Raw genomic sequence first — 144179 nt, 5'->3', positions numbered from 1 at the left:
CCTGTTACATGTGGCTTTAATCTAATTTGAAAAGATTGCCAGTGAATTCAGTTAAAAGAAAAGGAGTACTTGTGGCACCTTAGAGACTCACAAATTTATTAGAGCATAAGCTTTCGTGAGCTACAGCTCACTTCATGAAAGCTTATGCTCTAATAAATTTGTGAGTCTCTAAGGTGCCACAAGTACTCCTTTTCTTTTTGCGAATACAGACTAACATGGCTGCTACTCTGAAAACCAGTGAATTCAGTGTTTATGAAGTAAGTAACTGGTAGCACTAGATTTTAGCGAATCCTGGAGAGAAATTTCTGTCTCCTGTCCACATGGCTGTAATACAGCACCTGATAATCAGCTCTTCCCATGTTTGTGGGTCTCCCACTGATTTCAGTTGGATTTTGGCTCATAAAGAGAAATCAGAGTTTTAATATTAAGTACTGCGGTGCAGATCTGAGAGAAGCATTTAGCCCATAGCCTGGGAGGACACTGTAAATTGCTCAAGCAGCTGTATCAGTGCATCACAATCCTGACGGGCAACATTCTGTTACTTCAGTCCCAGACCACTCTGGAAGAAAGACTGTTAGTCCTGCCAAATTGTGAGATTACCTTGTGATGTGGAGCACTTGTGATTGAAGGTGACATTTAAACTCAGGTCTCAAAAAGAAAAAGATTAGTGAACTAATCTGTTGCACAACCATGTTCTAACTTTGTTTGATGTCTGGTAATCCGTACATGAGCAGTCTTTAAACCTAAGTTAGTTCCGTTGTGTGTTGCAACTTGAATTTCCAGCTTGCTCAGTGAGGTAGCTTTCTTTCCTCCCCCATTTCTTTTTAGTCATGCTCTCCACAAGAGTGTAATGGGCATTTTCACTTTCACATAGCACTGAAAATCTAGGAGCAAATATCTAGATGACAAGCTTTAAGGGGCTTGAAGAAGAGCATGTCTCTTACTGAAGTTATAATCTTGGACTTTAAAATTCAGATCTGGAGTTTTATTTAAGAACATAAGGGCCATACTGGGTCAGACCAATGGTCCATCTAGCCTGTATCCTGCCTTCCATCAGTGCCCAATGCCTGACACTTCAGAGGGAATGAACAAAACAAGGCAATTATCGAGTGATCCATGCCCTGTCATCCACTCCCAGTTTCTGGGAGTCAGAGGCTAGAGAAACCCAGAGCATGGGATTGCATCTCTGGCTATCTTGGCTAATAGCCATTGATGGACCTATCCTCCATGAAATAGGACAACCAACTCAGTTAGGACTGAATGCTTCTGAAGCTAAATGCTTCTCTCAGACCTACTCAGCTCTACTTAATTGGGACTTTTCAAGAGTAAGATTGCAGGATCTAGCCCAAAACATGTATCCTTAAACACATACAATCATTATTTATATACTGATCTGGCCAATCTGCTCCAGGTACTGCAGCAATCAAAATTAATTTACAATTAATTATTTCAGTTTAATAAAGCCTTTTCATACAATACTCGATACAATTATTTGACACATTTTACTGAGGTTTATTAACAAGTCTGTATGATAGATATAATGGATTTAATTCTCAATAGGTTGTTTAAAATAAGATTTTTAGTGTTTAAATAATACAGTATAACTGTCCAATTAAAACTATATTAAAAATCATGACTTGGTGAGACTGTGAAATCTTATTTCATATGCTGTCTTGGCACCAGCTAGTAAAGGGACCATCAAGCTCAGGATGTTACACAGGTTTTGATTTCAAGGAGACAGAGGTGCTGGAATTATGGTGCTGTGCACCCTCTGGCTTGGAGGTAGTTCCATTATATACAGAGTTACAGTTTTGTTCAATGGTTCTCAGCACCTCCACTATACAAATTGTTTCCGCACCCCTGCAAGGAGAAGAATAAAAACCTACACTACTCTAATGAAGTTCATTTTATTTTACTGAGAACTTCCTGCTGGATATTCCAGTAATCACATTGCAAGGTACAGCACCAAATCACCACATTCAGCTCTTGGTATGAATGTTGCTTTCAATCAATCCAACATAGTTGTTTGAGAAGTATTTCAGATTTAAGGCTTGGTTTGACACGTTAGAGAAACTCTGTGACACAAGTGGGCCACTCTGTAATATTTATAATACTGTGTATTCTATGTGTCTGATCATGTAAGAGATTTATTATATGAATGCATAGAGTAACTCAAAAAGAAACTGACCACAGGTATGAAGCAAAGAGAACAAGGGCTTCAGATAGCCACCATCTACCAACACTTTAGAAATAGAGCAAGAGCCATTTGCTCGGTACCTCTGCTTCACCTGATTGGTTGGCAAGGGGGAGAGGAGTGGAATCAAGCCTGGGAATCTCAGATAAAGGACTTCTGTCTGGTTAAAAAAAGACTCTCTATGGCCAAGATCAAAGCAGTTTTAGAAGAGCCATTTTTTTGGAGTGGGGCAAACGATTGACACCAGAAGCATGCCAGGTGCTTGAAGAAGCTAGGCCTTCTTAGCTCCCTCACTTTTGATGGCATGTTTTTATTTTGATTTCAATGGGCTTTGGATCAAGCACTTTAGAAAAGAGTAAGATTATTTAGAGGGGCTCCATCGTAAAAGAAATGGCCAACCATGTCAAAAGGGATATATTGTTATGGAATATTAATTTTCAACAGTAGAGTGCAGGAAAACACCATTTATTACAATAAGAGAACTATATCATCTCCAAGCCCCACAAGATTAGTTTTAGCTCTCCTACTCCCTGATAAGTGGAAAAGAAGGCAAGAACTTCATACTGCAGGGGTTACCTAACCTACCAATTAATCTTTTTAATTGAAAGTAAATGATAGAGAGATGGCAAATGAGCAAGAAAAACTGAAGAACAGCTTCCTCATGTTCTTCTGCAATAATAATCAATCTACACATCTCTGATTTATCAGAATTAATTATGCTCCATCTAATCCATCTATTAAAACTGACTGCTGCATCTTGAAAGCTGGATCCATGCCAGAACCCTTATTCCCTGAAGCATAATGGATTTTTAATAGGTTTTATTCTATTCCTCATGGGCATTAACATGGAAAGTCAGAGTCAGCTGGTGTAAGTCACTGTAGCTTCACTGAAGTCAATTGGAGCTATTCCAATTTGTACCAGCTAAGGATCTGATCCAAAATCTTGTAAGGAATTTCTGATTAAGAGATTTTAATCAGGTAGCCATTCTTAGTAACAAATCCGTATTGTCCTTCATGGGGCAAAGCCAACTGGGATCCACCACATCCTAGTATGGGGTAGGGGTGGGCATGGAGAGGGAGGCCACTTCCACTTCACTGTTTCCCCAGTTCCCTGCAAAAAATCTCAGAAGCAACTGTGGACCTCGGAGGTATGTCTACACTACAGTCACAGGGTCTGATTACAGTGTTGACTAGATATATTGGTTCTTGCTTTAATCCAGCTATCTCAAGTTCAGGTGTCAATGAAGCAGTGCTGCACAAATTTCATCATGGGCTGTACAAGCCTGCCCAGAACCCTGGGTAATTACTTTTATGGCTAACCCATGCTACTGCAGGTTCACAGCTATTGTACCCTTGCTAGCTCAATTAAAGCTAGCTCACGTACATCTACACAAGCTGGAATCACACCCCAAGATACACTCTTGACACACCCTACGTGTGGGGCCAGGAGTTGGGAGATAGCACTGTATCCCTTGGAAACCTGTGGCACTTTGTGTTCATATTTATTTACTAACAAAACAGCACTAAATTTATCAAATTTCCCTGTTTTGGTGGGTTTCAGATACACTAGCAGTTGGAGTATCTCTGGCAGATATCAAGCATCTCGCTCCTGTGAGTGGGATAAAGTGACCTAACAACTGCTTTGGTATAGTCCTAATGTCTGCCTTATGGTTATATAGCCATTCCTCACCGAAATGAAAGGATTGCTAACAAAAACCCATTATTTTTCACACAGGTTATTTCTCAGGAGGTAGATCTGGTTTTAAAGGTGAATCTGTTCTCGAAATAAATAATTTTAAAAGGTAATCCACATTACCATAATTAGTTAATTTATCAATAGAGAGTACTCTGAAGCCGAATAGAACCTAAAACACAAACTTTCTTATTCAAGTTTCATGAACTAATTAAAAATGTGTAATTAATGCCGTATTAGAAAGCTGCTGAAAAATCATTTTTGGAGCTCATATTATTAAACAGGTTTATGTATTAAGGTACAGTATCCCAAAACCTAAGCTGCTTTTTCTGGTCTGGCCTAAAAATTTCCATTTTGAGGCTAGCTGGTCCCTATCTCCCTGATCTTTTTTTAATTACCAATATGTGTGTTCTTGTTTCCCATTTACATTCAAGAAAATCCTTTGAATTTAATTAAAAGATTTATTTCTTCAAACAGTAAGTGACCCATACTATTTGCTGGTTGCTATACATGTTTTGTGTTACCTAAGCTCCAATTAAACTCATTAAACTACTCAGGAAAGAAAAACTTGGAAAATGTAAAAGTTAATAGTATAAACGAGCACTAAAGATAACTATCCACATCTATGGAATCAACTGATTTTAAATTTTGTACAAGAGAAATGCAATCACTACTAAGTGACGGAATCCAAGACTTCATATCTGGAAGCCTAAAGTTAGATTGAATACCTGAAAATGACCCAATCTGCAAAAGTACTGAAGATCCAGTAGGTCCCATTGAAGTCAAGACTGATTAACACTTTCAAAAATTAGGCCAGTTATTTCAGTACACAAATGCAGATTAGCAGCCTAAAATTAGCTCTCACTTAAAAATCTTGGCCAGAATATATAGCTAATTATAATTATTATGCAAGTTTGAGAGATAACTATTGCATTTCTCTTCCAGAAAATAGGCAATTGACAAAAACTAGCATTAGGAATACTGATCAATTTTTTCACTGGTTTTACACCTCCGTAATCCCAATGGGCATCAATTGCGCTGTTTCTTAGATTCATAGATACTAAGTCAGAAGGGACCATTCTGATCATCTAGTCCGACCTCCTGCACAGTGCAGGCCACAGAATCTCACCCACCCACTCCTATGAAAAACCTCACCCATGTCTGAGCTATTGAACTCCTCAAATCATGGTTTAAAGACTTCAAGGAGCAGAGAAGCCTCCCTCAAGTCAACCATGCCCCATGCTACAGAGGAAGGCGAAAAACCTCCAGGGCCTCTCCAATCTGCCCTGGAGGAAAATTCCTTCCCGACCCCAAATATGGCATCAGCTGAACCCTGGAGCATATGGGCAAGATTCACCAGCCAGATCTTACAGAAAATTCTTTCCTGGGTAACTCAGATCCCATCCATCTAATATCCCATCTCAGGGGATTAGTCCTATCTACCCTGAATATTTAAAGATCAATTACTTACCAAAATCACATTATCCCATCATACCATCTCCTCCATAAACTTATCGAGTAGAATCTTAAAACCAGATAGATCTTTTGCCCCCACTGCTTCCCTTGGAAGGCTATTCCAAAACTTCACTCCTCTGATGGTAGAAACCTTCATCTAATTTCAAGTCTAAACTTCCTGGTGGCCAGTTTATGCCCATTTGTTCTTGTGTCCACATTGGTGCTGAGCTGAAATAATTCCTCTCCCTCTCCTGTATTTATCCCTCTGATATATTTATAGAGAGCAATCATATTCCCCTCAACCTTCTTTTAGTTAGGCTAAACAAGCCAAGCTCCTTAAGTCTCCTTTCATAAGACAAGTTTTCCATTCCTTGGATCATCCTAGTAGCCCTTCTCTGTACCTGCTCCAATTCATCCCTTTTTATACATGGGAGACCAGAACTGCACACAGTATTCTAGGTGAGGTCTCACCAGTGCCTTTTATAATGGTACTAAAACCTCCTTATCCCTACTGGAATGCCTCTCCTGATGCATCCCAAAACCGCATTAGCTTTTTTCACTGCCATATCACATTGGCAGCTCATAGTCATCCTATGATCAACCAACACTCCAAGGTCCTTCTCCTCTTCTGTTACTTCTAATTGATGCGTCCCCAACTTATAACTAAATTCTTGTTATTAATCCCTAAATGCATAACCTTACACTTCTATTAAATTTCATCCTATTACTATTACTCCAGTTTACAAGGTCATCCAGATCCTCCTGTATAATATCCCGATCCTTCTCCGAATTGGCAATACCTCCCACCTTTGTATCATCTGCAAACTTATTAGCATACTCCCACTTTTGTGCCAAGGTCAGTAGTAAAAGATTAATAAATTGGTCCAAAACCGATCCCTGAGGAACTCCACTGGTAACCTCCCTCCAACCTGACAGTTCGTCTTTCAGTAGGACCCGTTGCAGTCTCCCCTTTAACCAATTCCTTATCCACCTTTTGATGTTCATATTGATCCCCATCTTCTCCAATTTAACTAATAATTCCCCATGTGGCACGGTATCAAATGCCTTACTGAAATCTAGGTAAATTAGATCCACTGCATTTCCCTTATCTAAAAAATCTGTTACTTTTTCCAAAAAAGGAGATTAGGTTGGTTGGCATGATCTACCTTTTGTAAAACCATGTTGTATTTTGTCCCATTACCATTGACTTCAATGTCCTTAACTAATTTCTCCTTCAAAATTTTTTCCAGGACCTTGCATATTACAGATGTCAAACTAACTGGCCTGTAGTTACCCGGATCACTTTTTTTTCCTTTCTTAAAAATAGGAACTATATTAGCAATTCTCCAATCATTCAATACTACTCCTGAGTTTACAGATTCATTAAAAATTCTTGCTAATGGGCTTGCAATTTCAGGTACCAATTCCTTTAATATTCTTGGATGAAGATTATCTGGGTCCCCCGATTTAGTCCCATCAAGCTGTTTCAGTTCGCTTCTACCTCAGATATGGTAATATCTACCTCCATATCCTCATTCCCATTTGTCATGCTACCATTATCCCTAAGATCCTCTTTAGCCTTATTAAAGATTGAGGCAAAGTATTTGTTTAGATATTGGGCCATGCCTAGATTATCTTTAACCTCCACTCCATCCTCAGTGTTTAGCGGCCCCCACTTCTTCTTTCTTAGTTTTTCTTCTTATTACATGGCTATAGAACCTTTTACTATTGGTTTAATTCCCTTTGCAAGATCCAACTCTACTCGACTTTTAGCCTGTCTCACTTTATCCCTACATGTTCTGACCTCAATTAGGTAGCTTTCCTTGCTGATCCCTCCCATCTTCCACTCCCTGTATGCTTTCTGCTTCTTCTTAATCACCTCTCTAAGATGCTTGCTCATCCACCTTGGTCTACAACTCCTTCCTATGATTTTTTTCCCCTTTCTTGGGATACAGGCTTCCGATAGCTTCTGCAGCTTTGATTTAAAGTAATCCCAGGCCTCCTCTAGATCCATAATTTCTTCAGTCCAATCAACTTCCCTAACTAATTTCCTTAATTTTTGAAAGTCAGCCCTTTTGAAATCAAAAACTCTAGTTGCAGATTTATTTTTGTTAATCCTTCCATTTAGTTTGAACTGAATTAGCTCATGATCACTTGAGCCAAGATTGTCCCCTACAACCATTTCTTCTATGAGGTCCTCGCTACTCACCAAAATTAAATCTAAAATGGCATCCCCTCTAGTCGGTTCAGCAACTACTTGATGAAGGAATCCATCAGGTATCGCATCTAGGAAAATCTGAGCCCTATTATTATTACTAGCACTACTTTTCTTCTCGGAAATTCCAGGTGAAGTTTTTTCCATTGGTTCCTACTGGTTCAGTTTTGGAATAGGGTAATGCATTTTTGGGCTACAGATCTTTCAATGAAAACAAAGACACCTCTGCCAGGATTCTAACGGACTTTCATCTGTGGCTGCATTCTTTCTACGAATAAAAAATTCCTTGAGGGCTGGCCCAAGACTGTGTAATGAACTCCAACAGGAACTAAGGACCTTCACTAACCTCACCATCTTTTACTCCAAGTGCAAGGTGCTCACACTTCTTCAGCTTGTCCTCTCTTATATATCCACAGAACGCCATACACATTCTAAACAAAACTAAACATGAATCTACACAAAATTCTACCCCTGGGGAGAGGATATGAGAGAGAATGAACCACACATGATAGATTTTCATCACATTGCTTAATGCACTGCTGAAAGACACGCATATAGTACAGTGATGAGGGCAGTATAAATAACCCATATAAGATAGAAGCTTCAAGAAGAAGCAATGCAAATGTATGTTTCTCTTCTTGCCTATAACATGGTTACATAGCAGTGGGAAAGCTGTAAGCCACACAATGGTTTTTATATAAAATATGTTTTAGGACTAAGTTCAGTTCAGAAAATGTCCTACAGTCCTTGCATTTTATTCCTGTGCACGTACTGTACTGTCATTGCTCAGGCTGAGCTTAATCTTTGAACCAGAGAACTTCACTGAATGAGGCTTTGCATGAAAAGCAGTTTAATTTAATCAGTGAAAAAAGTGTTGTTGATTCTGCATCATCAGAATATCATCATACTAATGAGACCCCAAAGTATATATTAAATGCTGATGCTTTAGAAAACAGCCAGATGAATCTGTGTTTTTGAGGCATTGAGAGTAAAAATAAACAGAACTTCTCCCCCAGCCCAACTCCCTGTAACCTCCATACAATAATAATAAATAATAACAATAATTAATAATTAATAATAAAGCATGAATTAATAGGACTTTCTATTTCAGATTTGTTTTCACAACATGACAGAATCAAAATGGCCTAAAATACGTTTGTTTCTGTATGCTATGTGTAACTGTAATGTTGGCATATTGTATATGAGCCAACAGAAATAAATCCTTTAAGGCTTTGGCACTTCTTAAAGGCAGAGGCATCACTGAATGTTCTGCAGGGCAATCATTGCATATGATGGAGACTCGTGCCTTAGGCCTCTAATGTTTTACTAGTTTTGTATGTTCTAGAGATCCCTCGATTCTTTCCAAAAATATGGGAGCATTCAAGTTGTTATTCATGAGGTCATCCCTTTGTAAGAACCACAGTGTGGAAAGTTTTCTTTTTATTTGAGAGGAAGCTGACAAATCATAATAGAGAATTTACGGTTTCTAAAACATGTTTTCCCCCATGGAGTAAACAATAAAAGATCCCTATTCAACAACATCTGAACACTTCCTATTTTTAATGTGTTTATTCTCCCTACGTCAGAGGGTTGTGAAGTGTCATTATCCACATTTCACAGATGGGAAACTGAGGCTCAGAAAGACTAAGGGACTTGCCCAAGATCACACTGGAACTTCTTGATGGTGCAAGTAATTGTACCCTAACTACTGGGCCATGCTGCCTCTTTAATGTGAAAGAGTTAATTGGTCAGATTTCAGAAGCATTCAGTACTCAGGTGCTCCTAATAGGACAACACAGCAAATTGTTAGTTTTGTTACGCACAGATCAATTTTATTTAGTTCCATTGCCTACTGCCAGTTCCAAGTTCTGGAAAGACAAGGCAACAGATGGTTCAAGGACTGGTATCATGAGGAAGGTTTTGGGATAATTGACCATTGGGAGGCATTTTCAGAAAAACAACTCTTCTCAGCTGAGAGACTCCACTTGAGTAACTGGGAGTATTATCCTTCTGGGATCAAGGCTGTCACAATTAATACAAAGGATTTAAACTAGGAGGTCAGGGGAGAAGTTTGGGAGAGACTCATGAACTCTCACACCTCAGTTGAATACACAGGAGGAGGAAAATCAGCTAAATGAAGATATGGTAAGGGATAATGGAATGCTACAAGCTAGAAAACTTGGGGGAGATCCAAGGCAAACCGATGAGCTGCAACCACTGAGTCCGGGCAATAAAATGGAGGAATTGGTATAGGAAGTCAAACCATATATAATAGGGATTACAGAAACATGTGGAAGAGCAGTTGTGACTGGAATACAAGTGAAGGATATGTGCTGTTTAGGAGAGAGGAATAAAAAAGGTAAGGTGAGGGGGGTGGCATTGTACATCAATGAAGCAGAAAGCTGTAAGGAAATACAAGTGATAGTATGGACAAAACAGAAATCTGTCTGGGTCAAAAAATCACAGTAAGGGAGAGAACCCTGTTTGGGGGGTTCGATAACAAGTGACTATGAGCCACCAATGAGATGTGGCTGTGAAAAAAGCAAATATGAGCCCAGGATATATTAGGCGAGATATTTCTAGTAAACATATAGAAGTATTAACGCCATTGTTTAAGGCAGTGGCTCTCAACCTTTCCAGACATCTGTATCCCTTTCAGGGTCTCATTTGTCTTGCATACCCTAAGTTTCACCTCACTTAAAAACTAGTTGCTTACAAAATCAGATATAAAAATACATAAGTGTCACAGCACACTGCTACTGAAAAATTGCTTACTTTCTAATGTTTACCATATAATTATAAAATAAATTGATTGACATACAAATATTGTACTTACATATCAGTGTATACTATATAGAGCAGTTTAAGCAAGTCATTGTCTGACTGAAATTTTAGTTCGTACTGACTTCACTAGTGTTTTTTATGTAGCCTGTTGTAAAACTAGGCAAATATCTAGATGAATATCCCCAGGGATAGGCCATACTCCTGGTTAGGAACCACTGGTATAAGGTCATTACACAAAGTAAAACTATTTCCCCATGGTATTTCTCCCTCCCACCCCACCCCCCACTGTTCCTCTGATATTCTTGTTAACTGCTGGAATTAGCCTACCTTGCTTGTCACCATGAAAGGTTTTCCTCCTTTCCCGCCCCTGCTGCTGGTGATGGCTTATCTTAAGTGATCACTCTCCTTACACTGTGTATGGTAAACCCATTGTTTCATGTTCTCTGTGTGTGTGTATATAAATCTCTCCTCTGTTTTTTCCACCAATGCATCCGATGAAGTGAGCTGTAGCTCACGAAAGCTTATGCTCTAATAAATTTGTTAGTCTCTAAGGTGCCACAAGTACTCCTTTTCTTTTTGCGAATACAGACTAATATGGCTGCTACTCTGATAACTGGTATAAGGTATTGGTAAGACTGCATTTGGAATACTCTGTATGGTTCTGATCACCATTGTTTAGGAAAGATGAATTTAAACTGGAACAGATGCAGAGAAGAGCTACTAGGATGATCAGAGGAATGGAGGGCCTAATTTAGGAGAGTGGAAGAGCTTGGCTTGTATAATCTAGCAAAAAGAAGGCTGAAAGGGGATATGATTGTTCTCTATATGTACATTGGGGAACGGGTAAATTCCCAGGAGGGCAAAGAACTATATAAGCTAAAGAACAATGCTGGCACAAGAACATTTCTCTCAAGTCAGATTGGCAGTGACTTTGGGGTTTTTTTACCTTTCTCTGCAGCGTGTGGGTCACTTTCCAGGATTATCTGGGTATATCTCACTTAATCATTTCCCTGCCATTGCAGGGACCTCAAGCACTGGTGCACTTTGGTCTTTCCTATTCTCTGCCTGTGGCCCATAGCAGTCTAGTCACCTGTGGGTTATAATACTTTGGTCTCATTTTGGTTTTTGGGTTAGTATGGGGGGTGCTGTGTGGTGTTGGTGGCCTGTGCTAGACAAAAGGTCAGATGAGATGATCCAGTGGTCCCTTCTGGCGTTAAGCTATATGACTATAACACCAGGCAGCTATCTGTGCTAAGAAAGTTTTTTGCCAGTGAATTTGTTCCTCCTTTAAGCCAGAGCAGTGGAGAGAGATGTTAGGTTATGTCTACACTGCAATCAAATGTGTGACTGCAGCACGTGTAGACATAGCTAAGCTTCTTTTCATCTAGTTAGCATAAATAAGAATAGCTGTGCATGGAACTCTGGGTACATACTTGAGCAGCTAGTCCATGATGCTGAAGCTTGACACTGATTGGTGTTCAAGCTAGGTAGATCAAAGTTAGCTCTGGTATGCCTACATGTACTACAATCATATCTCTGATACCAGTGTACAGTGATACCTTAGTGAATGTGAGAATCCAAGTCTTTAACTTGCACGTTTGATTGTCAACTGTAAAACTGTTGGTGTGTAATACTGTGGTGTCCACATAATGTGTTGTTCTTCCATACTGATTGCCATGACTTTACTGCTAGAGTGGAAGTTATTCGTTAAGAAACAGTGTTCTGATGGCTTCTGTATCTATATGTCAGAGATATCATTGATGAGTAATCATAGGCCTTTATTTTTTCAGTTTTGTTTTTAAACAATGTGCATTCTTTCTTCAGAACCTATGAAGTAGTATATCAGAAGGATGAATGTTGTCAATCTTAAATTATAGACATCTAAAATAAGGGAAGACATAATCCCTGCCTTGAAAGTTCACACATCTTGCCTTTATAGAAGAATTTAGTAGTGTTCTATAGAAATGACTACTAAAGCCCAAAGAATCCTTTCTAGAATCCTAGCTCAGGGATATAATTTCCATTAAATTCTAGATGATGATGAAACCTATAGAAAAATATCATTCTCCATGCAACACTGCAGGAATTTTCCATCAGGGTATAATTTTAAAAAATGGTGCTTTCTGAACCTGCCAGTGTAGTCCATAATCTTCCTGAAACTGTGGCATTTACATACATGCAGAAGGAGGAAAAGGCAGCTCCTTCCTGCACATGGCATAGGGCTCAACCTACTCACCATGGCAAATGGGACACCCACCTGTGTTCATGTGACTCCTTAGAGTCACATTTACTTTGTTTTTATATGTATAATATAGCACCTAGGGCAACATTATGCTATACACTTTACAAAATACATTGTGAGCTCTTCAAGGCAGGGACTGTCTTTTACTATCTGAATGGACAAGACAGACAAATGGTGGGAAGGAAAACAGTACAGAGAAGTGATTTGCCCAAGGTCACACAGCAGGTCACTGGCAGGACTGGGAATGCAACCCAGGCCTCCTGTCCAGTTCAGTCCTCTACCCAGTAGGCCACAAATGACTCTCCAAAGAAGTCAACTGTGGGAAGGCAATAGATCATCTGGTTCCTGACTCCTCTCCTGCTCTGTAGTCACACCTCCCCATGTCACCGCTTGTTGCTGAGACCATATGTGGATATGAAGAACCTGAGGGCTGATGTGTGGTGCCAGAGGAATATACTGCCTAACTCCTTTCTTCACAGCCTCCTGTACCATTATCAGCAGATTTGTTCTCCTTGGCGCTGTGATATGGAAGGTGGCATGCAGCATGACTGGATTTTGGTGCTCAGTACCTCCCCATCCCAACACCCACTCACAGACCAATATGGAAAACATGAAAAACCCTTCAAACTGAATGTCTCATTAACAAAAAGTTAAAGCCAAACAAGACAGCTAGATAAATCTTCACAATTTCTCCCACAAATTATAGCAGCCAACGTTTTTAATTGTTGATCCTCCCAATCCCCCTGTCCCCTAAGACACAGGCGTGCACTGTCTTTTACAAAACTTAAATAAAAAAAGAGGTAAGAGCTATAAGTATGTACCTCAGTGGTTTAAAGGTAAAGGTTCTATATAGACCTTTTTGAATAGTTTGCACAGCATTAACTATCATTTTTGCATACTTAGTCCTCATTTTCTTCACTGCAGTAAGATTTCAGTTCCGCTTCTCACATTCTGAGCTAAAATATTATAACCAGAAATAAAAAGTAGGGTTTTAATAACATTATTATTGCTACTTATTTTTTAAACAACCTTATTTTAAATTATTTGAGGAAATATTAGGCCTAAAGGATCCTAACTCAAAATGTTTATTAGTTTTCCAGTCTGTAAGCTTTATACACACATGCTTGCCAAACTGCCAGTACTTTGCCACTACACAAATCTAATTTGAAATGTATTCTGTTCAGCCCTAATAAAATCCTTTTTCTAAATGTGCACTGATCCCAATTTTCTGTAATACTTAATATTGAAAGAGACTAGATTTTATAGACAGACCTAAAACATTTGAAACCAGATTACATATAAACGACATCCCAAATCCTATTTTCCTAGGGCAGCAGAAGAGAACAGACAGTTCTGCCTATTAGCAGTAACTACATTTTATTGGCTGAATAAAAAAGCACTTATACAAATATTTTTTCAGAACTTATTTATGTAATTTACAGACCCATCACTGTTCAGGAAGGATGCTTAAACTTGTACCTAAATCCCACTCAAGTCAATGAAATTAAGCATGTATCTGCTTTCTTAAATTGGGGCCTAAGAAGAATTATATTACCAAGCACTAGATTTTAAATGTAGCCTTCTATGGTACAAACATTATTCTTAACTTCAGTATCATCTATACGATTGTCAAGGATATATAAAGTAATCTTGGTTTCAGAGTAGCAACTGTGTTAGTCTGTATCTGCAAAAAGAAAAGGAATACTTGTGGCACCTTAGAATTCTGGATACTTATGGTCAAGCTTATGCTCAAATAAATTTGTTAGTCTCTAAGATGCCACAAGTACTCTTTTTCTTTTTATAAAGTAATCTTAATTCTTAACTTAGGCTACCTAGAAGTTATATTTCTGGCCTACAGGCCTGGATCCTAGACCACTAAAGTCAATGGAAATGTCACCATTGTTTTGCAATGGGTACAACATGATTGTTCCCTATATATAGATGCAATAGCTGTAAAATGGTTCCACTATCTTGTTAGGACAGAAGGGCCTCTAGTGGCAAAACTCTAAGTTCAGGCTAATGAAAATGTTACATTTAAAAACATAGGGGAAAAATGTATAACTCAGAAGTGCTTGGGTATTAGTCTTACTAGGTTGAACAATATTAACAGAAGAGAAAAAATCATAAAACTAGACCAGTGGTTCCCAAACTGGGGTTCGTGAACCCCTGGGGGTTCACGAAATGATACAGAGGGTTCTCAGGAAAAATTTCCCTAATGGCGGACAGAGCTGTCCCTAGGGTCCCCGGGCAGCACGGGGCCTGCAACCCAGAGCCCCTGGACTTCCAAGAGCTAAGCAGATCAAAGCAAGCATATCTATCACACTGAGGAGATTTAAACTTCAAGGCTCCTTATAAGAAAGGGAGGTGGATATTTTTTGCTATTGTTAAAATTAAATAGGCAGCTAGTATTGTTTTTAAAATTATTATGAAGAACAAGTTTAAGCTTTGTTGTAACGTGCATTGTTTGCCTGGACTGCTCAAGACCTGAATGCTTGTGTAGGGGGAACTCTTTGAGTTGGTTTCTTAAATACCTTCATGCTGTTTCACATCTGGTACTCCTTGACGAAACACAGGAGCCTTATTCAAAGTGATACAAGCTATGAAAGTGAGATCTTGGAAGAGTGTTGCCGTTTTCATAATGTAATTAAAATACTGTAATGATAAATAATAATTAATAATAAATAGTGTGTAATAACCATGTCATAAAAACAAATTTTATATTTCCAAGATCACTGCTTTTATAATTTATATTCAGGTAAAGGAGAAAATCCCTGGAAATATTCATTTTTAGGAGAGGGTTCGCTAGACTTGACATTTTAGTGAAAGGGGTTCGCAGGTTCTTAAAGTTTGGGAACCACTGAACTAGACTGAGATCAAATAAATCCCCACTCTAAGAGCAGCTCCACACTATCAAGATTCATGAACTCAAGTGAGATTTCAAATATAAAATATTCAAATCCTGCCATATCCATTTTATAAACAGTGAAAATATCCAGACATGTAATTGAAAGAAATTGTTTTGTGGAACAAGTGAGAAAACATTTGTCTTGTGTTTTCTGTTTTTACTCTGACTAGGACCTTGTGTATTTCTTAATTCTGTGGCAATGCTGATCATTTTAGCCAAAAATTATATAATCCCAAATTGCTTTTGACACCTACCCAGTGTCAACAGTCCCAATCATCTCCTGCCCAGATTCCAGAATCACTTAGCTTCCTTCCAACAACCTCTACAATTCTGTTATACATTTACAACTATCCAAGGGATATTAAACCAGAAATGGTGGCCCACCATAAAATTGAATTATGTAGAAAAAACACTGGGCTATAATATTGATATAATCCTTTTGCATATTTAATTCAATTACTCACTCCCTTTTTAACTTAAAAGAAGCTGCCACAGAATTTCCAGCTTGTGTGTTTTATCTTTTTATACCAGGTATTCCAGTCTGTCATGCCACACAATCCAGGGACCATGCATTAGAGTTTAGTCCAGTTTACTGAGGAATATGAAGGCTTGAACGTGCATCTTCTGAGCACTCTTACCTCTCCTTTCATTTCAGTGAGTGTGGAGGGTACTTGCCACCTTTCAGGAAGCATTCAGAACCTTGGAAGGACTGGGCTAGCAATAGAGCAATAGCAATAGGAAGCAGTAGAGCACTGCTTTACATTGGATGTTTAAAGTACGTGCAAGCGTGTGTGCAAAGCAATAAAGTATCACAGCTGTGTATTACACTGGGTGTTGTGTAGATGAGAGAAAGAGGAAATAGCTATAATTTTAATACATCTTAACAAACTGTTCATAAAAATATTTTACATAGAAGAATTCAAGTACAACTAGTCCTGCAAAAATAACTTCTCGCTTGGCTTTTATTATTATTATGCATACATACTTGCTGGGTAATGTCACCTTTCTTAAACTCCTCTGGGCCACCTTAAATAAAGAACACCCACAGATTTTGAGAGACATTCATATACATTTATCTCAGATATTTACTTCAGTCTTTCAGTGACACCTAGTGGTCTCATAAGGATATTGTGGGCGATTTAAGGAACTTACAATAGTGCCAGCAAGGGAGTGAGTGTACAGCCTACAAGATATCCTTACAGATAACAGTATCTTGTAGTTTCAAACTGTTAGTTTAAAAGGATATGAACACAAATGAAACTCCACTTTTGTTTGCAAAATGTACAGGTCATGTTCTGACCTTGATTCCACTTGCATAACAGTCAGAGAAGTCAATGAGACACACATGTGTAACCAAGGGAAGAATTAGGTTCTCAGAGAGGAACTGGCTTTTTTAAGGCTAATTCTATGTTTATTGGCCCCCAACATCAAAGATTAACAAAAAGACAAAGGAACAACTTATGTTGTGATTATTGTTGAGGGCCTTTGGCTGAATCATATTTCAATTTTAAGGTGCCCTTGCTGACCTTTTGCTGCATGGTAAAGTAAGATAGAGGATCAATTTAGGGCTCTCCCTTGTGTAAATCCTGCAGCTCTACATTTAACATTTTACATTTAAACAGAGCTGAACATTAAAATGCACATGGACATATCTCAGTAATTTTGAACACTGGGTGATTTCAGCCTTGACCAAACTATCTGCTTAAAACCTTTCTCTGCCCTCCATACTCGATATCCAGCACAGCACTTCCACAAAATACACTGAGCCAGATTGACCCCTGCTGCACACACAAAAAGAAGTCAAGGAAAGTTGATGAGCTACTTGGAAAAGAGGGAGAGCAATGCACAGCTACTGCCATATTGAAAAGCATGAAGATAAACATCTCCAGGAAACAGTTGCAGGAAGCACACCAAGATCAAATAAGCTGCATACACCAGTGGTATAACACCACACACATTCATAGCTCCTGCAAGCAGAAGGTGCATTAGATGTAATGTCAGATACCATAGCAACCAACTCTGGAATATGTGCATACCAGAGCAACCAGGCAAAAAGCTCGCTAAGCAAGCGTCTTGGAAATGTGGCAGGTACTACAAGGGAGTTTGGGAAGAGACACAAAACACTATATGTGTTCATCAGAGAAAAACACCGCAAATTAAAACAACCCAAGGGAAAGGGCTATGCATTCCTATTCTGAAAGCAGCAAATTGAACCAGTGTCCCCACCCCACTTTGTTTAGCTTCAATAAGGAGGCTGTGACAATAGCACCTAGGAGGCTTTCTCAGGAAGTGATTAAACAACTACTGTTGTTGCAATCTACCCATTGTGCTGATGCTCAATTGAGTTCATGCCGCTCTTCTTACTACAGTGCTCTTTGCTAACGTACAGCGCCTCTCTACCATAACTTTACTGACTCTGGATCATGATAAATTGGGATGGAGAGAAGTAAAATAGATTGCATTCCACCAGAGGGCTACAAATGTCTCTCTCTTATGTGGTCTTCTTTAAATTGCTTACAAAATCATGCTGAGAGACCTGGCTGAATGTCGACAACTAGCACATTGTTGAAGCAATAGTTGAACAGATTGATAAGCACATCTAGCTGAGTTTGTATATAAGTAAAACCACTTTAAATCCACATTACTGTACATCCAGATTATCTTTTTAAATTGTATTCTTATACTTACAGATAGTGTTTGGGATGAAGAGGGATATGATGTAAAAGTAACTGAAACCACTTTGATATATCACGAAAGTGCTATGTTACCCACACCTACTCTTTGTGAACTCTCCCCACCCCATAAATCAGCTCTGGCTTGAATTTCATGAATTGTGTGGATCCAAAGAGCATATTGTTACATCAAGAAAAGAAACAATACTGTTAGTGACGATGTAAAACAGAGTCAACGTGAGAGATCTTACTGAGCCTTTCTTCAGCAGCACTCTTGCCAAACTATAGTGCACCTATATGGGAAAGATAAGATGATTAATCCAGGAGTATTGCAGTCACTCCTTATGATAGTTTAGTCAAAACTACTCCCTCGATTATTCTTTTACTTAACTAAATATTTGCAGTATGTTAGGACTCATGACTCACTGTAGTTTTATATAATAATGAAATGTACCATAAAGGCCTACCTTTCATTAATATGCCTAATTTATTGAACCAAGAGTTAAACATGAAGCTCAGTGTTCCAGGAAATTGAGGCTGCTTTAATTTATTGCTCACCTATCTCCATTTGAAATGGACACATCCCTGCAGCGTCACTGTTTTAAAAAAAAATATAGTACGATATTCATTCTCCCACATTTTAAGAATCTGTGCTCATTCAGGAAATATATCAGACCGACAGCCAAGAACAAAACCCTTTATCTACAGAACATGAGGCAGTGGGATAAAGAATGCAACAATCTCTGCTCCTCCCCCTTCAAATTCCTTCATGCTTAAAGGGACCACCAGGGTAAAAGTGCTAGTTTAGTCTTTGGCAGCTTTGCTAAAAAGGCTGCCCATTAGAGGACTCTGCAAAAAAAATTACTGCCACAGTTGGCACCACTAGAAACCAACATAAGACTAACCAACTAGTGATTTTACCAAGACCACTGAGAGGGTGGGTTTTCTTCTTTTAAGAGAATATGGTGTATGCATTTGGTTTTGCTCCTTTAGTTCTCTGGAGTTGTAAGAGGAAGGTCTCAGAGGGAAGTTCCATGATGAGAAAAAAAGTGATATCTTGCCATCCTCTTGTTGGCATGTGTGTTTTTAACAGGGATTCCTGAGAGTAGAACTCCTGAAGGAGTACAGGGTGGGATTTTTCAAGAGTGCCTAAGGACCAGATTTTTAAAAGGTATTTAGGGGGCCTAATGGGATTTAAAAAACAAAACAAAACCCTCACCTACCTGCCTAAATAAAAAAAAAATCTGGCTGTAAGTGATTTATGAGTAAAAAATTCACAAGTTGTGGGCTTGATGCAGGCATTTTTGGGTAAGGTTCTATGGCCTGCAGTATGCAGGAGATCAGACTAGATGACCATCATGATCACTTCTGATCTTAAAATCTGTGAAATCCCATTGAAAAAAGCTGACATTCATTGAGGTTTGTGTTCCTAAATCACTTGGGCATTTTAGAAAATCCTACCATGCCACCAACACAACCCTGGGGATGTGCCTGCCCAACTAGTTTCATTACCTCTCCTGCTCTTGGAACCTTTGCTAGTATTTATATTCAGGGATAGTTAACTTTTCTTTCTTTCTCTTCTCTAAATTGAAGAAAAGTCCAGTCCTGTCCAGTCCTCCCCCACAGCTTAGAGAAAAAAAGCTATTTTTTTCAAAATAAAAATATTTATTTCAGGATTACTTGCTGGTTTGTTTTGCCTGATATAAGAGAGTCATTGAATAACTGAGTAATATAATTTGGCTGCAGATCAGCTGAATTGGGGGCAAGGGAGAAGGGACAGGGATTCCTAACTGAAAGGGGGAAAAGTGCTTAGATCAGCCCCTGAATTTAAGGGTATGTCTATGCTGCAACGTAAGCCCAGGGTTAGTGGGACTTGAGTCAGCTGACCTACTTTAGGGAACCCTGGGCTTGAGTGTCTACGCTGTATTTTAACCCTATGTCAAGACTTTTCTAACCTGTGCTTGCACCTGGGGCTCTGTCATCCACACTGCAGTGTGCAGACCTGAGTCAACATACCCATATCTCAGAATCCCTACCATCCCCCAGCCCCAAATGTGGCTGCTGTCATAAATGATGTCTGATCCCACCGTTGTTCTGGGGGACTCTCTCTACCCCCTTTTGCCTTCACTTATGAAACCAAACCCTGATTTCAGAGGCCCTGGCAAAAGATGGTTTCACTTACGTTCTCTGCAGGTGCAGAATGGTTGTTCAATGTGCTTTTGGCAGATTAAAATCATGTTGGAGGTGTCTACAAACCCATTTGAATGTTGAGGTCATGAATGCTATTCACAGTACTGTGGCTTGCTGCACCTTTCACAACCTTTGGGAAGCCAGAGATGAGCCATTTTGCCCTGCATGGACCTATGACAGAAAGAGGCTGCTGAATTGGTCCCCTCAGCCAGAAAGTGCAGTTACCACTGCTGGAGCTGGTTGCACCCAGAGTGCAGAAGTCAGGGATTCTTTGTGTTCTCACATTATGGATTTGCATGGCCCAGTGAGAAAGGGGGAAATAGTAGCTATAGGAATGTTACTGTGGGGGAAAAGTGGCTCATTTTTGGGGTGGGCTTGATTGCCACTCAGTGTAAGTCTGAATGACATAGTGAATAATGAATGTTGGGGGATGGGTGCAGAACGGGTGCATAGATTGAATTTATTGACATGTACCCAGCTAAATATAAGAATACTGTTGGCTTACTAATGATTCATTGCTCCTGAACATCTCACAGTCATGATTGTATGATGTGATGCAGTAAGAGCAATAAACTTTCTTGAAAGCATAAACACACTTTGTTTGTAAGCAGGTCTTAAAAACAGTAATCCACTCACACAGTGTTGGGCAGGCCAGCTGCCATCACACACAAAGAAAAGCACAGGAAATAGTTAATACACAACAATCCCCATAGCACTATGCGTCCCCTAAACCCATGTTCTCCTTTCCCTTCTTTACATTTCACTTGGTGTTGGGGGGTGGACAGGGAATGTTGCCACCAGAGAGGAGTTGAAGAATGAAGACTGCATGGAGTTTAGTTGCCTGGCCTAGCTGCTCATGAGTTCTAAATGCACAGGCCACCACAACATGGAGTTGTCCAGGCTACTGCTGGACTGAGGGTATGTGGCAGGGTGATCATGCCATGGTGCTGGGGAGGCAGCAGGAGATGGGATTCTTGAAGCCATTATGGACAGGAGTTGCTAAAACAGTTCTCTCTGTTGCAAGTGCCTGCTCCCACTCTGAAAACCTGTCCTGGGTGGCGAGCCTCAGCCTTTCCAGTCTTTTGTCCCTCTTCTTCGGGTAATGGACCATAATGTCATCACGGAAACACTTCTTTTTGGAACAGTCTGTGAAGGTACGTTGGGCCAGGGATCGAGCTCCTGAAGGACAGCAGGCAGTATAGGTTGAGAGTCCTGAAACAGGACAAGAAACAGAGGGTAACTGTCTAAACTAGCTCAATGGATGAGGACAGAATTAATTATTGTGGAATCTCAAGGGCATAAAATGGAACATTTCTAAACGGAACCGTCACATTGTCTCTGTACACTGCCAAGTTAATCGCAGTTACAGACTGCGGAGGCAGAGGCAGTTTAAAATTATAACTTTGTTTCAAAAAAATGTCATACCTACTGCCATATTGGGGGGAGGGCATATAGTGCCCTTACTGCAAAAGGCTTTTTCTGTCATTTCAGGCTTTGCATATACTGGAAGACATAACTGTTCTTGTGGTGCCCTATTGGCAGAGGGAGAAGTTATTCCTAGCTGCTGGAGGGAAATCTACAACGTCTGCAGCTGAAGTATTCAAACGTCTAGTGATCAAAGAGCACATATGCGGGTGGAGTGGACTAGCCAGCTATACAGAGAAAGGCATATTTCCCAGGCCTCCTTGCAATGAGACTACCTGGAGTTCCTGCTTCAGAAAAGTTTGCAGCTATCAGCAGCCAGGATTGGGTCAGAATCCATGAGGGAATTAACTTTATGGTGTGTTAGCTCACACATAGCTTTCCCTTTGATTGCTACACACAAAAAGTGCTGAAATCTGCAGCTTTCCCCACCCTGCACCCAACACAGTTTGGGAAAAGACTGATACCCCAATTGTACTTTGGAGAAATGATTTTGTGACCCACAGACTGCATGGACTACCTCTAATTGAAATGCACTAGATTTGGAAATAAAACACTGTCCATCCCATCCCCCCATGCACACACACACTTAGTTAATTGTTTACAGGAGGCTCCCTAGACCCAGGAGGAGTTATTAGAGAGTGGCAAATTTATTATTGAAAGGGAAACATGAACAACCCTAGCAAACCTCTGTGACTTAACAGGTAAAATAACTGTTACAGCTGTTTATGAATGTTTAAAATTCCAAGTCACCATTTTGAACAACACCCGGGGAAGGGGGAGGGAGAAGAGGAGAGGAAGCCTACACCCTGTGATACAATTCACCAGTTAGTGGCCAAATGCTGGTAGCCAGGGCTTACCACTTTTGCATTGCTGCTTAAAGCAGAAATCCCTCCCATTACTGTAACAAATTGTAATTTTGAGTCTTATACTTACTGGGCTCTGAGGTAGCTTCTGTCTCCACTGAGTTTCCTGCAGTCTCAGCAGTGAGTTGTTTCTTGTGCGGTAGGGAGGAGAGCGGAGCAGGTGTAGGGTGAGAAAAATCAAACAGCTTTTCTAAATAGGAACCGAGAATATGCTGTTGATCCTGATCCACAGCCTACTCTGGCACTGGTTTAATTAAAAAAAAAAAAGTCACTCACTGGGAACCCACTGCTGGCTGCCATCAGTTCCCATGCTGGATTCAGGGGCCAGCAGGGCACCATCCCGGCTGATCAGGTTGTCATGAAGCACAGCTGGCCTGGTCAAAGTCATCATGTTGTTGTTGAATTACCCAAAGTGCGGTTCTTGTTCCTGGAGCTCCAGTACTCTCTCCTCGGCCTTTTAATACGTTCCCTGCACTGATCACTTGTCTGGAAAATCTGCAGAGCTGCCAGCTTTTTAGCTATCTGCTAGTGCAGGGGTGGGCAAATCTTTTTGACCTGAGGACCACATTTCGGTATGGAAATTGTATGGAGCGACGGATGGGGCAGGGGATGAGGGCTCCAGCTGGGAATGCAGACTCTGGAATGGGACTAGGGATGATGGGTTTGGGGTGCAGGAGTGTGCTCCAGGCTGGGATCAAAGGTTTTGGAGGGCAATCAGGGCTGGGGCAGGGGGGGCTCAGGGATGCAGGATCTGGGCGGCGCTTACCTGAAGCGGCTCCTGGAAACAGCGGCCCATCCCCACCTCTGGAGGCAGGGCCAAGCCACTCTACATGCTGCCCCATCCACAGGCACAGCCCCCGCAGCTCCCATTGGCTGCGGTTCTCGGCCAATGGGAGCTGCAGAGCTGGCGCTTGGGAGGGGGCAGTGTGCAGAGCCTCCTGGCTGTTCCTGCTTCCAGGAGACATATGGAACTGGTGCATGCGCAGAGCAGAGCAAGACAAGCCCCCGACCCCACTCCCTGGCTGGAGTACCAGTGGGAGTTTGAGGGCCGGATTAAAAGGTCTGACAGGCCAGGTGGGGCCCGGGGGCTGTAGTTTCCCCACCCTTGTGCTAGTGTGTGTGATCATTCCCTAGTGAAGTCCACAGTTTTACTGGCCACACACCCCAGATTCACCAATATTTGATTGTCCTCCCATGATAATAAAGCAGTTCAATGTACAAAAGGCTCAATCGATTTGCTCTCCATTGTGAACTCAGGCTCTCTGAAAGCGTCTTTGCAGACCGGTGATCAGAAGAGAATGGGTTAATGCTGACCTGAGCTGCTGCTGTTTACCAAGGAGTGGAGTGTATTCGTTTTTCAATACAGCGGATTGCAAATTGTTGAGATAGAAAGGACTAAGGAAGTTGTCCCGTAGAATTATAGGATATTTCTGGCAGACTCCTGGGACATGAGTCAAGTGGGGCTGCATCTACACTGCAAAGCAATAGGGTTTGACTTGTGTCCCGGCTTGACTTTTGCTTGGACTTTTGCTTTTTTTCTGGGACTAAGTCCTGGGTTAGTGCCGTGTAGTGTAGTGTAGGCATAGCCTTGAGCCCAAGCTCAAGCATAGGCTTGCATTGCAGTGTAGACATACCCCAGAACTATTTTACCTGATGAAGTTTCCTCTCTCCAGTTTGATCCAGAAAGCATGTGGCTCTGAAGGAGTCACCCACTCCTTTACACTTTCGCCCAGAAGGCCCAGCTCAGCTGGGGCTAAATCAGAGAGGGTGATTGATGATTTAAGTATATGAGCAAATGTAAATTGGTAGCAATTTGCAATCATAGCATAAGCCTGATAGTACCAGCAATTTTTGTCTTGAGTCTCAGAAAGGTAGTTGAAACTAGAAAAAAAAGCTTCATTAGAACCTCCAGAATGCAGTAAAAAAATAGAGAAACAGTAAAACCCTTCATCACAGTACTGATCTTTTAAACCAACATTTAGTTTCTTTTGCCCCTTGATTCAAATTGATCTGAGTCACTTTTGCAAGTGTATCATAGGCCTTCAACTTGGTGACAACCACCCAATAGGTTAAAGAAACTAATTTGCCTGGCATAGTTCTGCAATATTATACTGTAGTTCAATATATTAGTAGAAGCAAGAAGAGGAAAATTCTCTAATAAGAAAAAAAGGGAGCAGCAATCAGAGCCTTGTGTTGTAAAGCAAAAATCAAAGGAAAAGGAGGTGTTCTGGGCTGCTACCTAAGTAGGACACCTTAAAAATACTCTTTTCGGTATTTAAATAGGGGAAGTAGAGAGAAAAATCAAATATCAGAATAACAGATGTAGGCCACATGACTTTGGACCAGAGCCCCAGAGGTCATGCGGCTCTCACTAGTCTGTGGCCATGTGACCTGTCTGAATGCTGAGGCATGGCAACCCTGGGAAGTCAGAGGAGATATGCCAGTTTACAACAGCTGAGGATCAAGCTCTGTTAATCTGTTTCATCTGTCTCAAGCTCTGCAAGGATTCAAATTTAACCACAGAACCCTGGATTTATTTTGATATGAGCAGGAGAAAAATCTAGCTCAAATTAATCAGAATATTAAAAAGTAGTAACTGGTCTCAACCACTTCTTTGGAGTGAAACGCAGAGACACCTAGAATTTAGTAATGGAAGAGATATAGTGTGGCCAAATCTTGGATCTGTGTGGAGCCACAGGATGAAGATGTGCTCCATGGCCTGATTCCATGACTATGGGACCAAGTGATCTTTAGCAAGGTAAAGCTAGCGCCAGTATAGCCCTCGCTTAGTAAGAGGCAGAGTCTTTATCCACCTCACACCAGGATCGGTGACAACATCAGACAAACATTGGGCATATTCAGTATCTCCCTGACTGCAGATAACAGACTCAGGAAGAGACTGCATAGGTACTTGTGTTGCCCAAGCTAGTCCTAACATTTCAGGAACAGGGTCTGAAGTCCCTCCCCCCAAAACACTTGTGATGATTAGGGAGAAGAGAAGGGCACTGTCACCCTGTAATCCTCTCCCAGTAGCCTTCTGTCTGCCTACTCATTCCTCGAACTAACTCCCTCCCTGCCCCACCCCCATTCTCTACAAGCTACTCCTCCTTAAGTCTTGTTGGAAGGGTTGGCATCACACATTTAATTGATATAGTACAAGCTACAGGAAAACCAGGCTGCAGATGACTATCAGCTCAGTCAATACATGAATGGTAAACCACCAATGAAAAGGCAGAGTGCTGCAGGAAGTAGTGTTTGTGATTCAGAAGGTAGGTTCCTCCCTTGTCACTACTGATCTCTCAGACTTGGCCTAGGATAACAAGATGTCAAAATAACATCTTAGGTTACACAGTCCCAGGGCTAGTCTACACTGGCAATGCTAAAGCGCTGCCGCGGCACCACTGCTATGGCAGCGCTACAATGTGCCTTGTGTGGTCACTGCTCAGTGCTCTAAAAAAACTACCTCAACAAGGGGTGTAGCTCCCAGTGCTGGCACTTTACAGCACTGCAACTTGCTGCAAGCAGGGGGGTGCTTTTTCACACCCCTAAGCGAGAAAGTTGCAGTGCTATTAATCGTCCCAGATGTGGGACAGCAGGGAGTGGGGGAAGGCTGAAGATCATTTTTAATACAAGTTGGAGGTATCTATGAATATCCCTTTCTCTGCGCTATGCTATAACTCTGGGCACTGAAGGAGCTTTTTGTTGTTTCTATTGTACAGTAGATCAGTCTGCTACAAAGCTGGCATCTGAAACTTTCCACAGCAGAGGTAGCTCAGAAGGCAGCAAATAGCTTGGGCTGAATATGGCATAGCAGATTGTTTTAGTAACTGATTTCAGTAACACAGGGTTGACTTAACATTTCATTGTGACTATTCATTTGATTATTTCGTTAGAATTTAAGTTAGCTATAGAACATCCGTTTGTTCTCAGGAAACAAAAGCCACCAGATCTGTATGAAGAGTGGCTTATGAGTTTTTGCTTATTTACAGAGCTTAGACCATGTGAAAAAGAGCCCAGTTACTGTTCCAGTGCATTGTGCCTTCCTTATTGAAAATACCATCCTGTTAGATGGGATAGAGTCGTTTATGGAAGTATCTGCTAGAAGTGCATGCTCTCCAATGATGCAAAGTTCGTTTATACAATAGACTCAAGCCACATAAGAACATCCATGCTGGTCAGACCAAAGCTCCATCCAGCCCAGTATCCTGTCTACTGACAGTGGCCAATGCCAGGTGCCCCAGAGGGTGTGAACCTAACAGGTAATGATCAAGTGATCTCTCTCCAGCCATCCATCTCCACCCTCTGACAAACAGAGGCTAGGGACATCATTCCTCACCCATCCTGGCTAACAGCCATTAATGGACTTAACCTCCACGAATTTATCCAGTTCTCTTTTAAACCCTGTTATAGTCCTAGCCTTCACAACCTCCTCAGGCAAGGAGTTCCACCGGTTGACTGTGCGCTGAGTGAAGAAGAACTTCCTTTTATTTGTTTTAAACCTGCTGTCCATTAATTTAATTTGTTGGCCCCTAATTCTTATATTATGGGAACAAGTAAATAATTTTTCCTTATTCACTTTCTCCACACCACTCATCATTTTATATACCTCTATCATATCCCTCCTTAGTCTCCTCTTTTCCAAGACGAAAAGTCCTAGTCTCTTTAATCTCTCCTCATATGGGACCCGTTCTAAACCCCTAATCATTTTAGTTGCCCTTTTCTGAACCTTTTCTAATGCCAGTATAACTTTATTGAGATGAGGGGACCACATCTGTATGCAGTATTCAAGATGTGGGCGTATCATGGATTTATATAAGGGCAATAAGATATTCTCCATCTTATTCTCTATCCCTTTTTTAATGATTCCGAACATCCCATTTGCTTTTTTGACTGTCGCTGCACATTGCGTGGACATCTTCAGAGAACTATCCACGATGACTCCAAGATCTTTCTCCTGATTAGTTGTAGCTAAATTAGCCCCCATCATATTGTATGTATAATTGGGGTTATTTTTTCGATTGTGCATTACTTTACATTTATCCACCTTAAATTTAATTTGCCATTTTGTTTCCCACTTAGTTTTGTGAGATCTTTTTGAAGTTCTTCACAGTATGCATTGGTCTTAACTATCTTGAGCAGTTTAGTATCATCTTCAAACTTTGCCACCTCACTGTTTACCCCTTTCTCCAGATCATTTATGAATAAGTTGAATAGGATTGGTCCTAGGACTGACCCTTGAGGAACACCACTAGTTACCCCTCTCCATTCTGAAAATTTACCATTTATTCCTTCCCTTTGTTCCCTGTCTTTTAACCAGTTCTCAGTCCATGAAAGGATCTTCCCTCTTATCCCATGACAACTTAATTTATGTAAGAGCCTTTGGTGAGGGACCTTGTCAAAGGCTTTCTGGAAATCTAAGCACACTATGTCCACTGGATCCCCCTTGTCCACATGTTTGTTCACCCCCTCAAAGAACTCTAATAGATTAGTAAGACATGATCTCCTTTTACAGAAACTATGTTGACTTTTGCGCAACAATTTATGTTTGTCTATGTGTCTGACAATTTTATTCTTTACTACTGCTTCAACTAATTTGCCCGGTACTGACGTTAGACTTACCGGTCTGTAATTGCCATGATCACCTCGAGAGCCCTTCTTAAATATTGGCATTACATTAGCTATCTTCCAGTCATTGCATAACTGATTTAAAGGACAGGTTACAAATCATAGTTAATAGTTCCGCAATTTCACATTTGAGTTGTTTGAGAACTCAAGTTAGATTTAAGAATTAATTAATTTAACCTTATTGCAAAGAAGCACAAATGATGGGAGGAAATGAAGCCCCTGATCTAAAAGCAGGAGTATTTGGTTAAAATACATGATTTTTAAAAAGACCATCAGAAAAATGGTCGAGCCCTTTTTACTTTCCCATAGCTCTTTTTTGTAGCCTGAAGCCTTATGCTATGCAGCTGGAGGTGGTCTATAAACTATGTAGGTGCACTAGACTATTGATGTCAGTAGCAAAACATTTTCTTCCACCTTCAGCTCACTAGGATCTGTCCCCAGTGATCTATTCATTTGTCAGCTACACACTGGACTACAGCTTGCCATAGCAGGACCTGAAGGTGAAAGCAATGCAGAGGCTCCAGCTTGTGCAGAAAGCAGCAGCTGACCTCTTGAATGAGGTGCTCACACAGCCCATATCCCCCCTTCCTCTGGCTCTCAATCTGTCTCCATTGCCTGTTTAAGAATTAATCCTGATCTTCAAGGCTACATCAACACTGCATGCCACTGACAATGCTGGGTGAGCAGTGGTGTAAGTAGAAATCATTTCTTGCCGGTACTGCACTCATGGGAGGGACACAAAAGGGGGCACATGACCACCCCACGTGACCCTCCATGTGACTCTTCCCCACCCTACCACCCATGTGCTGGCTAAATATCTTGTGGACATTACAACAGGAGCAAACGTAGTAAACATAGCCAACATTCATAACTTCAGATACCAAGATGAATATATATGCATAGATATAACACAATCGTAAGTATCAGCTATTTCACATACATAACTATTCCCAAAAGAGATTCTGAAAAAAAATCGCACCAGGTACCTGAGACCCTATGTGCCAGTACCATGCTGCAGTGGAGTTTTGTTATCTGTTATGTAACAAAAGAGATGGAGCCAGTGACATGATTCTTTTCAGAGTAGCAGCCGTGTTAGTCTGTATCCCCAAAAAGAACAGGAGTACTTGTGGCACCTTAGAGACTAACAAATTTATTTGAGCATAAGCTTTCATGAGTTACAGTTTACTTCATCAGATGCATTCAGTAGAAAATACAGTGGGGAGATTTTATATACACAGAGAACATGAAACAATGGGTGTTACCAAACACACTGTAATGAGAGTGATCAGGTAAGATGAGCTATTACCGGCAGGAGAGGGGCGGGAAGGGTGGGGGAACCTTTTGAAGTGATAATCAAGGTGGGCCATTTCCAGCAGAATGTGTGAGGAACAGTGGGTTGGAGGGGGGAATAAACATGGGGAAATAGTTTTACTTTGTGTAAGACACATCCATGCCCAGTCTTTATTCAAGCCTAAGTTAATTGTGTCCAGTTTGCAAATTAATTCCAATTCAGCAATCTCTCGTTGGAGTCTGTTTTTGAAGTTTTTTTGTTGAAGAATTGTCACTTTTAGGTCTGTAATCGAGTGACCAAAGAGACTGAAGTGTTCTCCAACTGGTTTTTGAATGTTATAGTTCTTGACGTCTGATTTGTGTCTATTTATTCTTTTACATAGAGACTGTCCAGTTTGGCCAATGTACATGGCAGAGGGGCATTGCTGGCACATGATGACATATATCACATTGGTAGATGTGCAGGTGAATGAGCCTCTGATAGTGTGGCTGATGTGATTAGGCCCTATGATGGTGTCCCCTGAATAGATATGTGGATAGTTGGCAATGGGCTTTGTTGCAAGGAAAGGTTCCTGGGTTAGAGGTTCTGTTGTGTGGTGTGTGGTTGCTGGTGAGTATTTGCTTCAGGTTTGGGGGCTGTCTGTAAGCAAGGACTGGCCTATCTCCTAAGATCTGTGAGAGTGATGGGTCGTCCTTCAGGATAGGTTGATGATGCGTTGGAGAGGTTTTAGTTGGGGGCTGAAAGTGATGGCTAGTGGTGTTCTGTTATTTTGTTTGTTGGGCCTGTCCTGTAACTTCTGGGTACTCTTCTGGCTTTGTCAATCTGTTTAGCCTAAAAGAGCCGTTAATTTTCAGCTGTTCAAGCATGACTGCGCCTTTAGTCAGTGAGGGCATACTAGCACATATTCAGGTTAATAGGCTTCAGTGTTCCTTTGCAGTTCACTTTTTAATATTCATAAACTGGTATGTGCTGAGGTGGTTTAAAGATAACACAAGTTTTTAAGTTTGCAAATCTGTGAAACTCTGCCTCTTTGAGATTGTATTATTATTATTATTATTTTGCTGGTCATAATGTGGGAGGGTATCCTCTCTGCCCTCTGCTCATGAGGTTATGTATGCGTCTGGTAGCACTCTTCTGAACACCAGTTGGAAGGAATTTTTTTTTCAGTAAGTGTGGACTGATTCTTTTCTCTTAGAAGGCATGTAATTTTGTCAGGTACACACCGATTAACAGAAAACAATTGGGACTGTTAAACTTAATTCAAATTCCATAGAAAATTAAGTTCAACTATATTTTCCAATACAGTGATGAAATGGGTGTTTGTATATATATGTACATATATATATGTACACATATATATATATATATATATATATATATTTACAAACATCAACATGCTTAAATACTCACTTTCCCCCCATATATGTAGTATTTCAGTCTGTTTATATGGAATATGGGAGTTGGGTGAGGAGCCATTTCAACATATGTATTTAAAAGACAAATTGTAAGTAGAACTGTATCCTAAACTGCATTATGGTATCGTACCCTAACATTGCATTTCATTCAACTTCCTTTATAGGAACAGACTCCTGAAACTCTTACCACAAAAGTGGTCTATAGTCAATCAAATAGTCCCATTGTCTTCACTGGGCTTGATCAAATGATTCAGGGTTTACAGGATTAGGTTCCAAGTTTGTAAATTGTTCTGGATGAAACTAACAATGCCTGACCTGTTAGATCAGAAGGACTTCATTTGAATAAAAGTGGGAAGATGTGTGATAAGTCTTCACTCCGTTGCTAAAATGAGGAACATATTTTCAGCAAAGTTCTTGTCAGATTCCAAACCTGAGGAAGCTGGTTTAAGGCCTTCACTATCTGGCATTATAATCTTCATTTATAGTTCTCTCACCAACAAAGCTGGAAAATGAGGCATTTGTTTACTTTGTTTTGCTGCTCCAGTTCCAGTTAACAAAATGCATGTTAGACTACTTTGGCTGCAAATAAGAATTCTATGTTTACACTGGGGACAACACCACTGATTCTTGTCAGGCTGCAGAACTGGGCTGACATCAGAATCCAAACATCCTCTGGTCAGGCATTCCTCTAATGATTTGGACTTGATGTGATGCAGTATGAATGTCATGGATAATTCAGACCAATGGAGAGAAACAGAATCAAAAACACTGTTTTAAAACACCTTTGGTCACCCCGCCCCATCCCTCCGCTCTTGCGGACTCCAGTCCTGACCAACATAAAAACAGCACAATACACATGCTAATGTGAAGGGACTATTGCCCCGTTACTAACATTCAGTGGGGTGTTTTAGTTGCTAGCTCCCAATACTAAAAAGGGGTAAGGGTCGATGGGGAATCAGGACCCTGAGACTGCCAGTCCCTAGGAGCAATGGGGAAAGGCCAATGCTCCAGGTCAGCCTGAATGACAGGGCAGGCAGGCTAATCAGGGAGTCAGGAGACCAGGGAGGTCCTCCGTGTGAGCTGAAATTGCCTGGGTCAGACAGAGTGGGCCGAGCTAAAGAGAAAGCAGGGGTGCAAGCTAAGCTGGGGAGCAGAGCTGTGCCAGATCCAGAGAGAGCAGACCCTGTCCTGGGAGCAGAGCTGCGCCAGATCCAGAGAGAGCAGACCCTGTCCTGGGAGCAGAGCTGCAGCCCCAAAGCCAGGGACACAGCCCAGAGAGAGCAGACTTGCCCTGGGAGCAGAGCTGCAGCAACCAGAGCCAGAGGGGCCAGAAAAGCAGCCCACGAAGCAGGTCAGTGCTGGGGGCAGAGTCACAGAAGCAGCCTGCAGAGCAGACATGTCCTGGGAGCAGAGCTGCAGCAACCAGAGGCAGAGGGGCCAAAGAAGCAGCCCAGGGAGGCAGAGCAGCAGCAACAGGAGCAGCAGCAGCACTGAGACAGGGTGGTGGAGCTGGGGCTGGAGCAATCCAGAGCTGGGTGTGGTCAGTAACTGGGGAGAGCAAGGGGGACCCTGGGCAGAGGGCCCAGCACAGCCAGACACCTCAGCCAAGAGGCTCTGCAGGCCAGACTTGGATTGTAACCCCAACAGGGCGGGGGCGACACTGGGAAGAAGGCCACCACCAGAGCAAGTGTCCAACCCACACCATCCCTCCAGCACAGCCAGGGCCTGAGAAGAAGGCCTGGGACTTACAAGGAACAGACTGTGAACTGCCCTGACATTCCAGACACACTGTATGTGATGTTCCCTGCCACAGAGCGGGGTGACGCGTTTCCTTTAACCTTTCTCATTTTTCCTTATTCTTTTTAAAATTAATTGTTGATTAAATACTTGCATTTGCTTTAAATTGTACGTTATGGTCAGTGGGTCAGAGAAGTGCCCAGTGCAGAGAGAGTACCCTGGAGTGGGGATACCTAGCCCCTGTCCTAGGTGACCACAGCAGGGTTGGGGTTGAGCCCCCCAGGAATCCTGGGCCCAGTGTTGTTGGGGTTACGAGGACTTTGCCAGACAGGAGAGTGGAAGGGGAGCCCTCAAGGGCAGGGAGGCCACTGGGTAAAGGAAGTGGGAGTGAGGACTCAGATCCTTTCGTTAGCCCACTTCACCAGGATAGTGCAGAAGCCAGGAAAGTTCCCCACAAGAGCAGGACTATTCTCCCGCTTACACTGACAAACTTAAACAAAGCCTTTGTTTACATTTTTTATCATATGTATTGTGCTGTTAAAGCCATATAAAGAATGAATACCCTCCCTAGCCCTGTTCTGCTCCTTTAAGGAGCAGAGCGCAGCTCCACCCATCCAGGCAGGGGCTAACCCCACGTCTTTCCGGTACCTCTTAAAAGCTAGGAACCTCTTGCAGGTACTGCATACTGGATGGTACTGCTCTATTTTCACTCGTGTGTGTGAGGTATGCATAGCTCCATGCCCTGGTGAAAAGCAGGCTCTGGCAGGGAAACAATCCAGCAGTTCCCTGCAGTGGGAAAAGGCTCTGGTAGCAGGGAGCTGCTGTATCCTTTTACTCTGCAGGGAGGCAGTGGGACACTACACTGTTAAAAATATCAGTGTAGATAGGGAGATTTAGGTGTGTCTTTACTCTCCATGCCTCACCACATATTCTACTATTTATACTTGTGCTAGGGGGGGCATGTAGCTTATATACTCAACACACCACTGAAGGCAGTGTGTAGCGTAAATGTACCTGAAGTGAGTCAGGGCAAAACTACATCAGGTGACAGCTTCTCTAGCCAGGAGTTCTCAATACAAGTCCCAGACTCTTAAATCTTGATTTAGGCACCTAGATAATGAAAATGTTCTTGATTTTAAATTTCATATAAAGTACATTGGGTAAGAGGTCTAATTAGTTTTACAGCTGGTTAGTAAAACTTAATATTGTGTAAAGGAATGCACTTTGCCCACCACTGCAGCCTCCTCTGAGTTAAATATGGCAGCTGATTAACATCACACTGCAATACCGCATCACCATTTAGTACAATAAGTGAAGAATATTTTGTCTACTTCAATCTTGAGGAGCAGTATAGTAGATAATTTAATTACTCTTTGAATTATGACCAGAAAATTGAGGTTTTTGTATACAAGTTTTAATTCAGCAATTGAAAACTCAATAGTATTAAAAGAAATTGATAAATGGAACATTACATTCAATATGGAGCACTAGAGAGGTAGGGTTATAATTAAAGTATACAATATCTATTACCTGGTGTTCAGGAATCATATTTGCCTTCTAGAAGGGGAGATTCTGATATTTTTCTGTTTAATTTAGTGAAACTAGAATTCAAAACAGTAATACGGGCTCAGAGAAGCAAGGTAACAAGACATGAAAATGAATAATTCAATGGGCCAGATTCTGCTACAAGTTACAGCAATGGTTTTCAAACTTTTGTACTGGTGATTCCTTTCACATAGCAAGCCTCTGAGTGCAATCCCCCCCTTATAAATTAAAAACACTTGTTTATGTATTTAACACCATTATAAATGCTGGAGGCAAAATGAGGTTTGGGGTGGAGGTTGACAGCTTGTAACCCCCCATGCAATAACCTCATGACCCCTGAGGGGTCCCAGTTTGAGAATCCCTGAGTTACAGTATAAATACAGAGCAAACCCACCAACTTCAGTTACACTGGAGTACTTCCACTAAGAGCAGAATCTGGAACTCAGTAGGGAGAGCTGGGTTTCTCTACCATCCTGAATGTAGAGATTTAGCATTGGTGAAACTTTCTACAATGCATGGAGCCAGCACATGGTTTATGCATTGCTTAATCAAAATACTGGGTGTTAAATGGTACAGTCCTTGCACTGGCTCTCTGAGTAGGGGTGAATTCCACTCAGGGTGCATACAGTTCCAACCAAAGTTTTGCAAAGGAAAGAGGCTTTAGAACTTGCCTCATTACGAATGGCTATTTAGAAAACCCATGAGCAAAATCCTGGCCTGGGTGAAGTCATTGGCAATATTCCCATTGACTTCACTGGGGCCAGGAAATCACTCCGTGTTCTCATGCTGTCAGTGAGTGATTTAGAGTTGATCTGAGACCTGGTATATGATGGGTTCCCTAAAAGGAAGTGTTTATAATATGAATTGTGACATTGAAATGCATCACAGTATTAATCCACAGCACTTAAAACCTTGTATCTGAAGTTTTGGGGAGTTCTCTAAACCAAACCTTCAAGCCTTTTCAACTTTGCTTATCATTAACGTACGCAGGGCAGTTAAAGTATGTTCTACCTGCACTCTGCACATGGAAACTCTACGGGTTTACAAATGTAGACTATCCTATTGTTCAGTGTTAATGAACTTGTGATCAAATGCCTGTTGTGATGTATAAGAACATGGGATTACAATTAATGTTGCAGTGCAAATCTTAGCTATGGATTTTTTGGCAGCTGTAAAGTCTCTTACATTATATCTTTCTAAATTCATAACCACATTTATTCACATTGTATGAAATATATTACTCAAAAAAGTTTTCCTACATTGCGTATGTGACCCAGGAAAAATTAGGAAATATCCCTCAAACATGGAACATTATAAGATCCCAACTGAGCATACACTTTCACATGAGTCGTCCCAGTGAAGCCAATGGCTTTAATTGTGTAAAGCTCATCATGTCGTTAAGCATTTGCCAGATCAGGACCTAGTTTAGGTTCTCAATATAGTCCTTTAAATTTAAAGGAAAAATACAAGAGGTTCAAAGGGAGCAATTAATCATTTCAGTGGGAGGATTGCATGGGAGGTCTGAGCAGTGGTTTCCTGCAGCTGATTAAAAAAATAAAAATGATTCTTTGCATATGAAATAAACATGGCAGCCCTCCACAGAAAACATACCTTACACAGAAGAGATAGTTTAGTGCTCTGGCTAATAGCCCTGCTTCTCTTGAAAAAGAAGAAATATTGTCTTATCCAATATAATTTTTCATTTTAGTACACATTTCATAGAGAATTGATTACCCGGCTACACAGATAGGTATCCGTATGCGGGAATGCAGCGCAAATGGGAATCACAGATATTTCATGGAAGTCAGACATGAGTTTAGAAAAACACACTCTTTCCATCAGAGAGGCCTATTGCAAGACTAGAACATTGAATTTATGGTAGGCCTTTGAGAAGAGGACTCCAGCAACCACTTCAGAGTAATAACAAAAGTGTCACAGATGACAGTTAATGACCTTCAAATAAGCATAAATTACACAGGACTTTGGAAACTATTTAACAGAAAACTGCTTTCCTCCACAATCACACATCAATGAAATAAATGACTGAGTCTGGCCAAAAAAAAAAAAAAATCCTTTTTCTGAGGTAGGCCTTGAATCTGGGTGCAGATTAGTCTGAGTTTTTTTGTAATTTCCAGGACAAGTAATATCGTGCTTTTACAGAAGATATTTGAGCTGCAAAGATGGCAGTCTCCATTTTTTTCAAAGCAGTAGTTTGAAATTTGATGGGAAAAAGCAATTCGTGCAATATTTAAATTAAACTGAATTCTATGTGAGAAAATGTAATTACAATTGTCTTACTAAGCCTGCTGTTATTGGCAGTTATTTCAGCAACATTAAACAGTAAGGGACCACTCTTGTCAATGGAAGACTCCCAATTAGAGCTGGGAACATTTTCTAGCCTTTTTTATTAAAGATGAAGATTTGGTGACACTGAAATATATGAATTCATGTCAGTTTTGCCAAACTGTTTTTGAAAAAATAATAAACCAGAAATGTTTTAACATTTTTCAAACCAAATACTATATTTCAGTTCTCTGTTTTGTGATACAGCAGGGCCAGGGAGAGTGGAGACATATAAACCCTAGGCTAATTAAGGTGTGGTTCCCTGTAGACTAGGGAAGGTTACTACAGGTTAATTGAAGCACCTGTAGCCAATTAAGGCCCTGTCAGGAACCTAATAAAAAAACAAAAAAGAAAAACCAAACCCTGCTTCAGGCAGATAGGGTGGAGTGCAGAAGGAGAGAAAATTGGAGTCTGGAGGTGTGTTGCTGAGAATTGAAAGACCAGTGAACTGTGGGAAGGAAGACTCTGCCTCAGTCTCAAGGACTGAGGGTAACCCTACCCAAGGGGGAAGAGGTAAGAAACCTGCAGGGGCTGGGGTTCAGAGTGAGGAGCAAACCCCAATCCTTTCCCTGCTTCACTCCTCTACCACCTTCTTGCCCCACTAGTGGGGCCCTTGATGCCCCAAGAGCCGGGGCAAGGGGTAGCATCCTAGCCTCTCCCACCCACCAAGAAAAGTGTGGGACCCACCATGCTACCATTGGCTTTTCTTTTCTTTTTCTTCAGTTTGAAATAACTTTTTGTTTAATACAAATTTTGAAGGTAATTTCTAACCAAAGAAAATAAAATGCTCAAAATTGAAACAAAAATGTTTATTCAGCTCCAAACACAACTTTGATTCTCTAGGAACCTTAATAAAAATCAATTTGGGTCAATCAGTTAGATTCCACCCACTCCCCCTTTTTTCCATGATTACCAGCAACCCCCCAAAAATCCACTATTTACCCAGATCTCCTTAATGTCAAGGGGCTTTGGATAGACTCCTAAGAGCCCTACACCCATGACTGTAAGTAGCTCCTATACTCCATTGCATACCATAGAAGAGAGCTTTATGACAGATCAGCCTGCTGGGACATGAGGTAGAGTTTGATCTGGAATGTGGGAACTGGCTAGTAGGTCTGTATATTCTATGAAACCACTTGACAAACCTTGTATGAAAAGGAACATCTGCTACTGAGACCATGTTCTTATACATTATAATCAGGACTTCTAGCTAGACACCATTACTGTACAAGTGGGTATCAAATGCTGCAGAATTTAGCACTGGAGGGGCTGCTGAGATCAATCAAATTTTGGTATCTAGATTTAGCAACTTATTTTGAATGCTTAAGTGGGACTTAACTGGTTCAGAGGCTTGTACCAGCCCTCTGTACAGGGATGAATTCCATCCAATGGTGAGTAAGATTACATAACTCTAACCCTGCATGAATAATAGTTACCAAAAGAGAATTCTTTCTTGGGTTCTTCATTTTATAAGGTTACCTCTTAAACTCCAATGTAATCATGTATGTTCTAATTACTGTGTATGTTCACTTACAGATCATAATAAAAAAATCACAAAGCTATTTAAAGTGTCTTGTTACCCTGTCAAATTAAGAAATACTGTCATTTCACCATGTACTCCAGATTAAGGAGGAAAGGCGGGGATGGTGGCGGGGGAATATCTGACACTATTGGAAAGCATGAAGTTTTCCAAAGCATTGCAAAGAAAGGTGTGTTAGCACACCTTTTAACCGACCTTTTTAAGAAGGAATGGAATGTCCTGTAACCTACAGCATTGAGAGTCTCTGCCTTTCACATGAACTCCAGTGGTGATCCATATTTGCTGCTACTTAGCAGAAGATCCTGTCTTACTGATACTGGTGTTTTGTCAGACAAAGCACTCACAGGAGAAGGAGATCATTAACATTTATAGTTATAGTCTACTTCCTTTTCCTCACCCTTTATTTTTGGGGCAGTGTGAAGGGGTCTGCTCCCTATAGATACTACATAGGGAGTAGGGCAAGGAAGTGACAGGCATTTGTCTTGGTGCCTCCTGCTGACAGCCATCCCTGCCCTTCAGTGTCTCTCCCCTTCTATGGCTTGTCCCTCAGCTAGGATTTGGGAACTGTCATATGAGGTCTCCAGTATCATAGATAGGCTTTTTGCCTCCAGTTCCATCGGGGGCTGGGTAAGGGAGCCCAGGCCCATCCTCTCTACTGGGTTCCAAGCCTGGGCCCAAAGATAGGTGGCAAAGTCATGCACTTCAGAATGCTATGTCCCTGGATCATTTCCTAACAGCCTCCCCACACAAGAGGGAACAGCGAAGGTGTGTAAACAAAATAAATCAAAGAATATATCTGACCTTGCAAATACCCAAAGTCCTTTTCCCTCAGCTGGTCCGGCAGAGGATCAATAGTCAAGGGCAACTGAGCCTCCCATAGTGTTCCTCTTAAAGTACTTTAGAGGATAGGCCTACTCACCTCCACCGCCTGCCTGCAAGTGAGCTACTCTGCTTTTCTTTACATTCCTCTTCCAGCTTGTACGGGCGTGTTAGGGTGGCACTACCTGGGTCCAGAACAGCTCCTTCTCTAATGTGGCATTGTGTTTGCCCAAAATCTAGCATAGTGGGATTCCAATGTTGTCTAGGGCCTCAAGACACCATCATACTACAAAATAATTAAGCGACATTGAACTAGAGATAGATATTTCTAAAAATTGGTTTGAAAAATCATATGCAGTACTAGATATTTAATGATGGAATTACTGCAGTTTTCCTTTAAAAGAGCTACCATTTCTAATCTAAGGTACCTTTCCTAATTTATTTGCAAGTTTGACCACCTACTCATTCAGTACTTTAAAAAACTATACATGAAAAGCATGTATATAGTGACTAACAAAGTACCATGGCATTTCCCAAGTTAGTGTACTAACATCAGAAATATGGCTCAAATGCCCAAATATATTCTGCTTGTGAATAGCTTCACTGTGATTTAAACTTCAGTGCAAGGCCATAGTGCTCTCAAGAGTACTTGCTGGTTGTTTATCTTCCCCAGTTATATTGCTTTCTCTTCCGAGTGTCTCTACCTATTTTTCTTCTGTCATCTTTTCCTCTTCTCTGCCAAACCTCCGCAATCCATTAGCTACTATTTTCTCTTTCCCTGGTTTCTCCTGTATTGCCCTGAGGCTGCTCTTTTTTCAGGGCTTTCATTGTCTGACACATTATACTTCCTTGTGCTGCTGACTCTGCTTGTCAAGTGTTTTGGATCTTCTCCCATCCTGTGATCCTTTGAAATACAAAAGTTGCGATTTCTGCTCCACGCTGGAGCTGTGTACTCACATCTGCCTTGTTAAGTCCCAGTGTTAACTGGAACAAGCAAGTGCATGCTTCACTATTGTAGGATAGCAAGACAAGTTTCATAATATTGCTGTGTCTGTGTACTTCAAAGGGCTATCTCACTAGAAAATCCACTATCCTTGGGTATCTGCAATAGATTTAAAGGCATGATAGAAGGCATACTCAATGGGTTTAAATAACGAGGAGTGCTTGTGTTATCTTAGAAGCTAACAAATTTATTTGGGCATACGCTTTTGTGGGCTAAAACCCACTTCATCAGATGCATAGCCTGGAAAATAGTGTGTATGTACACAGAAAGATGGGAGTTGTCTTACCAAGTTGGGGGGGAGGGGGTCAGTAAAATGAGACTTCAATTAAAGTGGAAGTGGGAACCAGTTGGAGAACACTTCAATCTCCCTGGGCACTCAATAACAGACCAAAGTGGCAATTCTTCAACCAAAAAATGAGGGAGTGCAGAAATGGAATTAATATGCAAACTGGACACCATCAAATTAGGCCTGAATAAAGACTGGCAGTGAATGGGTCACTACAAAAACTAATTTCTCCATACTAATTTTCCCCTACTGTTGTTTACACCTTCTTGTCAACTGTTTGAAATGGGCCACCCTGATTACATTGGCCTCATTACCACTACAAAAGTGATTTTTCCCTCCCCGCCCCCTTGGTATTCTAATGTTGAGAATAGCCCACTTCCACTTGAATTGAATTGTCTCACTAGCACTGACCCCCACTTGGTAAGGCAACTCTTATGTATGTATGTATATGTATGTAACCTGCCTACGATATTTTCCATGCCATGCATCTGATGAACAGGGTTTTAGCCCACAAAAGCTTATGCCCAAATAAATTTATTAGCCTCTAAGGTGCCACAAGTACTCCCTGTAGTTTTTGCTGATACAGATTCACACTGCTACCTCTCTGAAACTTGTCAGTGGGTTTAGGCTTCTATTAATCAAGATTTGTTCTTTTGCTTTTATTAACTTTATTTCCCCAGTTTAGTTGTCAACATATTTCTGGAAGCATCAGTGATCATTTTATGTAATAGTTACAATGGCTATAGAAATACAGAAAGTAAATAGACACCTGGGTTTAAGGCTGTGCTTCAGAGCACAGCAGAGATTTGGGACTGGGTCTCCCTTACCGCACATGAGTGGGGTAAGTGCTGTGCTATTGGATATTCTGGGGAGGGGTGCTCTTATTGGCTCCTGTTGAAGGTGTTCCACTTTGTATAAACACATTTAGTGAAGCAGAGACTGGAGACCAGATTTTCCTCACCACTACCAGGTGAATGCCCTAACTGCTGGGCTGCAGAGTCATTCTCTCTGGCTCAATGTATAAACTATTTGAATAGTCCAAAGTGAAACAGCTTCAACAGGATGGGGAAGGGGAGGAGGAGAGAGAGTGCTCCACCACACAGTATGCACTAGCCTGGTGGTTAGGGAACTCACTTAAGAGGTTTCAGAGTAGCAGCTGTGTTAATCTGTATTCACAAAAAGAAAAGGAGTACTTGTGGCACCTTAGAGACTAACAAATTTATTTGAGCATAAGCTTTCATGAGCTACAGCTCACTTCATCGGATGCATTCAGTTTTTCCACCGAATGCATCCAATGAAGTGAGCTGTAGCTCATGAAAGTTTATGCTCAACTAAATTTGTTAGTCTCTAAGGTGCCACAAGTACTCCTTTTCTTCTCACTTAAGAGGGTGCAGACTTGTGTTCAAGTCCCTTCTCTAGAGCAAGGATTCAAACTTGTCTCCTACATACCAGGTAGATACCCCAACCATGAGACTAATAGGCTTAAGAAAGCTTATGCTCTAATAAATGTTAGTCTCTAAGATGCCACAAGTACTCCTTTTCTTTAGGCTTAAGATGGTAGCACAGTACCCTCTTGATCCCTTGTAAGTCTAGCCTAAAATGAAAAATTTCCAAGATAAACTTTGTTTGACTGAAACAATTTGCCAAAAAAGTAAAAAGCATTCAGTGTTCAGTCAGTCTGAATCTGCATTTCCTCCCTACCCCGCCCCATGGAAAAAAGTTTTGTCCAACCCTATTTAGATGGTTCTCTCTACTTATGCTTTGACATGAATGTCTTGGTAGTTTTCAAATATTTCAGTTTGTAACCAATGCCATAGATTTTTTTTTTTCTGTTAATATAGTTTTCTCTGAGAACAGATTTGAAAGCAGTTCTCATGACCACAAGATAACTCCTGCCCATTTATGTGAGCTCAGCAATGGATCAAAAGTCAGTTACAGCAGATTCTGTAGGAAGTGTACACATGTTCTTCTGGGTACTATTAAGTTTATAGTGTAATGGAATTACTCATGACAGATAATGGATTTGAAATCATTAAACAGATCTCTGGGGAAAAAATACAGTGGAGTTTCACAGGACAGTTGTTCATCACCTCTCAGCTCAGCATAGAGTGAAACCATTAGAAAGTCTGGGAAATTTACCCCAAATTTAATTATATTTAATTTCCCAATTTTCTTGTATATCTGTGACAGAGGAGATGGTCTTTGCACCCGAGCTAACTCCTGTGACTGTACAACAGCCTTGGCCTTGGAGCACCTGTTAGACTGATTTAAGTTTGTTCTTCTGGACACAAAAAGAAAAGGAGTACCCGTGGCACCTTAGAGACTAACAAATTTATTAGAGCATAAGCTTTCGTGAGCTACAGCTCACTTCATCGGATGAGCTGTAGCTCACGAAAGCTTATGCTCTAATAAATTTGTTAGTCTCTAAGGTGCCACGGGTACTCCTTTTCTTTTTGCGAATACAGACTAACACGGCTGCTACTCTGAAACCTTCTGGACACAGTGTCCCTCTCAGCTGTTCCTATTCAGAAAAAAAAAACAAAGCCCTCACATAGATGCAGGCCCTTAAAGACAGACATGGGCGGGGGAGGGGGAAACGCTAAAGAAAACAAGAGTTTTACAGGGAGACACCACATTCCCTTCCCCACCGCCTTGGCAGTGCAACTTCAGACTAACAGAACAAGTGGGTCAATAGTGGTACCAGCTTTTCAAAGTGTCTTGTATAAACAACCCTCCATTCTGGTTTATGGTCTCTCTCTGAAGTTTTGATAAAAAGGGAAGTCCTTAAAGACAAGCTGTAGTTTTGTGAATAGAGTGTACTTATATATGTGGATGGGAAATGTCTTTGGGAAATAGTTTTCTAAACTTTTTGCCATTTAATGCCTGAGTTTGTACCAGAAGTTATTTTATTTACTGTCATTCTAATAGGTTAACCCAGGGATCAGCAACCTTTGGCAATTGGCCCACCAGGGTAAGCACCCTGGTGGGCCAGGCCAATTTGTTTACCTGCCGTGTCTGCAGGTTCGGCCGATCGCAGCTCCCACTGGCCGCGGTTTGCCGCTCCAGGCTAATGGGGGCTGCGGGAAACGGTGGCCAGCACATCCCTCGGTTAAGTGTTGTCAACTGAGTACCTGTTAGTTGACCTGAAATATTTAGAAAATCATTCTTAGTTTACAAAATTAGTATATCAATAGATACTTCCTTTGTCAAGGCACATTATGGCCCTACCTCTGAACTATTTAGCAGGGTTAAGGGCATCTCTATGCCACTGGAGGATTTCCCTACAAAAGGGGCATTCTCTGTTGACCGGTGAAGAAACTCCTATTGACTTCAGTGGGAGCTATATTAGGTCCTTCACTTTGCACAAAGTTGACATATTGGGGCAAGGATCTGACTTAGTTTCAGCATCTCAAAATCAGTTAGCAACTACTGTTTGAATAAATTATTGGTGTCTTTCATAAATGTCACTGAATTTGATAGCAAGATGTGTGATCCTGATCATCTGACTGCTTTTGTTTAAGTCAAAGAGAATTAGATGATGTTCAATAAATGGTACAAAGTTAAAATTAATCAGTTTCAGGACTGGGATGTGGGCAGTCTAGTCTAGTGCCTGGAGCCAGAATGAGAAGGGACCAGAAACCAGAGCAAAGGGAGAGAGCTGTAGTCCAGGTCCAGAGTCAGGAACTGGAGACCAGGGTCAGAAGCAGAATGACCTGGATAGAAGCAGGGTCTCAGCCTGGGGCAAGGGCTGGGGGCTGGTCAGAGCAAGGCTAGAAACAAGGCCGGAGCAAGGCAAGTACAAGTGTGATGGCAGCTTCATGCAAAAACACTGAGCAGTTTAAGGGCACGCATCCTGGCTCCTTTCAACTGACCAGTGTTTTTCTGGAGGCTGAAGTCACAAGGTTGAGGCTCAGCTATAGGCCCTCCTTATGAGGGTTAGGAACTGGTGGATGTTCTTTATCATTCTGGTACTTAATTCAATCTTGGGTTCCTGGAAACATTGGCTTAAATTTTCAAGAGGAATAGATCTGATTTTTTTTGGATTCCTGAATACTTAGGCACCTAACTTGAGATGCTAAAGAGCCCCAGCTTTTAGAAAGTGCTAAGCACCACCCACTCAATATAATGGTCCTTTAAAGTGTTTCATGAGTCTCCCCAGTTTTGGCTGTCCTCAAAAATCACTAGTCACTTCTGAAAATTGTATATAAACAAGCCTCACTTTAGTGCTAGGAAAAAAAGTGCAGAAAGACTGCCAGGAGAAAATTTGTTAGTCTCTAAGGTGCCACAAGTACTGCTTTTCTTTTTTAGGAGAAAATTAGATATCTTGCTGACTGGAGATCATAGGGTTGGAAGGGACCTCTGGAGGTCATCTAATCTAATCTCCTGCTCAAAGCAGGACCAATACCCACTAAATCATCCCAGCCAGAGCTTTGTCAAACCGGGCCTTAAAACCTCTAAGGATGGCGATTCCACCATCTCCTTAGGTAGCCCATTCCAGTGCTTCACCACCCTCCTAGTGAAATAGCGTTTCCTGATAACCAACCTAGACCTCCCCCACTGCAATTTGAGACTATTGCTTCTTGTTTTCTCATCTGCCACCACTGAAAACAGCCGAGCTCCATCCTCTTTGGAACCCCCCCTTCAGGTAGTTCAAGGCTGCTATCAAATCTCCCCTCACTCTTCTCTTCTGTAGACTAAATAACCCAAGTTCCCTCAGCCTCTCCTCATAAGTCATGTGCCCCAGACCCCTAATAATTTTTGTTGCCCTCCTCTGGACTCTCTCCAATTTGTCTACATCCCTTCTGTAGTGGGGGGACCAAAACTGGATGCAATACTCCAGATGTGACCTCACTAGTGCCAAATAGAAGGGAATAATCACTTCCCTCGATTTGCTGGCAGTGCTCCTACTAACACAGCCCAATATGCTGTTGGCCATCTTGGCAACAAGGGCACACTGCTGACTCATATCCAGCTTCTTGTCCACTGTAATCCCGAGGTCCTTTTCTGCAGAACTGCTGCTTGGTCAGTCAGTCCACAGCCTGTAGCGGTGCATGGGATTCTTCCTTCCTAAGTGCAGGACTCTGCACTTGTTCTTGTTGAACCTCATCAAATTTCTTTTGGCCCAATTCTCCAATTTGTCTAGGTCACTGTCATAAATATAAAGGGAAGGGTAACCACCTTTCTGTATCCGTGCTATAAAATCCCTCCTGTCCAGAGGAAAAATCCTTTCACCTGTAAAGGGTTAAGAAGCTAAGGTAACCCTGCTGGCACCTGACCAAAATGGCCAATGAGGGGGACAAGATTCTTTGAAATCTGGAGGCGGGGGGGAACAAAGGGTTTGGGCTGTCTGTGTGCTGCTTTTGCAGGGAACAGATCAGGAATGCAGCCTTACTAACTTTACAGGAGTTGTAAGTAATCTAGCTAGAAAATGCATTAGATTTTTTTTTTTGTTTGTTTAATGGCTTGTAAAATAAGCTGTGCTAGAGGGAATGTATATTCCTGTTTTTGTGTCTTTTGGTAACTTAAGGTTTTGCCAACAGGGATTCTCTGTTTTGAATCTGATTACCCTGTAAGGTATTTACCATCCTGATTTTACAGAGGTGATTCTTTTACCTTTTTTCTTTAAATAAAATTCTTCTTTTAAGAACCTGATTGCTTTTTCATTGTTCTTAAGATCCAAGGGTTTGGGTCTGTGTTCACCTGTACCAATTGGTGAGGATTTTTATAAAACCTTCCCCAGGAAAGGGGGTGTAGGCTTTGGGGGGGAGCGATATTTTGGGGGAAGACTTCTCCAAGTGGTGTCTTTCCCTGTTCATTTGTTTAAAACGCTTGGCACATACTGTTCAAGGACAAGGCAAAGTTTGTACCTTGGGGAAGTTTTTTAACCTAAGCTGGTAAGAATAAGCTTAGGAGGTCTTTCATGCAGTTCCTCACATCTGTACTCTAGAGTTCAGAGTGGGGAAGGAACCTTGACAGTCACTCGGGACCCTATCCCTACCCACGAGCATATTTACCTCTTTCCCCCCCACCCCCCAGCTTAGTATCATCTGCAAACTTACTGAGGGTGTAATTAATCCCATCATTTAGATCATTAATAAAGATGTTGACCAAAACTGGCCACAGGACCAACCCCTGGGGCACTCCGCTTGATATTGGTGGCCAATTAGACATCAAGCCATTGATCGCTACCCATTGAGCCTGACAATCTAGCCAGCTTTCTATCCACCTTATAGTCCATTCATCCAACCCATACTTTTAACTTGCAGGAAATACTGTGGGTGAGAGTCTGGTTTTGTAAATCCTTTCTTACCCATCCTCTTGGAAAGGATTAGTAAAATAGTGGCTAATGGACACTGATTTAAACCCTCATGATTGAAAACATAATTCTATTAATAAACACACTGGAAGAAATACATAGCCACTTTGTACCAGTTGAGCCAGTGTAAAGTTACCAAATTACCTACCTGATGTAGGTACCCCTTGGTGCAGGGCAGGCACAGAGCTCTGCCTTCCTCCCACATTCCTGCAGTAGCTTTGAAGATGTTCTGGAGTACGTCTATACTTTTAAAAAAAAAAAACGAAAAGGAGTACTTGTGGCACCTTAGAGACTAACAAATTTATTAGAGCATAAGCTTTCGTGAGCTACAGCTCACTTTATCGGATGCATTTGGTGGAAAATACAGAGGGGAGATTTATATACACACACACAGAGAACATGAAACAATGGGTTTATCATACACGCTGTAAGGAGAGTGATCACTTAAGATAAGCCATCACCAGCAGCGGGGGGGGAAAGGAGGAAAACCTTTCATGGTGACAAGCAAGGTAGGCTAATTCCAGCAGTTAACAAGAATATCAGAGGAACAGTGGAAGTGGGGTGGGGGGGAGAAATATCATGGGGAAATAGTTTTACTTTGTGTAATGACTCATCCATTCCCAGTCTCTATTCAAGCCTAAGTTAATTGTATCCAGTTTGCAAATTAATTCCAATTCAGCAGTCTCTCCTTGGAGTCTGTTTTTGAAGCTTTTTTTGTTGAAGTATAGCCACTCTTAGGTCTGTGATCGAGTGACCAGAGAGATTGAAGTGTTCTCCAACTGGTTTTTGAATGTTATAATTCTTGATGTCTGATTTGTGTCCATTTATTCTTTTACGTAGAGACTGTCCAGTTTGGCCAATGTACATGGCAGAGGGGCATTGCTGGCACATGATGGCATATATCACATTGGTAGATGCGCAGGTGAACGAGCCTCTGATAGTATGGCTGATGTGATTAGGCCCTATGATGGTATCCCCTGAATAGATATGTGGACAGAGTTGGCAACAGGCTTTGTTGCAAGGATAGGTTCCTGGGTTAGTGGTTCTGGTGTGTGGTTGCTGGTGAGTATTTGCTTCAGATTAGGGGGCTGTCTGTAAGCAAGGACTGGCCTGTCTCCCAAGATCTGTGAGAGTGTCCTCCTTCCGCCCCCCCCCCCCGCTGCTGGTGATGGCTTATCTTAAGTGATCGCTCTCCTTACAGTGTGTATGATAAACCCATTGTTTCATGTTCTCTGTGTGTGTATATAAATCTCTCCTCTGTTTTTTCCACCAAATGCATCCGATGAAGTGAGCTGTAGCTCACGAAAGCTTATGGTCTAATAAAATTGTTAGTCTAAGGTGCCACAAGTACTCCTTTTCTTTTTGCAAATGCAGACTAACACGGCTGCTACTCTGAAACCCGTCTGTACTTTGATATTCCTCACTGTCCCAATGCTTAAAAAGCTCTGGTTGTAGTGGTACCAGTTTAAGCAGCCTTCAGTTTGCTCTAACCTGTTCTGGGGAAGAATCAGCCCAGCTAGTCACAGCACAAGTTCGTTCTTAGCATCTATGCAAGGGTGCGGGGATGAATTCCCCCTCTCATCACTCCTGCCAGACCCAAGGCAATGCATTTGTGGCAAAGGATATACTCTGCTGCTACCACCACTGGAAGAACTGCTACTCCTGAGACAGCAAAATATGCTGGGGATAACAAAGCCGCAATACCATTTAGTGAAGGGAACTGCAGCTTAACATTTTAGAAGTATAAAAAGCTAGCTCAACATTCAAAACACACCACAAATGAAACAGAATTTTTTTTTATTTTATTTTTTCCAGGCACAAATATGCACTGTGAGGCTATTCAAGAAACTTGGCAACCACAGTGTGAGACCTAAAATCATATCAAACTGGTTAAGAGATAGGAAGCAAAAGGCACTGATGACCAAATATTAACGTAATAACGTGTTTGAATTCAATAGTGGCCAAAGAGTAAGTGGCCAGTTCTCACTGAAGTCAATGGGAGGGGAGGGCACTCAGCACCTGGTAGGATCAGGGTCCATATGCTTTCTTTTGGAGTGCATACTTAGGATTTTAAAAAAAAAATTCATAACTGACAGAAAAGAATCAGTTATTCACCCAGCTCTAATAGAAATGTCTATGCTCCTACATTTGTTTTGGCACTCTAATCCGAGAACTTGATGAGCATGAGACAGAAGTAACGAAACAGGAGAAACTGAAGAAATTGCTGTTTAAGTAATCCATAATTTCATATGCTAAAGACAGCAGTTTTATATCTACAAGTAAGCTTTGAAGAAACTCCTGCATTAACTTGTATCTCATGTAAAAAAGGGCCGAAGTCAGGCTAATAGTAATTTGAATTAACAAGGCAAAATAACAGATTGTGTAGATTTCAGAGTAGCAGCCATGTTAGTCTGTATTCGCAAAAAGAAAAGGAGTACTTGTGGCACCTTAGAGACTAACAAATTTGATAGTCTCAAAGGTGCCACAAGTACTCCTTTTCTTTTTAGATTGTGTAGAGAAGGGCTGGGGTTCTGATAACCTTGTTGTTTTAGCACTGAGTGCTACCCTACTCAACATCTATTATCCCTTTCTAAAACAAACACTGGAGAAAGATGAAAGCTCTATCTCTTTAAAGGTTTAGAGCATAACAGTGCAGGCCCAGAGACAGGGATATTATTATAAAAGAGGCCTTATATAGTGGGAATAATATAAACAAAGGAGTTTAAGTGTTTACAATAGCTCTTTGAGGGAAAGCAATGATCCTCCTGTTGGCACTACATGAAAATGATTTTAATCACTCTAATGGGGGAGATGGATGCTTTGTGAAAGAAAAATTCCATAAATGTACTTTTAGGAGGTAAATCGTTCTCCCTTGCTCTCTTTCCTGAGTAGAAAGACTCTTTTTTTTAAAGATTTGATGGGGGGGGGGGGGCAATTTGTGCAATGTAATATGGAGATTTCAAACCATTTCTTGTTGAAAGTGTGGGGGGGGGGGAAGAGACATGCCAAAGCGGAACTAATTTTTAAAAAATAAAACAGTAAAATACAGAGCAAGTTCTTCTAAATCTTTGGACCTCTGGGGGTGAATTTTATTAAAGTAATTTAATGCAAAAATATTTTCTCCCAGAATTCAGATAAGCAGCTTCATGTGTAAATGCTCTTGATGGTTTCTATGTCTTTGCTTTTCTGTCTGAAATCTGACAAAGCAGAAAGTCATGTTGTGACTCACCGCATCAAACACGAGTCAGGTGTTTGCCAATGGTAGCCCTTTTTTCACAAAGAGCTGTGCTACCTGAGTAATGGAAGATCGGACTGATCCTCTTCAGGACCGGACCTTTCCTTTCCTATGGATTCACAGGAAATGGTCAGACCCAAAATGAGGCAGATTTATGTTGTTCTTTTAGTTTCCTATTTCCTGCATATATGCAGACATTTCTATTTCATACAGAATGGAAGATAAGGTTCTAAGTTTGGAAAGCTCTACTGGTTCAGTGAACCAACACCATTCAAAAAGTCATTTAGAGAGTCTTGTGAGAAGTTAGTCACTCGTGTAATAAAACAATGTTTTATTAGTAGACTTTGCATCTAGTAGGACAAAAAAGAAAAGAAGCACCTGCAATACAGGGGGCTCCATTCAGTCTAGGTGCACGTGGCTACAACCCAATTGAGTTGCACTTGAATGCCAGGCCTGAATTTGGTCCATGCAGTGTTTTGCTAAATAAACTTGTTAGCACCTTAAAGGGGATTTAAAAAGCTTATAAGCTGCCAAAATGTCAAATACATAAAATAGTGTATAATGCTGGCCTTGAATGTCAAAATTTTGTAATCATATTGATTTTAATGGAGCTGCAAAGATATAACCCTGGTAGAATTTGGCCTATGCTGTTATAGGTGTCAGTTGTCAATGTCTGCACACGTCTTGTGAATCAAATAAGAATCTGATACAAGCCCCAGTACACAAAGGGAGTCTTCCCATTCTCTGAAATATAGCTTTAGAGCAAGATCTGGAGGAAGGAATTATTTTCCTCTTTCATTTTAAATTGTGTTTATCTAACATTTCAAGAAATTTTCCTTGTGCATTTTACAATTTATTTGTAAATTTATTTTTAAAGTTTGTATTTTCATATACAAACAGTGATTTTTTTTTTTTTTTTGCCTGGGACTTTTTTACCCTTTTAAAACAAAACAAAAAAAAAACCATGGGTCCATTTCTTCTCCTAGACACTACCAGTGCTAGTAAGATAACCAATTTATTTCTGCTCCTGTCCTTCCTCTTAAAAAATCTATCACTTATTGCAATGAATCTGCATCTGACCTTTAATGCTGTTCACAGGAGGCAAGAAGAGGCTTTCCACATGACATGACTTGCTATTTTTTTAAAATATAAATATCATGCCTGTGTTTATGCTTGGACAGTGCCTGGTACACAGAAAGCACTTCCAGAATCTAGTAATGCTGCTCACCTTGCTACTATGATGACAGGTGTTAAAGTCTCTACCAGATAGAAAGCAAAGCATTTTTCACTACACTATTTTCCACTTCTAATTATTTGTCATCTGTGGAACCTGTCATCTTGCAACATCACTGCATAGCAGCAAGTGCATATTCACACAGCCTCTTTTCCATGAGGCCCTTTATTCCAAACATACTTCCCCATCATTAGTTGTTAATCACTGAAGGTGAAATCCATCTGGGAATCGAGAGCTAGTGCAAGGCCTCCTATACTGCATGTGTGACCCTCAGAGGCCAAGGAAGCTCCTCAGCTGTCCCATTAGGGCAGCTTTAAAGATCACATTGTGAGACATCCCTGAGTTACCTGTGAGCCTGACAAATCATCCCTGAGCAAGAGGGTGGGATGAGTCAGAGGCAATTAGTCTTGCAATAGGAACCTTGCATCATACAACCAGGATTCAGCCAATCCACTGGTAAGGCTCCATCCAAGTGATCCCAAGGCAGGTATATAGGCTCCTGAGGGAAGCAGTCTCTCCAGTCTGCTCAGTGTCACTACCTGGCCAGGAAATTCCTATTGTCTAGTAGTTATGACAGGCTACGGCTCTAGCTTGCCCTTACTGCTGCTCTAGCCCATGGCTGTTTCTATGCTAGCCAGCCCCCACTCCAGTCTGCATCTACAACTGGCTGCCTGGCAATTCTGACATACACGAGCTATGCAAAGGACCTTTCACGGGGCCAACGATATGTCCCTTGGCTTTCAGAATGCCCTCCACTTTCCCTTGTCATTAGTGCTTTCCCACATTGAATGGTGGCACATCTTCAGCACATTAAGCCAAAGTCACCATTTATGGGTGACTATAGAATATGGTCTTAAGACTTATTTGTTTAAATATCCTTAACAAAAAAAATCCTAAACCTATTGTAAATATAGAAACAGATGCACAAGTTCATTATGGGATGAATACATTACTCAACACTGTAATAGTCACTCCTCACAATTGCATTTTTCCTGTTTCTCATGTGGTGTACACCTGTGAAACTGGCAATACAGTGAGAGAGATTCAAAGCAAATACTTGTACCTTTGTTCCTCCTTGCAAAGATGTTTTTATTCCCCATTGTCAGTGTACTCCTATTCAACAGTAGCAGCCTTAAGACTATTTCAGCTCTTTTTTACAGGTACCCCCTCAGAATATAATCATATTAAAAACCACTCAGGTTGAATGTCAATTTATCACCATTGGAAACAAAAACAAAGTGACATGTAAGGGGTAGTAAAATAATAGTTAAGTGTTTTAAAGCTGCAATTCAACCCATCAATAATGAGTTATGGGGGGAAATGAGATGGCTGTTGTATAGAGTATTGTCACAGTTCATAAATGCAGGGTTTTCTTTAAATATGTATATTGGGAGAATTCAGAGCTTTATTCTCATTTACACCCTTGCTCTAGTAGTGTTAAAGGGGCCTTAAAATGGGAATACATTACATTTACACCCACTTTAATTCCTCTTCACACAGCGGGAACGTAGTATGTTGGCCTAAAAGCCTTCATCATTAAATGGTTGTAAAAGTGACACTTGCTGCAAGTTAATCTACCATTAGCATAATGCACTAAAAGGTATCATTTGCACTAACATACCTTATTCACCTGAGGGGAGATGTAGCTTTTTGCAGAAGGAGGTTTGGTACACAGGGAAGCAGAAAACAAGGATATGTATTTTTAGAGACAGTAAGTAGAGCAACTGCAACTCACTTCTTTATGCTTGCAACTAGGCCTAACATAGGTTGTTTATTTAACTCGCATTTCAAATTCCAGCTGCTTGTCAAGCTGGAAGATGCTGACAGGAACTGAAATGAGTAAAAATCCCCACTTCACATTTTGGGTTTTGCATCAGAATAATGATGATGATAAAGGTCAATATTGCTCTACTCAAGAGCACTAGAGCATTTTCTTATACTGTTATTTATTGAGGGGCATTTTAATATACAACTTGTTTTTTTTAGTTTCTGGAAAATATAGGTATCTTTCACATGCACACATAGGGCAACAGGAAAAAAATACACACAACCAATGAGGTAATAAGTTGTACAGATTGTTAGTTACATGTCCAAAGTTCTCATGACTGCTCAGCAAGATGTCAAGAGCAAACTCCTCATGTTTCATCCTGACCTGTTAGTACATTTGGAAAGGTTTCATAGTAGCAGCCATGTTGGTCTGTATTCGCAAAAAGAAAAGGAGTACTTGTGGCACCTTAGAGACTAACAAATTTATTAGAGCATAAGCTTTCGTGAGCTAAATGCATCCGATGAAGTGAGCTGTAGCTCATGAATGCTTATGCCCTAATAAATTTGTTAGCCTCTAAGGTGCCACAAGTACTCCCTTTTCTTTTTACATTTGGAAAGTGACACTTAACATAGGAATATATTTGACTTACGTTGCTCTAACAGCATATTTGACTGTTTATCCTGAAAAAGTTCTGCATCCATACCTAATGATCTCACTGCTCTGGTTTTAGAGTCCGTCTCTATGGATTCACATAACAGTATAATTAAAACAGAGTATATTTACTTAAACAGTACCTTTCATGGGACAATAACAAAGCATATAACAAACATCAGGGTTCAATTTGCCCAGGGCATAAGGCCCTTCTGCACTATTTAAGCTCTACTTCACTTTTTTCAGACCGATTATTTTCCTTTGATGCTGTGTCAGGAATTGTCAAGATTCTTTTCAAAGTTGTCTCTTATGTACAGAGAATTTCCTACTATTCCTATCAGTGAGCAAGGATGTTTCTTTTCCCTCTGTTTCATTATCCTTAAAAATAAAATCACAGGTGACTTACTTTAAAGACTTTCTTTTCAGAAGTGATTGTTAGAAGGTGAAAACAGTCTCCCTTCATGACCCCTCTGGACAGCCTTTTGGTCTGAAAAAAATGGACGGTTTGGCTTGGCTTGACAACCTTTCTAATAGGTGGTAAAAAGGCTGGAATGTCTAAGGGGATTGTCTGTGACTCCACAGGAAAACTAATATAGTGATACAGGAGTACACTTTTGTAACTGGCTTGGTGAAATCTAATGACAGAATATAACACCAGTTTGGGGTGTCTGCCCTGTTTTCTGACAGTCTGTCCTGAGTTTGGCATTCTTAGCTGCGAGCAACTCCAGGCAGCATGGCAGATACTATTATTAAATATTTCCCATACAGGCTGTAAGCAAGTCACTCAATCACCTTCTTTGTTAAGCTAAATAGACTCAAGAAACTCAGTCTGTCACTGAATCCTTTAAATTATCAACATCCTTCTCAGTGTGGACACCACAACTGGACACAGTATTCCAGCAGTCACACCAGTGACTTAATATAGAATAGGAAAAACCTCTGCTCCTACTTCAGACTCCCCTGATCATGCATCCTAGGTCAGTATTGGCTCTTTTGAACATAGTCCCACTGGGAGTTCATGTTCAACTAATTATCCACCATGACCCCCAAATCTTTCTCAGAGTCACTGATTCCCAGCATAGTTTCTCCCCCACCCCATCTTCTAAGTATGGCCTACATTCTTTGTTCCTAAATGTAGGCATTTTAGCCTTATTAAAATGCACATTTTTTTGCTTACTCCTACTTTACCAAGCAATCCAGATCACTCTGTATCAGTGACCTGTCCTCTTCATTATTTACCACTCCCCCAACTTTCAAGTCATCTGCAAACTTTATCAATGGTGACTATTTTCTTCCACGTCCTCGATAAGTCCATTAAATAGTATAGGCCAAGGACTGATTTCTGAAGGCCCTCACTGGAAATACACCTTCTCAGTGATGATTACCATTTACAATTATATTGTGACCTATCAGTTATCCAGTTTTCAAATCAATGCAACTGTTCCATTTAAACTTTATATCATTCTAGTTTTTTTTCAAAATGTTGTGTAGTAACAACTCGGATGCCTTATAGAAGTCTAGGTATATTACCGAACTTGTAAGCTCACACATAGACAAAAAAAGTCAGCCTGACAGGATCTGTTTTTCATAAACCCATGTTGATTTGCATTAATCACATTACCTTCCTTTAATTATTTCTTAAATGAGTACCATACCAGTCAATCCTTGTCAGACTGACCAGCGTGTAGTTATCCGGGTCATTCTGTATACTTTTCTTAAAAATTGGCACAACATGAGCTTTCTTCCAGCAGTCTGGAACTTCTCTACCTAGTGCTCCAAGGCTTATTGAAAATAATCATTAATGGTCCAGCAAGCTCTTTAGCCAGCTCTTATAAAACTCTTAGATGCAAGTTATCTGGACCTGCTGATTTTGAAGTCTGTCTTTAGTAGATTTTGTTTAACATCCTCCAGAAATATTCATGGACTGGAAAGTGTTCTCATTGTGATGTGATGAGACTATATCATCTGCCACACATCCTCTGATACAGAAAATAAATGTTCATTGAACACTTCTGCCTTTTCTGATTTTGATATTATCAAATTTTCAGCTCTACCTAAAGGTTGTACCTGCAGTTTGATACTTAGATCCTTTGTACAGTGGGGAGAGAGCATAGAAGTTGAGGGGGGAAGGGGACCAGAGAAGCAGGGAGTTCAGACCCTTTTTATGTTTCAGGGTGGGGGCAGGAATTAACATAGAAGAAATGGACAGGATTTTTCATTTATCCTGATCTACATTTATTTACACTGGGGAGAGGATTTGTACCTTTGTACCTAACAAATTTATTTGAGCATAAGCTTTCGTGAGCTACAGCTCACTTCATCGGATGCATTCGTGAATTTATTTGTGCTTAAATAAATTTGTTACTCTCTAAGGTGCCACAAGTACTCCTTTTCTTTTTTGCGAATACAGACTAACACGGCTGCTACTCTGAAACCTACCTTTATTTGCTTTTGCTCTCCTCTCAGTGGAGAGAACTATAGTTCCACCATGCCATGTATATTGTACTTCCATAGGATTATACCAAGTTATTTAAAGCAATAAAGTCTACCCTCTGTTTTAGGGAAAATACAGACTGTTTTGTTTAAAGTCCTATCTTTGAAGACTATGGAGATATACTATGCAAAGAAACACCTATACAAATTCTGATCTGCCATTCACTAGAATAAATGTAAAGTTTCCAGAGTTCACTCAGTAATTTCCAGATTTCATACAGATCAGTTATTTACAAGGTTAGTGTAAGCCAGTTGGCTAGCTCACTAGCCCATGCTCTGAAGAACATTCTCCAGTGATAGGATTTCAAAATAAAATCTTCAAAATAAAACTGCTTAACGTGACCAACCATGAGCTTTCCTCTAATCCAGGTCTACCCGGTCCCTGCACAATTACACCACACAGGTCATCTGCCTGGGCGTCACATATGAACTGGGTTCTTTCCCCCGGAGCTGGGTACCCCTACAGGCACCTTCTTGCTCACTGAAAGTGCACTAGTAATTGAACTTCTGTTGTTTTTTATGAGGATCAGAGACCAGATCCACAAATGTATTTAGGCTCTTAACTAACACTGATTTCAGTGGAAGTCAGGAGCCTAAACAACTTTGTGAATCTGGACTCTGTTCTTCCAACTATCACCTGACCTCATCAGTTGGGAAGCAGCTTAGTAGTAACAGCTAGTGACATGGTCACCCTATGACAGTGAAGTATCCATTCTAAAGCTTCCACAGTTGCATAATCTGCTTTTCTGGTTGTTCTGAGATATTATTACACCCTTTTCCATCTTCCATGTAGGTCCCACAAGTATGAGAAACTGCTAACTTTGCTGCACAATGGGCACAGTTTTGGTCATCACCAAACTAAATGTTAATCTTTAATACAATTTTGTAAAGTTCATGGTGGCTTTTCAAAATTCAGTCCTGTTTTACTTTTCACAAACCAACTCAAGTAGGTACTTGGAATGCAATGTGGAGATTGGGGCACCAGTTGCCTCTCCTTCATTACTGCAGCTATATGAGCAGCTCAGATTAATCTGTGAAGTGCCCATTCAGCCCCGGAAGGAGGAGTCCACAACAAGTCAAGTTGCATTGCTTGTGCACCAGCACTGGCTTAGTGCTAGTGGCAAAAACGTCAAAATAAGTGTTTTATAGTGATATTGCAAGTAATACCACCAACAATATTCTAGATGCTTTATGGGCAGGCACAAAATCCTTTCCTCAGAGTTTATATTCTCAATTACAGTATAATAGACTTGAAGAATTGTTGCTTAAGGAAGACCTTTGTCTGCTGGATGTGGCTAATGTATCATTACACTCAAGGAAAATTGAGTTTTGTAGATCTTTTTAAACTGATTATTTAAGTACCCACCTTAAGCGGCACTGTCAAGGTTCCTTTCCCACTCTGAACTCTAGGGTACAGATGTGAGGACCTGCATGAACAACCCCCTAAGTTTATTTTTACCAGCTTAGGTTAAAAACTTCCCCAAGGTACAAACTATTTTACCTTCTGCCCCTGTACTTTACTGCTGCCACCACCAAGCATCTAACAAATATATAACAGGGAAAGAGCCCGCTTGAAAACTTTTTCCCCCCAAAATCCTCCAAACCCTATACCCCCTTTCCTGGGGAAGGCTTGATAAAAATCCTCACCAATTGGTACAGGTGAACACAGACCCAAACCCTTGGATCTTAAGAACAATGAAAAAGCAATCAGGGTCTTAAAAGAAGAATTTTAATTGAAGAAAAAGTAAAAGGATCACCTCTGTAAAATCAGGATGGTAAATACCTTACAGGGTAATCAGATTCAAAACATAGAGAATCCCTGTAGGCAAAACCTTAAGTTACCAAAAGACCCAAAAACAGGAATATACATTCCATTCAGCACAACTTATTTTATCAGCCATTTAAACAAAACAGAATCTAACGCATATCTAACTAGATTGCTTATTAGGCCTTTACAGGAGATCTGACCTGCATTCCTGCTCTGGTCGGGGCAAAAGCAACACGCAGACAGAGAGAACCTTTGTTTCTCCCCCACTCCAGCTTTGAAAGTATCTTGTCTCCTCATTGATCATTTTGGTCAGGTGCCAGAGATGTTATCCTAGCTTCTTAACCCTTTACAGGTGAAAGGGTTTTTCCTCTGGCCAGGAGGGATTTAAAGGTGTTTACCCTTCCTTTTATATTTATGACAGCCATCTTAAGCTTTAATTTATATGACTGATTATTTTAAATTCTGTAAATGCACTATAGGTTCAATAAACCAATGGGGGGGGAAGTGACCCCACATCCCAAAATTAAATAATCACATTTCCATTAGCCATTTGCTCCCCAAATGCATGAGCCAAAAAACAAAAAGGCTTTGAAGTACACTTAAAGTTAACAAAGCGGGGCACTGGCAGACTGAGGGGCAGCATCTGTTCTAAAGCCAAGAGCCCCTCTTGCTGGTCCCGAGGTCTTCTCTTCTCCCTTTGGCCATTAACATTCCATTGGCATCTTTGGAACCTTAGGCTGTAGGCACTACTTTTGGTAGCATAATCGGTGTGGTCTTTTTACATTCCTAGAATGTTCTGTTGTAGTTCAGCATGGGATTCAGCCAATCACACCCTCTTCCCACAAAATAAACCCCTCATAGCAATGCAAAATTTTATCAATAAAAGCTCAAACTGCAGAGTTTAGGAAAACAGGTCAAAATTTCAGAAATCCCCCCCAAAATAAGTGTTTAAGTTTAAAAAATATATATTTGAAAGGAGGAGGGAAAACTGCCCAGCTTTGGTATCTTTATGCTATGCAGCTGTTTGAAATTTGAAGTTAAATCAATCTGTCTTTGACCTGTGTTATGCAAGAGGTCAGACTTACAGCTGGTCAGAAACTTTCTGACCAAACACTCTCAATTAGAATTCTATTACTCATCTTTTTAGCCACAAGTAAATAACCACGGAGATTCAATATTTACCCAACTTCACCTGTGATTTAGATGGAAAGTGATGTTTTGGAAGTTTTCAGCTGGAATTATTTGTTAATTTCCACTGTCATTTAATTTTCTTGTTCAATATGGGCCTTATCTAAAGTCCACTGAACTTAATATTTTCATTGATTTTAATGGCTATTAGATCAGGTCCTGCCATGACAATTCTGCTGAAGTCCGCATACTTCTAATCTCATCAATTGTATGTATTGCTTTTCCCTGGAGAAAAGCAAGCAAGTATTGCTTGACAATTACTATGCAATAATGTCAAAAAGAATCCAATCATTTTATAATATCAAAATCATTGTTCCTTTCCCCAATCACATCTTTATCTCACTGAGAGGATGGGTACTATTGAAAAGATCACTTTCTGTGGCTCACACTGCCCTTATCAGTCATTCATTCGTCAGTATAAAACTCAAAGTTACAAAAGATGTAGAAAATGGCTTCTTCGGAACAAGAGTGCAAGAGGTCAAACCTTTCAGCATCAAATATTCTTATCTGTTTCTTTTCTCTGAGTCTTCTGCTATGTTCTCGTTATCAGTGAAGGTGAAAGACAAAAGTGTTCCTAGAACTGTGTAAGCTTGAGACACTAGCCCTCATAACCATCAGTAATTTCTGGTAATACACATTCTGAAGACCCGTGTAAAGGGTCAGTATAATAGTTTCACTGGACATTGACACTGAGTAGGGGATTCTCTCCTCTGCCCTTTTAAATAAATCTTTAGGCTAAAAGGGTAAAATAGCAAATGATATTGAGGCCTTCAGTGAAACTTATAATAATAAATAGTGACACATTCTCTAATCATTCAGTGCATTATCTTCATCTACTAATTCTTTCTATCAGAATAGCTAGTTTTTGCTATTATACTTTCACTACTTTTCTAAGATACATGTTTTTAGTAGAAAGTTTGCTCTGAAGGAGCAAGCTCCTGTGGCATAATAAATCAACTGCTCTAGTCATTAAATGATTAAATTAAAATGATACAAACAGTTTGAGATGTATAGTCTCACGAACCCTGGTCTTCAGGTACCTTGAAGCTACAAGAGGAGAACTAGTGCAGGGGTGAAAAGGTGTGTGCATGCATGTTTTGGGGGAAAAGCCCCCAACAGATATTAAAGCCATCTCAAGGTGATCTATTGTATGCATACATATTTGCGTGGCTCTGAAATCCAGAGGGCATTATGAAATTACAGACAGTAGGTCAACAATAAACCAGTTAACAGTAGCTACACAGTCTCCATTGCTATGGAAAGAGAAACAGATAAAGTAATCTGCAAAAACTTAAATACATACAAAATCCTTCTCCACTTGATGCCTATCATGTTCTCTTGTGAGTCATCATTCCATCTCCTGCACTTTCTGCTTACTTCTCTTCCCCATGATCCACTCCTCCCCCACCCAGTGCTGCCTTCAGCTTCCTCCTTGCTGAGTACCTCTCCACTTCTTTCTCATCCAATAGGTCAAAAATGCATTGTTGGAGTACTGATGCCAAAACCACAGATTTTTGGCAGGAAGGAAATGACCAGGGAGCCCCTAGAAAATGCTTCCAAGCTTCATTTGCATTAGACCACTTTTTGTGATCAACACCAAATGAGCAACACAAAAAATGATAGGTTTGTATTCTAAGGGGAAAAAAGTTGGCATTTAAACCATCAAGAAGTTGGAAAGCCAGTCTGACAATAACTTTAGCAGTCATATTAATAATAGCAGGAAAAGGAAGTTACAATATAAAGTGTAATTAGATGTCATGTCTTTAGTACTGGATTCTTAGGCCAAGTTTGACTAAAGGAACAATTGCAAGAATCACAAATCTTGTAGTTATTACATTTTCATGATAGACATGAGCGTTTTAGTAAGTCTAAGACTATTGTGATAAAATTAATGAAAACTTTTTTCCTGATTGGTGAGAAGCATATGGAGAGCACTTTACTTTTCTTCATCTTGCAGTAGTCACAGACTTAATTACTTTCTGTTTTTATATTTATATTTAAAATTCATTTCCACTTGCTTTCTGAATAAGATCTTAGAAACATGTAGGTGCTGAAACCTAGTTATTGGCACTTATCTGAATTAGATTCAGGTAGGAAATTGCAAGGTGTATTTTTATTTAATTGAGTACTATAATTGCAAACAGTTTAGTTCTAATAATGAAACACTGTTCTGAGTGAAAATTTGGTTTGCACTTAAAACTGAAACTGGCAACTTTTAACTCCTTGCTAATGTTAAAGCAATGACAGTTTTCTAGAAGTTAGAACTACTGATTTTTGGACAGCACACACCTTAGCAGATTTTTCTGTCCAGATTCCCATGTGAAGAACTTCTAATGTAGTGTCCCTTTTAAAACCATTGGATTATAATTTTGAGTGCCCGGCATTGATGAATTTTCATCTGGTGCACAAGTTAGAGGGTGGAGCAGACTGTCGTTCTGCTAATAAAGAGTTTTTATCTTGCTTCACTCTGTGCGGGTGGGTGGGTGGGTGTGTGCATGTACGCACGCACGCACGCACTCCTATGTTTACTTCTACAAGACTTTACAACTTGCCAGCAGAGACACCGGGTTCTGAACTGTATTTTACCAATTTTATCAGCCCACAAGTGAATAGAAATCTTGCGCTAGGACAGGCACCTACATTATTCTGTGTGCCTCACTCACTTTTTACTCCTCTCACATCTGTTCAGTCGTCTTTGCTTGTTTATTTAAAATTTAGTTCAACTAAATTAGTCAAACTCCTTTTTTACAACAGAAAGCAGGAGTTAAAAATATAAAGTATTAAAACTTTCCAGTACAGAGTCCACCTACAGGGGATTTGAGCTGAAACACCAAATCATAGTGATTGCTAATATGAGAGACATTCAGATTTTGATCTGAACTTTTCAAGCTGGGTGCATCTCTTACTTACCAGCATGAATCAATGATTATATAAACATTGAATGAAACAGTTAATACAGCTGGTCATAGGACTATGATTCCTCATAATAATGGGGTTATGTGGCCTGTATCTGAAGTCAAGAGTTGTCCTATTTTTAGAGTAATTTTGTATGGAAATCAGAAGCAATTTGAGTTTAAACATATGGTTACCTATAAGGTTGGGCAACAGTTTCAGATTAAACTGAAATTCACAATTTTTTTTCCTAAATTAATGAGTCTAAAAAGTTAATTGATGAATTTCAGAAGCAGTAAACTATGGGTTTTCAGAATTAGATCTCCTTAATGAAACTACCAGTATTTATATGGCTGTACCTGATTTTTTGAAGCAACTTTATATGTATTACAGATGAAAAATATTTGACATTGCTAAAGAGGGTCACTTAAAAATCCTGCAGACATTAAGCAGATGATAGTTGGGAGAACTTCTCAGATTAAACAAAACCAGCACCAAAATCCATATGGACCCAGAACACTTCAGGTGAGAAAGAAAACATTTTAATTCCTTCTGCCCTTTTATTAGAATTTATCTTAGGAGTCCATTTAGACAACAGGTACTAACAACAAACTTTTAAAAAATCAGCAGGTCCAGATAACTTGCATCAAAGAGTTTTTAAAGAGCTGGAGGATGAGTTCGCTGGACCAGTAACACTGTTTTGTTTTGTTTTTTTTTTGTTTTTTTTTTTTCAATAAGTCTTGGAGCACAGGGGAAGTTGCAGAAGACTGGAAGAAAGCTCAGGTTGTGCCCTTTTTTTTAAAGGTTAAATGGGATGAAATGGATAATTATAAGCCTGTCAAGCACATATTGATCCCAGGCACAATAATGGAGCAGATGATGGGGCACTGATTAATAAAGAATTAAAGGAGGGTAATGTTAATTAATGCAAATGTGACCGGGACCCTAGTGGGGAGCCAGCTGTTGTCACTCAATTAGGGTGAACTGCAAAGAATGGGGCAGACAATTCCCAAAAAGCTGGTGGATATTCCAATACTTAGATTTAGCAAGCCAGTACAAAACAGCTTCTCTATTACTTTACTGGTTACTCAGAAGTCCAAACAACACAGTTAAAGTGATCAAGAGTCAGGTCCCCATCCAAGTACCTACGTCAAACATGATGAAAATTTCTGTAAATCTTATTTCACCATATAAAGGAGAAGGGTCTACCAATCCCAAAGGATCAGACACATTTCCTCCAAGGTTATTGAAGATTTCAGATTTTACCCAAATACACATACAGCCAATTCTTATTAACTAAACTAAAATTTATTAAACAAAAGCGAGAGTACGGTTAAAAGATCAATATAGATACAGACATGGGTTCAATCCATTGAGGTTCAGATTGATAGCAGAGATAGTGAGCTTTGTAGTTGCAAAGAGTTCCTTTAGAATTCAGTTCATAGTCCAATATCCAAATATATTCAGGGCACACCAGCATAACTGGGACCTCAGTCTTGCGACTCAAACTTCCCCTGATGAAGCCCAAGCAGATCTGAGATGACAGAATCAGGACCCAATGATCTTTTATACAATTTCATGTCTTTTGATAACTTGGAGTCCAAAAGGTAATTAGCATGACTTTGAAGGAGCTATAGAATTAACATAAGGCAATTTGCTTGTTCCTCCACCTTTCACAGTACATTTCAAAGAGATGAATACCAAGATATTCCATGTTTACAATTCATTTAAATGATAGGATGTTCTTTTCATAGATTCATAGATACTAAGGTCAGAAGGGACCGTTCTGATCATCTAGTCTGACCTCCTGCACAGCGCAGGCCACAGAATCTCACCCACCTACTCCTATGAAAAACCTCACCCATGTCTGAGCTATTGAAGTCCTCAAATCATGGTTTAAAGACTTCACGGAGCAGAGAAGCCTCCCTCAAGTCAACCATGCCCCATGCTACAGAGGAAGGCGAAAAACCTCCAGGGCCTCTCTAATCTGCCCTGGAGGAAAATTCCTTCCTGACCCCAAATATGGCAATCAGCTAAACCCTGAGCATATGGGCAAGATTCACCAGCCAGATACTACAGAAAATTCTTTCCTGGGTAACTCAGATCATCCATCTAATATCCCATCTCAGGGGATTAGTCCTATCTACCCTGAATATTTAAAGATCAATTACTTACCAAAATCCCATTATCCCATCACACCATCTTCTCCATAAACTTATCAAGTAGAATCTTAAAACCAGATAGATCTTTTGCCCCCACTGCTTCCCTTGGAAGGCTATTCCAAAACTTCACTCCTCTGATGGTTAGAAACCTTCATCTAATTTCAAGTCTAAACTTCCTGGTGGCCAGTTTATGCCCATTTGTTCTTGTGTCCACATTGGTGCTGAGCTGAAATAATTCCTCTCCCTCTCCTGTATTTATCCCTCTGATATATTTATAGAGAGCAATCATATTCCCCTCAACCTTCTTTTAGTTAGGCTAAACAAGCCAAGCTCCTTAAGTCTCCTTTCATAAGACAAGTTTTCCATTCCTTGGATCATCCTAGTAGCCCTTCTCTGTACCTGCTCCAGTTTGAATACATCCTTTTTAAACATCGGAGACCAGAACTGCACACAGTATTCTAGGTGAGGTCTCACCAGTGCCTTGTATAACGGTACTAAAACCTCCTTATCCCTACTGGAAATGCCTCTCCTGATGCATCCCAAAACCGCATTAGCTTTTTTCACTGCCATATCACATTGGCAGCTCGTAGTCATCCTATGATCAACCAATACTCCAAGGTCCTTCTCCTCTTCCGTTACTTCTAATTGATGCGTCCCCAATTTATAACTAAAATTCTTGTTGTTAATCCCCAAATGCATAACCTTACACTTCTCACTATTAAATTTCATCCTATTACTATTACTCCAGTTTACAAGGTCATCCAGATGCTCCTGTATAATATCCCGATCCTTCTCTGAATTGACAATACCTCCCAGCTTTGTATCATCTGCAAACTTTATTAGCACACTCCCACTTTTTGTGCCAAGGTCAGTAATAAAAAGATTAAATAAGATTGGTCCCAAAATCGATCCCTGAGGAACTCCACTGGTAACCTCCCTCCAACCTGACAGTTCGCCTTTCAGTAGGACCCGTTGCAGTCTCCCCTATAACCAATTCCTTATCCACCTTTTGATGTTCATATTGATACCCATCTTCTCCAATTTAACTAATAATTCCCCATGTGGCATGGTATCAAATGCCTTACTGAAATCTAGGTAAATTAGATCCACTGCATTTCCTTTATCTAAAAAAATCTGTTACCCTTTCAAAAAAGGAGATTAGGTTGGTTTGGCATGATCTACCTTTTGTAAAATCATGTTGTATTTTGTCCCATTTACCATAAACTTCAATGTCCTTAACTAATTTCTTCAAAATTTTTTCCAGGACGCATGACTGTTATTTGTTTGCGTATAAACAAAAGTATGTGTGTCTGCGTGTATGTTTGTTTGTTTTTGTGTGTACAGATACATACACAAAAAAATGTAAAACTTGCAGTGGCCCATGATGTATTATTTTGGTCTGTGCATATTTCCTTTTGAGTGTAAAGTGACATATTGACGTATGGGCTGAATGAAAATTCCACAATAGATAGTGCGTTCTTTACTCAGGCAGGTTTATGATTTTATTATTCTGCCTAAAGCCCTTTTCTAAACCCCGTGTTTATACAAATTATCTGAAAGTTTTTTAAAAAATAGATTAATTTCAGAAATTGTGGGTGTCATTTGCTTTTTACCTTTCTTCATTAGACTGACAAATGAGGTGATGTTTTTGTTTGCGTAATTTAAAAAAATATTTAAGCAGCAAACTTGCATTAAAATACTGCCGTATAAAGTATAACCCCAAGGAAATCTCAAATCCATATGTTGCTTTATAAAATGTTAAAGGATCTATAAATGATTTCCTTGCTTATCATTTCCTGTTTAAAATGGATTTTATTTTATCTGCTTTGTAAACATATCCTTGCCTGCAGCGTTCTGTATTTAAGTGTAAGTGCTTTTAATTACCTCCGCTACTTCAGTTAGTATGAGCTTGCAAATGAAGTGAGTTATAATCTCATGTGTGCCTCTGTTAAACCTTTCTTCTATTTATATAGATACTCTAAAGACCAGAGGAGTAGACAAAACCATCTAAGTTTAGATAAACTCTGAGCTGGAGGGGCTCGAATGAGCGCCTTTTTAATGTAGTCAGACTTTGGGCCATGTTAAGAGGAGGCTCAGCTTTGATTTAAGATGGATGTAAGTTCTCTAGCCCTTTTCCTTGTTTTAGCCAGGCAAATATAAAGTGGTTCAAGCCCATTATAAAAACTGAAAGGAACATACAGGTGAGGTCTGAGAAGGCTCTGGAATCATAAAGAGCCCTACCCTGGAGATGCATGCATCTGGATGCACACACGCCTCTTTATGTAAGTGGATCAATTGAGTCTGAGGTGTTCTCTAATCTTCCCACAGTCTTTAGCATAACCTTTTGTATATTGTGGTGTTAATCACAGACAGAAACCTAGGAGCCTTTCTCTCTCCATTCATTTTATAAGGACCCTTGGTGCCTAAGTCAAGCTTTGTGAATTACAGTGTTGTTTCTAAAAAAGAAAAGGAGTACTTGTGGCACCTTAGAGACTTACAAATTTGTTTGAGCATAAGCTTTCGTGAGCTACAGCTCACTTCATCGGCTGCGAATACAGACTAACAAGGCTGCTGCTCTGAAACGAGTGTTGTTTCTGTGATCGTTCTAGGCCCCTTAAAGTTAGCGGCCACGAGACTGAGCCTTGCAATGCCTAAGCCCCTTTCTAGACCAGGCCCTATTCCCTAACTCTGATGACAGCTCCTACTTTCTTCACATCCTACTTTGGCTGAGTGAGGTTTTTAATACTGTAAATCATTACTGAGCATCTAGAGCAAACATTTTTGCCTACCCCGCTCTTACGATTTTGAGTATTACCTCTCAAACTGTTCCTCTTTTGTTTATGGTTGATACTTTACATCTTCCCCTTCTTCTCTCTCCACCTTTATTATGCAATGCCAGAGTCTGTCCTTGGCCCATTTCTCTTGTCCATTGTCAGTGTTGGCTATTGCATTGGTAATATGTGGATGACTTAATTCTGCATCTGCGTTGATTAACTCTTAGGTTGCTTTCTCCTCCCCCCCCCTTTGTATCCCCTCCATCTTGAATCAGTTTCTGCTCTTAGTTACACTAGTATCTCTATTACATTTAATGGAACTATGCATTTAGACCGATGTTACTGACAACACAAACTAGTTCTTTCACTCTTGACAGTTCCTTGCTGTGCTGTAACTTCTTATTAAGGAATGCTTCAAAGACTGAAGTAATCTGTGTACAAATGCTTTTTCTCTCATACATGCAATTCATTATCCACAGTTCAGACCCTTATTGCTTACATGCCTGGAAATGGTGGAGTTATCCTTAACTGTAAATGTATACATTTTCTCCCATATCACATTTGCCCATATGTTTGTTTATCGCCATGTCAGGAAAATTGCCAGAATTTTTCCTTTCCTTAACATGGAGTCTGCAGAAATCCTTATTCTTGGCTTAATCACTTCCTGTCTCAGTTATTGCAATGCCTATTTCTTGACCTTCCTAATCACTGCCCTATAATCCTTAGAGGATCTAAAATATTGAAGCAGGGTCTTCACTTTCTTTATCCTTATGCTCCTCTTTCCCTGGCTTCTTACCATCACTGAATCTAATGAAAACCTCCACTTGGTGTGTAATGGCAACCAGAAACCAAAAGTGTTAGAATGTGTAAGGGTTGGGCTAGAAAATAATGCTGAATATATCATAAAGCTTTTAGACCATTCAGTAAATACTATGTCACCCAGAATACGATGTACACTTCTGGTCACGTTCTCTCAAAAATGATACAGCAAAAACAGAAGCAGTTCAGAGGCGTGGGAATCTTATTAAGAATAAATAAATAAATGAGGGTTGCTTAGTTTACAGAGGATAGAGAAGATATAGAGGTATAGAAAATAATGAGCAAGCTCTGTGGTTCCTGGTCTGGTCCCTTTGTGCCACAGCTGGGAAGCTGCCCAACTGTGGATTTTCCTTGTGTATGGTGACATTAACTGTGTATGGCCTGGTCTACACTTGAAAGTTTTGCTTATAGAACTGTTTCAGTCAGGGGTGTTACGTGTTGATTTGTTTGTTTTTAACCACTGTCGGTCTGCCCATGGAAGTTATATCGAGATAAGTCATTATGCTGGAATGGCTTATTTCCCTTCTTGTACAGGAATAAGCTGAAGCAATAGAAGCACTTTTATAGAGGCCTATGTCCACCCTAGAGGGGCTGTATCACTTTAACACATAATTAAAGCAGTACAAATGTTATGTGTAGATAAGCCCTTAATGCATACTTACTGTTGAGTGTCTGCCTGTGTTTTTATATTGGTCCTGATCACACCCTTCTATGGTAGAACCCACAGGAGTGGGCTACAGGGGAGAAAACCTTCCTGAGGCTCTCTCCAGGGCAGTTTGTCTATGTTTTGTCTGGCCCTTGGGTTTGACATCCATGGAAGAGGCTGCAGAGCCCACCTACAACTACCTCCTCTCCCCCATCCCTCGGAGCTGCATGGATCCTGGGAAAAGAGCAGGAGGTTAGAGCCATTAACTTGGACTGTATCTGTGTCCCTGTAACAGGGTGGCCTTCCCCTTTAAAGGTCAGCAGGCCTGGAACTAGCCAGCCTGGATCAATCGGCTCTGCCTGTGCCATAATTAGCTGCCACCCGGCTTAAGGGGGCTGGACTAACTGGGGTCAGCCTGAAAACACCTGGCCTCATTTAAAAAAACAAAAACAAACAAAAACACACACGCTGAGAAAACCAAGTTTGGTAGAAGAACTACAAGGAGCTAGCTGGGCTCCTGTGTAATGTCCAGAAGTAGGGCCTGGAAAGATGCTGGGAAAGTAGCTTGGGAGTCAGTGCTCTGTGCCAGAATGGAGAGACTTTAAAGGAGCCTAGAAGGGGCTAGGAACTGAGCATAGAAGGCATCGTTGAAGAGGAGCTCAGATAGGGTAGAAGAACTTTTTGTTTGTCTGGCCTTTTGTTACCCCCCCGAAGGAGACTGAACTCAGATAGTGGGTTGAGATATGCGACTCCCCAGGAGAGATGGAGAACCTTGGTGAGGGAAAGATGTTGAGGCAAAGAGCACCTGCAGTGCCTGCTTGGGCAGCAGATGGTTCTGCATTACAGGCATGCCTTATAATAGTCCCTCTGCGCGCATGCGCGCACAAACACACACACACTCCCGTCTCCCTGTTAGAGCAGTTACAGTAGAACAGTACAGAGAGCAGCTGACCCCAGCAAATTTCCTATAAAGGAACTCCCCATCACTGGGATGAGTATGTGAGGAAAGGTAATATGGGCCTTCTTGTGTTATCAGTCCACTGTTAGCCTTAGTCGATGCAGAGGGAATGATGTGTACTTTTCTCCCAGCCTACTTGCCCCTTCCCCCTTCGTGAACTTGCAGAAATAGGGAGAAACTGAGATGTTGCTATGGCAGTAGGTGAGACCCCTTCTGAAAAGGATAGGTATGATCTGTGCATGGAGATGCGTCTCATTAGCAGAACTGGGGCAAGGGGGTGGGGCACGAATGGCAGGACTTCTCATTACTATAGTGAAACTTTTAAAGCATGGTTCTACCCTGAAAAGTGTTGGGGGGGGGGGGGTAGCGGGACACATTGTGGGATTCTTTGACATTTGTCTCTCCCAATGACTCTAGATCAAATGTATTCATTCACAAGTAAAAGGATGTTTATTTTCCTAAGTGCAGTCCTGCCAACTCAACCTAGGATCTGAAATTATGCCCACCGTTACACCTGTGAAAGCCTACAGGTGCTGTGAATCCTCCATTGGCTTGCAAAGGTGTAAAATGGCACATTAAAAAAGCTTAGTCTGCAGATTTTTTTAACTAATGATAATTTCCAAAAAGTTTTCCTGGGCTATTCTGCCGCCTTGAAGTTGGGAGAGAATGTCAGTAGAGACAGTTCTCATTTAAGGAGAGTTACAGAATACAATGACATTCCAGAGTGGGGCTGGGCTCCTATTTTGGGCTCCTATTCAGCAAGGTATTTAAGCACATCCCTAACTTTAAGCATCTGAACTGTCCCACTGGGGAGTATTCATGTGCTTAAGTACCTTGCAGAACCAGGGCTTTGCTAGGGTTACTCTGGGCTTTGGAGACCTATCACCCAAAGGTATCCCACATTTTGTCCAAAAGCTGGATTTTCCTTATTTTTGTTAGCGAGAAAACTGTCTTCTCCTTGCCTCAGATGGAAAGGCCAAATTTTGTGCTTGTCAAGGATTTAACACACCTGCATATTGTCCTCTATATTCCTAATCTGTGTGTTTGGTTGCACAACTTCAACATGAATGCCGATCAAAAAACTGGACTGAGCTACAAAATAAATCCAGACATTTTTGTGTGTAAAAAGTGTGTGCGCGCACTGGAGAGCCTAGGGCTAAGCCCACACTGATCATAGGATGAGCCCACACCTGAGCTGAGTCAGCTGATCCCCATATGAAGAAAGCAGGAAGGTTCAGTAAGAGGAGGAAGCCAGAAGATTGAATCATGTTTGGAGTTGCTGCAGGGAACAAGAAAGCTTCTGCAGAGCTCTAAGTAAATGGGGTATGCCAAAGAAGAAGCAGAGAGGGGGAGAGAGAGAGCTCTCCTGGCAGGGAGGCCTGGGCGAGGCCCCTGCCAAACAGGGGAGAGACTGTGAAGGACAGGTAGGCTGAAAATATGTGAGTTTGTGTTTCGTATTATTTAGGATTAATTAAGAGAGACATCGAACTGGGCTTGGGAGTCATAGGGGCTGTATGCACCTAAGAACTCAAAGTGAACTCTGAGAGGGGACTGTTTGAACTAAGAACTGCGTGAGTTCATAAAGAGCTCTGAAGAGGGGGAAAACTGAGGGGGAGGCACTGAAGAGGCACCCTTGGCTACAAGGGGGCATTTGGGTGGCAGGTGCCCATGCTATGGTGTACAAAATAGTTTGATGATAAAATGGACATCTTCTGCTTTTTGCCCACACCAGCAAGAAAAAAAGTTACACCAATTACATATTTTTTCTTCAATTTAAGAAATGAGACCATAAGCTGATTTTTCATATTGCCCAAAGACCAGGCATCATTATAATAATGTTATGTTACCAGGCCACCACCGAACTAATGATCTAGCAGGGAAGGACTCCACATCTTATTACCTGTTCCCTGAGCCTGCCAGTCTTCCCAAGTTAGAGCACAGTAAATGTTTTCTTAGTCAGTTACTCAAAATATTAGTCCTTCAGTCCAGGTTTTGATAAGAATTTATTCATATAAATGTATTATCCAAATATGGGCTATGTCACCTCCACTTTCAATGGTGCATACATGCATTAGTGAGTTTAAAATATTAGTGTATAGAACAGTGGATTTCACAGTGCTGATCCAGAAGACAAGTGTGCACCCACCCATATCACCTGTGTCTTACTTGTTGGCTCTCCATAAACTTGCCTTGGTAATCTCAGAGTTTTAGTTCTGTCAGTTTCTTCTGAATGAGGGAGGGAAAGGCAACGTATGAACTTAACAGTATTTACATCTGAACACTAAGCAATTTCTGAAGAGTGTGGTAGGAACTAGGTCTTGCAAGAACTATTATTTAGCTTAATTGATTCCAGCTGGGCTTGGAAGAGATTTTGGCCCAAAATCATGCAAGTGCTTGCCAGCAGTCTGTCATTTTTGATAGCTCACACTGCTATGAACTTGGCTAAGAGGGGTCAGTCACATAGCAAAAACTAAGCTCTTCTCTATATCCAGGCTAGCTTAAAAATGCAGATATATTGCCAGCGGACTAGCAAGCCATTCTTTTTTCAACTTCGTTTTAAGAGGCCCCTGGTTTCTTGGAACTAGGGAAGTGATGTGCTGCTAAGCAATGAGAAGATGTTCCATATGTGAAACTACGGGCAGATGTAGCTGCTCTAAGAACTTTTAGGCATCTGTTTTTATTAAAAGTTCACTGGTGTATTTGACCTATCAGTTGGATTCAGCACATGCCTATGATAAAGATACATACTGAGAAAGCATGTAACATGCCTACTTAATCAGTCTTGCTTAAGTTAAATATGCACTATAAGGGAAATACAATAAATCCTTTTTCTTTAATTAGGGTACTCCTTCTGAGCCTTTCATTAACTTTGTTAAAGATTATAAATTCATGTAACATGCTCCAAGTCGCAGTAATAAACTATGTAAAACGAAGCTTTAAAATAGACAGACATTACATTGCCTTACTTTCTAGGTGGCTATGTGGAGACAAGTCACTGTAGTAGTCTAATTTAAGAAGAGACTATTAGTTTTAAATGAATTTGGGGATACCTAACTAAAAAAAACTGTACCATTCCTCTCCAACCCTATTACAGAGTTATTTTGACACTGTATTATGGGACTTACGTTAAGTAGGATAACATGTTCCAATTTCAAGTAATTGTATCTTGGGGGGGGAATAGTTTCAAATTTTAAAATATGTGCAATATTTTGGAATTATATAAATAATAGCAAATAGCATAGGAAATTTTGGTTGGAAGGTTTTTAACAGAAGTAGAAACCACCTCATCAACCAAAAAGCAGTGTCTCTTATAAATTAGGAACAGTCTGTGGTACAGAACAGGGCTGAGCAAGACCCACAGAGTTGTTTGTGTTCAGATTAACTTTACTAATTATCGGGGTTGGCATGATAGTTTGATGGCTCTTTAGTTTACTTGGGGTTTTCAGTTTCTTTGAATGCAAAAATTTTCATGAAACTAAAGTGAATCCAGGAAAGTTTGAGTTAAAACTAGAGCTACCCCTTTTGTTGACTTATCTCTTAAAAAAAAGATTGCAGGATTTTTTAATAGTGTTTTTTCCTTTCCTTTACTTCAGAATGGATGAAGAAAAACTTTTTTTTTAAAGCATGTTTGAGGAAAGAACACGCATGAAAAAATTCGGTACTAAAAGTGAATGTTTCAGAAAAGTTATGAGTGACTGAAATAGAAAAAAGTTGTACAACTTAACTAAAAAGTAGTATTTGTCACGTCCTATAATGCGTATATTAGAGAATACTCAAGTAACTGCAGAAGAATCCCTGAAAACGCTGCATTTGGCAGTTGACAATCTCTCTCAACACTGAACTGCAGTATTCTCAGGGCTAGCCTGATGACTTGAACGTTGTGGGGCCAGAAATGCATCAGGAATGTTGGGTGGCAAGTGCTCAAGATTCAGTATTAGAAAGGACTTTGAATGTGGTCAGCTGGCTGGATCATCAGTTTCTCTGGGATGAGAAATGGGCACTCACAGGGTGCACAACAGTAGCATCATATGACACAGTCTGGTACACAGGACTCTTAGTTAAATTGTCAAGAGCTCTCCCATCACGGGTAGTCAACATCACCGACCTTTTCCTTTGCAACACACATTTTCAAGTGCACATGGGAGGCAGAGATAGCATATGGAAAAAGCAAACCAAAGTCGACTCTAAGGCTCTGTGCTGGCACAAATGCTTTTCAGCCTGTACACCGATTACTTTCTGCTTATCCAGTTCTGCAGGTTCACGTGTGCAGATGACATTTGCTTAAGCATCCACACATGGTTATTCCCCAGACTTGACACCCTGACTGACTTGATTAAAATGGCTGAATACTGTAATCAGTGGCATTTACAAATAAGTGTGACCAAGACAGTTTTGAATGCTACAGCAGCCCAATATCTTTCTCAATAGTCATCACTTGGACCCAAGCCAGATTACCTCAGAGTAACCCTAGATAGGTCTTTCATATATCTTAGCCTCTTTTTTTTTCTCAGATGCTAAAGGTGAGAATACATAATAAGCTGCTAAGAAAATTGGCCAGCACTTCACGGGAAGCAAATGCTCAAACCCTCCAATCATCCAGTTTAGCCCTCTGTTATTCTGCAGCAGAATACTGAGCTCTGTCTGGCTTAATTTAGTCTCATGGCAAGTTGGTTGACACACAATTACACTCATCCATGTGTATCGGACCTGAGATGATTCGACTATACCAGTGCTGTGACTCCCCATGCTAAGCAATATCACTTCTCCATGCAGCCATCATAGTTCAGAAGATAAGTGTGAACACGAGCCCACCGCTCTACACAGACCTCTTTGACCACCTAAGAGTGTGCTTGTCATCAGGGTGCCCATTGTGGGCCCACTTGCCCAGCCCAGATTTCTCTGCAATGTCCAGGTGGCATGAAGGAAGGTCTGCCGCTGAGGTTAGATATCAGTCTCTTATAACTGACCTGACCGTGTGTGTACCTAGCTTTAATTTGCCAGGCAGCTGAACCAATTTCAAATGGGCCAGGGTCAATGTGCAGCCAGCCATCACATGCAGCTGTGACCAAAGTCAGACGATGTCACACATCACTGTCTGTTATACAACCAGATTTGAAGGTGGTCTGAGGGCTCTGCACTTAGCTGATGAGGCTGCTGCAAATTGGATTGGCAAGCTCTGCATCCCATAAGAAGAAGAATGAAGTGGTATAAAGCCAAATTCTGTTCTGTTTACACTAGCAAAAAATTAGACTGTAGCCATCATGCTGCACTGGGTTTACAGTGGGGTATCAAGGAGCAGAATGTGGCCCTTTGTTCCTCTTTTGGAAATGCTTGAAATGTATATCTGTCTCTTCTCTGTCAGACTAGTGTAAATATTTACAGAATTCATAGCGATAGTAACCAAACAGGGACTCAGGTGCTAAGATGCAGCCAAATAGCGCGTGACCACAGGGGAGAGGCAGGAGGTGGAAAGAGTGTTGTAAAGGAAGCTTCGCTCACTAAACCTGGGTTTGAACTAGGCTAGGCCTTCAGCACAGCTTAGGATCTCCTGGCATTACTGTTGTGCTTGCGGTAGCCAGGCACTCCTCAGGCACAGGGATTCTCCTGGCAATGCTCCCTTTTCTCCTCAGCTCTAGAGAGGGTCATGGTCATAGGAACTGCTATGGCCTCCGTGCCAGCTAAGGATTTCCCCAAGCAGGATACATTCTCTTGGCAGAGTAACTGGCTTCAGGAAAGCCTTTTGCCACTACAGTGGAACAAAGTTACCTTTCCAGAATTGAGGATCTGACCCATGGTCCACTGAATCTGAAGTACTTTAATTATTTCTGAATAGAGACTTTCAATGAGAACTCAAAGAAAATTTAAACAGTCCTGTAAACTTGACCGCTAAGCTTGTAAAAACTCAGCTGCCTGATTTTAAATCAAAGTTGCACAGGTTAATTGTTAAATTTGGCAAGTAACATATAAAACTAAACATAGTTTAAAAACTAAAGTTCAGGGGACTGCCTCGCTCAGGAAATAGATGACAATATATGGAAGCTCAGGGAACTGATAGTGGTATATGGAACCTCTATGGGTAAGTCTAAAATAAATTGTAAATCCAGCCCAAACTATGCCCTGTGGTCCATACACAAATTTTTCTGAGTCAGGTCAGCATGCACTCAGGAGCCCAGGTCCAACATCTCCCACCCCCATCATTTTTCAGGGTGGACACAGCTTAAGACCATGTCTCCAGATTTATATCTAAAAAGTCTGCCAATGCTATCCCACAATCCCTGGACCTGTGTTTCTTAACCCTTCTGCCCCCAAATTTCCCACATAATTCCCAGGAACTGGAAGCAACCCTACTTGTTTGCATACAGCTGCTCGGTGTTTAACGCTTCCTTTCCATGTTAACCATTCACCTGGAAATGCATTTGACAATCTCCTATGTTAGCTATAACCACCAATGAGAAGAAACCCTACACCAAGCATGCTACTAACTGGCCAGAGGAACACAACTGGATTCTAGTTATTCTCTGGAGTAGTATCCTGTGCAGTTGATGTTTTCATGGGTTCCTGGTAGAGGACAAACTGTGAGCACGAATCCCACTGATGATCCCTGTGCATTTTGGAAAGCCCATTCTTTCAACACCAGCAATTAGTTGAGGGATGTTTATTTATTCCCACACAGTCTGGGCAAATCACAGTCCTGAATGTCTCTCAAACCTCTGCCGCCACATTCACCCGCTCCCCAAGCTGATGTGCTAACACCAAATTGGTTAGCCATGCATCTATAGCACTCTGAGGGGTAGCTAGCTTCTAGATGGCTATCACAGTTTGCTTTCTGGACTGGCGTGGATTCTCTAAGGCATGTGTCCTGATGCACTGCAAAGATCCAGCAATGTCTGAAAAACTTCTAGACCCATTGCTGATCATCTTATGTCCACATGACTATGTGATCACCAGTCTGTGCTCATGACCCTGCTCCAGAAACTGCAGTCTACATATGGGGAATCTGTGACTATGGGAAGAGCCACAAGCAGGATTAGCCCGGTGTAATCTGCTATGTTGGTATCCCCCTCCAAGAGGTGCCTTCAGTAGGTCAAAAAACACCACAGAAACATCCACCAATCTCTCAGGGATGTTCTGCCTGTTTGCTGGAATAGGTACGAAACACAAACTGGACAAGTTCTTCCACTGGTGCTTGTCTTTGTTGCTGGCTCTGGTTGGTGAGAATGAGCAGTTTCAAAGACAGCTCAGCCTGATGTATTGGCAGGCTAAGACACCTTCCTCTCAAGTACTGTGGAACTGGCACACAAGCTTTCCCACAATACTCCGTGACCCAAGGCCTAGAATGGCTGGCTAGGATGCTAGGAGCCCTGGGATATACTCCCAGAAGCAGAGGTGTGACTCAGCTCTGCACAGTGCAGTATGGATGTGTCAGCATGGTTCTTAGACCTGGGTCCAGCAATTGTAAAGTTGTTTTTATAGTGGTATAGGGACACATGCCTTCCAAGGTGCTCAGAACATAGTGCTCTGCTATAATTACCTGACCAAGCCTATAGAGAAGGGACTTGTGATTCTCTGAAGATTATAAACCTTATATTTGTGTCTTAGTTCTTTACTTTACCCTGTGAGAAGAGAGGGGATTGGTAGGAAGTGATCCAGGGAGGTAGCTGCACAAAGCCACAAGATGCAGGGCTTAACTGCCTACCATTGGGCAAGCTTGGGCTTTCCTAACAACCCTAAAGAGGGACAACTGTAGAAGTCTATCCCGTGACAGGGAAACTCTTGGGTCTTGAGGAAAAACCATAAAGATACAGGGGTTTGGACCACAAGGCCTTGACCCAAGGGGGTCCCTTGCTTAATCCCAAAGACATCCCTGTTACTAGACTCTTATAGAACCTGAAATGGGTGGACTCAAAAATGTGCCCTGGTTGGAGGACTGAGTTATTGAAAGGACGGACCACTGTGGAGCGGTTGTAAGAATAGGGAATGCCTGGAAATGAAAAACTGCCATACCCCCACCCAACAATTAGGTGCCACTTATGGTGTTTGTCTTCACAGGATCTTATGGTTGGTTATTTGACTTTTTAGAGCATTTTTAAATGTTCCAATCAACCACAGGAGATGTGATGTTATAGGGTTACAACCTGATCTCATCGTAGTCAATGGCACAACTCACATATTTCAGTGGGATCAGGACTGGGCCCACAGTGACTGGCATAAATAAAAATAAACTTACTGTTCTAGAAGCAAAAGAAAAACTCTGGTTTGGGTAAGCCATGTGACCATCATTGGGAAGCTAAGTTCTGAATGTATGCTGCTCAATAGGTGGTTGGATATACTTAGCCACCATATCAGTCACTCTGTACACTGAGTATATGTATATCTCGTTAATACTGCATGAGCATAATACTTAGCATACATTGTCATTAGCAATGAAAAGAAAAGAAATGGACCTTAAATGGGAAGGTAGTCTTCCTAGAGCTGGGAAGAAAAACAGCAGCTACTGATTGAGACCCATTCAGGCAATTCCAGTGTTCTAGGAGAAAAGAGAAACTCAAGTTCTTTTAGGCCACTAGCAAAATGAGTCCCTTGTAATTTGGATCTTTTTACTGTTAAATTGTATTTAAAACAATAGTATTCTGTTGGGTTGGCATCTGTAGAACACTGCAGTGATTTATCAACTCACAAAACCTAAGGATAGAGTATGCTAATTTTATAAAAAGGATTATTATATTTTCCTCAAGTACTCTATAAATGTTACCAAAAAGGGGAAATTTTTAAATTGTCCTCAGTGGCTGAAAAAGACTATTTTTTTTTAAATTGAACCACAGATAGCTTATATATTCATAAGCCTAGTAGTGGAGTTTTTTATGTACTTCCATTTAACTGAGTTTTAGATTCCCAGGCCAAAAGGAACCATTACGATCATCTAGGCTGATCTCCTGTATATCAGAGGCCAGAGAACTTTCCCTAAAATAATTCCTAGGGCATATCTTTTAGGGGGAAAAAAAAAACAATCTTGATTTAAAAATGATTATTGATGGAGAATCTTCCACGATCTTAGGTAGATTGTTCCAATGGTTGATTACCCTCACTTTCACAAATGTATGCCTTATTTCCAACCTGAAGTTGTTGAGCTTCAACTTCCAGCCATTGGATTGTGTTAGACCTTTCTCTGCTACTTTGAAGATACCATTATTAAATATTTGTACCCTATGTAGGTATGGGTAGATTAATCAAGTCACCCCTTAATCTTTTCTTTGTTAAGCTAAATAGATAGACAAATATCTCAATCACTATAAGGCAGGTTTTCTAATCCACTAATCGTTCAGGTGGCTCTTCTCTGAACTCTCCAATTTATCAACATCCTTCTTGAACTATGAATATCAGAACTGGACACAGTATTTCAGTAATGGTCACAGTAGTGCCAAATGCAGAGGTAAAATAACCTCTTTCTTCCTAACTGAGATACCCTTGTTTATGCTTCTTGGGATCGCATTAGCTCTTTTGGTCATCTTACCAAATTGGGAGCTCATGTTCAGCTGATTATCCACCATGACCCCTAAATTTTTTTTTTTTTGAATCACTGTTTCCCAGGATGGAATCCCCCATTTTGTAAGTGTGGCCTACATTATATTTTCTTAGATGTAGACATTTACATTTAGTCACATTTAAATGCTTGTTTGATTATGCTCAGTTTACCAAGTGATCCAGATCATTCTGTATCAGTGACATGTCTTCATTATTTACCAGTCTCCCAATGTTTGGGTCACTTGTAAACTTTATCAATGATGATTTACAGTTTTCTTCCAAGTCACTGAAAAAAATGTTAAATAGCTTAGCGCCAAGAACTGACATCTTTGGGACCTCACTGGAAATGCACGTACTTGATGATGATTCCCTTTTTTTACAGTTACATTTTGAAACCTATTAGACAATTCTTAATCTATTTAATGTTTGCCATGTTTTTATTCTAGTTTTTTAATCAAAATATCAAGCAATACTAAGTCAAAGTATGTATCAACACTATTATGTTTATCAATCAAACTTGCAATCTCCCCCCCAAAAAAAAATCAAGTTAGTTTGACAGGATCTATTTTCCATAAATCCATATTGATTTGCTGTAATGCATGGGAAGAATTAGTAAGGGAAGAAAAAGTGAATGGGAACCTGGGAGGCAGTGACCATGAGATGGTTGAGTTCAGGATCCTGACACAGAGAAGAAAGGAGAGCAGCAGAATACGGACCCTGGACTTCAGAAAAGCAGACTTTGACTCCCTCAGGGAACTGATGGACAGGATCCCCTGGGAGAATAACATGAGGGGGAGAGGAGTCCAGGAGAGCTGGCTGTATTTTTTAAAGAGTCCTTATTGAGGTTACAGGGACAAACCATCCCAATGTGTAGAAAGAATAGTGAATATGGCAGGCAACCAGCTTGACTTAACAGTGAAATCCTTGCTGATCTTAAAAACAAAAAAGAAGCTTACAAGAAGTGGAAGATTGGACAAATGACCAGGGAAGAGTATAAAAATATTGCTTGGGCATGCATGAGTGAAATCAGGAAGGCAAAATCACACCTGGAGTTGCAGCTAGCAAGAGATGTTAAGAGTAACAAGAAGGGTTTCTTCAGGTATGTTGGCAACAAGAAGAAAGTGTAAGTGTACCTGGCAAATTTCCTGAAATGCTCACAATCTTTACAATCATGACACACTTACAGTATACCTTAATAGCTCAATTCAACAACCACAAAGACAAAACTTTTGACTCAAGTAGATGTAGGATCAGGCCCTTCATGAGAGATAATGACCATAAAACAATCTAGATGCAGTTAATTTGAGTACCCTGCAAAATAATTTATAAACTACTCATTTCTTAATGGCTGACAATGGTGCTATATATCGGACTATACAATATAATATACCATGCTCACGCACAAATAATAAACTTATTAAAGGAAAAAATAACATGGAGAATGTTTGAATGAAATATTGTAACATACATTTGGCAAATTCAGAAACAAAAGTAAGTTATACATTAAACACAAGAAAATGTTCAGTGTTGAAAGTGATATGTAGTGTAAATTTTGTTGAAAAAACTATTACCTGATATATATGTAGTATATGTTCAAATATTATGCTGACATACCACAGTGACGTATGCATTAAAAATAGCTAGACAGAAACATTCTAAGGGCATAATCCAGTTCCTATTGAAGCCAAGGGTAAGATTCCCATTGACCTTACTAGGAGTTGGGTGAGGCCCTTAGGCCCCCAATACGAAAAGGTGTTAAAGTTAGACACTTGCTTAATCTCTGTGAGTAGTCCCAATGGCTTCAGTGGAGCTACTCATGTAAGTAAAGTTAAGCACATGCTTTCTGAACAGATGCCTGTGTGAATAACTCAAAAAATTACCAACCACCTTTGTGAAAAGTCCTCAAAGCCATTACTTGTCCATGAGGACAAGTGACCAAAAAAAAATAAGGTTTTTTGACTTTTTTTAGATGATTTTACAAAGTATGTTTGAAGACTTTTCCAAAACATGTAAAACATCTCAGTTTTCAAACTCACATTGTTCTAACATGCTGTTAACATGCTCAACTTTGCTTTAAAAATAAAAATACAAGAAAGAAAAATTTGAAGCAAAAAGGTGATTTTTATTATTTCTTAGATATTTATTTTGTTGAGGAAAGAGAAATGTATAATAGAAAATGAGTTTAATTTATAGACAACCCTCCCCCAATACTGCAAAGTCTTATGTATGCAAGTAACTTTATGATCGCATGCAGTCACTTCCAAGTTTAGGGCACATGGGACGAATCACATACATAAAGTTACTCATGTATGTAGCTCATAGGTCACCTGTGCAGGAGACACAGACTTCCCGGGGCTAAGAGGACTAGAATTAAGAATCACTAGAAAGGAGCATAAACACTGCCTAATTAAGTGTAAAAATGTAATAAGAAAATCCAAAAAGGAGTTTGAAGAACAGCTAGCCAAAAACTCAAAAGATAATAACAAAATGTTTTTTAAGTAAATCAGAAACAGGAAGCCTGCTAAACAACCAGTGGGGCCCCTGGACGATCGAGATACAAAAGGAGCACTTAAAGACAACAAAGTCATTGCAGAGAAAGTAACTGAATTCTTTACTTCATGGCTGAGGATGTTAGGGAGATTCCCAAACCTGAGCCGTCCTTTGTAGGTGACAAATCTGAGGAATTGTCACAGATTGAAGTGTTATTACAGGAGGTTTGGGAATTAATTGATAAGCTTAACAGTAACAAGTCACTGGGACCAGATGGCATTCACCCAAGAGTTCTGAAAGAACTCAAATGTGAAATTGCGGAACTATTAACTATGATTTGTAACCTATTCTTTAAATCAGCTTCTGTACCCAGTGACTGGAAGATAGCTAATGTAATGCCAATATGTAAAAATGGCTCTAGAGGTGATCCCGGCAATTACAGACCAGTAAGTCTAACATCAGTACGAGGCAAATTAGTTGAAACGTTAGTAAAGATTACAATTATCAGACACATAGAAGAACATATATTGTTGGGCAAAAGTCAGCATGGTTTCATGTCTTACTAATCTTTTAGAGTTCTTTGAAGGGATCAACAAACATGTGGACAAGGGGGATCCAGTGGACATAGTGTACTTAGATTTCCAGAAAGCCTTTGACAAGGTCCCTCACCAGAGGTCCCTCCCCAAAGACTTACATAACTTAAGTTGTCATGGGATAAGAGGGAAGATCCTTTCATGGATTGAGAAGTGGTTAAAAGACAAGGAACAAAGGGTAGGAATAAATGGTAAATTTTCAGAATGGAGAGGGGTAACTAGTGGTGTTCCCCAAGAGTCGGTCCTAGGAACAATCCTATTCAACTTATTCATAAATGATCTGGAGAAAGGGGTAAATAGTGAGGTGGAGGTGGCAAAGTTTGCCGATGATACTAAACTGCTCACAATAGTTACAACCAAAATTGACTGTGAAGAACTTCAAACAGATCTCATAAAACTAAGTGATTGGGCAACAAAATGGGAAATTAAATTTAATGTGGATAAATGTAAAGTAATGCACATTGGAAAAAATAACCCCAATTATACATACAATATGATGGGGGCTAATTTAGCTACAACTAATCAGGAGAAAGATCTTGGAGTCATCGTGGATTGTTCTCTGAAGACATCCACGCAGTGTGCAGTGGCAGTCAAAAAAGCAAGTGGGATGTTCGGAATCATTAAAAAAGGGATAGAGAAAAAGACGGAGAATATCTTATTGCCCTTATATAAATCCACGGTACGCCGACATCTTGACTACTGCATACAGATGTGTTCTCCTCATTTCAAAAAAGATATACTAACATTAGAAAAGCTTCAGAGAAGGGCAACTAAAATGATTAGGGGGTTAGAACAGGTCCCCTATGAGCACTTTTCAGCTTGGAAAAGCTAAGGGGGGATATGATAGAGGTATATAAAATCATGAGTGGTGTGGAGAAAGTGAATAAAGAAAAGTTATTTACTTCTTCCCATAATATAAGAACTAGGGGCCACCAAATGAAATTAATGGGCATAATGTTTAAATCAAAAGGAAGTTCTTCTTCACTCAGCTCACAGTCAACCAGTGGTACTCTTTGCCTGAGGAGGTTGTGAAGGCTAGGACTATAACAGGGTTTAAAAGAGAACTGGATACATTCGTGAAGGTTAAGTCCATTAATGGCTGTTAGCCAGGATGGGTAAGGAATGGTGTCCCTAGCCTATGTTTGTCAGAGGGTGGAGATGGATGGCTGGAGAGAGATCACTTGATCATTACCTGTTAGGTTCACTCCCTCTGGGGCACCTGGCATTGGCCACTGTTGGCAGACAGGATACTGGACTGAATGGACTTTTGGTCTGACCCAGTGTGGCCATTCTTATGTTCTTATGCACCAGGAACCTCACCACCTTCCCTTCCAAGTGCAAGACATACACTTCTTCAACCTTGCTTGTGCTAATGTAGAAATACAGCCCCCACACATACAAGTCATAATTAAAACAAACAAAACAGACACCACACTGCAAACATGACAGATGTTAGTAACGTCACTTAATGTACTCCTGGAAGACGCTCAGGTACTATGGTGATGAGGGTGATATAAGAACCAGAACAGAATACAATATGCGTAAGTGTTGGCAGGGTAGGGCTTTTAACTAGGGAATCATTCCTGTGACTGCATAATTTCTCAGTACATTCAATGAGAACTTTTGAAAAACAGTATACAAAGGGAATCATTAGACACACTAATGCCTTCCATACATGGATTATGCAGTGAAACAACATGTAACTACAACTGGTTATGGCAACACTTTGAAAATACCTAAAAAAACAAAAAGGACAGATATAAAAACAGATTTTGCCTCCCTTCTTTACATTTATTAGTATCTTATCCCACAGTTATGCCCCATTGACTACTAAGGCCCCAATCTTGCAAGTGTCCATACACATGATTAAATTTATGCACATGAATATTCCAAATGAGCTCAATTATCCACATGTGTAAGAGTTTGCATGAAGAGTTTGCAAGGAATGCTTTATTAACAGTATAATTGGTGACACACTATTTGCACAAGCTACAAGCCAAATTTTTAAGAATTTATTCCATGATTGTCAAATCCAATGAAAACAGGGCTGTTTTTTTTTCTCCAGATGTGCACAGTTGAGAATCCAATTTGCAAACTGTGGTGGCAAAATTATTTGACCAGATTTTTTAAAAAATCTCTCTCTCTCTTTTTCCCATTGAAGAGTGTGTGAGTATATATACTGTGTATATATGTAAGAAAAATCTGGAATACGTAGATTCTATACAGCTGTCCAGCAGGACTTAAGACTGTTAAATTGATAGTCTAAACTAAGAGACTCCAGAATTAATTAATGTTATAGTTATAGTAATTAATTGTTATACCTCATTTATGTGAGACATACACAGATCCTCATCTGGTGTAAACCAGTGACATATACTAGCTGAGGATCTTGCTCATTATTTATGTTGTAAATTGTATCTCAAAGCTACTATTTTACCAGTTATAATTACCTAATTTTATGAAAGGTTTTCATTTGTTTCACGTTAGCTGCCTATTGTATATCTTTATTAATATGATACAATAATATTATTGCATTGAAGGCATCCCAGAGTCCCTGTACTTTTCCAGAACCACAAACCTGGCTATCAAAACATAGCCACAAGTGTTCCTTGGTGGGCAATAAAACATTCCCAATGTCAGCATCTGATCCAAAGTTTTTATAGACAATTACAAGATCAAATATTTACAAGGAACAAGATATTTTCAAGGTCTGAAATGACTGGACATGGCTATTTCAGTTTCTCCTTCTATCTTTGAGAATCTAGCTGAGAACTACATGAGAAGTACAGAGATCTCTAATATATGAATAAAATTAAGCTACAGGACTGTGGATTTTTTTAAGCAATTTGGGGCAAACTAACCCTACCAAAGCCTTCTAGAGTAATGAACAATTATCTTTACTCACAGTTAACATGGCAAAATAAAATGAAAATAAAAATTAAATAATGTGTTTGTTCATGAAGGTTTGTAATATATTATTTTAATTGAAATGTGAATCTGTGTTTTCTCTTGGTATTATTAAAGTTTTTAGAAAATCTTGAAATGTACAATATTTACTTCAGTAAACAGTAAACTCGCTGAACTAAGCCAGGGGAGATATTTTCCAAGTGGTACCATCTAACTCCTTGGGAAGCCCATCCAGCAACTTACTAGCTTTGATGTTGGCTTTGCCTTCACATATGTTCATGTTGCTGTTGGATTCACTAGGTTACACCCGGTCCTCTGGGATTCCATTTTTCCTTGCTTTCCCTTTGATCTGAAAGAATTCACACATTTTTCTATCGCATTTATGAATAAAGCCTTCATGGGATTAAAGTAAAAGGATGTTTCATGGTCATAAGGGGAGATGTACATTCTCTGTGCATTTTCTTTACAAAATTCAAAAAAAGGCATTTCATTTCCTCTTCTCTTATACTCAAGGTCTTATGCTGTGCCCATCAGCACAATATTTATATCTTAACTGTAATTAAGGTTTTTGGATATGTAGTAAGGTTTATTTCTTTGTATGCATAAAGTTGTGAAGTTTTATCTGGGTGTGAATAGACCACATCTTTCTCAATAGATACCACTCCAGATATAGAATACCATCAAGTCAAGTTAAAGTTCTTGATCCTTGTCTTCAAGGTGTTTAATGGGTGGTGCCCAGCAGAAATGTAAGGCTGTTACAAAAGTTACCATTTTCTATTCCAAGCACAAAGTATGCCTTCTCTAATATAAACACACAATAGCATGTACATAAATAAATAAAACAAAACACATATACACATACCACAGCCAAACAAAACACTACATTGCACACAATTTTCTTCCTGGGGAGAGGATGAGAGAACAAACCAAACTGGACAGATGTTAATCATGTTGCTTAATGCGCTCCTGGGAGCCACTGATATATTGCAATAATGAAGATGATAGCAGAACATTTATAGAATAAAATAGAACTCAAATGAAATATACTGCAATCACAATTAAGTATCAGAATAGCAGCCGTGTTAGTCTGTATTCGCAAAAAGAAAAGGAGTACTTGTGGCACCTTAGAGACTAACAAATTTATTTGAGCATAAGCTTTCGTGAGCTACAGCTCACTTCATCGGATGCATTTGGTGGAAAAAACAGAGGAGAGATTTATATACACACACAGAGAACATGAAACAATGGGTTTATCATACACACTGTAAGGAGAGTGATCACTTAAGATAAACCATCACCAGCAGCAGGGGGGGGAAAGGAGGAAAACCTTTCATGGTGACAAGCAAGGTAGGCTAATTCCAGCAGTTAACAAGAATATCAGAGGAACAGGGGGGAGTGGAGTGGGGGGGGGAGAAATACCATGGGGAAATAGTTTTACTTTGTGTAATGACTCATCCATTCCCAGTCTCTTTCTTCACTTAAGCAGGTGGGTATTGTAGTTGTAGGAATGCATGATAGAGATCTTGTAGGTGTTTGTCTCTGTCTGAGGGGTTGGAGCAAATGCGGTTATATCGTAGAGCTTGGCTGTAGACAATGGATCGAGTGGTATGATCTGGATAAAAGCTAGAGGCATGTAGGTAGGAATAGCGGTCAGTAGGTTTCCGATATAGGGTGGTGTTTATGTGACCATCGCTTATTACAACCTATCCTGAAGGACGACCCATCACTCTCACAGATCTTGGGAGACAGGCCGGTCCTTGCTTACAGACAGCCTCCCAATCTGAAGCAAATACTCACCAGCAACCACACAACAGAACCACTAACCCAGGAACCTATCCTTGCAACAAAGCCCGTTCCCAACTCTGTCCACATATCTATTCAGGGGATACCATCATAGGGCCTAATCACATCAGCCACACTATCAGAGTCTCGTTCACCTGCACATCTACCAATGTGATATATGCCATCATGTGCCAGCAATGCCCCTCTGCCATGTACATTGGCCAAACTGGACAGTCTCTACGTAAAAGAATGAATGGACACAAATCAGACGTCAAGAATTATAACATTCAAAAACCAGTTGGAGAACGCTTCAATCTCTCTGGTCACTCGATTACAGACCTAAGAGTGCCTATCCTTCAACAAAAAAGCTTCAAAAACAGATTCCAATGAGAGACTGCTGAATTCGAATTAATTTGCAAACTGGATACAATTAACTTGGGCTTGAATAGAGACCGGGAATGGATGAGTCATTACACAAAGTAAAACTATTTCCCCATGGTATTTCTCCCCCACACCGCACCCCCCACTGTTCCTCTGATATTCTTGTTAACTGCTGGAATTAGCCTACCTTGCTTGTCACCATGAAAGGTTTTCCTCCTTCCCCCCCCCCCCCCCGCTGCTGGTGATGGCTTATCTTAAGTGATCACTCTCCTTAGTGTGTATGATAAACCCATTGTTTCATGTTCTCTGTGTGTGTGTATATAAATCTCTCCTCTGTTTTTTCCACCAAATGCATCCGATGAAGTGAGCTGTAGCTCACGAAAGCTTATGCTCTAATAAATTTGTTAGTCTCTAAGGTGCCACAAGTACTCCTTTTCTTTTTACAATTAAGTATGCAATAGTAAGCCACCAGTCTAGAGTAGTGTTAACTAGTTAATGTTTGACGAGTGCTTGAAACACATAGATGCACTATGTAAAATATTCTTAAAGATTGAATAGCCTTTTAAGCAGTTGTCTCTTCAGTAGCTAGGAAACAGTCTCCAAAACCCATGGGTGAAGGCTAATTTTTGACATTTGCAAAGAAAAGGGTTTGTTATTTCCTTTTTACACTTGCAGACTGCTGATGGCTCTACTTTAAACCCAGGAAGCAGGAGTATTGATGATCAGGCTTGATTTGTTGCCTGCTATGACACATATACAGCTTTAGTTACTTTAACATCAAGAAATGTGAGGTTGTGATGGAGTTATTTTAAAATTAAATATCAGAGATTGTGAGGCATAAACGTTTCCTACCATTTGTCTATTTAATAAACTGAAGATTTCAACAGAGATATTTTAACAACACACACTGTACTCTACAGATGTGGATATTTCATAACTAGCCAAGTTTACACACAGCTTACACCAGAAACTTGTTTTGCAGACTCCTTTGTAGGCAGACAGTGAAGCTTAGTTACATATAAGCAAAGCTAGTGAAAGATAATCTTTAGGACATCTATTATCTGCATTTCAGGCCTCAGGCCAAGATCTAAAAGCAAACAAACAAACGGTTGCTTACCTGATGTGTAACTGTTGTTCTTTGAGATGTGGGTGCAGACACGTATTTCACTTAGGTGTTTATGCCTAGTGTGCCAGGAGTCTGGGACTTTTCCCCCATCACAGCAGTACCCATCAGGGCAGCTGGCCTGCTTTGCTCCTCCTTGTGACCCTTCCTGAGTCTGTATAAGGATAATACTGCCCTGAGCCCTCTCAGTTCCTTCCCCCAGAGAGACAGCCTAGGACTCCAGTGAAGAGGGGATGGACACAGAGGTATGGACTATACGGCTACAGCCATAGTCATATATCAGGTATGTAACCGTTTTTTCTTCGAGTAGTTGCAGACATGTATTCCACTCAGGTGACTCATGAGCAGTACCCTCTGCAGGTGGTCCAGAGTCTTAGTTAAACAATGACTGTAATACTATGTGATGTTTCCTGGGGTTACCCAGGGTTGTGAGGCACCTCATTATCATCTGCCCTTAGAGTGAGGAAGTCTTGTCTGTGCCTGCTGTGGATCAGTTCCCCAACACTACCAGTTTCTGGCAACACAAGCCCTGCCTTCTAGGCCTCCTGAGATCCCACTCTTTCTATCTATCTAGGTTTACAATAGGCACATGCCAACCCAAGAGCCTCCCCGTGGAGTGTCACTATTCACAGATTCACTATTTCCAAAGGACTAGTAAACACCAGCTTATACCTCAGGATCACCACTCCATTCAACACACAGCACTTAGATATGTTTATAGTAAAAACAAGAAGTTTATTTAACAAAAAACAGAGATTCACGAAGAAGCACATATAATTAATGGAAACAGATGGTTACATATAAAATAAAATCACAACACACTTTCTAGAGCCTAACCTGAACAAGAAATTCCCCTGTCTCTCAAAAGTAAACTCATCCAAAGTTTGTCTCCCAGTGTAAAACAGCCAGAATGGCTGTGATACTCCATTCATAAGGTATCCTAGCTGGCAGCTTGTTCCCTTGGTGAAGGATCCAGAGTCTCTCTGTTCCTACAATTATTGTCCCAAAATCCATTGTCTTCACATGCATTTGGTAAATACATGAAGAGCCAATGACAGGACAAACGGAATTACCACGTACTGGTAATGGTACACACCACCCCCACAAAAAGAAACCTCAGAAATTTTCTGTGATTGGGTAATAAATACCACCGGAGTCAATGGTATGGTACTGAGAATTTCCCACCTCAGAACAGGAGAGACACAGGTTGATGTCCTAGCTCCACCTTGAATACATGGGTCTTGATGTCCACTGAATCCTTGGTCTGGACAAAGAGGAGTACAAATCTCCCTTTGATTTTTGACAGCTGCAATCCAATTTATGGGTCCTTTTACAAGGAACAACTGAAGAAGATGAATGACCACTTACCGTTCTTGGGGGAAATTCAGAGTTTTGGTGTCTGTGTGGCGCTACCATAGAGGTGGAGTGTGCCTGATGCTGACTGAACAATCCAGTGAAGGCACTGGTGCAGAGGCAGGCCTCATAGCCAGCTCCATCAGGTGCTATTTCAGATGAAGGTCCCTAGAAATCCATTTTCTCTTTTTAAAAGAATGACAGTTTTTGCGCCTTTCCACAATGTGCCTGTGGAACAGTGGAATAGCAGGGTTGTCTATTGGATCAGAGGCCTAAAGGTCAGGGCCTGCTGCTCTAGTTTGTCTTTCAGTTCAATGTGTTGGCTTTCTTATTGGTAATCCCCTAGTTGTGCCCATTACACAACTAGGTATAGGAGAATTTGGAGGACCCAGGCCCTTCTGCTCTAACAGGTCCCAGACTAGGGCCCAGAAAGTGTGACAGCATGGGCTGGCTTACACATGGCCCAACTCCTCTTCAGCTTCCCCTGGGCCACTTCCTGCCCCACCTGATGTCTCAGTTTGAGGCATGATTAAAGTCCTTTGCTCCAAAGCCCCAGAGTCTCAGGGCTGAGATCCTTCTGGCATCTCACACATGGTTGTCCCTACCTCTGGGTTGAAATTTCAAAGGAGGTGTGGGAAAGACTCACAGCCAGACCTCCTCAGCAAGAGCTTGTTCTCTTCCTGTCTCAGGGCAGTGCTTTCCCCGGAAATGGTTTCTCTTCTCCCCCTGCCTGGGGTCCTGGGGCTCTTTTTATACTGCTCCTTTCCCCAGGAGCATATTCAGCAGTGCCTGAGCGGAGTCTTCCTGGTCCAGTACTGCTGCAGCCTTTGTGAGGGGTTTGTAAACCTCACCAAGACATAGTAAGCAATGTCTCTGGGGGTCACTACTAGGAATAGAGACCTCACATGATAGGCAATGCTTAAAACTGAGAGAATGCCACATAACCTACTAAAACTAACAAAACTAACACTATGCTACACTACAGGTGATAACTGCTAATGATTTACACTACAAAGTCTCAGCAAGTGGCTGTGACCCAGGAAAGAAACTGTGAGTAGAGAACCTCTTGGGGAGCTCCAACTTAGGCTGCTGACAATAAGAAGGAACTGAAGAGGGTCAGGGTGGCACTACCTTTATATAGCCTAGGGAGAGACCATGAGGAGGCGCAAGGCATGCATAACTCCCCGATGGGTACTGCTAATGAATCCAAAAAATGTGTCCAACTCAGTGCACTAAGCACAGACAAACCTGAGCAGAGTACACATCTGCACCTACTCAAAGAAGAAGAGGGCCTTAAATCAGGCATCTAGTTTTTTTATTTAGGCACCTTATGTAGAGTGGGTAGATTTTCAAAGATTCCAACTTTCTAAGCACCTTCAAATTCCATTAAAATCTCCTGGGTACCGAGTGCTCCTGAAAGCAACTCTATTTAAGTGTCTAAATATAAATTTGAATGCCTAATTTTAGGTAACTTTTTCTTAAAACCTTGGCCTCAGAACATTGTAGATGTGATGCTCTCAGCTATCAGATGAGACTACCGTAGGAAAAAACAAACAAAGCTTCCTAGTTCTTAAGAGAAATGAAAAACAGATTACACCTGTTGCTCGATTCTTTAAGTAGTTATAGATTATATTATTAATTTCCAGTTAATTCAAAATTCATTACTAATTCAAAGCGGGGACTGTAGGGTTCTAGTCCCTGAATAAGGCACAATAGAATTCAAGTTATTAAGTTTAATGTCTGGTTGGGAACTCTGATGTGAATCATGAGAACACTCACACTGTGGGCAAAGCAAAGCTTTAAACAATTTTATTAGCACAATTAGTAGATACACAATTGTTCCAACCCACATGAAAAAGTAGTAGTAATGTAGGATCAAGCTAATGTTCATTCCTTATGCACAGTCAGACCTTCTCATGAAGATCTAGTGGTGGGAGACAGGTAGTCATCCATGAAGGTATTATCCTGTTGCTGGCATGCCAAACAAGTCCAATGGTCTAGATCTCCCCCTTACATGGGGTTTGGCCTACTAAAAGGCTTAGGGGCTAACATGAATATTCACACACATGCCCAGCCTCCTTTGACCATATCTATCTTCCTCATCCTAATAATGTTGGAGTGTTCTTATTCTATAGATCAGTGGTGGCCCACTGACCGCACACGGTTCAGTGGGATATACCCATAGGGTAACAGGTGCTTTAAGAATGGCCACATTGGGTCAGACCAATAGTCCATCAAACCCAGTATCCTGTCCTCAGACAGTGGCTGGTGCCAGATGCTCTAGAGGAAATTATTGAGTGATGTCATCCCAGCTGCTGGCAGTCAGAGGCTTAGGAAGACCCAGAGCATGGGGTTGCATCCCTGACCATCTTGACTAATAGCCATTTATGATTCTATTCTCCATGAATTTATCTAATTCTTTTATGAACTTAGTTATAATTTTGGACTTCACAACATCCCCTGGCAATGAATTCCAGAGATTGACCGTGAATTGTATGAAGTACTTCCTTTTTTTGTTTTACACCCGCTGCCTATTAATTTCATTGGGTTACGCCTGGTTTGTATGTTATGTGAAGAGGTAAATTACACTTCTTTATTCACTTTCTCCATGCCATGCATGATTTTATAGATCTCTATCATATAACCCTTTAATCATCTCTTTTCTAAGATGAACAGTCTGTCTTTTTAATCTTTCCTCATGAGGAAGCTGTTTGATAACCCTAATAATTTTTGCTGTCTTTCTCTCTCTTTTTTCCAATTCTAATGTATATCTTTTTTGAGATTGGGTGACCAGAACTGCATGCAGTACTCGAGGTGTGAGCGTAACATGGATTTATATGATGGTATTATGATATTTACTATCTTATCTATTCCTTTCCTAATGGTTCCTAATATTCGGTTAGTTTTTTATCTGAGGCTCCACACTGAGCAGTTGTTTTCAGAGAATAATCTGCAAGGACTCCAAGATCTCTTTTTTGAGTGGTAACAGCAATTTAGACACCATCATTTTGTAGGTATACTTTGGATTGTTTTCCAATGTGCATTATTTTGCATTAGTCATTATTAAATTTTATCTACCATTTTGTTGCTCAGTCACCAGTTTAGTGAAATCCTTTGGTAGCTCTTCACAGCTTGCTTTGGACTTAACTATCTTGAGTAATTTTGTATCATCTGCAAATTTTGTCACCTCACTGTTTATCCCTTTTTTCCAGATCATTTATGAGTATGTTGAACAGCTCTGGTCCCACTACGGACCTTTAGGGGGACATCACTATTTACCTCTCTCTATTGTGAAAACTGACCATTTATTCCTACCTTTGTTTCCTATCTTTTAACCGGTTACTGATCCAAGAGGACCTTCTCTCTTATTCTATGGCAGCTTACTTTGCTTAAGAGCATTTAGTGAGGAACCTTGTCAAAGGCTTTCTGAAGGCCAAGTATATTATACCCACTGGATCCCTCTGGGCCATATGTATGTTGACTCCCTGAAAGAATTCTAATAGATTTGTAAAGGTAAATCATGACTCACCAAAATTATTTTGACTCTTCCCCAACAAATCATGCTCATCTATGTGTCTGATAATTCTGTTCTTTAGTGTAGTTTTAATTAATTTGCCTGGTACTGAAGTTAGGTTTACTGGACTGTAATTGCCTCGGGAGGTTTTTTTAAAAAATTGGCATTCTATTAGCTAGCTTCAAGTCATCTGGTATAGCAGCTTATTGAAGGGATAAGTTACATAACACAGTAGTTCTACAATTTCACATCTGAATTCCTTCAGAACTCTTAGGTGAATACCATCTGGTCCTGGTGACTTCTTATTTTTTAAATTATTGTTTTGTTCCAAAACCACCTCTTTCACTACCTCAATCTGGAACAGTTCCTATATTTGTCATGTAAAATGAATGACTCAGCTGTGGAAATCTTCCTCAAAATCTTTGCTGTGAAGACTGATGCAAATAATTCATTTAGCTTCTCTGCAATGGCCTTGCCTCATTGCGTGCTCCATTAGCACCTTGATCGTCCAGAGGCCCCACTGATGGTTTGGCATACTTCCTGCTTCTGATGTACTTAAAAAATTTTTGCTGTTAGTTTTTGTGTCTTTTGCTAGTTGCTTGTCAAATTTTTTTTTTTTGGCCCGCCTAATTTAACCTTTAAACTTGCCACAGTTTATGCTCTTTTCTATTTTCCTGAGTAGAATTTGACTTCCAATTTTTAAAAGATGCCTTTTTTGCATTTAACCAGCCTTTTTACTCTGTTGTTTAGCCATGGTGGCATTTTTTGCCTTTTACTAGTTTTTGTTTTTAATTTGAGGTATACATTTAATTTGAGCCTCTGTTTTTAAAAAGTTTCCATGCTGCTCGCAGGCATTTCAGTCTTGTAACTATTCCTTTTAATTTGTGTTTAATTAACTTCCTCATTTTTGTGTAGTTCCCCATTTTGAGGTTAAATGTTACTGTGGTGGGCTTGTTTGGTATTTCTCCCACCACACAAATGAGGATGTTAAATTTAATTATATTCTGGTCGCTATTACAGAGCAGTTCAGTTATAGGCACCTCTTGACCCCGATCCTGTGTGCCAAAAATTGCATCTCCCGTTGTGGGTTCCAGGACTAGTTGCTTCAAGAAGCAGTCACTAATGATGTCTAGAATTATCATCTCTGCCTTGTGTCCTGAGGTGACATGTATCCAGTCAATATAGGCATTGAAATCCTCCATCATTATTGAGTTTTCTATTTTTGTAAGCTCTCTAATCTCCCACAGCTTTTCACAATCACCATCACCATCCTGGTCAGGTGGTTGGTATTATATTCCTACTGCTATTTTCTTAATATTCAAGTATGGAATTTCTACCTATTGAGATTCTAGGGTACACTCTGATTCACTTAAGATTTTTACTATATTTGTCTCTAAGATTGCTTTCACATAAAGTGCCACTCCCCAACAGCATGACCTACTCTGTCATTCCTATATATTTTATACCCTGTTATTACTGTGTCCCATTGGTGATCATCATTCCACCAAGTTTCTGTGGTGCCTATTGTATCAATGTTCTTATTTAATACCAGGCACTCAAATTCACCCACCTTAGTATTTAAACTTCTAGAATTTGTATACAAATCTTATAAGTATTTGTCAATATTTGTCTGCCTTCATGTGATGTTCATTTGACTGTTTCACTTCAGCTCCTACCTGTACTTTATCAACTTCTATCCTCTCTTCTTTACTAGGACATGGAGAATCCCCATTAACAAATCCCCCCAAGAGATGTCTCTGGGCATTCTGGCCCCAGTCCAGCAAAGCATTTAAACATAATATTAACTTAAAGTGCCATTAGGTACCATTGAGTTCAACTAGCTTCCCTTTTTCTCCCCTCATGCTTTTAAAAAAAATAATATCACCTCCAGGCAGGGACAAGGCCTGCAAAATATCAGCCCAATAGTTGAAAGATGTTTAACGTTATGAATTGCTAAAATCAGGTATTTAGAATGGAAAAGTTCTGGCAAGATTACCCATAGCTATTGCTAGCACTCCAGCCACAATAGCTTTTTTCCCAGGAGGTAAGGGCATGATTTATTGGCTGAATAGCACATATATTTTATATAGAAAATGTGTGTAATTCCTCTTTGGTAATTCTTCATCAACTTTAGTAATTTTAGTGCTCAAGATGTATAACTCATTGTTTACATACCATCCCAGCACTCAGAGTACATATTTATAAATTTTACTGAACAATCAAGTTGGAACCTAAGAGCTACTACTCAGATGCCAATTGCAACAAATCCATCAACTTTAAATACTCTCTACATTCAGCTACACTAATCGAGTGCCTTTAAATGAAAATTTCTAGCTAGCTGGCAATAATCATTCTGTATGATGAAACTGAATTTTCTTTTTGATTCTCTTGGAAATTTGGAATATCCATCAGCATTAAGAAAATGATTAAGCCTATGTATATTTATTTTTCTTGGATACAAACATATTTATCCTGAAGTGGCACTATCAATTCAACCCAAATTTTGCCCACCCAGCAATCTGTAAATGGGTAAGTAGGAGCAGAATTTACAACCAGTTCTTGCTTTCATCTTGGTATACCCAATACTCTTCTCTCCTTGCTTCTATCCCCTCCTCCCCACCAGAGGAAAAACTGTTTTCAATAAATTTATATCTCTGTTTAGAAACATGCAGCCTGCTAAATTCCTTGCAGATGTGTCCATGTGCCACTTTCAAAGAGATATCAGCATTAGGAACTAATACCGATAAGCCAGTTAAAATGATGAAAATAGGATTTCACTCAGAACACACAAAGTGAATGATGTCAATGGAAGGCACTGCCAAACGTGAAATTTTCTGCATTTTGCTTTCAGATGCTGCCATTTAGCTGGAAACTAGTGCTGATGAAATGCAAAGAGGTTGTTTCCCTAAGGGATTCTAGATCACTCACTAGGTTCCTGGGCTCCTGTCAATCCTTTAATCTAAGTTATGTCAACCAACATCCCTGCTGTTTTGAAACACAGATTTGTATAGTGCTTCCTGGAAAAAAGGCAAAAAGGAAAAATAGAACGAGGATAGGCAGCCCCTTATTGTAACCATTACACCTCCTGAAATGGTGTGCTCCACAAGACATTCATATATTCACTCTGGCAAATTAAGAGCCAAAAAATACTGTTGAGAAAGTGGTGAGGCTTTTTTTGAAATTACATAATTTTTTAAACAAAAAATGTCTCTGTCTTAGAAATTTTCTGATTTTTCAATTGAATGATTTGTAATTAAAAAATGTCCTTTCAGTTTGGTACTAAACATTCCCTTTTAGATTTGAATGTAATGTAATTGAAATGAAGCATTGTTGTTTCTTTTCCTCCCATTCTCCACTGGAAAAGGGGAAAAAAGAAAACACAAAGAGAAAAGGTCAGGGAATTTTTTTTTTAAAACCATGAAATTGAAATGAGTATTTTTAGGGTACACGCGCACACACACACACAAACACATACACACAGAAGAAAGAAAAAAGAGTGGGAGAAGGGGCAGAAACAAACAAAACAAAAAACAAAATATTTATTTTTCATTTTGATGCAAGACATTTTTTTCAGGGGGAAAAGAATCAGTGAAAAGTAAGAAACTCGCAGCCCAAGGGGAATTATAGGACCAGGAATTATAGGACCTTTTCACCCTCCCTATACTGGATAACTAAGTTAATATTAATTGTATTTGTTATCGTGCGCAATTGTCTTTTAGCATTATTGCACCCTACAACTAATATGTTTTTTTAGCTAGAACTTCTTTAATCAAGTACTTTAGATATTCAAATATCTATCTATCAGAACAATCTTTCAGTGCAGAGCTCCTTGAGGTCAATTCCAATTTACACAGTTTGAAAGCCTCATCAGGTTGATGCAGTTTCCCATTCTGTCATTTGATCAGTTCTGTTTTCAACAGTACTCAATCCTCAGTTATCCACTAGCTCTAAGGGAATTTTCAGCTACTTTATGTAAGTCCCAGTTAAGAGATGAGTGATGCTTTTTGTTCATTTATTTATTTTGTTTTGCTAAAGCTGTTGGCATACTGTAGTGTTTACTTATTATTATTGCTATCGCTGAAAAATGTCCTCACTTATTTAATCTGCACTTGCTAGGAACCCAGTGTTTTCTGGAACTTAGAGGCTGGATAGGTGCTCATATACCACCATAATGGGAGTGCAATGGAGAACAAGAGCTGGTTGAAAAATGGCTGCAATTTTTCCCGAAAAAATGTCAGATGTTATAAATTTTAAAAAATGTTTTGACCAGTTCTGAGAAGAACCTAAATAGAATAGAATACAATAAGAGAACCTGATTTTAGTCACGATTCTGCAAATGACTCACTGTGTAGTTTTGGGAAAGGTCATTTAGGGTATTTCTTCACTGCACACTAAGCCCAGCTCTAACTCGGGTTTGAGCCCAAGGTCCTCTTCTGTCCACACACAAATGAGCCTGATTTGGGTCAGCAAGCATTCAGGACCTGGGTCCTAGATCCCAGATAGGAGGCTGAGTCAAAGTCAGAGTCCCACTGTGACTGGGGTTCAAGCTTTCTCATTTTACAGTGTGGATGCAGCATAAGCCACAGACCTGAGTCAGAAGGTCTGCTTAGTGCAGACTTGTAAGCATGGCTGAGACCTAGGGCCAGCAACTGTAATTTCAGTTTTACAGTGCCATGTAGATGCTCAAGCATGGGCTCGGAAATACTACATCCACAAGACTGGGCCTCACAGACTGGAGCTTAGTGTGCAGTGTAGACATACCCTCTGGGTCTCAGTTTATACATCTCTTGCATAAAATGTGAATTATTACATCTGGTCAAATTAGGATTCTTGGTAGGTGATTTTCTTCAGGGGTAGACCTACATTAGCCTTGATACATTTATGACTGCTTTGATCCATAAAAATACTGAGTTTCAAAGTAATATATAGTATGTGCTACTTGAAAGAAAATACAATTATGGTATTAGGGTCCAATGCTACCAAGTCCTGAGCACCTTTATATTGATGAGACTTGAAATGTACTGCAGTCTTTGAGAAGCTTGGGATTAATGGGAATTAAGGACATACAAAAATCTTTAGGAGGAAGTTGGCACCTAATGATGAAAATTGGAAAAAGAATTAAGTGTCAAGTCTTCAGAGTCACTGAATTTTCAGAGTTATCTAGGAGGTGGAAGTACTGATTGCTGTCAGCTCACAGCATATTGTGTCATGCAGATCTTTTCTCATAGCATAGATCATCCATTTTAATATATGACATCTCCCTAACTGTGCATGATACGCTAGGTAGCATAGTAGAGGCAACAAAGATTCTGCGCTGAGTGCTGCTTACTGTACATGACCCTATTTGTCCTCTTCTGACCATTCAAGTTCTCTTGGTGTGAAACAGAGTGAGTGCCAGGGTTCATATTTAACAATTCTTTTGCTACATTTTTGAAAAAACAAATTGCAAACCTCACTTGAAAAATGGAGAGTTCAGATACACTGGGAAAAGACTTGACATTCAAACTTCTTAAAAGCTGCTGTATAGTTCAAGCAAAGAATTTGCCAGAGGGCTGCAAGTGTCAGTAATATTGCCCAATCCAGATTCTTTTTTACATGGAAAAGTGATGGAAAATCCTGCTTTAAGAAGATTCAGGCACTGATTCTTAGAAACAGGCCTGGTAAACAAAATAAAAGCAATCTCTGGGACTCCAGTGACCTCCTTCTCTAAAACCAGGGCAGGTGCTTGGACTTAAAATTGAAGCTATCGTTTTACTTCAAACACAGAGGGCCAAATTCTGCCCTTCAGTAGCTGTGCACAGCTTCCTTGTCAGTAGCCAGAATTGGGTACAACATAAGCAAATTTGTGGGGAAAATAGAGTTTGCAGGGGAGGAAGAGGAAAGGAGGAAATAAGAGAAATGGGCTGTCAATATTGATAAGAAGAAAGTGAGCAAGTGGCATCTTAACCTCAGATCCTGCAACAGACTTTCTGTGGGTGGCCCTCACTGAATTGAACAGAGCTTCATGTAGGTGTAGGGGGCTACCACTATGGAGTTACTTACATGAATCAGGTCTAAAACATCTGGAAGTAAGAAGCCAAGGTCTGTCCTCAGTTACACCTGTACAACACAGTTGAATGCAATGGAGCTATCTGGATGTCTCTGAGGACAAAATTTGGCCCAGCAAATACATCTTTAGACCAAAAAAACCTATGTAATCATCTTATTACTGTGTGTTCTACTTTTGTATTATAAGATGAGGAGACATATACATTTTCCAGATAAAAGGGAACATTCTCATTTTCATTAGAACAGTTTTTCATATACCTTTCAGAGAGGGATATATTAATTCAAGGGAATTAATTGTGCTGCAGGCTGAAACTTAGCAAACAGGCTCTCAGCATGGTCATAGTTTAACCCCGCTGCTGGCAGAACCTATTTTTTGCATGTGTCTTACCAGATTAAATGTGCCATTCCTTTGTAATCAGTGGAACATCAGCCTGTATTGTACAATCAGTTCAGTAACATGAGATGTGGGTGTTTGCCAGACATAACCAGTGTGTTTTGCAGCAGTTAACTTGTTAAAACAAAACAAAACACGTTGCAGGGGAGGAAAAGAAATTTGGGAAGAATTTTATGCCCTCGTCTAGATAGGCCTTTCTTAGCAAAACCAGCCAGCCAGTGTCTCAGTTGCACAGCACCGATTCCTTATTCACAATCGTGATTTGATTCCCTCACTGAGGTAACACAAAATAAAACATGTTATATTTTGTTAAGTATGTGGTAACTACATGGTGAATACAGCACCAAAGTAGCTTGTGAGAGTTTTGGGGGCAAGGACAAAGAAAGAAGGAACCCTTCAAATGAATTTTTCACATGTTTTAAAAGGCAGAGCCTATTCTCAGACATTCTTATTTTACTGGTAGTCATCCTCTTCAGTTCATCTTGGTGCTTGATTCCATTTGAGCTGTGGAAACCTTAAGCAACATTCACTTTATGTGGGGAGCTGAGCTAAGGGGTGTTTAGAATATTATTTATTTGGTTTGTATTTTTATGTTATCTTCAGTGCTAGAACCATGTCTTCCTATATGTTTTGAGCTTAGCATGAAAGGACCCTGATTTTGATTGAGATATCTTGGCACTAACACAATGCAAATAAGCCAAAGTGAAATTTAGATGCCCAAATATGAACATAAGTGGCTAGTTTGGGGCCATCATGTTTAAAAATGGATCCATGCTGCTAGGACTATGAAGGGAGATGGGAAGAAGGATGGCACTGGAGGCCAGACCTGGTGCAAAGACAAATGGGTTCTACATGAGTCCCTTGGCATCCCAAGGACCCATCTAGATCCCTTGAGATTTTTCAAGTTTAGAGGCACAATCCCTGCTGCCTATTCTGCAGCAGGGACTTTACAAAGTGATTGTAAAGATCTTGGGAGCTAGAAAGTCCTATATTGCTGTTAAGTGTTTTATAAAATGATTATACTTATAAGATAAGTATTTTTCAATTCTTAGTATCAATACTCTTGATTCATTTTAAAAGGTTGGCTACGATGTATCCGTGTCAAGACTTTGATCATGTCTCCCATCTAGACAAGCGCCGCTTCCTCTTCTCTGACCTCTGTTTCTCACTCCCATCCAGTGAAAAGCTAATGAGTATGTGAGAGTGATGGGTCGTCCTTCAGGATACGTTGTAGATCCTTGATGATGCACTGGAGAGGTTTTAGTTGAGGGCTGAAGGTGACAGCTAGTGGTGTTCTGTTATTTTCTTTGTTGGGCCTGTCCTGTAGTAGGTAACTTCTGGGTACTCTTCTGGCTATGTCAATCTGTTTCTTCACTTCAGCAGGTGGGTATTGTAGTTGTAAGAATGCTTGATAGAGATCTTGTAGGTGTTTGTCTCTGTCTGAGGGGTTGGAGCAAATGTGGTTGTATCTTAGGGCTTGGCTGTAGAGAATGGATCGTCTAGAAACTATGCAGCTTAATCAGCTGCCCCATCAATTTTAAAAAGGTCTCATCATTATGTTAATAATTTTAGCTTATTATTAGCTTAGAAATAAAACCACACAAGATACATTAACACAATGATATGATTCAAACCCATGAAAACAAGGAAATGAAATCTAAGACAGTGCATACTCCATAATTAAGGTTAAAGCTACCTTCCCATAAGAATGAGTCAAAAACTGGCACGTCCATGCACTACAATATTTAGACATTTGTTTCCTTCCTGAAACAGGCAACAAGTCTAAACATCAATTATTTTTGTAGAATAGAAAGTTCTGAAACATTTCATTTAAAAAGTGACAAAGTTTTGTTTCAGCTGAGTTTGACATTTACCACTGAGCTGCCACAGTGCCTCATGTTTAGCTGCTTCATGACCCCAGTCTCCTCTATAGACCTGGCACTCTCTGGATGAGTTGACCTGGGACATTAAGGGAGTCCCATGAACATAGTGCATCGTGGAAGATACTGTCTCCAGCCCAAATAGGACTCAGCAGACAGAAATTCTGATTTTTGATCAGCTCTTCTTTTAACAAAGGGCTGGATTCTGACAAGCTTATTCAGAATGACTGGCAATTTATTCCATAAGTAGTCCCATTACAACCAATGAGACTACTTATGCAGTAAGGAATTAATCTGTATGAGTAAGGTTTCAGAATCCAGCCCAAAGATTTTTTGGCCTATTGTGCCAGTCTTCATTTAAACAACTTGTGTAGTAAGTTGTCTCAGTGTGGGTAAGGGCAGCATAGGTGGACTGTTTCTGAATCTACTCCTAACTGATCCCGATTGTGCCTTTGTATTATGAAGGTCTCAGAACAAGTAATCTTGCACATTGTGGGTCAAATTGTAACTTTGCTCCAGGAAGAGTACTTGGTGTGGTTGTGCAGTGGCCAAGAAGAGGTGGCCTGGGGCATTCTGCTTCCACAAGGCAGAATACTTAAAGTTTAGGGAGTGCCTGGGGACATAAGTTGTATAGTAGTCCTTGGCTGGCTGCAGAAACTGCTGCAGAAATAGTAATACATGATCATGTAATATATGACTATATTATAGTGCATATGCATGAGGGGGTAGAGTTAAGGTTGCATGAGCAACCTTTAGATTCTGCATTTCTCTAATTTTGATGCTTCACTTCGCAACCTTAATGTTCCCTTTTTTAAAAGTGGAATCTATATACAATGCCTAGGTGCTAGAGTAACAGATGTTTTAGAAAGCTGATAAATGTCTAAAAATTCCCCAACTACTTTTTTCCTTCTCTCATAAAAAGGAGTGTTTAGCTGTTTAAGTTATTTAACCAGTTTACTTCTGCAAAATATGCCTAGTACATGGGGCAAGTTACCCCCATTCTGTGCTGCTGAGTAAGTTTACTATGCTTAATACTGTACAGTATATATACACCAACATTCCATTGATTTCAAAGGATTGTCTCTTGTAATTCAATAACACAAGTAGAAAATTAGTCTACCAAAGATAGACCTAATAAACTGAGATCATACATGCCACATTTCTTCCCAAATCACATGTATTCACCTGTCATATTTTAAACTCTGAAAGATAGCATTCCTAATGAGAATTATATTCATATAGTAATGAACAGCTACTGCAAGGACATACTGATTTATTTCCAGTAGAATGACTTTTCTGGCATGTAGGAAGAAGGATTACTATAATGAATGTGTGACTATTCTTATACTGTACATGTTGAAGCATGTTAAAGTGCTTCACTTGCATAAGCCTCATAAAATAAAGCAGGAATTACAAAAGCTAACATTGGTCAACTGAATGAGAGTTTAAAAGGAAGTATAAACAGGATGTGCTGATTAAATCCAAATAACAAAAGATACTGTTTTCTTAAGTTGTTAAGAGTGGAATGCAATGTAAGCACAGTAGATTGGGTTATTTAATATTATACAAACACAGTTCTAATAAAAATCTGGCAAAATATAGATATATAAAAATGCCCTTTTACAAAGTTTCATTTGTTTATTATGACCTTCCAAGCCACCCTCTCTATAAAATATTAACTTGTAAATGGTTAAAGGAGCTACAGAATCTTCCCAAATGATCAATTAACACCTTCCCCTCCCTCTCTCTGATTGTAATTCCGCTGTATTTCTTTTATATAGTCTTTAGGCTAGAGCCTCAGCAAGTATAATTTTACAAATAGGAATATGGCCTTATATAAATCTTGCCCCCTACCTTTAAAATATAATTAATTCCTCTCTCTCCCCCGAATTCTGGTTTCCGCTTCTTTCCATGCTAATCATCAAATCTAATGACCTTTTAATAAAAACAATTAACAGACCAACAGTCTTTTTTTTTTTTTCTGTTCTGTTCTTGGTGATAGTAATACTATAATGGCATGTGCTGTTTTTCCTGTTGTCAGGGGAGAGTGTGAACGGGCCTGCATTGCTGCACTGGGCCATTGCCAGGTGTCAAATGATTGTGTGTTCCAGACGCTAACACAAAGTAGTCTACAAAAATAAATAATCATACCATTTTGTTACTGCTAAAATAGATAGCTGGAGCCACCACTATATAGTTATACTTTAGTATTTATTATTTTCATTGCAGCTTAAAAACACCCTGGCTTTCAGATAGCCATTTCCCCTTTTGTCTAGTGGCATGCCAGGGAGCACCTAAATTTCACAGAACGTAGCTATGACACATCGACCGTCACAGTTGATGTCAGAATAGACGAGACCCCTGTCCCTCCTTAACTGACCACAGAAAAGGGGGTGTAAATTGCCATTTGCACCTCTCTATGTCAAATGGGCCATTAAATGGTGAACTGCATGCCTCTTTGCCTGCTGTTGGTCACTGAAAGGAAGTTCAGCCACCTGAAGCTGAAATGCAGCGTACTGAAGGCAGGTAGTTTATCAGCTGCGTTAAGAAAGCGAATGTTTTCTCAAACTAGATTCTGTGCATGAGTGGATGTAGCCATCCAGACCCAGGTCAATGAAAGCCAGCTATAATTTGGCAATTTGACATCTGAGAAGTACTGGGTCCTCTTTCAGAGGCCTAAGACTCTTACATTGATTGCCGTTTGCCAGCAGTTAAACACCACAGCCAGTATTTTTTATCTTGATTGAAGTGGGATCTCTGTAGTTTTTCCCCATACTGTCATGCGGTTACTGTGGTAAATACTCACTAAAAACTTACACCTCTGTGAGATCTTGGAGGAAGCTGGCCCATGATCTAAAACAAATGTAAGAATGAATTTTAATCAAATGAATGTTCTTAACAAAATTAGTTTGACTCTAGCAATATTCAGCATATACAACGTGTTCAATTTATACTATACACAGAAAAATGGATGTTAGTCATCTCTTAATAAATTTTGACCTGAATGGACAAGAAAATATCATGCTTGCCATGAGGTTGTAGCTGTGTGGCCCCCAAGATATTAGAGAGACAAGGTGGGTGAGATAATATCTTTTATTGGGACAATTTCTGCTGGTGAAAGAGACAAGCTTTTGAGCTTACACAGAGCTCTTCTTCAGGCCACCCTGTCTCTCTAAGAAAATATTAGATACTTTACTGCATAAAATGATTTTTGGGTTCAGAAACATATCACTGTAATTTTCAAAACTTTTTGAAGAAAATAGAATAAGGTAAACCTTATTACTTATCAAAGTTCAACAAGAAATCCCTACCTAATAAGATTCCTGTGCGCAAAAGGGACAACTATAATCTTCTATAAGTTTAGAAAAATTGGGAAATTTGTAACTAGCAAAAAGACTAAATATCTTTTTAAAGAAAAAATCCCTCTCTCAATTAAAAAGATTAAACAAACTACTTGCCTTTTGTATACGAGTATGATATATACATACATTTTCCAGCAAAAGCACTGTGCATATAGTCAGTGGAGAAGATGAAAAATATTATTCAAAATATCTATCTCTTGGAATATGTAAGCACCAAAAAATTTGTGAGTAAGAGAGAGAACTACTGTACATTTGGAATTCATATCAGTCTAGACTAAATATTTTAGAAATCCATACTCAAATTTACATTTAACAAAAATTCCCCCTAGGTTTAGCATATTTAGTGAATTTCCTTTCTCGGATAGCAATGATGCACGAAGTTGGAAAGTCAATTCAAAAGGTACAAACTACCAGATTTTCCAAGCTTATAGGAAATTAATCAAGCTCTAAGATTACTGTACTCTCCTCACTGGTCTGCATGACACCCATAACACCCCTCTTCACAGTGTTTACAAAATGAAACCGCTAGAACCTTTCTCGTGGTCCATCATGTTGACCCCATCATCCCTTATCCCCTTGGAACACTTCCAATGACTCTCTCTTCTCCACTACTCAGCGTTTCTGGCAATCGTCTTCAAACCATACATATTGTCCCATCCTACTTAGTCTATTTTTGTGTTGAATCCCCTTTTGATACCACCCCTAATTATGCCAGCCTTCCTACTGGATGTGACTGCTTCTCCCACAACTACCTCCATGCTTTCTCTTACCCCATTCCCTCTGCATGGATCAAGCTTCCGAAGTGGCTTTTTACAACTTAAATCCCTACTTAAGACCTACTTTTTCAGTCATGCCTACAAGAAACTAGCTGATTAAGGCATCTAAATAGTTATTTCAGTTACTTATCCTATGAGTTGACTGTTCATTGTGATAAGGAAGGAAATGGAGGGTTTGGGGTATAAGGTGATTGGAACTACAGCTGAAAATGCTGGTGTGCGGAGAACGGAAGGTGATGATGGTGGTGGGAGGGCAATCTAGTGTATTTCACTTTTTAAAAAAGCAATAAGGCAATCAAAGTTAACATTGGTAAGAAATATACCTATACTCTCCTGTGTTGCTAATCCCTCTATGAGCCATAGCAGATGTCCGGGACCTTACAGGTTGGCTTCCCAGTGGAGGAGAAATCACTAGCACAGACTCTGAGTATACACTACATTTAACTCACTTTATTCTGTCTCTCTCTCTCTCTCTCTCTCTCTCTCTCTCTCACACACACACACACACACACACACACACACACACACACACACACACACACACAGAGATCAAACTGCAGGCAAATCAATCTTCCAGGATTCTCCCAAAGCCCAGTTCCCAGTGAACAACTCTGCCTCAAGAACTGACTGCTTCTTGCATAACTATTTGTCTCCCATACTTGCCTCTGCAAATAAAATCTTGGCATAGTTCAGAACAAAACCCCATCTTCCTAAGAGTCAAAACTTGCTCACATGTTAAGAAAAAGAACTTGGATGACTATGTGCAACAGTAACAGCTGCTGCCACCTGCCATAACAATACATTAGGATTCCATCTTACAAGTTTTCTTGTATTCAAAATGGCCATTATGTGCCATTATTTTTGATGGGTCCAACTCAGGCAAGTTGGTCACCATTCCTACACTCATCCTCCAGTCCCCTCATTCCTACACCTGTACATGTGGAAGTGAGGCTGCCCCAGTAAGATAGCCACCAACACCTACTGTTATCAGTGAGACTGAAGTCAATATGCCCTCGGGGGAGATGACTGCCACTCTATAGTTATTGCTCTAGCAAAGGCACTATGAGAAGACAGGGGAATGTGATGAGCAGAAGAGAGGACAAAGAGGTGAAGTGGGCCGCTGATGGAATGCAAGGGAATGTCAGGGGAGCAGCAGGAGATTGAGACTGTGCAGGGCAATGGGGGTCAGGGAAAGGTGCATATAGGTGCAGGGATGGAGACTGAGGAATGTAAGAAATAGAGAGAGAGAGGTAAAGAGAAATAGAAGAGAGACTTAGGCAAGATGCTGAGAATACCGATATGGAGGAGAGAGAAAGGAATAGAATAGCAGTTCCCCCAGTCCAGAGGTTAGGACAGACATGAAGTCCACTTTGAAGAAGCCAACATGGATGCCCACATTTATTAAAGGGCATTTAAAGTTGAATTTTGAATCTTAAATACCCACATAAACATTGGGGGCAAGAGGCTTCTCCATAAAGGCTTGGAAACCAGAAGACAATTTTTAAAAATAAATAAAAGCTCATTATTTTGAAAGTAACCTTATAATTCCAGAGAGCCTGACTCATGATTTTTGAGTGTTTGGAGTTGGCCATCAGGCTCTGTGACAGCTCTACCACCCTAAACCATTCTCTCCCTCTTTCTCACAAGGCTTCCTTGGTCCAGTTCCACCTGTGCTGGCCACAAAAGTCTTTCAAAATAATTTTATCTCAAACACAAAATCGTGATAGCAAAAGTCTTTCCTCCCAATGTTCTCCTGGGTGTTCCATCCATCTTTTGCTGCCTGGGAAGGGGACCCCAGCTGAACTATTTCCCTCACAGTGTTAGAAGTCCACTGGTAAACAGTCCAATCCAGTCCAGTCCATCCTCCCTCACTTTCCACCACTCCCAATAGGAATAGTGAGTTTTTTGTACTGTCCCCTCATTCCCAAGGGTTGTCTTAATTGGTTGGATGATTGACTGGGAAAGAGAAGAACCTTTCCCCACCCTACACTACAAGGTTTCTGGCCCTTAAAGAAACAGTAATCCCTTCTCACCAACACTAAGTCTTCTCACAGGACCACTTTGTCTCCCCCGACATGCGCCCCTGCTGTCCCCAGGATCTTCATTTAGCTGAGGCTAGTTGGAATGGGGTGGCCTGGACCCCATCGCCCACCTCCCTCTCAATTACTCTTTGCCTTAAAGAGCCAGTATACACTGTTAAAGACTTTGTTCACTTTTGCTTATATGTTGTGTTTCTGTCCACAAAGCCCATTCTCTGTCTGCCTTTTTAGACTGTATGCCTTTTGGGGGAGGGACTATGTCTTTAGTGCAGCTCCATGAAGGACATTTATCAAAGGTGGCAAGAAGTCACCGATTCCCCTTGCAAGGTTCCCCCAAACAGTGGCAGGAGCTTATGACCCAACTAAATCATATCCTTGAGCTACAGGAAATTTCAGATGTACTACTACACAAAAGACTACCCTATAAAAGCAGAATAATAGTACAGACATGCAAAAGGGAAAGAAAAGGCCAAGAGGAAGATGATCTAGAGCAGTGCTTCTCAAGCTATCTGATGTGGGAGACCAACAATTTTTTTTTTTAATGTGCGCGCAGACTGGCAGCTGATAGCTCGTGGACTGACACTGGTCCGCGGACCACCACTTTGAGTAGCACTGATCTAGAGGATGGAGGATCTGGAGATATTCAGAGATAAAGGTAAAAAATACATTTTTTCTGGGCCAAATTATGATACCCATGCTCATATTGGAAAGCAATTTACTCCACAAGTAGCCTCCTTGACTTTGCGGAGTAAAGTAGTATTCAATGTAAGCACATCAGAATTTCGCTCTTTGAAAGAACAGAGTAAGAAGGACTTCATTCAGGCCTAGGGAGGAGGAGCGCTTATTCTCTCATCCTTGACACTCAGGAGTTCCTAAAAGAGATGCTTTCCCTCCTCCCCTCCTTTCCTTTCCCCTCCTCAAATGGATTCTCTCTCATTGGCAGGAGTGGGACTCAATAAAAAGGACAACAAGGAAAAACTGGCTTAAACTGGAGTTTTGCACAAATAGTCAGAAAACAATATTGTATTTTAGAACTCCAAATGCATAAGGAGATTAGGTTCTTGCCATCTTTCATCCTGACATTTCCCTTATGTTCTCATATGGTGCTTTGTTGGCAAGGGAGGGGCAGGGAAATAGAGCCATATTCCAGCTCAGAGAGTTAATTGAACTGAGTTTTTAAGCCAGTGATGTGCCTGGAGCCCTGGCTGTTTAATGAAATGTTCTGTTTTCAAGTGGTCAAGACATATGAAAAATATACTCAAATGCCTGGCATATTGACCCCATTTCTTACTCTGTAAACATACATTACTAAACCCTTTGAAGTCAAAATTAATTTGGCAGTTTTATATCTGAGAAGCACTGGATCCAAAAGTCTGAGGACATGATATACCCCTAAGGTTTAGATAAGTAATTATCCAGTGTGGTTTTCTATCAAAACTAGAGACAGACTACTTTGCAAACAAAATGGACTTAGCCCTAACATGGAAGAGGCAGATATTACTATTACCACAACAGAGCACCACAGACTGAATTTTGCCTATCAGCCTAACAGAGGGCTAAGCCACAATATCATATTAAGCAATCTTATCTCCGTATTTCTCTGAAGTTCACTGTCTCTTTCTACTATAATTTGCATAGCAGATGAGCCATAACTACTTAGATTTTTGTGCTATGACCGGAAGTAGTATTTTTATTATTATCTGAATAATGACACACTGGCTGTCGCTGCACAAAATGTAGAAGACAGCCCCTGCACCAAAACACTTACAATATAAGACACTGATCCAATGGAAAGACCATTGAAGTCAGTAAGTCTTTCCATTGACTTCAGCTGACTTTGAATCAGGCCCTAAGTTACAGAGTTAGAACAGTAAACAGATCAGACAAACAGTACACTTGCTCATGGTCAAAGGGGTGTAAATTATTTTTTAGTGGGGAGTATGAGGGGTAAGAGGTTTTATTGTAAACCCCCCCCCCATTTCTTTGCTGGAATTATTGTGGAAAGGCCTCATGAAAGAAGTGTGTTTTTAATAAGAGATTAAATGAGTAATCTCATTTAATGCTCAAAGAACAATGGGTGTTCCAGATAAAATGGGTAGCGTGGAAGGCAGTCTGAAGAGGAGAATGATACATAAAGGTCATTTCAATAGGCAGCTTGGGAAGAACACAGTTAGTAAGGAGAGAAAGAAGGAAAACATGAGCAGAGATGAAGACAGTGTTGAAATTGTGCATAGCCTAAAAGGATAAGAACAAAAACTTTGAATTTGATGCAGAAGACAAGGGGAAACCACAGAAATTTGAAATGGGGGGGGAGAGGAAGATGATTTTAGCAGCAGCATTTGAGTGGACTGGAAGAGAGAAAATTAAGTAACAGCAAAGCCAAAAAAGTTCAAGTTATTGCACTGAGGGCAGGCCAACAGACAGAAAAAGACTGCAGTGTGAATAGAGGGGAAAAGAACACATTTTGGAGACATAAGCACGGGAACTATGAGTGCGGGGGCCTGCTACAGCTCCCCCAGGGCTCCGGCTACTGCCCCATGCGCCTGGGCTCCAGTTACCACCTGTGTGTCCGGGGTCCTGGCTCCCGCCCCATGCGCACTGGGTCCTGGCTGCCACCCTGTGCCCAAGGCTTTGCTTCCAGCCTCACCTCTGTGGGTGGGGACAGGGGTAAGAGGGCTAGCTTTCAGAAACCGCACTATTAAAAATGTTCCAGTGTCACTGTTTGGAGATGTTGTAGAGGAACAGGCAATAGGATTTGGTATCAGCCTATATCTGGGGGCGGGGAGAGTGGGAAGTTGTGTCCACCAGTGGTCTGTACTGGGACCAGTGCTGTTCAACATATTCATAAATGATCTTGAAAAATGGGGAACCGTGAGGTTGCAAAATTTGCAGATGATACAAAATTACTCAAGATTGCAGTCTGCTTTGGACTTAACTAAGAATTGCAAAGGAATCTCACAAAACTGGGTGACTGAGCAACAAAATGGCAGATGAAATTCAATAAATGCAAAGTAATGCACATTAGAAAATATAATCCCAACTATATCTACAAAGAGATCTTGGAGTCATTGTGGATATTTCTCTGAAAAGATTCACTCAATGTGCAGTGGCAGTCAAAAAAACCTAACAGACTGTTAGAACCATTAAGAAAGGGATACTTAACAAGACAGAAAATATCATATTGCCTTTATATAAATCCATGTTGTGCCTGTACCTAGTACACTGCCTGCACTTCTGGACACCCCATCTCAAAAAAAAAAAGATATTAGAATTGGGAAAGGTACAGAGAAGGGCAACAAAAAATTATTACATGTATGGAACAACTTTGTAAGAGGAAACATTAAAAAGACTGGGATTTTTGAGCTCGGAAAAGAGATGACTAAAAGGGGATATGATAGAAGTCTATAAAATCTTGAATGGTGTAGAGAAAGTGAATATGGAAGTGTTATTTTCTCCTTCACATAACACAAGAACCAGGGTCAACCAATGAAATCAATAGGCAGAAAGTTTAAAACAAACAAAAAGTACTTCTTCACACAATGCATATTCAACCTGTAGAACTCATTGGCAGTGGATGTTGTGAAAGCTAAAACTATAAAAGGGTTAAAAAATAGGTAGTAAATTCATGTAGGATAGGTCCATCAATGGCTATTCTCCAGAATGGTCAAGGATGCAACCCCATGCTGTGAGCATCCCTAGCTTCTGTTTGCCATTGGACAACAGGAGATGGATCACTTGATGGTTGCCAGTTCTGTTCATTTTCTCTGAAGCATCTGGCATTGGCCACTGTCAGAAGACAGGATACTGAACTACAGGGACCATTGATTTGACCCAGAATGGTTGTTCGTATGTGCCTGAGTGATGGGGAGGCTGTAAGAACTTTTACAGTGATGAAGAAGGGAGGGAGAAGGAAAGATTTTAAATAAATAGAAGTTAGTTGGGGTGGGGTAGGGGTTGAGTTCAGTAGCGGAGAGTTATATCTGAGAATCATTTGTATAGAACCAAATGAGTTTCAGAGAGCTTGGGTGAATGTGTATACAGGAAAAAGGAACAGTCCAAAGTGAGAGCCAAGTGAATGCCAACAGAGTTGGAAAGAAGAGAGATGGAGTCAATGCAGAAATGTTTGAGTTCTGAAAGACTCCGGAGGAGTCGGAATGAAGAAGACAATGTCAAGAGTTTGAGGATAAAGAAGAGACTCTCTGATTAAGGAAGGAGAAAATTAATTGATCACGTCGGTAAGAGTAGTTTTAGTGATGCAGAGGGGTAGAAACTTGATTTAAGGGGATCCATGGGTAAGACAGAGTTAAGAATTAGAAGCAATGGAACTGGACCATGTGATCAATGAAGTTAGTGCCAGTGGGGAACAAGGTAATGCTTATGTGAGATATTTGGCAGAGCTGAAGCAATGAGAAGATTCTAAATGAGAGAAATCTTGAATTTTCTCCAAAGCCACTCAGCAGTGTAAAGAGGGGCTTCCCTTTTCTATTCAGTATTGTGTCAAATGTGTTGCATTGATTCAATAGATGTTAATTGTCATTTCTTGTAAACTTCAGATTATTAGTTTGTATTCAGTATGAGCTCAACTACATTATGTAAAGCTAAGTTATATGTAGCTAGGGAATAGAACCGCCTGTCATTTATAAATAGAGCCAATAAATAATGCCACTTTTAGTCACTGGTTTTATACGTAGTGCTATGGGCATATCTTTTTTTTTTTTAAGAAGCCACATATCAAGGCACGACATATAAAATGTTTCAGTTGTGACATATACATAAGCCAATGTAATACAATAAGGCATATTATAAATATGCACCTTCTTGCTATTCTTTGATATGTAAAACATAAGTGTCTCAAACATTTCTATTATATTAAATAGGCCTAAGTGAAAATTATAACTTCCATCCCATAGAAATTCAGATATTTCAATATTTCTTTTCACCTGGGTTCAGAACAAAACATTTTTTAAAAAATAGATTTGGAAATGGCAAAACTCTTCATTTTGACTTGTTCAACTGATCCAAAACATTTCATTTCAACATTAAACTGAGTCACCCTATATTGTTACATTGCCTGATGGGAGTTGTATTTTGAGAGCATGATGCTTCCATTCTATTTTATGGTCTGGAATCCCTGGCTGGACTACATCGGCATGATGCAATACAGTCTACCCTCTGATTAAGCTGAGTAGTACATCATGGGAATCATATGACTGTATGAATCTTGAGAGATGCAGTCTGCCCAGGGAGCCCAGTCAAGAGGAGAAAATGAGGGCACCAGGCAGGAGAATTATAACTCCCAACAGGCAATGCAGCACCATAGGGAGATACAGTTTAATATTGAACTGACTCAAAACTTAATATTTTAGGGTCAGGTGCTGCAGAAAATTTTGACTTAAAAAAACACTATATTTTCTGTTGTAAAAATCATTGTGATGGAAAATTCTCAACTAGCTCTAATTTGAAATTTCATATTATATACTGGAAATGACAGTTATTGCAATAATAAGCTATGAAAATAACTAAAGTCAACACTCAGTGGGGAACTTTGAATAAATGAAAGCAGTTGGAATGTTATTCCATTGGTAACAGTGATAAAATAATGTTACTGCTCTTGCTTAGGGTGAGAAAATGCAAAGATCCATATTTAATAGGCTTCAATAAGATAATTTTATATTATATCTATATTATCTATTTCTATATTTGTATCTAGCTAACTATCTATATATATATGGGCAACATCCTCAGGTGTCATAAATCAGTGTAAATGCATACATTTAAATGGAACTCCAGCAATTTACACCAGTTGAGGATCTGGTCCATTAAATGGGTGTCAGGACTGCTGTAGGTAACATTGCTATTTTGTTAACATTTTATTAATATTTATTTTATTCTCTAGTTCTATGTCATAGCTAGAGAGGGTGGGGAATTAGTAACAATTTATCTAGACAAGCAAAACACAAATACATGAAACAATTTTTTATAAAAACTCTTTAAAACAGAAGTGGAAATAAAGCTATTCATTTGCCCTCTGCTGAAAGCTATGCAAAAAAAAAATCATATGGCAGTGAAGATTTATTCTTGCAGCATAATAAGTTAACAGTTAAGAAGGCTTAACATGAACTAATTAATTGCTTGGTTTAGAAAAGAATTAAGCTTGATTATGCAACTAGTACTGAATACAGTGTCAAAACCATTTAGATGAGTTTTGTTTAATTCATGTGCTATTCAATATGTACTCTGTACTAGACTGAAGGTATGTTGATAACATTTTTGCACTGATGTTAAACCAGTGTTTCCTTAACTCGGACACAACACAACAACAAATCTTATCTACCTTTTTCCATCAAAGTTTGATACATCTTATGCAAGTATGGTACTAAAAGCTATAGGCCTGCTTCATGGCCCTGCTCCAAATCTAACCTGTCCCACTGCAGCAAACTAACCTCTGTCTGGCAAGTGCTCCTCCCTCAGTGCCAACCTGAGGAAAACTGACTCTATATGTTGGCCAGAGGAGAACAGCACTGTGCACGCAGGTGTGTGTCTTAAAGCGGCAGGATGCCATGTTTAGTTTGATTCTTTATGCGATTGCCTGACATTACTGTTATAGGCCAGTCTTATACAAGTTGTTGCAAAGTTGTTTTGTAAAACTGAAGTCACAGCTTTTTTTTTTAATTGCTCAGATTGATTTAAGACCTTTTACGAGCCATTACCTCAGAAAGATTTAAGTGTGGTTCTGGGAAATGAGTGAAAAGAGACTCATTTGTAATCTTTTAGAGCTGCTGGTGAAACTTCCATTAAATAGAAGGATTCATTAAAGTCCAAAATGTGAGGATGGCTCACTAGAACATAACTTGTTAAACTAGTAGATTAGCCTTTATATTGGTAAATCAGTGTCCAAGAAAAACCTGAGCAATCTTTTACTTTCTATTAATAAATGACATAGTTCATCTCAAAAGTTCCTACTTGGTTACATATTGTACTGAATGTAGCTGCTTGATACTGTATTCATAGAAATCATTTGTTAGTCCAGACTCAAGTCAGGAAACACCTTAAATATCGTACATTTTTTCATTAAGGTATGTTTTCCATATACTTTAGGTGGGGAAAAAGAAAAGGAGTACTTGTGGCACCTTAGAGACTAACAAATTTATTTGAGCATAAGCTTTCGTGAGCTACAGCTCACTTCATCGGATGCAAGGAGGTGGGGAGTAGAACATTCAAACAAGGAACGAATCTGTTTTTTATTGTTTTACACAAAGTATAATGTTATAACATTTGTAGCTGCAGTATAATCTCATGTAATCAATTTACGTACACCACTATGATCTAGATTCGCCTCACCACCAAATTTTGCCCAATATAGGGGAAAGGAGGAAGGATAAGGCAACTTCTCATAGCCAGCCCCAACCCAAGTGTAACTTAATGCTCATGTCAGATACACACTAAAGGGATGAATTAAGGCTGATCAGAAAACCATAGTTCTGGCATTTCCTAATGCTTGACTTTTTACTTTGTAACCTTAACATTCTTTTAACATTTTAAATGTAGCTCCTAGCTTTATTTTTAAAAACAAAGTGAAGCAATAAAAAGTGAAGCAATGACCTGTTGTATGGGTCATCAGGAGCATTGGAAGCTAGGACTTTTAGATCCACAGCACATACTCCTTTAGCTCAAGCAGAAGTAACTGGCAGCAGTAGGCTATTATCTTATTAGCCAGTAGAGCAGGGATCGGCAACCTTTGGCACGTGGCCCACCAGGGTAAGCCCCTGGAGGGCCAGGCTGGTTTGTTTACCTGCCGAGTCCTCAAGTTTGGTCGATCGCAGCTCCCACTGGCCGTGGTTCACCACTCCAGGCCAAAGAGGGCAGCAGGAAGCAGTGGCCAGCACATCCCTCGGCCCGCGCCGCTTCCCGTAGCCCTCATTGGCCTGGAGCTGTGAACCGTGGCCAGTGGGAGCTGCGATTGGCCAAACCTGCAGACGCAGCAGGTAAACAAACTGGCCCGGCCCGCCAGGGGGCTTACCCTGACGGGCCACACGCCAAAGATTGCCGATCCCTGCACTAGAGGGAAATGACACAGATGCTTTGTTAGATGGCAGAAGAATGTTGGAAATGAAGAATCTTTGGCTCTTTTCTTGACTCTGGGAGGGAGTGGGAATTACAGGCAGAACAGCCAAGCATAGAGATATGGCATATCCATTCTGAAAGACAGCTTGACTAAGTGAATCAGACTTGGGTGTGCCATATTAGAGATCTATGGCCAGATTCTAGGCCCTACTGTAATGAGGGCAGATTGGGCACCCACAAGAATATTCCCCAGAATATGGACTTCATGCACCAGTGCTTCCTTTCATATAGTCCCCAGTATAACAGCATGTCAGAGAAGAGAGCGGGAGCGGACAGAGTGCTCCACCCTCCAGTAATTCTAGGATGCAGTGAAGCCAATAGGTAGCCATATAAAAAGACTGGCATAAGGTTGCTTTTACTTACACTTGGGGTTCATCAGCCCAAGACCAGCTCAAACTGGGAGGTCATGGTTTCAAGTCATCTTTATCATATATCCCAGATGCACCTCCTGAGAGGTTTAGAACAGAATCTTGTCCCTTGTTGTCATGGTACTTAATGCACCTTCCCCAAGTGGATAAAGCAGATTGACACAGGAGGGGAAGCTCTCTCCTGAGCACTGTTAGCAGAAACCTTGAAAGTTGCCATGAAATGTAATTGTCTTCCTCTAGCCAGTTATGCTTAGAATCGAAAGTGTTAGGCAACCTTAACTATCATCATTATTTCACTCCAGAATTGTATAAAGTAATTCATGGCATATGTTCCTTCTACATGCAGAAATTTAACAGAATGTCTCGCGACAATCATCTCAACAGACGCAAATAAGACAGCAGTAGGATCTTAAATATTGCAAACAAATCGTTGTTTCTTTCTAGTCTTGTCTTGATTTTGACACCTTGAACAATCAAAATGCCACTAAAATCTGGGATGGTGGCAATGGAAGATGCTGAAGTTTTCATGTGGCAGCCTTTGGCTAAATGTAAAAACAAATTAACCTTCCCCCAACCACCACCAAGACTATGCACAGAATATTATCTCTACAGTGACACTGATGTGCATAGTATTTTACAAGTAGACCGGGGGGGGTGGGAGTGGGAAGGGGGAAAGAGGTCTGTGATCTTACAGTTTTAGGACCAGATCCTGCAGAGCCTTACCCATGAATAACCCAGTTAAAGTCAGGCTAAAGAGACACTTGAATTGATTTCAACATTTAAGCCTAAAATAATTTAGACACAACAAACATGGGGAGAAAATTAATGAAGTGAAGTGCTTCAGTAAATCAGCCGCCTTTTTAAAATATATATCTATTATATAATTTCTCCTTCCAGTGCATTGGGCATATAAACTAATTACACAGCGATAAGAGAAAACAACATTCATGTGAGATAGAGTTTAATTAACACTGGGCCAGATTTTGCAATTCCCCATGGTGTTTTTCCATTTATTTCAATGGGGGTTTGAATTCAATCTATAAGAGTTGCCAGAATAAGGACTGCATGTTTAGGCTTATTGTTTTCAAAGGTATTACATACAGGCATTGTACTGTTGGGATGTACTGACAAGCATTATTTTGTTTCATGGTACTATGATTGGGCTCTTAACTCATGTCGTCATTTTATTTTCTAAAATCTCACATCTGCCATATGATCATGTTGTTAAAGGATTATCAGAATTATTCTCAAATAAATGTTGGGCCTAATCCTCCATTCACTGCACAGCCAAAATTGTAACTGAACTCAGTTGGTAGTTTGGAGATACGTGGGATGAGAGCTTGGGCCTTTTATGGTTTTAGGTATTTTAAAATTAAAAGCCATAGTATATTTTAAGTCTAAAAAAAAATTTTTTTCCCAGTTAAAAGCAGCAGAATCTCAAGACCTGTTTTCAGTCCTGGGCTATCCATCTCAGACAGATTACATTCCTGTTATTTGTTAATTATTTTTAATAGAACCATCAGTCTACAAATAATTTGTAGCAGCATCCAAAATTTGCAAATCTGTTCACAAAATGTTGCAGTTTCTACTCTTGAGGGCATTCTGTGCCAAAAAATTAAAAATTCTGCACACAATATTTTAAAATTCTGCAAGTTTTATTTGTCAATAAATAAATGTGGAGGCTCCATCATGGCAGTTGGGAGCACAGGTCACTGGCTGCACAAAGATGGGAGATGACTCTGCAGCCTCCCCATCCCCCACTCCAGGGACATGGACTCAGTGGTGAGGTTGCACCTGACCCTGACACAGTACAAGGCATGGGCGTGCCCCAGAAACACCCTAGGGCCCTGCTTCTCTGTGCCAGCACACTAGGTGTGGGGCAGGCAGGCTCAACCAGATAAGATCCAAGTGTGTAGGGGCTCAGTGTGGGGGGGATCCAGATGTAGGGTGAGAGGATTCTGTGTGGGACAATCTGGATGCAGGCAACTCAGTGGGGGTCTAGGTGTGGGGGATCTGGATGCATAGAGGCTCATGGGGGGGGGGGGTCTAGGTGCAGAGGCAATTGGACTCCGCAGGGGCTTCCAGGTGAAGCCTTCCAGCGGCACAGACAGCTGCAGCGGCACAGGAGCTAGCAAACAGAGCTGTAAACAGGGGAGTTTGAGTGGGAGTTCTGTTGGAGGAGAAGGTAGTTGTACTTGGTTTTGTATTTTTAGTATTTGAGTGTGTGTAGGGGCTTTGTGCTGGGAGAGCAGCTGAGCCCTGCTTAGGGGGTGGGGCTTCTGACTAGAGGTCCTATAAAGGTAGCCAGCCAGTCATGCAGTGCATTCAGACAGCTGCAGCGGCAGAGGAGCTAGCAAACAGAGCTGTAAACAGGGGAGTTTGAGTGGGAGTTTGCAAGGGGAGTTTGCATTGTGGTGCTTGTTTGGTGTTTGCTTTTGCTGGGGGGGGAGGGTGGTCTTTTTGGTGTGACTGCTGTTTCCCAGATTAACAGGCTTTAGGTGGGAAGGTGATGACAGATATGGAGGCAGCTGTGGGAGTGACTCCTGTAGTGGAAGACACATTGAGGATGACTGGATGTGGAAGCTGTGGTATGTACATGATCCTGGAGGGGGGACCTGGTAAGAGGTTTTTTCTGCATGAAATGCTGTCTGATGGAGCTGATGGAGGAAAAGTTCCAAGGTTTGGAGATGCAGGTGGAAAGTCTGGTTGAGTTTAGGAAGGGGTTTGAGCAGATGATGGAGCAAAGATATGAGGTATCTGAAGGGAAAAGCTCAGACTCACAGATGGAAGCAGGGCTGGGGAATTTTGAGGGGAGACTGGGTGAGGAAAGTAGTCAGTGGAAACATGTGACTCAAAGAACCAGGCAGAGGAAAAGATGGGCTAGTGAAGGAGAAATAGAGCTTGGGAACAGGTTTGCAGAGTTGGAAAATGAAGAAGGGGCTCAGCAGGTACTTGTTGAAGGTGGAAGGGTAAGGAAGAAGAGAAGAGTGGCTAGTCCTATAAGAAAAGCTGAAGAGTCAAGGGAGACTACATCAAATATGAGCCCCAGGAGGATACAGGATGGGTTGAAGAGGATTATAAGGGAAAATAGGAATGGAAAGAACTTGCAGCCAGAGGGAACAGGGGAGAGACTGGAGAATAGTACTGTCACCAGGAAAAGGCAGCTATGTGATAGGGGACTCTTTATTGAGAAGACTAGACAGGCCTGTAACTAGAGCTGATCCAGAGAATAGAAGGGTGTGCTGTCTTCTGGGTGCTAAGATACGGGATGTAGACCTGAGGTTGAAAAAGATCCTAAAGGGAGCGGAAAAGAATCCCCTAATTATCCTTCATGTGGGAACAAATGATACGGCTAGATTCTCGCTGGAAAGTATTAAGGGAGACTATGCTAGGCTGGGGAAGACGCTTAAGGAAATTGAGGCTCAGGTGATCTTTAGTGGGATCCTGCTTCTTCCTAGAGAAGGGCAACAAAGGTGTGACAAGGTTATGACTGTCAACAGATGGCTTAGGCAGTGGTGCTATAAGGAGGGCTTTGGGATGTATGGCCACTGGGAGGCATTCACGGACAGAGGACAGTTCTCTCGGGATGGACTTCATCTGAGTAGGGAAGGAAATAGACTTCTAGGATCGAGGCTGGCACAACTGATAAAGAGAGCTTTAAACTAGGAATTAGGGGGAGATGGTTGGGAGATGTCCAGGTAATCTCCATGCCAGATTTTAGCATTGAGAGGGAAGAAGACCAAGTAAGAAAGGATACGGCTGTGGGTAGGAGAATGTATATAAGGAGCGAGGGCGGTGTGGATACTAGTCTAATAGGTTATACTGGCTGTAGAATGACTGCCTAATAGGGTACAAAATGTGAGCGAGGCCAAACAGCAAAAATTAAGATGTTTGTACACCAATGCGAGGAGCCTAGGTAACAAAATGGAGGAAGTAGAGCTACTGGTACAGGAAGTGAAACCAGATATTATAGGGATAACAGAAACATGGTGGAATAGTAGTCATGACTGGACTACAGGTATTGAAGGGTATGTGCTGTTTAGGAAAGACAGAAACAAAGGTAAAGGTGGTGGAGTAGCATTGTATATCAATGATGAGGTAGAATGTAAAGAAATAAGAAGCAATGCAATGGATTAGACAGAGTCCGTCTGGGCAAAAATTACATTGGGGAAGATAACTAGTAAAGCCTCTCCTATGATAGTGCTTGGGGTGTGCTATAGACCTCCGGGATCTAATCTGGATATGAATAGAGCCGTTTTTAATAAAATAAATACTAATGGAAACTGCGTGATCATGGGAGACTTTAACTTCCCAGATATAGACTGGAGGACCAGTGCTAGTAATAATAATAGGGCTCAGATTTTCCAAGATGCGATAGCTGATGGATTCCTTCATCAAGTAGTTGCTGAACCGACTAGAGGGGATGCCATTTTAGATTTAATTTTGGTGAGTAGCGAGGACCTCATAGAAGAAATGGTTGTAGGGGACAATCTTGGCTCAAGTGATCATGAGCTAATTCAGTTCAAACTAAATGGAAGGATTAACAAAAATAAATCTGCAACTAGAGTTTTTGATTTCAAAAGGGCTGACTTTCAAAAATTAAGGAAATTAGTTAGGGAAGTGGATTGGACTGAAGAACTTATGGATCTAAAGGTAGAGGAGGCCTGGGATTACTTTAAATCAAAGCTGCAGAAGCTATCGGAAGCCTGTATCCCAAGAAAGGGGAAAAAAATCATAGGAAGGAGTTGTAGACCAAGCTGGATGAGCAAGCATCTTAGAGAGGTGATTAAGAAGCAGCAGAAAGCATACAGGGGGTGGAAGATGGGAGGGATCAGCAAGGAAAGCTACCTAATTGAGGTCAGAACATGTAGGGATAAAGTGAGACAGGCTAAAAGTCGAGTAGAGTTGGACCTTGCAAAGGGAATTAAAACCAATAGTAAAAGTTTCTATAGCCATGTAAATAAGAAGAAAACTAAGAAAGAAGTGGGGCCGCTAAACACTGAGGATGGAGTGGAGGTTAAAGATAATCTAGGCATGGCCCAATATCTAAACAAATACTTTGCCTCAGTCTTTAATAAGGCTAAAGAGGATCTTAGGGGTAATGGTAGCCTGACAAATGGGAATGAGGATATGGAGGTAGATATTACCATATCTGAGGTAGAAGCGAAACTCAAACAGCTTGATGGGACTAAATCAGGAGGCCCAGATAATCTTCATCCAAGAATATTAAAGGAATTGGCACCTGAAATTGCAAGCCCATTAGCAAGAATTTTTAATGAATCTGTAAACTCAGGAGTAGTACCGAATGATTGGAGAATTGCTAATATAGTTCCTATTTTTTAAGAAAGGAAAAAAAAGTGATCCAGGTAACTACAGGCCAGTTAGTTTGACATCTGTAGTATGCAAGGTCCTGGAAAAAATTTTGAAGGAGAAATTAGTTGAGGACATTGAAGTCAATGGTAAATGGGACAAAATACAACATGGTTTTACAAAAGGTAGATCGTGCCAAACCAACCTAATCTCCTTTTTTGAAAAGGTAACAGATTTTTTTTAGATAAAGGAAATGCAGTGGATCTAATTTACCTAGATTTCAGTAAGGCATTTGATACCGTGCCACATGGGGAATTATTAGTTAATTAGAGAAGATGGGGATCAATATGAACATCAAAAGGTGGATAAGGAATTGGTTAAAGGGGAGACTGCAACAGGGCCTACTGAAAGGCGAACTGTCAGGCTGGAGGGAGGTTACCAGTGGAGTTCCTCAGGGATCGGTTTTGGGACCAATCTTATTTAATCTTTTTATTACTGACCTTGGCACAAAAAGTGGGAGTGTGCTAATAAAGTTTGCAGATGATACAAAGCTGGGAGGTATTGCCAATTCAGAGAAGGATCGGGATATTATACAGGAGGATCTGGATGACCTTGTAAACTGTAATAATAGTAGTAATGGAGTAATAGTAATAGGATGAAATTTAATAGTGAGAAGTGTAAGGTTATGCATTTAGGGATTAATAACAAGAGTTTTAGTTATAAGTCGGGGACACATCAATTAGAAGTAACGGAAGAGGAGAAGGACCTTGGAGTATTGGTTGATCATAGGATGACTATGAGCTGCCAATGTGATATGGCTGTGAAAAAAGCTAATGCGGTTTTGGGATGCATCAGGAGAGGCATTTCCAGTAAGGATAAGGAGGTTTTAGTACCATTATACAAGGCACTGGTGAGACCTCACCTAGAATACTGTGTGCAGTTCTGGTCTCCCATGTTTAAAAAGGATGAATTCAAACTGGAGCAGGTACAGAGAAGGGCTACTAGGATGATCCAAGGAATGGAAAACTTGTCTTATGAAAGGAGACTTGAGGAGCTTGGCTTGTTTAGCCTAACTAAAAGAAGGTTGAGGGGAGATATGATTGCTCTCTATAAATATATCAGAGGGATAAATACAGGAGAGGGAGAGGAATTATTTCAGCTCAGCACCAATGTGGACACAAGAACAAATGGGCATAAACTGGCCATCAGGAAGTTTAGACTTGAAATCAGACGAAGGTTTCTAACCATCAGAGGAGTGAAGTTTTGGAATAGCCTCCCAAGGGAAGCAGTGGGGGCAAAAGATCTATCTGGTTTTAAGGTTCTACTTGATAAGTTTATGGAGGAGATGGTATGATGGGATAATGGGATTTTGGTAAGTAATTGATCTTTAAATATTCAGGGTAAATAAGACTAATCCCCTGAGATGGGATATTAGATGGATGGGATCTGAGTTACTATAGAAAATTCTTTCCTGGCTATCTGGCTGGTGAATCTTGCCCATATGCTCAGGGTTTAGCTGATTGCCATATTTGGGGTCGGGAAGGAATTTTCCTCCAGGGCAGATTAGAGAGGCCCTGGAGGTTTTTCGCCTTCCTCTGTAGCATGGGGCATGGGTGACTTGAGGGAGGCTTCTCTGCTCCTTGAAGTCTTTAAACCATGATTTAAGGACTTCAATAGCTCAGACATAGGTGAGGTTTTTTGTAGGAGTGGGTGGGTGAGATTCTGTGGCCTGCACTGTGCAGGAGTTTGGACTAGATGATCAGAATGGTCCCTTCTGACCTTAGTATCTATGAAGGTGGTTGGGGCTCAGCAGAGTGGTTTGGGTGTGACGGTTTCGGGGGGAATGCAGGAGTGGATCTTGGTGAGGTGGGAATCTGGGTGCATCTAACTGGGCGTCAGTGGCATGGGGGTCTGGATGTGGGGGAGCAGGTGGTGCAGGGGCTGTGGCTCATCAGGGTGAGAGTTTGAGTGCAGAGAGCTCAGTGGGGAGTGGTCTGGAGGCAGGGGTGAGGGGGCTGGACGCATGGGGCTGGGTGCAGAGTGCTCCAGATCCAGGCGTTGAAGTTCAATGGTGTGGGGTTTGGGTATGGAGGGCGGGGGGTTTCTGGGTGTACAGGATGAGGCTTGGTGGGGTGTCTGGGTATGGAAGGTTCAGATGCATGGGGTTGGGCAGATGTGAGGGCAGCCCCCCATATAGTGACCCCTCCTCCTGCAGCTGAGGAATGAGGGGGGGCAGGAAGCAGGGTAGGATGCTAAACTTCCTGCCGCTTGGGGAGGTTTCTGGGTGTGCGTCTGACACAGCCCCAGCCACTCATTGCAGGGGAAGAGGAAGTCCCATCTTCTCCTGTCTCCAGCCCAGCTAAGACTAGCAGCTGATCTGAGATCAGGGTAGGAGCCACTGGCTGGGATGTCCCTAGCCCCGTGGTGATTTACCTCTTCACCAGCTGCTCCGGGTGCCTTAAACAATGTACCTATGCAGCTAGGAAGTGGTATGTGACTGCTCTTGCAGCTTCCCTTTGCTTCCCTATCAGAAAGTCATTTATCTGCAGGGAAGCAAAGAAATCTTCGGGGGACATGAATTCTGCATGCGCACACTGGCGCAGAATTCCCCTAGGATTAAGTTTGTGGCAATTTTCTGTCTGTACTTCAGAGCACAGAAATATTTCAAAGTGGGCAGGATCTGAAGTTTCTTGTTAAAGTTTTTGAGGTGAAGTTGGCTAACAGAAATTTTTCCAGAGATTGAGACTCTTTGGCAGATACAATGAGCACTAGCACTAGCACAATGTTAATGAAAAATACATTTTCTTACCAATTGCAAGGAAAAAATGCATATTTAGCCATTAACTGTTATGTTTCCACAATAAGAACAAACAAGAGGAAGATTTCAAAAGGTACAGAGGGCAGTTGGGTACCCAACTCCTAATGAAAATAATTCAACTACACAGGATTTTAAATATTTAAGGGGAAAAATCACAAAGTAATGTATGTTAAAATGTATCCATGTCCTCTCTTATGGCTCCATAATATCAGATTGTTATATTGCCAGACTTCAAATTGTATCATATTTCTAAACACACATAATTGTACCAAGCAACATTGGACTTAAATGTAGTTTGTCACGTAGATAAAATGGAGCCCTATGCAATTTGTCAAAGAAATGTGTGAAATGGTTGGAATGGATTTGACTGCTGTGCATGGCAAGTACGAGTGCTAGTAAACCTAACAATTACTGAAAGAGGATGTTAACCATTTTACCATTTAAGCTTACTTTTGGAAAATGTTGATGTCCCTGATGCAATTTAACATATTTTAAAAATGTTTTCAGCACCTGAATATTCAAAATGACTCTGTTGGCCCAGCAACTCATACAAAAATGTGTAGGTCAAAGAAGAGGGACACAGTGAATCAGATGGTTAGCATAAACATATAAAGCACAACGTTATACAAAGAGCAGATTGGACCAAGTCTACACAGATTGGACCAAGTCTAAACAGTCAAACAATGGACCAGATCTTCAGCTGGGGTCCATGGAGTTACTGTGATTTACCCCAAATGAGAATTTAGCCCAGTTAATGGACAATGTTTGACTCAGCCCAAGATGTTTGTCATTAGATGGTGAGGGGAAGGGAGGAAGTAAAGAATACATGATCATATTATTGCAATGTAGCTTTAAAATATTTAATGTTATTGATCTGTATGAAATGAAATTAGAAGGAAAATAAAGAGATGAAAGTGAGAAAGGAGAAAGTGGAGTAAGGAGACGAGATACCAAATAAGGACCCTACCAGACTAGAGGATGAGGACCTAGTATAAAATGCTTTCAGAAAGGAGGTTGTATAACATGAAAATATCCTGAAGCATCTCTCAAGACTGGGAGAGCAAGTCTCATGTACTCCTTTTCATAGACAGGGAGATTATATCTTTTGTCTCCCTCCACACACTTTTACATCATAGGCTGGGTGGTACATGATCAGCCTCATGAAGGCCCAGGAGGCAGAGTCTAACAGAAGGGGTAATGTGGGAGCTTGGTGTTTGAGATGCAGATGTAGATGACTGTCCATCATCCTAGCAGAACCACATGATGTACAATAGTGATGACTGGGTGTAGCTGCATCTCCAGCAGTTTGAGATTCTGGTTCCCAGTTCAGCAAAGCACCTAAGCATGGGGTTAACTGACTGCATAATGACTGCCTTACTCACACTGAATGCTACATCGACTCTGTGACTTGTGCCACTGAAGTTAATGAGGCAACTCATGGAGTAAGTGGCTATGAACAAGATTAAAGGGATTGTAACATGGCCCATATAGAATGATACTTCATTTTAAAAACCCAGGCCAGTTTATGATTTTTGTATTCTTAAAATCGGACAGGGAAAAATGCTGGATTTTGCTCTGTGGGTAAAAGGCAAGGATTTGATTTAGGGACTGTGAGTGAATAAAAGCTACCTTGGTAACTAACACTGGTCTATGCTTCTGACATCAATTCAGGTAAGTAAAAAAAGTACAAAGATATCCAAATTAGAATGTGATAATGATGCATGCAGTACAGAGATTAGATTAGAATGCGAGACTGTTACTCTCGAAGTGTACAAATGTCAGGTACATGTGACTGGAAGGATTACAAAACGTCGCTACATTATGGTAATTAATGAAGAGGGAGAAAAACAATGAAAAGAACATTGCAGACTATACCAATAGAAATCACAAGAAATGTGCTTGTGTCCCTTGAAACAACCCGAAGACTATAGTGACTGGGGCTCTATCTACACTGTACACCACTTGTGGTAGTATAGGGTACATGCTGCAGTCAAAAGGGAGCCTTTCTCCTCCATTTCCCTTCTGCCAGAGTCTTTCACTGAGGCAGGGAAAGACTCCAGCAGCAGAGAGGTACTATACTGCTAAAAATAGCAGTGTAGATGGGGGTGAAAGGGAGACACTGCTTGGGAGTGTAGTGAGCTGTGCAGGGTCTACACTTGCCTAAGCAGAGCCTTACTGTCTGCACTGCTATTTATCCCTCTGCTGGGGCCAGGGAGGTGCTGTGTATGTACTCTACATGCTCCCGTAAGAAGTGGACAGTGTAGACATTCCTCAGAGAAGAGAAGGAGATGAGTAATTACAGCACACCGTAATATAGGATAATATATTAACAGGCACAGAAGAGGTGAAATGTTGCGGGGAGGAGGAGGGCTTATTGTTTAAAAAGGGTCAAAGAAAAATGCCAGAATGAGGAATGATATATTTCTCTAAGTGTGAAGATGCATCAGAATCATGCCAGAAGAGGTTCTCTTTTATTTATATGAAATGATACAGAGCAAACTACTAACATACTGTGGTGGCAGACTGAATGCTGGACTAACTTCATTCTAAAAATAACAATAGCTAGTTCTACTTAGCACTTTTCATCATTAGATCTCAAAGCTCTTTACAAAAGAAGTATTATTATACTCATTTTACAGATGAGCAAAGAGATACAGTGACTTGTCCAAAATCACCCAGCCAGCAAAGGGCAGAACCTGGAACAGAACCCAAGCCTCAGGACAGTGCCCTAGCCACTAGAATATTAACAGATACTACTAACTCTCTGGGAAACATGGGAAGGTGGACTGTAGAGAAACTATAACGCTGTATGTAAAAAGGAATAATCCCAGAAACTAAGAAACAGAAACAGACCTCTCAGCTTAATTTCAGTGCAGAAGTTACTAGCAATGTTAGGCAGATACACATCAGGGGAGCACCTCGCTATTTGTAATGATTTTATAAAAGGAAAATACTGTGAATGCAGAAAGGCAAAGGCAAGTCACTCCAATAAAGCATTTTAAGTCACACAAAGAGTTGATGGGGTAAGTGTCTCGGTCAGGACATCATTTACTAGAATGGGGAAGCCATGTTTGACAAGATGGGTGTCCTCCACAGCAAGCTGGTCTTGAATTCTACACCAAGGCCCTTGATTTTTTGCGGCAGCTGCACCCTTTTGAATGTTTCAGGCTGTGTGAAGATTTAAGTAAACACCTCTGCATCAGTTTACGTTCTGTTTATGTTTGGCAGGTTTTCTTCACGGTGACAGGGGTAGAAATGTAATTTTGAATGAGAGCTTAGATGGTAGACATAAATATTCAGCAAGTGGTGGATTCCACAGCAAGTTCAGCATTCATGGACTCACAGAATGTATAGGACCCTAGCATGTGATAAAGCACCAGGTAACGGTGCAGACTGGCAGTTGCTCCAATTTTCACGATCTGAGAAAAGATCCCCAAATCTTCAGCACAGTGCTTAACAATGGAATAAAAATTACTGGGCTATATCAATGCAATGATGGTGAAAAGTTTGTTCTGTCCCCTGTACTATAGACAGTGAATGACTCACAGGGTTACTTTTAGAATGAAACAAGTAATCTAGTATTTTACTGTAGTTAATCTGTCAAGATAAGAGAAGCATTCTGTGTTTTTGAAGAAAATAAGATAAGTATTTTGACTCTACACCCATCGAAGTTAGAGAGAAAACTTCACTGGTAGCAAGACTGGGCTCCACAGTAAGCCACAAATATGAGTATCCTAGATAGTTCACATGGACATTTTCCAGGCTAATTGTATATATATTCTCACACACACACACACACACACACACACACACACACACACACACTGTCTTTCATAGATACTAAGGTCAGAAGGGACCATTCTGATCATCTAGTCCGACCTCCTGCACAGCGCAGGCCACAGAATCTCACCCACCCACTCCTATGAAAAACCTCACCCATGTCTGAGCTATTGAAGTCCTTAAATCATGGTTCAAAGACTTCAAGGAGCAGAGAAGCCTCCCTCAAGTCAACCATGCCCCATGCTACAGAGGAAGGCGAAAAACCTCCAGGGCCTCTCCAATCTGCCCTGGAGGAAAATTCCTTCCCGACCCCAAATATGGCAATCAGCTAAACCCTGAGCATATGGGCAAGATTCACCAGCCAGATACACAGGAAAGAATTTTCTATAGTAACTCAGATCCCATCCATCTAATATCCCATCTCAGGGGATTTGGCCTATTTACCCTGAATATTTAAAGATCAATTACTTACCAAAATCCCATTATCCCATCATACCATCTCCTCCATAAACTTATCGAGTAGAATCTTAAAGCCAGATAGATCTTTTGCCCCCACTGCTTTCCTTGGAAGGCTATTCCAAAACTTCACTCCTCTGATGGTTAAAAACCTTCGTCTGATTTCAAGTCTAAACTTCCTGGTGGCCAGTTTATGCCCATTTGTTCTTGTGTCCACATTGGTGCTGAGCTGAAATAATTCCTCTCCCTCTCCTGTATTTATCCCTCTGATATATTTATAGAGAGCAATCATATCTCCCCTCAACCTTCTTTTAGTTAGGCTAAACAAGCCAAGCTCCTCAAGTCTCCTTTCATAAGACAAGTTTTCCATTCCTCGGATCATCCTAGTAGCCCTTCTCTGTACCTGCTCCAGTTTGAATTCATCCTTTTTAAACATGGGAGACCAGAACTGCACACAGTATTTCCCTCTCCCCCCACCCCTTCAAAAAAGTAGAATCAGACCCCAGCTCAAAATTAATTTAACAGAAATAACAAGAGCCTGTTGATGTGCTTTCAGCCTTCACTTTTTAACATGATGGTGACAGGACTGGTATGAAAGTGAAACTCAAGCAGCTGGCTCACTGACTCAATTTCTGAGTTTGTAAACACACATGAGGAAACACTAAAAGCCAAATTAATTTGGCAGGTTTATCTCTAAAGAGCCCTAGTACAAAGAGTTTGAGGACATGATATACCCTTTAATTTGTAGAGAAGTGCTTGTTCTCAGGCTAGGGATACAGCCGATCACAACATTCATATACATGTTTTTTACAGCTGAGTCTATTTTTATTAGGAAATAAGAGAATTTCAAAAGTGGCCTAGAGCAGTGGAAATAAGGGAGAACTATACAGTAGTAAACAAGTACAAGAATTAAAGATGCAGGACTTAGCACAGAAGTGACAGAAGACTTAAGGGTATGTCTAGTTTGCAATCACGGGGTGTGATTTCAGCTCAGGTAGGCCTACCTGAGCTAGCTGTAATTGAGATAGTTCAGGTCTGGAAAGCTGCAACAGCACAGGTTTCAGCATGGGGCAGGTCACACTGAAGCCCATGCTGCCGCACCTTCATTGCTCCAGTACCCAAGCTAGCTAGACTAAAGCTAGACCAGGTATATCTTCTCAAGATGGAATCCCATCCCAGGACTGCAGAATAGATATACCATTAGTGTCCAGTCAGTTCTATGCTAAGTCCTGCATATTTAATTCGTGTATCTGTTTACTACTGTATGGGGCAAAGCAACCTTCTGAGATGGGAATAAATAAAACTATTCTCCTTGGGAGAGTCATGGGACCATACTTCCTTTACTCTGTTTACAAAATTTCCATAATGACTACAATGGGAATCTCACAAGAGTAGTGAAGCTTGTATAGGGTTCTTACACTTAATAGAAGATGGTTATGTACATCTGTAAGAAAATGGTCCCATATAGTATGCTAGGTCAACATGTGCAGGATCAAATGGATCAGTGGAGCAAACCGTTCATCTTAACTCAAAATCAAAGAAGCTTGCCTGTACTCTGTTTCACGAGTAGGAGGCAGAGAGGGGCAATCACCTTTTATCCTGTGTGAATTTTGTTTTTCTTCAATTAAAAGCTTCCACCCATTGTGACAGTGAAGATGACCTTCCAAATATAAACTGATGTACTACAACCTTTGAGTCTTCAGACAAATAGTCGTAATTTATAGACATATTTAAATTAAGCAGAAAACCCACTTTTACTTACAGCTCTATGAAAATGATGTCTTTAGTTTTATGAAAATAGTATCTCTTTTTCCTTTAGTTTGGGAGATACTGTGCCTGTGATCGTAAGAATTAAGATAATTTGTAGACAATATCCTGCAAACTAGATTGGCTAATTGTCTACAGAAAAAAATGTTTTCACACTGATATGTTTTGTTTCCGATAATGGATTTGGTAAGTAGCTGCCCTTATTATATAATGTTTTCAGAAACTTCAATAGAAAAACTAGAAGCTAGTCTTCTATGGATCTGTTTATCATCATCTTACACCTTACTAAGATATCCTACTTATGGGGAAAATGGATCATGAAACTTTGAAACTTCTGGTTTACACGTATTGCCTGCAAGCAACATATAAATAGCACAAAAGTGATTGAACACTAAGGGTATGTCTATATTGCCTATATTGTCTAGTGCAGGGGTTCTCAGACTTTTGTACTGGTGACCCCTTTCACACAGCAAGCCTCTGAGCGTGACCCCCCCTTATACATTAAAAACACTTTTTATATATTTAACTCTATTATAAATGCTGGAGGCAATGCAGAGCTGGGGTAGAGGCTGATAGCTTGCGACGCCCCATGTAATAACCTCACAACCCCTTGAGAGGTCCCAACTCCCAGTTTGAGAACCACTGGACTAGCGGGTGAGATTTCAGCTCAAGCAGACACCTGAGTTGAGTATATATATTTGTGAAGGGTCTGATAGTCATTCCTTATCCATAAGACAGGATACTCACAGAAGGATGTACTTAGGTACTAGGAGAGTTCCAATGCTGTCAGTAGCAAAACGCTTTCTTAATTCAGGGCCAGACTGTGGCACATCCCTTCATAAGAGTACAAGCACAGGAAAGTTGAGCTGTTCAGAAATTTTGTGTTCAAACCATTTTTCAATGGAAAATTGGGCCTTTGACTGAATTAATTTTTGTGTGTGTTAGCTTCCAGCAGAAATATTCAATTTCCTGTCAAAGAAAACAAAAACGCCGAAAAAGAAGGGGTTTGAGCCAACAATTGAAACTTTGGATTTGAAAATGTTAAAGTATTTTATTTTAATATCTTTGATTGAAACTAAATGTTTCAAACATGCCTGAATCTGGCAGTTACTTCAACTCATTTAACATTTAAATCACACCCTCATAAGCCACCCCTGTGCCCAATGGAAATTGTAGGTCATTGCCCCATTCTCCCTATGAGCCGGACTCCACAGACAGACTATATCTCCCATGATGAAACACAATGGGTCAATAAGAGGAGAAGCTATGGTGTATCAAGGGATACGTAGCTGGATCAGGGAGCATAGCTCACAGGGGAGAATGGAGATGTGAGGCACACTAAAACTCTTGCAAGTCACCATGGAAGTGTAGGAAGAGTGATTTGGAGTGATCTGGCTCAAAATATTTTCTTTCCATTTTCCCCAGTGAAAGTTTTCAGTGAGAAGTCAGAATTTTCCGCAGGGGAGAAAAAAAAACCCAGCACTGTTTTCCTACTAGCTCTATAGAAACCACACAAAAAGCTTTTGCACCTTGTGCAGGGGCTGCTGAAAGTGTGGCTGGGAGCAGATCATGCAATTTATCAGTGCTCCTTCAGATACTAGCTGCCAGAAAGGGACAGGAGAGAGCTCTGCTTCCTCCAAACAGCCCTGTGATAAGAAGCTGTGGGAAAGGATGCAGGTGCCTGATCATGACTCCTCCAAATGCACTGGCAAGACACAGAGGACCTAATCCAAAATTCATTGATGTCCATGCACTTTGGATCAGGCCCAGAGTGAGTTGCATGATGCATCCCTCCCCAAGGATAGGGCAGCTGCTATACTGGTGTGTGGCAATCAGAAGTCTAGTCCCTTTGCGCCATCTACACCATTTCTGGGATACAAACTAGCCTTAACTGTCAGTGTATTCCAAGCTAGTTTGTGGTGAGACATGTTTCTTCCCTTTCAGATTGTCACAACGTTGGCTGGGGAAAAAAGGATGATTTTCCTTTGTTAACTTTCATGAACATAAAATCATACATTTTGCAAAAACTGTAAAAGTCTTTCTTTAGTCTTTCACGCCATTAAAAAAAAAAGTGGTTATCTTGGCCTAAAATAGGGCAGTTGGGTGTCAGATGTCAGACTTCCTGCAGCACAGTAAGTATTTTTACAATATTTAATTTACCTCCAACGGCAGTAATTACATTGCTTTAAATGAGAGGCCATTGCAATAGTTCTTCTGGGAATACAATTAAAAGGTCTGAGGTGAAAAACTTTTCAAACTCTAGGAAACAAGCCACTCTTTCATTTACCTGCAAATTAGCAATTTTTCACACTTCTTGACCCTGAAAGCATGAATTAGTATTATAGTGGAGAATGAACCTACCCAAAAGAAAAAAAGCAGAAAATTAAATCTTGTAAATGAGGAATTCTAATGACTAAAAGGTTTGGGAAACCACAAATCTTCTAAAATGTTGTGTAAAGTTTAACATTTAGAACCAGATCACTGCATTAAGTTTTCACTATGGGCATGAACTTTTCCTATGTGTGGCAAGCCCTGACCTGATCGGCAACTGTGGGCCTGATTCAAAGCCCATGAAAGTGTTCTTTTATAGATTTCCTCGTACTTTGGATCTGGCACTATGAAAAGGAGAGTGAGACTGAGTTGAGCTATCTCTGCTGACAGGATCCTGGCAAGGAGAGTCAAGACCAATGGTCAGAGCAGGGTCAAACCTGAGGCTGAGAGTAGCAGAGAAGTTCATAGTCAAGTTCCAGGCTCATGTCAATACTAAGGATCAGAGTCCAAATCAGGTTTCAGGGCCCAGGTCAGCAGACAAAATCTAAATCAAGCCAAAGTCAAAACCACACATTTAAGAGCAGTAGTTAGAGCAGCCAAAGAAGATCTGCACTGTTACTTGGACCGGAATGCCCCTTGGGTTTATATAGGGCAGGGAGCCAATCAGGAGCCAGGAGGCTACTGCCTGTCAGGCCCCTTGAGGCAGGACTCCGTGTGATCTGGATCCACAGCAGGCAGTAAGTAGTGGAGTGTGAATTTGTTACAGCTGCTACTGGGTGCTAACATTGAGGCATTTGCTGTCTGGCAGATCTGTAGGTCCAAGTCTGAGACTACCTGGGCCTTGCATTCCACAACTGAATGGCAGGGCATATGGCAATATGCTGCAGGGCTTTTGCTGCCTGTGCCCGTTACCTCTTTGGGGGTGTATGGCCAGTCATTATTGGTGGAGGGCCCTTGGAACTTGAAACTCCAGTTCACTGGAGTGGACTTTTCCTCTTTTTAGAAGATGGTTGAAGTAACATCTTTTCAGGAATGGCTTTTTCTTAATTTGAGACTTCAGTTGGGTGAATGTATGTGGTAGAGCTTAGTTTGTAAGTGGATGAGAAAGACCAGGTTGGGTCTGATCTCTGCCAACATTTGGCAACAGCATACTTTGCTCAGTAGGCACCATGTGAGGCCCAGCTCCTGCAAAGACATATGCACATGCTTTGAGCAGATGAGTAATCCCATCAATTTCAGTATGCCCGGCAGGATCAGGGACTAATCGCAATTTAGGGGTATTTTACAGCTTCAGAAGACAGCGAGGGAGATGCTTCACCATTCCTAAACCACCATGTCTAACTGGATTTTCAAAGATCTTTTATTTGTTTATATTGCTATGTCTGATAAAAGTTTGGGGCTTCCAGGAGCATAAAACAAGATGTAAAGGTTACCTCAGTGTTTTTCTCCTCTCCCATCCCCCAATCATTTCCACTGATTTAAAGTGAGCTTGTTGTAACCTGTTACAGCTTCAGGCTGAATGCTGTAGATGCCTTGCAGGTCGGGGCTATTACTGACAGACACTTCTTCTCCAGGAGCATCTCCCAAAATCATTCTAGTTATTTTATCAATTTATTATACTCGTGTAGTTTTTCATCTCTTTCAACTTTTCTTTAGTTCCCAATGAAGCTGAGATCAGTCTCAAGCCCTAGTAGACTTCTATACACACGAACTACTAAATAGTTGCTACACAAAAGGGAAGCCTCCACACAAGGGACCAGGACTGAGATAGATCAGCTGTGTCATATAGCGAAGGTTGCACAGGCAACCTTAATTCTGGCATTTCCTAGCTCTTGAGTGCTTAACTTTGCAACCTTCATGTTCTTTAACATATACATATAAGTAACATATATACATATATGGCTGTTACTCTGAAACCTATATAAAACTGGGAAGACATACAAATACTGTTTGTGTAATGCTTTAAAAATGTAAAGGGTTATATAAATTCTAAATATATTTATTATGACTTCAAAGTCACCAATGGTTCTTAGGTATTTTCACTGAAATCTTTATTTACTGACCTAATTTTTCTACCAGACATTTGAACAGTTCTTTCAAGAGAAAGGTGGAAACTCCTGTGACGTTGTCTGATTAAAATATAAACATGCAAATCATTATTGCTGCCACTGTTATATAATTGCAACGAATCTTAAACAAAATATAACTCATGGCCAGAAAAGGTTAAACAGCTGGCGGGCTAACTAACCCAAAGCCGACCTTTAAAGACACTAGGAATGGTAATTAGGGTCATTCCTGGTAAATAGGCTAGAACTTTGAAATGCAAACCTATGTTTGTTAGAAATTAGAGGGAATACTAATTGTGTGTATCTTAGATTAATCCATGTAAACAGAAAGTTCCTGTCTGCCACCATAGCTACTAATTTAGAGATCAAAAGGGAATATTAACATTTAGATTAATCTTGGGTGAAATAATGTCATTGTCTATATTTCTCTTTGAAGTTTGTGATAGACTGCCTAATGGATAAATTGCCCTATGCTAATCTGTGTAAATAATTACTGGTGGTGTTTAGAAAACAGAAGGTTACATCAAAAGCCTATTGTTTACCTAGGACTGTACGGTCAAGTGGATGCTAGAACACTGTATAAAAATACCCTTGGGTCCTGATCTTATTATCTCAGAGCTTCTTGATGCCTCATCAGGGGAAGCTTAAGCCACCAGATTGGTATCCCAGTGCTGACTGGTCCACCCTGAATATGATATTCAACATTGGACTATAACCTATGAACTATTTCTGAAAGAACTCTTTGCAACTACAAAGCTCACCATCTCCGCTATGTATCTGAACCTCAGGAATTAAACTGTTTGTATGTATATTGATCTTTTAACCATACTCTCTCTTTTCTTTTTTAGTAAATTTTAGTTTAGTTAATAAGAATTGGCTGTATCTGTATATTTGGGTAAAATCTGGAATTAACCTGGGAGGTAACGTGTCAGACCCTTTGGGATTGGTAGAAACTTTTCTTTTACATGACGAAATAAGATTTTCAGAAATCTTCATCATATTTGACTTGGGTACCTGGATGGAGGCCTGAGGCTGGGTACTTTAAGGGAACTGTGTTATTGACTTCTGAATAACCAGCGAGGTAATTAAGAAGATGTTTTATGCTGTCTTGGTAAATCTAAGGGTATATCTTCACTATGAAATTAGGTCGATTTTACAGAAGTTGATTTTTAGAAATCGATTTTATACAGTCGATTGTGTATGTCCCCACTAAGCGCACTAAGTTGGCAGAGTATGTCCTCAATTCTGTGGCTAGCATCGACTTAAGGAGCAGTGCACTGTGGGAATTCTGGGTTAAGCTCCCAATGCCTGATGGGGCATTGTTGAGGGTGGTTTTGGGTACATGTCATCAGTCACCCCTCCCTCTGGGAAAGCAACGGCAGACAATCATTTCACCCCTTTTTTCCTGGGGTTACCCATCAGACGCTATACCACGGCAAGCATGGAGCCCATTCAGCTCACCGCTGCTGTTGTGAGCATTGTAAACACCTCACCCATTATCCTGGAGTATGTGCAGAACTGGGCTAAGAGACGCCAGCACGAGGATGACTGTGATGAGGACATGGACACAGACGTTCCTGAAAGCATGGGCTGTGGCAATTGGGACATCATGGCAGCAGTAGGACTGGTTGATACAGTGGAACACCGATTCTGGGCCTGGCAAACAAGCACGGACTGATGGGACCACATTGTGTTGCAGGTATGGGATGATTCACAGTGGCTGCAAAACTTTGCATGCGTAAGGCCACTTTCCTTGAACTTTGTGAGTTGTTTTTCCACACCCTGAAGCTCAGGAATACCAACATGAGAGCTGCCCTGACAGTCAAGAAGCAAGTGGCGATAGCCCTGTGGAAGCTTGCAATGCCTGACTGCTACCTGTCAGTTGGGAATCAATTTGGAGTGGGCAAGTCTACTGTGGGGACTGCTGTGATACAAGTAGCCAATGCAATCACTGAAGTTCTGCTATCAAGGGTAGTGACTCTGGGAAATGTGCAGGTCATACTGGATAGCTTTGCTGCAATGGAGTTCCTTAACTGCGGTGGGGCGATAGACGGAAGGCATATCCCTATCTTGGCACCGGACTACCTCGCCAACCAGTAGTAAACCGCAAGGAGTACTTCTCACTGGTGCTGCAAGCACTGGTGGATCACAAGGGATGTTTCACCGACATCAACGTGGGATGTCCAGGAAAGGTGCATGACACTCGCATCGTTAGGAACTCTGGGCTCTTCGAGCAGTTGCAAGAAGGGACTTACTTCCCAGACCAGAAAATTACCGTTGGGGATGTTGAAATGCCAATAGTTATCCTTGGGGACGCAGCCTACCCCTTGTTTCCATGACTCATGAAGACGTACATAGGCAGCCTGGACAGTAAGAAGCATTTCAACTATAGGCTGAGCAAGTGCAGAATGGTGGTAGAATGTGCCTTTGGATGTTTAAAAGCTCGCTGGTGCTATTTGCTGACTAGGTTAGATCTCAGCGCAACCAATATTCCCATTGTTATTGCTGCTTGATATGTGCTTCATAACATCTGTGAGAGTAAGGAGGAAACGTTTATGGCGGGGTGGGAGGTTGAGGCAAATCACCTGGTGGCCGATTTTGAGCAGCCAGACACCAGGGTGATTAGAAGAGCACAGCTAGGCATGCTGTGCATCACAGAGGCTTTGAAAACCAGTTTCATGACTGGCCAGGTTACGCTGTGAGAATTGTGTACGTTTCTCTTTGCTGCAAACCCGCCCGCTTTGTTGATTTTAATTCCCTGTAAGCCAACCACCCTCCCCCATTCGATCACAGCTGGCAGAGGAAATAAAATAACTATTGTTTTGAAACCATGCATTCTTTTTTTATTAATTAAAAAAAAGTGAGATAACTGACAAGGTAGCCCAGGTAGGGTGAGGTGCGGGAGGAGGGAAGGACAAGACCACATTGCTTATTGTAGCCACACTACAAATCAAAATTGTTTGAATGACAGCCTTCTGTTGCTTGGCCCATCCTCTGGAGGGGAGTGGCTGGGTGTCCGGAGCCTCCCCCATGTTCTTGGGCATCTGGGTGAGGAGGATATGGAACTTGGGGAGGAGGGCAGGTGGTTATACAATGGATGCAGCAGGGGTCTGTGCTCTTGTTGGCTTTCCTGCAGCTCCAACAGATGCTTCATCATGTCTGTTTGGTCCCACATTAGTCTTAGCATCGCTTCCTGCCTCTGCTTTTCGCACTCACTTAATGCTTTCCTGGCCTCTGCCACTGAATGCCTCCATGCATTAAGCTGTGCCCTATCAGTGCGGGAGGGTCTGCATGAGCTCAGAAACCATGTCATTGCGAGTGCAGTTTTTTGCCTTCTGATCTGTGATAACCTCAGGGACGGGGATGGTAGGGGGAGCATAGAAACATTTGCACCTCGGGGGAGATAAAAAGGGAGGGTAAAATTTAAGATGATACATTTCTGAGAACAAAAAGGAGACTCTTTCACAGTGAATCAAGCAATTCACAGCAGACAGCACATGTGCTTTAGGTACAAGGTCGCATTTTGGCTTTTATGTTGAGCACCTGCCTGTATGGTGACACATCACAAACAACTGGGCAACAGAATTCAGTTTCCAGGCAGCTATGGTAAGCCTTTTGCTATGCGGGGTTGGCTTCTTCCACCTTCATAACATGTGGGAATGGTTTCAAACTGTAGTGCCATCCTTTTCCATTGGAAGCAATGCCAGTTGGGTTTCACATTTAAAAGGAGGGGCTGCGGTTTTCGGGTGGATATGCAACACACACCTCTCCCCACCCCACCACGTGGCTATTCTCTGGGATGATCCCTTCACCCCTTCCCCCGCTGCATGGCTATTCTCTGGGATGATCCCCTTTAGCCAAGCACAAACGACCCAGCATGAACGGTGTCCTTTTACTGTTCCCTTACAAACATTCCCCTATTTCAGTCAAGTAACCATGAATGATACCACTCTCCTGAGGCTAACACAGAAAGATAAAGACTGAATGTTGCTTGAATGCGCCCAGGACCATTCGCTGCCATGCTTTGTGCTGCAGTGATTCCAGACTACTTGCTACTGGCTTGGCGTGGTAAAGTGTCCTACCGTGGAGGACAAAATAAGCCTTCTACAAAGGCTTTCAGAGTTCCTCCAGGAGAGCTTCATGGAAATGTTCCTGGAGGATTCCCGCTCCATCCCCAGCCATGTTAACAGACTTTTCCAGTAGCTGAACTGGCCGCGAATGCATCCCAATTCTTCAGGGCAAATCAAACATTAAATACTATTGTTTTTAAACCCTGTACTGTAGTTACAAGTGTTCACTCACCAGAGCTGCCTTCTCCAGCTTCAGGGTTAGGGATCCCACCTTGGGAGGGTGTTGGTGATGAAAAGGTCCTGGCTGCTGGGGAGAACAGATTCACCACTTGCCTGCTGCACATTCTCCTCCTTCGCCTCTTCCATAAAATCCTCCTCCCTGTTGTATGAGACCCCCAGCTCTTGCAGGTGTCCATGAACAGTGGTGGGGTAGTGGTAGGGTCCCCCCTAGAATGCCATGCAGCTGATCATAGAAGTGGCATGTAAGGAGCTCTGAGCTGAAGCACCCATTTGTCTCCTTTGTCTTTTGGAAGGCTTGCCTGAGCTCCTTAACTTTCAAGCGGCACTGCTATGTGACCCTGTTGTAGCCTCTCTCCACCATGCCCTGTGCAATTTTGGCATATATATTAGCATTTCTTCTTTTGGATCGGAGTTCAGCCTGCACAGATTCTTCTCCCCATACCGCAATCCAATACAGTGTCTCCCTTTCGGTCCATGCTGGAGCTTGTTAGTTATTCTGGGGGGACTGCATGGTCACCTGTGCTGCTGAGCTCGCCATGCTGACCAAACAGGAAATGAAATTCAAAATTTACTGGGGCTTTTCCTGTGTACCTGGTTAGTGCATCAGAGTTCAAAGTGCTGTCCAGAGCGGTCACACTGGAGCACTCTGGGATAGCTCCCAGAGGCCAATACCCATCGAATTGTGTCTGCACTACCCCAAATTGCACTACCCCAAATTCGACCCAGCAATGTCAATTTTAGTGCAACTCCCCTCGCCGGGGAGGAGTACAAAAGTTGATTTTAAGAGCCCTTTAGATCAACGGAATGGGGTTGGTTATGTAGACGTATTCATTTTAAAATTGACCTAATGCAGCTAAATTCGACCTAACGCCATAGTATAGATCAGGGCTAAGTATTGAATTATCCACCAGTTTTGAATGTCTGCCCCAATCTTTGAAGTTCCCCCTAACTGAGTGACCTCAGCTGGCCCCCACCTGGACCCTAGTCACAACTCCTTTCACATATAGAGGGTGTACATTAAAATGTGCTATTTATTTAATAAGAACCGGCATTTATTAGTTATTAAAGTCTATCCTGGCTTTTGAAAATAAGATGACTTCAAATACACAGGAAAATGGTGTATATGATTTGCTGTTTTCAAGGCTGTTTTCAAAACATTAAAAAATGATAAACCTATTTTATATGCCAGTGTTTGTTAATCTAATTTCTAAAGGGAGTTTGACCACCCAGAGAGCAAAGATCAATCTTTGTGGAAAGAGTTGATATCATTTGTCAAATGTATTATAATATATTAATAATATAGTTACATTCATAAACCTGGAAAGCATCCAGCCTGTTTGTGGTGATCCAGAGGGTAGAGAAAGCCCTGTTACAGGCATAGAGGGTACAGGACCAAGTTCCAGTTATCGAGGGGAGAGGAGAAGGGGTCTGACAGAGTTGCGTCTCTCTCCCTGTCTCACTCCACCACCAACTCTCTGTCAGACTTATCAGTCCAGGATACTGTCTGAGGATGATGTGGTGTATTCTGTGTTTCCATAGCTGTTTGTGAGCACTCTGGCACCTCCATCCTATTGGCATCATCACTCCAGCATCCTAGATGGACTTGTTCAACTGAGGATAATGAGGTGTGCAGTATTTATCATGGTTGGCACCTATACTGCTCTCTCCTGCACCTTGAACAAAGTGAAGGAGGAGTCCCAGCTCTGAAGAGGTTGTATATTGATTGCTGTGTTGCCGAAATACTGGTAAATCTGTGCCCTAGACTTGCATAGCTTAAAATGTACCCCTAAATTTGTCAAGCTCTTTGAAATTCTTCAAAATAATGAAAGTTGATATATAAATGTAGAATATTAAGAGCAGAATATTATATGTGACATTGCTAAGGAATCTAATCTACGTATGTGTTTTGCAACAAGTGCCCATGCACGTATAAATCTGATTTGAACGCAAGAAAGAAAGGGACTGAAATTGCCTAGAAGCAGCTATTTTTACTCAGTTTATTGCTAATATCTATGTCTAAATGACATCAGATGCCTCCTTCCTTTTATGAAGCAGCTGTGAAAGGTGTCATGTCAGGGATGGTTACATAAAATCTTGTTGAATGCCTTTGGGAATACCAGGGGCTATAAAAACAAACAAACGCCTTTGAGTTAAAGGCCATGAATGTTCAATGAACACACTTGTCATTTTCTTCCACCTCTTTTATGGTAGGGAGCAAATCTTTCAAAAGGAAGACAAGGGTTTTCATGGATGAGCACCGCATCAGGCAGGAGACTAGAACTATGATTAAATTCAGATATTGAAGAATATATAGGCTGACACTGAAATTAGTACTTGTATTGTAAATGCTCCTCTTTTGCCTGAGGTCCTTTAAATTTCCTATAGTGAAACTCTTTGATTACAACAAAATTAAGCTCAAAAGGAATTTTCTTATCAAAATTATTGCTGTAGTGATTAATTCAAAGGGTTTTTTTCTTGCTGAAAATCCATAAGGGTGGTGGAATGTTTCTCTGATGTTTTATTCTTTCCCTCATCTCCAAACTCTGCTCCCATTGAAGTCAACCGGAGTTTTAGCAGGATCTTCAATGGAAGCAGAGTTAGGATAATGCTACATGCTTTTAAAAAATCCATCCTGAACCTATTAAAGTTCAGCAAAATAACATAACAAGCAAGAGGGGAACTGTAATGCAGATGCTTATGTTTACCTCATGACTGTGATGTCTTAATGACTTTGGCACTACTAAGTAGTATGCACTCTGTTCTTTTTCATGCTGGGCAGACAGATGTGCATGGAAACTGAAGTGTCCAATGTCCATAAATTAGAAAACAGAATTAGCCTGTCAGGGAAAGAGTGTTATTAATAAATGAAATGGATAATTACATCTTTCACCCTAGACCTCAGTGCACTTTACAAACACAAAGTAAGGCTCACAGTAACCTTGTGAGGTCAGTAATCAATTACTGTACCCATTTTATAGAAAGGTAAAGAAAATTGGAACAGAGAGGATAAAAGATCGTTTATCCTCTCTGATCCAGTTTTCAGAGAGGATAAACAATCTTTTATCCTCTCTGCAAATCAATGGCAGAACTGGGAATATAATTAGGAAAACCTGACTGTTGGTCCATCCTGGTGTAACCAACAAGACAACCAACATTTCTCTTGAAATATCGTGGCACTGTATAAAGCAAATTGCCCAGCAATCTGAGCTGGAGAGAATCATCTGTTTTCACATATGGTACAAAACCTGTTCTTTGAGAGTTTCAGGAATGTGGTTAGAATGTTGTCATTCTCCCAGATTTGTGTGGTGTTTTATACATTTCCCAGAAAATATATGTTGTGAGAGGTGCTATGTATAACAGGAAGTAAAAGAATGAATAATTACGCAAAAGTGAAACTCCATCCTGAAACAAATGGCAGATGTTGACACACTCCTCCTCTTTTATCCCAAATGGAAATAAATAGTCTAACTCCCCCACACACACACACACACACTTTCTTTACCCCAGTTGCTCTCAAAAGCCAGCTGCACATCCTGCACTCACAGCTTTTTTGTTGTCTTTTCTACAGTCAGATTGCAACTCCTTTTTTTTTGTCTTTAGCCCTTTTCAAACCATTCTCTAGAACAGGGATGGGCAAACGTTTTGGCCCGAGGGCCACATAGGGGTTGCAAAACTGTATGGAGGGCTGGGTAGGGAAGGCTGTGCTTCTCGAAACAGCCTGGCCCCGCTCCCTATCCAACCCCTCTTATTTCTCACCCCCTGACTATCCCCCTCAGAACCCCCGCCCCATCCAACCCCCCTGCTCCTTGTCCCCTGACTGCCCTGATCCCTATCCACACCCCTGCCCCCTGACAGGCTCCCCAGGACTCCCACACCTTTCCACCACCCCCATTCCCTGTCCCCTGACTGCCCCCCCAGAACCTCTGCCCCATCAAACCATCCCCTGACAGGCCCCCCAAGACTCCCAAAGCTATCCAACTGCTCCCTGTCCCCTGATTGCCCCCCAGCCCCCTTACCATGCCATTCAGAGCAGCATGTCTGGCAGCTGCGCCGCCTGGCCAGAACCAGACGTGCTGCCCTGCAGGAGTGCACAACCCTGCCACCTAGAACACTGCCTGCGCAGTGACATGGCTGCGGGGGAGGGGGAATAGTGGGGGTGGGGCTGGGGCTAGCCTCCCTGGAAGGGAGCTCAAGGGCTGGGCAGGACAGTCCCGTGGGCCAGAAGTGGCCCGTGGGCCATAGTTTGCCCACCTCTGTTCTAGAACCACAATGGGCACACACAACCCCAAAAAACTTCACTTTGCATGGTAGGGGAAGCATCAAGAGCAACTGCCGTGAACTGTGAACTGCCGTGCTGATAGTTTGTTATTTGAGTCCTGAATTTCCATTGCTTCATTTTAATATGGCTGCTCTAGGAGAACATCCAGAAATGTTCCTCAACATTTAGCCCTGGGTAGAAAATCACCAACATTGTAAACATAAGAAAGTGACAGTACCAGGTGAGAATGGGTAAAGTTAGTTTGTTCTGTTCTAGAAAAAACAGGTTGAGTGTAAGAGAGAAAGAGAGAGAAAGAAATGATGATGGACTCTCCGTGAGTTCTGTAAAAAAAACCATTGGAATGGATAATTGCACTGCTCTTGTATATGGTCAAAAATGAGGAGTATTGCCCATGTCTGGAATATACACTCAGCTGAAGTCAGACAAGCTCCCACAGATGTCAGAGCACAGAGGTAAATTTCAGGCATACTGCCCAGAAGATTTGTGTGAAAAAGCTATTTGCATACTGAGAACGAGATACTCAGAATAATGTTTTCTGTATTATAACCTTATCTGCAAATTGGCATCACTCTATTGAATTCAATTGAACTATGAAGATTTACACTAGTTGAGGATCTGGCTCTAAGGGAAGATCTACACTTTGAGCTTACATACTTGCTCCCTGGCAGTGCAAGCAGCAGTGAGGGAGCTAGCCACCTGAGTATGCACAAATCTGAGACTCTAGGCTTGTATTCAGTGCAGAGAATTTGGAGAGGGATAGGAAGAAGGTTGTTTTCTTGTTGCATTTCAAGTTGGGCAGGTGCACTCATTTTGTTCTTGCATTCTGTTTTTCAGAGACTATCCCATTTCACCATCCATTTTCATCAGAGCACTGTTAAACTTTTTACTACAACCCATTGCTAGTCAGATTTGGTTTTCTAAAACAACACTATTTTTCAGTTATACAAACACATACAAAAATGTCTAATGCTGCCAATTTATTTATTTATTCATTTTACATTCTTGTATTCCAGAATTATTGTAGCCAATTTACTCATGGTAGTAAGATTTTCAACAATCAAATTACCACTGGATTAGCACGGAGGTAGGAAGGGTAGTAAGTTCAATGTATGGTTCAAAATAAAGAGACTACCTCTCAGGGCTGGCCTTGCCATGAAGCGAACTGAGGCGGCTGCCTCAGGTGCCAGACAATGTGGGGTCGCCACTAGGACCCAGAGTGTAGAAAATTGTGTCTGCTGCTGGTGCATATGTATTCTCTCTGCTCTAGATGCACAGAGATGGTGGAGTGCTGTGCTGGGGGAAGGAGGGCGCAAGAGACAT

The sequence above is a fragment of the Dermochelys coriacea genome, chromosome 1 (genome assembly GCF_009764565.3).
Source record: "Dermochelys coriacea isolate rDerCor1 chromosome 1, rDerCor1.pri.v4, whole genome shotgun sequence".
NCBI classification, from domain to species: domain Eukaryota; kingdom Metazoa; phylum Chordata; order Testudines; family Dermochelyidae; genus Dermochelys; species Dermochelys coriacea.
Note: the sequence above shows the minus strand (reverse complement) of the source record.